The sequence below is a fragment of the Sturnira hondurensis genome, unplaced genomic scaffold (assembly GCF_014824575.4).
Source record: "Sturnira hondurensis isolate 20B ecotype Veracruz unplaced genomic scaffold, ASM1482457v3 Scaffold0022908, whole genome shotgun sequence".
Taxonomy (NCBI): Eukaryota; Metazoa; Chordata; class Mammalia; order Chiroptera; family Phyllostomidae; genus Sturnira; species Sturnira hondurensis.
This window is the reverse complement of record NW_028095539.1, coordinates 6479483-6597549: the sequence shown is the minus strand read 5'-3', so window position 1 is coordinate 6597549 and position 118067 is coordinate 6479483. Positions and strand designations below refer to the sequence as shown.

General features: G+C 55.1%; 3 protein-coding genes and 2 non-coding genes across 15 annotated transcripts; 1 reads left to right on the top strand and 4 right to left on the bottom strand.

Annotated features, from left to right (window-relative positions):
- The first annotated feature begins 360 nt into the window (after nucleotides 1–360).
- On the top strand, nucleotides 361–5639 carry UCK1 (uridine-cytidine kinase 1). Of its 2 annotated transcripts, none has more exons than XM_037036957.1 (7): nucleotides 361–567; nucleotides 998–1157; nucleotides 1983–2079; nucleotides 2263–2405; nucleotides 2494–2588; nucleotides 4126–4174; nucleotides 4405–5639. In XM_037036957.1, exons 1-7 carry the CDS (start codon nucleotides 487–489, stop codon nucleotides 4584–4586), a joined length of 807 nt encoding a protein of 268 aa, XP_036892852.1. In that variant the 5' UTR covers nucleotides 361–486; the 3' UTR covers nucleotides 4587–5639. The 2 variants fall into 2 exon arrangements, with proteins under 2 accessions (XP_036892852.1, XP_036892850.1); XM_037036955.1 differs by having other exon boundaries at nucleotides 361–594.
- On the bottom strand, nucleotides 5186–20316 carry POMT1 (protein O-mannosyltransferase 1). Of its 6 annotated transcripts, none has more exons than XM_037036949.1 (20): nucleotides 20057–20306; nucleotides 19381–19532; nucleotides 17584–17690; nucleotides 17146–17196; nucleotides 16490–16636; nucleotides 15551–15659; nucleotides 15132–15197; nucleotides 14953–15046; nucleotides 14609–14764; nucleotides 13825–13955; nucleotides 13319–13414; nucleotides 11850–11942; nucleotides 11186–11282; nucleotides 10066–10158; nucleotides 9646–9766; nucleotides 9228–9325; nucleotides 8610–8723; nucleotides 7998–8124; nucleotides 7151–7328; nucleotides 5186–6541 (listed from the first exon to the last, which is right to left on the bottom strand). In XM_037036949.1, exons 1-20 carry the CDS (start codon nucleotides 20186–20188, stop codon nucleotides 6367–6369), a joined length of 2337 nt encoding a protein of 778 aa, XP_036892844.1. In that variant the 5' UTR covers nucleotides 20189–20306; the 3' UTR covers nucleotides 5186–6366. The 6 variants fall into 6 exon arrangements, with proteins under 6 accessions (XP_036892844.1, XP_036892847.1, XP_036892845.1 ...); XM_037036952.1 differs by lacking the exon at nucleotides 20057–20306 and adding an exon at nucleotides 19925–20046; XM_037036950.1 differs by lacking the exon at nucleotides 19381–19532 and having other exon boundaries at nucleotides 20057–20316.
- Nucleotides 20317–21250: 934 nt separating this feature from the next.
- On the bottom strand, nucleotides 21251–102461 carry PRRC2B (proline rich coiled-coil 2B). Of its 5 annotated transcripts, none has more exons than XM_037036945.1 (32): nucleotides 102228–102460; nucleotides 74614–74782; nucleotides 73661–73838; nucleotides 71661–71763; nucleotides 69594–69666; nucleotides 66494–66637; nucleotides 64317–64558; nucleotides 63759–63880; nucleotides 63196–63338; nucleotides 57939–58029; nucleotides 55181–55373; nucleotides 51720–52035; nucleotides 49950–50140; nucleotides 47424–47619; nucleotides 43415–43631; nucleotides 40540–42624; nucleotides 39737–39933; nucleotides 39012–39157; nucleotides 38338–38479; nucleotides 36879–36961; nucleotides 36139–36327; nucleotides 35796–35993; nucleotides 35332–35418; nucleotides 34503–34607; nucleotides 34218–34410; nucleotides 33357–33454; nucleotides 32107–32234; nucleotides 31172–31412; nucleotides 29252–29428; nucleotides 28608–28699; nucleotides 26590–26671; nucleotides 21251–25477 (listed from the first exon to the last, which is right to left on the bottom strand). In XM_037036945.1, the coding sequence occupies exons 2-32, from the start codon at nucleotides 74726–74728 to the stop codon at nucleotides 25343–25345; spliced, it is 6702 nt and encodes a 2233-aa protein (XP_036892840.1). In that variant the 5' UTR covers nucleotides 74729–74782; nucleotides 102228–102460; the 3' UTR covers nucleotides 21251–25342. The 5 variants fall into 5 exon arrangements, with proteins under 5 accessions (XP_036892840.1, XP_036892841.1, XP_036892842.1 ...); XM_037036946.1 differs by having other exon boundaries at nucleotides 36139–36324; XM_037036944.1 differs by lacking the exons at nucleotides 21251–25477; nucleotides 26590–26671 and adding exons at nucleotides 26679–27205; nucleotides 27242–27623 and having other exon boundaries at nucleotides 36139–36324; nucleotides 102228–102461.
- Nucleotides 30179–30263, bottom strand: LOC118980405 (small nucleolar RNA SNORD62). Its single transcript, XR_005065095.1, has one exon. It is a non-coding gene; the product is annotated as a small nucleolar RNA SNORD62 (small nucleolar RNA).
- On the bottom strand, nucleotides 33665–33749 carry LOC118980404 (small nucleolar RNA SNORD62). Its single transcript, XR_005065094.1, has one exon. It is a non-coding gene; the product is annotated as a small nucleolar RNA SNORD62 (small nucleolar RNA).
- Nucleotides 102462–118067: the final 15606 nt, after the last annotated feature.

Sequence of the window (118067 nt, the reverse complement as noted above, 5' to 3'; positions counted from 1 at the left end):
TCAAGAGTGCCCGCACGGGGGGTAGCAAAGCCGCTTCCACCGCCCCACCCCGGCCACGGCCCTCGGGAGTCCCACGTGCCGACCAGTATCCGCACTGGAGCCCTGAAATCACGCGAGATCATTCCCGAAGGCCCGGGCACGGGAGATGTAGATAGAGGGAAGCTTCCCGGCACAGTCCTCTGCTGGGGAGGCCGCGAGACTCTCGCAGCCGCCTGCGGAGCTAAACAGCTTTTGTCCTTTGCAGCGAACATGCAGCACCCGGAGCCACGGACCCTCAGGCCCCGCCCGGAAGCCACGGTCAGCCCTGACTCACGCACGCGCAGCGCCGCCGGTCGCCTCAAACTACAGCTCCCGCCGTGCCCCGCGCGCACGCGCCGGGCGGCGGAGCGCCGGGGTCGGGCCTCCGACCGCAGGAAGGGGGTTGGGCCGGCTGGTTTCCGGAGGCGACAGCAGCGAGGAACTCGATGCGAACAGGCGGGGCCGGAGATGGCTTCGGCTGGAGGCGGCGACTGCGGGGGCGCCGCGCCGGAGGCGGACCGGCCTCACCAGCGGCCCTTCTTGATCGGGGTGAGCGGCGGGACCGCCAGCGGCAAGGTAAAGGGCTGCGCGTCCCGGCGGGGCCTGCCGCGTCCCCTCGGCCCCCGGGACAGCCCGCGGCGCCGTCACGTCTCTGTCCAGAGCGGAGACCCCAGCCCTCGGCAGCCGAGGTGCCCTCGTCCGGGCGTGAGCGGGGCGGGAAGGAGTGCTTGGGACCCTGGTGGACCCGGCCTCGGCCGGGGCTCCAGTAGCGGATGGCGCACTTGTCCTCGGGGGCCCCAGCTCCTTGCTGCGCCCGCGGGTACCTCTCGCCAGGCCCGGCCCTCCCGCCGCTGGCCCGGCGGGCTGGTGGGCCAGTGTCTTCAGGAGCCAGCTCCGCGTACCCAGGAAAGCACCCAGGAAAGACGCGAGCCTGGCAGGAGGCGCGGTTTCAGGCGGGGACCCCGTTTGTGTGTCCCAGTCAACTGTGTGTGAGAAGATCATGGAGCTGCTGGGGCAGAACGAAGTAGACCACCGGCAGCGCAAGCTGGTCATCCTGAGCCAAGACAGGTTCTACAAGGTGCTGACGGCTGAGCAGAAGGCCAAGGCCTTGAAGGGACAGTACAACTTCGACCATCCAGGTAGGTCTAGAGACTGTGGGGTAAGCGGGAAGGGGAGGAGGGCAGTCCGTGGGGCTGGGCCCGGGGTTGCACAGAGACTCCCAGTGGTTCTATGAGATCACCCAGATACCCCGAGGTGGGGAGGTGGGACCAGATGCAGTCTGCAAACCCCTTGGTGGGAGCCAGCCAGGCGCCGGGGAGGCGCCTTTGGGACCACCACTCTACCCTGTGAAGGTGGAGAAACCCATTCAGCTACCCACTGCCTTTCTGCACACTACTGCCCGCCATGGCCCTTCCTTTCTCTGCCTGCCCTGGGACAAAGCTCCTGAGGGCCAGCAGTGGGCAGCGGCCAGTGAATGAAAACAGAGGACAGGGCCAGGGGAATAAGTGGAGATGGGCCAGGGCCTGGATGCAGCCTGCCTGCCTCTCTCTGAAACTCCCCGCTGTGAGTGGCTGACTCCTGTCCTCATCCTCTTTCTGGGGACCCAAGTGAGGAAGGCCCAACAGCGACAGTCTGTGGTTACCTCCCAGAAACAGAGAAGCAGACGCCTGACCAACTCCCCTGCCTCTCAGCGTCAGCTGATCAGGGGACCCCTGCATTCAGACTTCTGGGTGGGACAGCAGCCTGGGCAGTGGCACTGCCTGAGGTCAGCAAGGACAGGGCCACCCTATGGTTTGCAGGACGGCAGGGGGCTCGGCCAAGGGCATCTTGCAGGCCGTGTGCTCCTTAGGGTCCTTGGTGCCACCAGCACTGAGCTATGGCCGGCTGACCCTGAGGCAGAGGGAGTCCTCCCCTGTCCCAGTACAGGACACTGGACTGTCTTGCCTCTTGTCCCGTCACTGCAGATGCTTTTGATAACGACCTGATGCACCGGACTCTGAAGAACATCGTGGAGGGCAAAACTGTCGAGGTCCCCACCTATGATTTTGTGACCCACTCGAGGTGAGCCGCTGGTTCCCGGGAGCCCCCTGGGGCCTTCTCTCCAGCCTCACACAGACCACCCCTCAGCAGGCACTGGCCCATGGTTTCTGTGGACACAGTTCTCCCACTGTGACGCTTCTCTGGGGAGTCAGTGTGCGGGAGACCCCGTCTCCATCGGGGCCCACGTGCTGTTCTCACTTGCAGGCTGCCCGAGACCACCGTGGTCTACCCCGCAGATGTGGTCCTGTTCGAGGGCATCCTGGTCTTCTACAGCCAGGAGGTCCGGGACACGTTCCACCTGCGCCTCTTTGTGGACACCGACTCCGACGTCAGGCTGTCGAGGAGAGGTACAGGCGGCCCGGCTCCCTGCACCCGGCTCAGGCGGGGAGTGTGCCCCAAGGTTTGAAGGTGGCCGCCGGGCTCCTGTCCCCGCAGTTCTCCGAGATGTGAACCGCGGGAGGGACCTGGAGCAGATTCTGACCCAGTACACCACCTTCGTCAAGCCCGCCTTTGAGGAGTTCTGCCTGCCGGTACCCGCCCTGCGCTTGCGTGGGAGCACCTCGTCTCCCTTTCTGGAGACACGCGGTGCCAGGTTCCGTGGGAGCCGAGTCGAGGGCGCACGTGGTCTGACTTAACAGATGGAGAATTGAGCTCAGACCCGAGCATGCAGGGAGCAGTCCTCGGCTCCCGGGCCCCTCTGCCCTCGCCACTCCTCTGCCCGAACAAGCCCTGCACCCCCCTGGCCACCCCGGCTCCCTCCTCCCTGCGCCAGGCCTCTCTCTGGGTCCCTGGGCAAGCCGAAGACCCCTGAAGACCCTCCGCTCCTGGCCCCTGCTGGCTTTCTGCATCCCGTGGTGCCTCTCCTCACTGACAGCATGGTCTTGCTTACCCCCTCCTCTCTTACAGAGGCAGACTTCTCAAGGGCGAGGGGGTCATCCCTTCCCTGCCCACAGGGCTGTCTGGCCCACAGGCTGGGGTCCCCAGCTGCTGCCGGCTGGCGGGGAGGGGTCCTCAGTTGTGCAGCTGTCTGCCCTTTCCTCTACCTGACGTTTGTGGCCAGACAGGGCTGTGGCTCTACTCATTTGCAGTGTCTTAAAGGGACATTTAACAGCATTTAAAGGTAAACACACAGCGTGTGGGAACTGGCCTCAGGAACCTACTCTGGGTGCACAGCACAGGCGAGTTCTCGCTGCTGTGGAAGGAAACCCTTTTTTCTCTATAGTCATGTCCCCTGAAGTCTCTGAAAGTAACTAGAAAACTGACTCATGTACTGTGGACACCAGATCCGACTGGTGACCCCGTGTGGGGGCAACACTTCTCAGTGGAGCCCCAAGAATCGGTTTTGAGCTTGCATGTCCCCCACCCTTCACAGTAGCCTCACACTGACTGGGACCAAGCTGTCTGTGTCCCTCCCTGCCGTGACCACCTCTCTGAGTTCTTTGCTGTCCTCCATCCTCCCTGCCTTCCAACAGTGAGCCCACTCGGGGAGCTGAGGGTCCCCCTGCTTGCAAACACTGTGGCCCTAGGACTTGGTCCCCATCTGCCTCAGTGGCTTATCTCGTGACATGCCTCCTGGGCCCAAGTTCACATTCCAGCAGCACCAAGCAGCTCCTAGGCCCATCCCACAGGCCACGCCACACCGTTTTCCCGCCCCCCACCCCGCAGCACAGGCTGGGGCAGCGAGCTGAGCTTGGCACGTAGGCAGCTCCGCGCAGCCGCCCCGCAAGCAGAACACCGTGCAGTCCTGCTCCCCGCTCTGGGGCCATCCTCACTGAAGGCCCTGAACTGCAGAGGAATGTGTTGTGTGCGAGAAGGCAGCTGCGCTCCGCTCGGCCCAATAAACTGAGCTGTTAGCTCAGACAGTGGTCCCTGCAGCTGCCCACCTGCCTCATTTGTGGGGAGCCGTCCCTCACACCTGAGTCCCTGTCCCCTCCTGCCTGTGACAGGGGCCCAGGGCTTGCTCCCTGGCCACAGCACTGAGCGAGCCCCAAGCAGCCTGATGTCTCCTCGGGGTGGGAGGGGGCCTTACTGGACCAGATCCTTACCGGTCCCCCGTTTGCGTTGCAGACGAAGAAATACGCCGACGTGATCATCCCTCGCGGGGTTGACAACATGGGTAAGAACAGGCCCCACAGGCTGCCTGGCCCCTGTCTGCTCCCACGGCCCCATCCCAGCCGACTCCCACTGACCACTGACGATGTTCCGTGGACTACACCTCAGTAAAGCTGGTGGAGTCAGTCTGCAGACCACTGGTGGGCGTAGCCAGCGAGGGCCAGCCGCCCTGAGCGCTCGCCACGTGCTTGGTGGAGGCAGGTGGTGTCACACGCTCTCTCCTGTCTGCCACAGTCGCCATCAACCTGATTGTGCAGCACATCCAGGACATCCTGAGCGGGGACATCTGCAAGTGGCAGCGTGGAGGGGCCAACGGACGGAGCTACAAGAGGACACTTCCTGAGCCAGGAGACCACCCCAGAGTGCCGACAGCCGGAAAACGGTCGCACCTGGAGTCCAGCAGCAGACCGCACTGAGCAGCTGTGCGTGGCCCCGGGCGGGCCCCCCAGAGCTGCCCGCCGGCCGCCACATGAACCTGCCATTTCCTCGTGCCCCTGGAATGGCCGGGGTGGTGGGGGGTAAGGGTCAGGGTGTCCCCAGTGACAGGGACACCTGGACACGTTCCAACTCAATTTGGTGGGAAACAACAGTGTTTGCACCGCTTCCTCCCTGTGCAGGGGGCGGGGGCAGGGGTGTCAGGCCACTGAGCAGTGTCACAGGGTGGCCCCACTCCGCTCGCTGCCAAGAGAACACTGGCCGTGTCTGGCAGGTGGCAGCTGGCACCCATGGGCTGTGCTTTCAGTGACCTCACAGCGAGCAGCTTTTTCTAGTACAATCTGGTTCTCACATGCATCAGCTAGAAATTTGAAGATGTAAAACTTCCCCTTTTTACGTTCTATATCCCTGTGTGTTTTATCCATAACACCATGTTAGTTAATGTGACCTATTAACCCAGTTTCATGACCTGCAAAATGTCGATGAGCTGTACGTGGTCTAGGAGCCCGAGACGTCTGTCTCCTTCCTCCTGGCCAGTGCTGGGGAGGGGGCTCTGGGGACAAGTGTTTTTTCAACCAGCACCAGACAGCAGGCAGGGTCTCCGCTCACCCAGGCCCCGAGCCTGCCTGGCGCCTACAGATGGGGTCCCTGAGCCCAGGTGCCATCTGGACAGACCCCCTCCTCCAGCGCGGCCTAGGACTGGGTCCAGGGCTCTCCCCTCCAGCCATGGTGTGTGCAGGCCAAGAGGCTGGCCTACCTGCCCCCCTCACCCAGGTGCGCACCTCACCGACCTGTCACCTGTGCCACCCTGCCATGTCTCCCCTCCTATGGGGTGGCTGTCTGGGAAAGTGACCCTTTCCTGTCACCACCAGCCAAGTGGCACAGGCACTTCAGGTCTCTCTGTCAGGCAGTTACGGTTACATAGCACACGACACTGGCCGAGCTCTGGGGCTGGTTTCTGATGCCCGTGTCGGCTTTGCCGAGCGTCCCGCGCCCTTGTGGAGAGGGAGTCAATAAACACCCACACAAATGCCGCTTTGTCTGTTTCATTGCACCGGATGAGGCCGATTAGGGACGCAGCGCTGCTCACTCAGCAGCCGTCTCGTGAGAGAGGTTTTTGTTTTGATTCTCACCGGGGTATGTTGATTTTAGGGAGAGGACGGGACACAGAGAAACACTGATGGGTTGCCTCCTGGACACACCTCAAGTGGGACTTGAACCTACAAACTAGGCATGTGCCCCAACGGGGTCAAAGGTGACGGGGTCACCTTTTGGTGGGTAGACGACACACCAAACCACTGAGCAGCCCAGCCAGGGCGCACAGTGGGTTCTGACAGTCTCTCGAGTGGCTCATTTGACACTGGAATGTCCCAGGGCAGTCGCAGGTCCCACTGGGGCAGAGGCCCCAACTCACGGGTGTAGTGGGTGCTCGGGAGGGACGACCAGTCTTGTCACCAGACCTGCGTCAGTCGGGAGTCAGGCCCCTCCCTGCCCGCTCCCCACTTTTCCTCCGTCGCCGAGCGCCACACTGGCCGCTCAGCACTCGGCATGTCCTGACTCACGGGTCCTGGGAACTAGTGGACACAGCGTGTGCTTGGTCACATGGGCAAAACCAGACTTGGCTGAAAACGCCCCACTCGTCGCAGGGCCGTGTCAGGAGCGAGACCGGAGTAGAGCTCGGCCGGGCCCCACCTGTGGGCAGCAGGCCATCCAGGGCAGCTCGGCCTGGCCCCGCCTTGGCTGCTCAGTGGCCGGGCCCCGCTAGTGTTTCCGGATGAGGATGTCCCAGCTCTCTCTCCAGCGAAGGGCCTGGAGTTCGCTGGGCGAGAGCGACGTGTCCCCATAGGTTAGTGGGCGCAGCATGGCGAACACGCGGCAGGCGGCAGAGAACCACGCCACCACCAGGGCACCGAAGAGGCTCTTCTGCAGCTCGGACCTGTGGCACCGGAGCAGAGCAGGGTGTGAGGGAGGCAGATCCTTCCTCATCGAGACCTCCTCCACCTGCACGCCATCTTGGCCTCCACAACCTGGTGGCCACTGACCCCCACCTCGTCATCAGCCTTGTCACCTCCTGCCCGATGTGCGGAGCCCGACCTTCTTCACTCGTCTCCTTCTCTGGCCTCCGCAGCTTCTGCTCCATGTCACCTCAGACGTCAGTGCCACCCCCACCCCTGCTCCGGGAGACCCAAGTCCCCCTCCTCCACGCTGGCTGCCAGGCGGTGGCTCACGTCCACACAGCTCTCTGGCTCATCTCCTCTGCACCCCTGTGCAGCCTGGCCACAGCCAACAGCTGGCCAGGAACATGTCCACATCTCCCCGGTCCTGGCCTCCGGTCCTGGCCTCCCCGGGTCCCCACCTCCTTCCCATTTCCCATCTGCACCAGCTGTTCCAACCCCCACACAGCCACGGCCTTGTCCTCCAAACCTATGGCACCTTGTCTGTGCCTTTTGTGACCTTAACCCCTTCCTCATTCACACCGAAATGGCCATTCAGCGGTCCCCTGGACCCCACCCCAGCCCAGGGGCGCAGCCGCCGAGGCCCACACCTGCACAGGTGTTCACCAATGTGCTGCAGGACCACGGGGAGCAGCAGGATCTGGAAGGCGAGCGCGGGCAGGTAGTGGTAGAGGAAGAGGGTCTTCTCCATCAGGAAGAAGGGAAGGTAGTTCGCCGCCCAGCCGCCAGCGCACAGGGCCCCGGCCAGCGCCCAGCGCAGCCAGGAGTCTGTGGGGATGTCAACTTAAGCCGGACCCCCCAAGGCTCTGCCAGTCAAGAACAACTCGCTGGCTCACTCGCACACCCGTGGGTCACAAGCACAGGCTCTCAGTGCTCGAGCCCCGCCCCCACCCTGGCACCCCACTTCCGCCGTATCTGGAGAAGAACAGACTGTCGTAAGAACCCTGCAGTTTCCTGCTGGGTCCTCACTGTCCCTCCCCCCGGGAAATACAGCCCCTTGGGGGCAAGGCCCAGCCTCCGCCTGCTGGCCCCCACATGTCAGGAATATCTAGTTGGCCTGACTCCTCAGGAGCTGAGGAGGACGGACCAGCTCCCGGAGCCCGGCAGAGTGACAGTGCCTTCGGGCCCTGCCTGGCCGGGGGTGGGGGGGGTGGGGGTGGTTACTCCTTTTCTGTTCCAAGACAGTTTTAAGCAGTTTTGTTACTAGCAAAGCCACGCGTGGCAGCTCTGTCCTCCCAGAGGCTGCTCCTGTCCTGGGCGCCCGGAGCAAGCCCCACCCAGAACCTGCGGCTCCCTGGAGACGCCCCTAAGGCCCTGCAGGAGCTGAACTGAAACATTTTGTTTCTGGAGACGAAACAGTCTAAGTCCCTGGATGCAGAGACAGAGCTGTCCCCTGAAGGCAGCGCTGCAGTCAGAACCCGGCGCAGCTGCACTCACCCTCGGGAAGGTCGTGGATGTTTCTCCGGCGCCTCAGCAGGTACCAGCAGGAGAGCAGGGCGTAGAGCGCGGTGGCGAGGCCGGCGGAAGCCCAGATCACTACATTTCCCAGCAGGTGGATCTGAGCCTAGAGCCGAGTGCAGGGAGAGGCTGTCAGGGCCACCTGCGTCAAGGGGGCACCCACAGCCCCACACCAAGACAGACCAGATTGGTCTGACCAGACAGACCAGAAAGGTTGATTGGTCTACCCCAGGGGCAGCCGGGACTCTGTTTGACGGCAGCGAGCGCTGTGGTGGCATCCGGGGTGGGGAGGACAGGGAGCGCCCTTAGCTCACCTGACCCCATAAGCGGGACCCAGCGTTCCGGCTGACCGCCTTTTCTATGGGGGGCAGTGACCACAGCTGCCTAACTGGAGCTCTGGGGGCCACGCAGAGAGCGGAGCGGGGGTGCTTTAAAAACCACGTTCGCAGAAAGCAGACAGGCCCTCCCTCCCCGGAGTCTGGCAGGACTGTTGGCCCGAGAGAGAACAGCGAGCCCGGGGCCTGTGGGAGGACACCCAGGAGAGAGCCAGGCCGGGGGAGGGGCAGGAAGCCGAGGGGCTCTGGGGCTCACACTGGTCCTGGGGTGCAGCCAGTAGGCGATGCTGGTGTCCAGGGTGACCCAGTCCAGCGGCGCAGAGCTGTACTTGTGCTCTGAGTCGTCGCTTCTCACCGTCAGCATCCTCCACTGCAACCCAGCCCAGCCCCCGTCACTGGGGACTCGCCAGGGCCCAGGGCCCGCCGCTCCCCCTCACGCGGGGGCCCCTCAGGTTCCCTGGGGGTGTGCGGCAGAGGCAGCGCGCTGGCCTGGCAGGCACACTCCCGGGAGACCTGACTTCTAACCTGCTGGTGGCCCTGCGAGGGGGCCCACCCCAGGGGCGTCACCAGAGGAAGTGACTGGTCTGAGTGCTAGGGCACAGATTAGGGCCCACAAGTTTCTGGTTCTGGTAGCTTTAGGGCTCCATCATATTGCCTGGGGCTCATCTGGGGGCCTCAGAAAGTGCCCTGGGAACAGGCCTGCAGAGCCACAGGCCTGGGACGCACAGCGCTGTGTGTGTCACTGAATGGAGGGAGGGGCCTGTTCCTCCGCTGCGAGTTAGGTCTCAATTTAAAGACTGACCTTGGGCAGGTAGGAACCCTTCCCGCTCCCCAGGGGCAGAGTCACGCCTGCCTCCCTCCACCCACACGCCACCTGCAGCTCCGAGAACCGGGCCAAGAAGCTCAGGTTTCTGCTGACGTCCGTCTGAGCAGGGGAGTGCAGCTCCAGCTCCCTCTCCTTCTGTTCCTGGCCTGACAGAACATGCCAGAACCCAGACAGCGTGAGCGGAGACGAGGGCTGGATGCTCAGCTGCTGGCTGGCCCGAAGCCGGCTCCCCTGCCTCTGGAGGCCCTGCACCACGGCACCTGTTTCCTCCCCCACGTGGCACTACTGCACATTAGGGTCTCTGGGCCCATGGGAAGCTCAGCTCGCCCCGCCTGCCGTGGACAGCACACATGACACCTGCGGTCAGTTAGAGCAGGGAGGGGTGCTCCACTCCCACCAAAACGAGCATTCGTGCCAGCGTCACCCACGGCCCCCCGCCACCAGCTGTTCTCGCGGGCAGGCTCACTGCGGCCGTAGCGATGCTCCTCCACGGTCCACACGGTGCTCTCATGGAAGCCCCGGGACAGCTTCTCCCCAACCACCTCCAGCTGCCGAAAGCCCCAGTCAGGGAGGTGCGCCCCACTCAGCTGGAAGACACGGGGCAACAGGACCTGAGGGGACAGCACAGGCCCTGGCTCGGCCCAGTGGCTCGGCCCCCCGCGGGAGCACGAGGTCAGCAGCCAGCGAGGGCACAGACTGCCCTCTGTGGGGGCCTCACATCAGGGCCCGGCTCCGGGAAGTCACAAAGGCCTCCCTGCCTTCAGTGGGAATGTGGCACCAATTCTAAGCAGACGTCCCACGGGGAAGGGCCGGCTCAGCCAGGTGTTGGCGCACAGGTCTTGTGAGCCAGAGTGGCCAGGCCGAGCTGAGAAGCAGCACCCCTGACCTTCAGGATGGCGGACGTGTTCACGTGCACGAAGCGAACCTCCGACAGGATGGTCTTCCAAGTCTCCGCGTCCGAGTCCCTGTTCACCACGTCCTGGAATAACGGGTGTGCTGATCACTGCGCTCGTTGGGCTTCTTCACAGGCAGAACCGAAGGCCCGTGGGCGAGGCCCGAGGGTGGCGTGGCGGGCACAAGGGGGGCCGGCAGGCCAATCCTCTGGGGGACACTGCACCCACCTGCAGAGGCAGCTCACAGTGGAGACTGCGAGGCCGCAGCCCTCCCTGCACTTCTGGGATGCTGGCTCACCTGCAGGGTTCGGAGCCCGGGCCCCAGGGAGAAGGTGGCGGAATGGGGTTCGAGGCTGTGCCCAAAAGACTCCCTGAAGGAACTCCTGACGTCAGGCAATAAAAAACTACCATCTAGAGAGCACCTGGCATTGTCACAGCCTTGCAACGACCCCGCAAGGTCATACAGCTGTTGGCAAAACCCGGAGAACCCAGGGGCTGTGCCGTGATCAGCCGTTCTCCCTGTTCCATGTGGGACTCAAGGGGCCACCAGCAGAAACAAAGGAGGAGGCGGGGGAGGGGAGAAAGGGATCAGCAAGGAGTCCCCAGCAGCCAGACGGCAGCACAGGGGGCGGTGCCGATGACAAAGGGCAGTGCGAACACCGCCCGTCGAGGTGGGAACATTGGAGGAGAGGATGGCAAAGCAGAACGCACGCACACACGTGGCACGGAACATCTGTGGCACCGGGCCATCTGTGGCACAGGGACAGTGGAGGCTCCCTGGTTGACTGAGGGTGGCCAGAGCCCCCACCCCCATGTTGGGTGGCCTGGTCTTGGGCTGACCATGTGACCACATGGGAGCGTCTCCTTTTGGCAGAGCCAGGTGGGCCACACCGACCGGCACCAAGCCTGCACTGATTGTGGGTAAACTGTTCATCCGTCACAGGAACCCCCCGGGAATCCACCGTCTGTTCTCTGAGAAGACCCCACGGCCGTTTACGACGGCACGTCAGTTTCCCCACTTCATGCCTGAACCAGAGTCACCCTAAGCACGGTTTCAAAGGCTCTTTCAAAAGCGTGGACCGCTGCCCCGCCCCGCCCCCATGCGGGACTCACCAGCCGCCAGAGGCTCTGGGCTGGCATGGAGACGTTGTAGTCCACGTAGCACGACACCTCCTGTGCGTGGGGGCTCAGGGGGGCCGCCACGTCGTGCCTGCAACACCAGACAACGCTCAGCCTGAGGCAGCTCAGCCTGAGGGACAACCGCCCCGTCCCGTAGCCGCTAGGACCCAAAGAGGCACCACCTGAGGCGTGGCGATAAATGAAACTGAAAAGGCAGAAACGCTGCAGAGACCAAGTTTCTAGGGAAAAGAGCGGCCAAGCTACCAGAGGTGCTGGGGGCGGTGCGGGCACCCCTTAAACACGGGGCTGCTCAGGGCTCAGGTCAGGTCAGGTCCGGGGTGGCTGACAGTTTACGGGTCCAGACCCTCCCGACCCCACAGAACCCCAGTCCTGACCCTGCGGGGCGCACTGACACTCCGGCGGCAGCCGGACAGAGGGGCCACGCCATCGGCTGCCCTCCCTCGCCTGCACCCTCGAAGCTCCCTCACTGAGGCCATCTCCTTCCTCCCCTCCCCTCAGCTGCTGTCCCCAGGGTCCCTCCCAACATGGAAGGCAGGTCCCCTTGCCGCCGCAGCCCCAGGGAGGGGGAGCCCCACGTCAGTGAGCAGGGACCCCGGGGACAGGGGAAGGAGCGGGCGGACGGCCAGGGCACGCTCACGTGTTCAGCAGGCGGGTGGTCATGCCATGCACCAGCTGCACCACGTCCCCGTGCCGCACCGGCCTTGGCGGGTTGCTCACCTCCAGCTGGTGCCTGGGAACACAGGCTGGCTGAGGGCGCTCGGGCGCTCACAGTGGGGACAACTGGAACTGCGGTCAGTTCGTCCCTGCCACCAGGACGTGTTTCATTGGACCTGCTTCTCGAACCCCTGGTCCCTTCCCACGCTTCCACATGGGGCTCCACCGGCCACGGTGGCACTTCGGCTGCTCTGTTACCTACGGACGGAGGCCACAGTGCCCGCCCCAAAAGCCTCCCGGACAGACTACTGTTCAGTGCAGACCCAGTGTGAGCACACCTGGCACCAAACTGGTCCCCACACGGGGCTGACTGCCGAGCATGGCCCCTGCCCCCAAGCTACCGCACTAAGTGCAAAACCCGGAGCAAGTGAGAAAACAGCCTGTGACCGAGGATGTGGGAAGCCAGCAGGACAGTGACCGAGAGGGGGGTGTGGGGCCCTGGAGGGAGGTCAGGGCAGCATTGGGGACCTGACCCCCAAGATTTAGATGAGGAGGAGCCAGTCGGGTGGGATGGGTCCAGGCTGCAGGACAGACAGTGACACAGAGCCTGCGGCTGGAGGTTGCCTTGCTCTAGAAAAGCAGGGGTGAGAGAGTGCATGAGGGGCGGGCGGGAAGGTGCGGGAGCCAGGGACCCTGGAGGGCGGGGCCTGGATTTCATTCTGGGGGCCATGGCAGCTCGGCAAGGAGTTTGAGCAGGGAAGCGACTCGATGCAACCTCTGTTTTCAAGGGCCCCTCAGGGGGCTGCTGAAGCTGGGGTCAGGGGTGGTGGGAGTGGACACTGACCCTTACGGGGAGCAGGGAGACAGGAGCTGGAGACCTGGACAGGTCAAGATCTCGTTTGGAGGCAGAACCCTTAGCACTGCTGATTGACGGGAGTGGGAGGGGAGGGGAGGGGGTCCTCTGTCTGTGGGCCTGAGCAGGAAAATGGCTTCCAAGGGGGGCGGGGGGCAAGTTCTTGTTGTGCACAGAGGGGTTGGAACAGGTCTGCAAAACACCAGGGGACACTGAGTGGGCACCTCACTGTGGGATGATCTCACCAGTGACCGAGGGGCCTCCCACAGGGTGAGACTGCAAGCTTCAGGGAGAGAGGGAGGGAGGACAGACAGGAGGGTCGAGGACTGGCCCCCGGAGGGCCTCCTCTGGCAAGGCCAGGAGGGGCGCTCTGCCTGCCACCCTTGAATTAAAAACGGCTGGTGTGGCTCAGTGGACTGAGTGCCAGCCAGCAAACCAAAGGGTCACCGGTTCGATTCCCAGCCAGGGCACATGTCTGGGTTGTGAGCCAGGTCCCCAGTGGGGAACAAGTGAGACAAAACACACCTCGATGTTTCTCCCTCTCTTTCTCCTTCCCTCCTCCCCCCTCTAAAATAAATAAATAACTAAAATCTCCGCACCTGCCTGGGTCCTTGACAATCCACCAGTTGTTGACGTCCTTGAAGGGGTAACAGGTCACCTGCTGCTGGTGGGAGCTTCCCCGGCCATTGCTGTACCTGCGGACAGGGCCCACACGGAACCGCGGCTCACGGGGGCTGGCCAAGGGCCCATTGGCCGCTCTCCCAAGGCCCCCGTGAAGACCGCCCGGCAAGGGGCCTTGGGAACATAAGGACCAAACGACAGGAAGCTTGACCCCAAGGGCGGCAGGAACACGCGCCCTAGGCAGCGAGAGTGCCGGGCAGAAAGTGGCCAGTGTGGGTGTGTCAGGCTCGCTGTGACACCTGGTCCGCAGGACTTGCACCTGTTCATACGCAGAAATACCAGGGCTCGTCGACAGTCGGATCTCAGAGCTCAATTTCTTTTTGTCTCATGAACCTTTTCATGTGTAAAGTGAAGGCTGGTAATGCCCAACATGTGAAAAACAAACATTTTACAGCCTCCCACTGAGAACAGCGGCTCTCCTCACATTATGGGGTAGGTGCTCTGGTGCGAATGGAGCCAGCAGGGCACAGGTCTGCTGGAGGCGCTCTTCAGAGTGACCTGGGAACCGTAGGCCACCTCCAGGGGCTGGCCCTGTGTGATCCGAGCCAGCCCTCCCTAGAACACAAGCAAAAGGGGGCAGGTGAGAGGCAGAAACCGGTACGCCGACCCTCATGGCCGCTCTGTCGGGGAGCGTGTCTGGGGTGTGGGCAATCACAGTCCTGCACGGCAGGACCCTGACCTGTGACGCCAAACAAAACAACTGCAGCTGCCGCGACTGACGGCGACTCTGGGAGCCGGGCGCCCGAGAGCCCCGCCGCGCCCCTCGCCGTGTTCGGACCATGTCCCCTGAGACAGGATGATCACGTCTGTTTAAGGCATGAGAAGCCAGACTTGAGTGGAAGGTGACCCAAAACGCAGAACTGGCTTCCACAGAGCCACCCTTTCAGAGCAGGGCCATGCGACTCCAGTCCCCGACCACTGTGCCTCCTTGTGCAGTGGTGCTCTGCCCCTGGGGCACTTCGCTACTTCTGTGAAGGCCGCCTGAGCGGACCCCGGCGCTGTGCCGGTCCCCGGAAGCACCTGCACCACCGGAGCCTGCGGGGGCCCTCCGTGGTCACAGGGGACCACCCTGGCGAGAACTAGGCCCTCATTTATTTCTGTGCCGCCGGCTCCCTTGGGATTGGAGGGCCCAACGGAAGCGCACTCTGCATTTCTCCATCTGGTTTCCCCGCTAATCTTCCCAAGCGGGGCGGGGCATCCCCTCTCACCTCCAGGCTGGCCTGGAACGCGCTGGACATGATCTGGTCATGGGGCCCAGAGCGGCAGAGCAGAGTCAAGTGCACGTAGAAGAAGAGCACGTAGGTGACGACCGGGACGACAAGCAGCGCCACGGCGCGGGCCAGCACGTGGCAGAGCACACGGACCTGCCGAGGCCGAGGTGTGGTCCCTGCCCGCACACGGGGAGGCATGCCCACCTCACACGGCACAGGCGCCGGGGCTCAGCGCGGCCCCGCCTCCTGTTCCCTCCGGAAGCTGCGCCCGCAAGGGTGCGACCCACCCGCTGTGCTCCCTATGCAGCCAGCCTGGTGCAGCGCCCGCCCTCAGCACTCACGTTCGACAGGTCCCGGTCTCCTATCAGGTGCCAGGTGTGCACGGCAGCGACCGCAAGCACCAGCAAGTAAGTGAAGACACCCATGTACTTGATGCTGAGAAGACCCGTGGAGAGGAAGTTAAAACGAGACAGAGATGAGGAGGGTGCGGGCGCCCTTCAGACTCGGGGGCCAGACTCACCCAACCGCACAGGCGCAGGCCACTCCTGTCAGCATCAGCCAAAGCCACCAGCTCGGAGAGAAGGGCCTGGGGGCAGAACGGGAAGGCAGGGCTGGGGACAGCTCCTCCGGCCGTGTCCCCTTGATCTCTTGGGTCACCTGGCTGTACAGAGCTTCAGAGACAAGGGAAATAAACCCTCTGCTTCAAATCATCAGCTCCGGTTAGGTTTTTCTTTTTGGCTAAAACGTTCCTCCAGTTTAAGTGTAAGTTACAGAAAAATGAGGATGTGTTTATGAAGTCACAAGCCAAAGGCTGGTCTAGGTGACAGAAAGCTCGTGAGCAGCTCCCCAAACGAAAAGGCGTCAGCCCGTCTTGGGTCGACAGACCACCCAGCTTCCGCTTCCTCATTAACGAGGAAGGGCAGGTCCCACATGCCACACCTGTGTTTTCGGGAGTTGAACTTCAGGTAGGACAGCACGGCCAACAGGTTAAAAAAGATTAACGCCGATTCCAAAAGCATGAGCCTCGACTGAGTGATCAGAGCATTCTCTGTGGGGAGGGGGACATGTGTCAGGGGTAAGGACACGAGGGCACAGGGACGAAGATGAAAACGTTCACAAAGACAGAGAACATTCTAAATGGCTCAGAACAGAAAGTTCAGAGTCCCGGTGTCGGGGGGGCGGGGGGGGACCTGCTCCTGAGGGCAAACGCGTAGGTGTGAGTCACACCTACCAAGACCCCGAGTCCAGTCTCGGGGTAGTGACTCCGAGTCACCTATGCAGACTTGGAGTCACCGCACTTTTCGAAGCCTTTCTCCCTATCTGCAGAAGAAACAGCAACCCTGCGGGGCTGCCCCCAACGATTTAATGTTGTGTGGGCACAGGGTCTCCCTGCGAGCTGTCACTCAATCAACACGAATCTTGTTGTCCTGGAGTCCGACTTTGCCTGTGAGTTCATTCCACTGGTCCGTAAACCTGGCTGAAAGCCCTCCCTGAACAACACCCACAGACCGCTCCCACCTCGCTGGGCTGGGCCTGGGAGGCGGTGGAAGGAGGCAGGTTATCGGGAGGGGCAGAGTGGGCGCAGGTGGGGGGCTCACAGCTACCTGGGCGCGCCGTCTGGGCCGCCCGGCTTACACAGCTGCTCCTCCACGGGGTGAAGGCTGCCCACGCACCCCCGCAGCCACAGCCACAGAGGGGTGGCTCCAGAGTCAGATGTGGACAAACCGCTGAGCTTCCTTCTCTCCTGGGAGTAGAAGCCACTGCGGGGGGGGCACATCTACTAAACCCTGAGCTCTCCTGCGCCACACCAGAACCTAACCAGGGCCCGCGCTCCTTCCACCCGGGGCCACACCGCAGCCGGCAGGGCCAGGGCCTCACCGATGAGCATCAGCAGGGCGGCTCCCACGGCGGCACAGTGGGAAAAGCCGAGCTCCCACACGATCTGGTAGGCCATGGGGACCGAGAGGGCCCCGGCGAGGGCCGGCAGCAGGCGCAGGGACTGCACGGGCACGTTGCTGCTGTACTCTGGGAAGCGACCAGAGACGCTGAGCACGCTGCGCACACACCACCATGTTTTTAAACAGTTTCACGTTCACAGACTCCAGGACGGAAGCCAACAAGACCCGGGACGCCATGGGACCTGACTGTAGAGGGTGCCTACAACATAAGCTCGCTGTGTGCACAGGGACGGCGACTAAGCCTGAAAGGAGTTGATGCCTTACATTTATAAATCACCCACCTAGTTCCTAAAACATCGCGGCAGCACACGCAATTTCCACACACAAACGACGCCTGAGATGGGAAGACTGTGCCGTGTGTGCTGAAAACTATAAATAAAATGCTCACTGTGACTAATGAGCACTGGGACATCCAGCAGGTTCACCGAAAGCCTTTCACTTGCGCTCCCGCCCACAGCTGAGCGCACCCTGGACCGGACCCCCACCCACAGCTGCCAGGTCCCGCGCAGGCACTGACTCTCCACTCTAACAGGTGACCAGGTGACCACTGACAGGGGAGGGGACACGGTCGTTTACCTGCTCCGATTCTGTTCCACACAAAGTTACCGTCGAATCCTCCCAAATAACCTGAAACAGGATTAGTCGTCAGTAAGGATTGCATTTGGCAACATTTCAGCAGTGCCAAACTGTTGCCAGGAGGGAAACCAGGGCAAACCAATAACGAGACAGGGCTTCTGCCCTCAAGAAATTCCACCTCCACGTTGGAAGGGCTCCTACCTCCCAAGGCCAGCAGCATGTGGCCCAAGGGCGGCCCGCTGCCATCGAAGAAGNACACAAAGTTACCGTCGAATCCTCCCAAATAACCTGAAACAGGATTAGTCGTCAGTAAGGATTGCATTTGGCAACATTTCAGCAGTGCCAAACTGTTGCCAGGAGGGAAACCAGGGCAAACCAATAACGAGACAGGGCTTCTGCCCTCAAGAAATTCCACCTCCACGTCGGAAGGGCTCCTACCTCCCAGGGCCAGCAGCATGTGGCCCAAGGGCGGCCCGCTGCCATCGAAGAAGAAGACTCGCTTCATGTAAAGAGAGATGTACTGCCCGTAATACACTTCGTCGAAACTGAAAAACAAACGCACGTTACATTAACCGTAGCTTCACAAGGAGCCAGGGTAAACGCGCTCCTGTTTCCGAATGACTTCAAGGAGTGGCCGGCAAAGGCCGGACCTTCCGCCCCAACCCCAGATACAGCACCATCTGTCTGTAAGGACAGGCCTTCCCCGCACAGACTGTACTGCTCTCTCTAGCTTTGATTTAGGGGTGTGCCATTAGCCAGCCCCCCGAAAGGCCTCATGGACTGGTGCTGACCCCTTTGTCTATCGGCCGTTTTTAAGTGTGATTATGCTCCTGTGGTTATGTGTTGCTCAAGAACCTAGATTTTTGAGAGATCGACAGGGGTGGGGAAAAGTAGGTTTACAGTCCTGAGTACGTGAAGCAGGGTTTATTCTTGTATTACTTAATTTTTTTATTATTTGCTCTACAAACTGTGAACCTATTTTGCCCACCCATGTATACTGAACTATTGATGAGTGAAATATGTCTATGACTTTCAAAAAAATCCGCTGCAGTGGGGGGCAGCTATGAGCTGGTAACTGTTGAAGCTGGTTCATGAATACATTGGTGAGGGGGTCATTACACTATTTTTCCTACTTTTGTACATTTAATGTTTTCTTTTCTTTTTAAAAACATTTTATTTATCTGTCTTTTAGAGGGGAAGGGAAGGAGAGAAGGAGAGAAATATCAATGCATGGTTGCCTCTCGTGAGTCCCCTGCTGGGAACCGGCCCGCAACCCAGGCATGTGCCCTGACTGGGAATCCAACCTCAATCCCCTGGTTTCACAGTCCACGCTCAATCCACTGAGCTACACCAGCCAGGGCTAATGTTTTCTTTTTTAATTATTTTATTGATTATGCTATTACAGTTGTCCTGTTTCCCTCCCTCCACCCAGCACCCCCAGCTCCCTCAGGCAATCCCCCCACCCATGTTCACGTCCATGGGTCATGCCTGTAAGTTCTTTGGCTGCTCCATTTCCTACACCGGACTATTCCCAGGGCTATTCTTTAACTACCCATTTAACCTTTTTAATCCCCTCACCACTCATTCATTCCCCACACAGTCCCCTCTGATGTTTTCCATAATAAAATGTTAAGGAAGCTCTGGCTGGTGCGGCTCAGTGGATTGAGCACTGGCCTGTGAACTGAAAGGTCGCCGGTTTGATTCCCAGTCAGGGCACATGCCTGGGTTGCAGGCCAGGTCCCCAGCTGGGTGAGTGCGGAGGCAACCAAATCTCTTGCTCAGTGATCTTTCTCTCCCTTTCTCCCTCCCTTCCCCTCTCTTTAAAAGTGAATAAATAAAATTTAAAATCTTAAAAAAAAAGTTAAGTGAAAAAGAACACATGCATTAATCAGGTAACAAACAACAGCCCTTCAATAGTGAAAGGAACGATTTCCCATTGTGACAAAGAGCACACTAACGTCAAAGAGCACTCACTTCCGTACCCTCAGTGTTCTGCCCTCCAGTCTCCAGTTTTTCAATGGTCACCAGAGGCTACTGTGCTTGGTACAGACCTCGAGGACAGACTGAGTAAGTAGACTCTGGAGGGGTTTTCCTGGGGACAAACCAGCCTCTCCTCTAACTGCCCCAAACATAGATCGATCACCAACAAGTCCAGAATTTCACTCTCCCATTTACGCTGTCACCAACAAACTACAGTTCTTTCTGATTCACCCTGGAAGGCATTGTTTGGCTTACACCACAGCCCTGGGATAGGTGAGTCGCCACAGTCGGCTCAGTAACCCCACCACAGTCAGAGCCACCACGTTCAGGTTGACATCAGCCGTCACCACTACAGGGCGCTGCAAAAATTCCAACATCTCGTAGAAAAGCAAGCTGCAGTGGAGTCCCTGGAAAAGACCATAACAGCTGTCACCAGCAAATGGGTGGCAACCAGAAAGGCTCAGAGGCTGCAAAAAGGACCTAAGAAGCACCAGGGAGGACCACGCTGCGGGGCTGGCGGGAGTCAGAAGGCAACGCAATCAACCATGGCGGGACTTCAGGAACCTCCAGACCGAATACTCACTCTATCTCGTTCCAGCACCTGCTGAGCACCTCCTGGGAGGCAGGCCGCTGGGATGGACTAGGTAGCTTCCCGACCCCCCTCCCGCCTGGGCCAGTGCTGCCGGTTCACATCTCTGTGACCTGCGCCTTCAGAGCCTCAGAGCCTCCTTGTCCGCCCTACATGCCTCCCTCCCTTCCATCCTTGGGCAGCACCAGGCCCTGGGGCCCGTCTTCTCACCCCGAGGTTTCACTCTTCCTGGAGTGCCACTTCTCTAAGGCTGAGTCTGCCCCGGATGCCCCCTGCCCTGAAGCTGCATCTGCCTGGCAAGCGGAGCACTGGCTCCTCTAGTCCCTGGAGCAGCAAACGTACTCGCGTTTCTTCCAGCCCCCGCAGAGCTGCTCCCCAAGCCCGGGTACGCCTGAGATCCGTCGGGGGAGGAGTACTGTACACCGCTCGGCGCTCAGCACCTCCCACCGACCTGCTCGACGCTCGATTTCCCATGCCTGTCGGGACAGGCAGCTGGCCCGCATGCGCACTGGGCGGACGCCGCCGCAGACTCCAAGGTTGTCACGTGAAGGCTTCTCCTCTCTAGCGCGCCAGTAAGGGCTGTGGCTTTGCGGTGTGCGTTTGCGTCTTTTAAAACAAAAGCGACTGTATCCGCCTTCCACTTAGCGTGGTGCAGATGCGCCTGTCCTCACTGGAGCGACGGGAAGGACGACGTTGCCTCGCGGGACCGCTTGCTTTCCGACCCCCTTGTCTACGTGCGTGTTAGCGTGGAAAGACTACTGCTGCCTTAACTGCGACTACGGGTCTTTGCTGTTTGCTAAGCCGTTTTTTCCACGTTGGTCACCCCAGATTAGGTGACGCCAGCTGTTACTTCAGATTTACCCGCGACGCCCCCGCTGTGGCCAGAGGGCTCCCTGGACCCCGGGAGGAGTGGGGCTGGGCTGTGGGGCTCTCTCCTTGGCTGGAAGTTCAGTGACCCGATGTCGCAAGGGGCAGGGAACTCAGGGGATAGGTGTACTCAGGACTCCCCCTAGGGGCAGGGTTTCCTCACAGAAACTGTTAAATACGGGGACCGTTCACAGGTTGCCTGTATTCCTAGCCAGTGCCAGGTGCTGTGCTCGGTGCTGCCCTTGACCCCTTGGAATCCAGTGTTCCGTAGGTAGGTGCTGCTAAAGCAATAGCGACCGAGTACCAACCCTTCTTAAAGTCACAGAGCTAGGAGATCACAGAACTGAAAATTACTGCCCAAACCCAAACCCAAGCCCCCGCCCCTTCTCTGCCCCATGCCTCTGTCCTTGCTCTTTCCTACCCCAGAGCGCAGCACAACCCTCTCCTACTTCCAGGAAAAGGGATCCTAGGCCCAGCAGCTGAACAGAACAAAGCAGACGCTCACGTTTAACCCCCTCGCCTTTCCCAGGAGAGGGAGGGAGGGCAGACGGAAGCCCGCTCATCTCCCACACCTTTGGGGCAGAGGGTGGGGACTGCTCCTGCCACCCATTTAGAAGGTGCACCTTACCCACAGGCTGAGAAAGCATGTTCAGATGTAGGGTTTTTTTTAATTTTTTTTTATTTAAATAAGGAGAATTCTTTCATATGGAAAGAGTTAGTACAATCACATATTTGAAAGGAGAAACAATAGGTATTGAACCGGAGGGAAAGGGCAAAGGGTGTGGCCACAGGGCCTGGTGAACCCGATATTCCATTTCCCATCCAAGGTACAAGCGCCCCAGAAATAATGTATAAACAAGCTGCACATTACACCTTTAGCCATCGTCTGCCCTTTCAAATATCTGGTCTACATGAAAAGACAAAGAGAGGAAAGGCCAAAATAAAAAACAGAAGGAAACAGAACCAACCTTCTCAAAAAACCCCCCCAAACTCTCTTTACTATGCAAGGCATGAGGTCAAAGCTTACAGTACATGTCCCCTTCAAACAGTGGGAGAGGGTCATCCACGCAGAGCCTTGTAGACATGTCCACTTGGAGGCTTTGTAACAAGCTGCAGATGGGCCCCAGGACCCTGCCGCCACATGGAGGCCGCCCAGCCCAGGTGGAGGACAGTGAACAGCAGGCCGGTCGCGCCTGGAACATGACTAGCCACATATGCACTGGTGGTCCAGGTGGAGAACACGGCCGAGGACAGAAGGGGTCTGACCCCAACACCGAGTCGTTTCTGTCCTGGGTGACCTATTTGTCTTAGTTCCTTCTCACATTTTCAAACAGGAAGGGCTGGCTTTCTGAAATCCGCGTTTCCCATTCATCACAGAACACCACGAAACACAAACACTGCAGCAGCGCCCTGGGTGTCGAAGGCCAGTTCCGACATACCTGCTGACCCAGGCTTGCTCTGCAGGTGGAGGGGGACTAGGGCAGGTGAGAGGCAACGTGCAACTACTTGGAGGGGGGGAACCAACCGGCAGGGAGGGGCTGTACGCAGTCTGCCCCGGGGTGGGCCAGCTCTGACCACGGCCACACACACCCTCGGCCTCCTTGGCTCTGGGAATCAGTCACAAACCCTACCAACCATCCGGAAGGCAGATCCAGAAGACAGGAGGCGAGGGCACTGCTGGAGAGAAAGGATGCCAATAGTGAACAAGATACCCCAATATTCCTAGAAGTGGCTTGGAATAACCACAGCTTTGGGATTGGACAAACAGGTTTTTCTGAGTGTGCAAGAGTCATCCTCTGTTTTCCTCCTTAAGGAACCAAGAGCCATTAGTGTATGAGTTCCAAGTCTGAAAACAACAATGTGGACGAAAAGGGAAAGCAACAGTACAGGAAACCAAACCAAATAGAGCCAGCAGAGCAATCTTCAGTGGGTGGAAGATGCCCCTCGGGAACCCCCCACTCTGGGATCTCACCCCACTGGGTAGGTGATGCCAGACACACCGCAGCTGCGGAGCAGTGGGCTGCCCGCCAGTGGCCAGGGCGAAGCTGCCAGCATCAGAAGGGGGCGACGTTAGCAGGTAGAGGTGCATGAGCAGGCTGACACCACCCCATCTCAACAGCAGCAAAGGTTAAGTTCTGTTTTTCACCCGGTCCCACCAAAGGCCCCAGGACATCCTGGCGGAGGCCTCTGTGTGGCTCTGCACTCTGAAGAGGGAGTGTGTGAAACATTTCAAAATAAGACCCAGAGTCCTACTACCTTGAGCTTGGCTCTAAAACCACGCGAAAGGAAGAGATTGCACCTTAAAACATCTCTGCACTAACAACTGCACTTAATCAGACCAAGGAAGGGACGGAGTGCCGGGCAGGCTCGAGGCCTCCCCTCCACCCCACGTCCCACTGGAGACCTGCATCTCCGAAGGAAGAGGCTGCACATGGGCGCACGGGGTGGGCGACAGCACTGAACGTCACATGCAAGTTCCTGGCCTCTCCTGCACAGAACAGTTTAGACATCATATATAAATAGAGCAGTGAAACATTTACTTTTTCTTCATCTAGACCTACAACATCAATACATATAAATAAAGTCTAGTGTTTTCTGTTTTTATTGGGATGGGGAGAAAATACAGGGGTGGAGGAAAGGGCTGGAGAGCAGGTGACACCTTTGTTTTCACTTCTTCTCAAACAGAAGTACTGCCACTCTGATGGCAGGACCACCTGAAGGGAACAGCTTGAATTATAACGGCATTCAGGACCGTTCTGTGGAATTTCAAAATGAGGAAACCTTTTTTCCTGTGGGCAAACAGTGGGCACCGGAGTTGGGTGTGAGGGGTCTGGCCGGGTGTCCTGAGCACAGCCAGTGGGGCTTGTGTGTCTCCTGCAGGCAGGACCGCGGGCGCCGGCCGCCCAGCTGCCCAGCCGCCAGCAAGGGGCAGAGCAGATGAGCTCCGGGGGCGGGCAAGTGCAGGCCACTCCGTGGGCAGCCCACTGAGAAGGGCCTTCAGAGTGCAGGTTCGAGGGATGAAGAAGAAGAGAGAAGCCAGTAAGGAGGTCTGCGGGTGGCAGCAAAAGGAGGTGCTGAAAGCTACAGGCTGAGCTTTAAAGCATCATCCGAGAAAACCGGCCCTCTCTCCGGATGCCGCATGGGGGTGCCCAGGGACCCTGCCAGGAGCCTGCAACAGTGAGCGTTCCCCCAGCGCCGTCCGCGGCGTCTCGTGCCCTGTGGTCTGCAATGGACGCAGAGCTGAGAAACACAGTCTGATCATCTGTCACGCGCCTGTGGTGACAGAAAGTGGACACCACCACCCACGTACCACCAGTCCTCGGGACCAGGTTCTACAGAACCAGTGGCAGCAGCCCCTCTCAGAAAACGGCCGATTAGTTCCTTGGAAGGGCATGCGCAAAACTTGAACTTTCCCCTTCCCTTTCCTTGGAATGATGGAACTTTGGGTGATTCTAGTTATTCTGCAAACAACAAAAACTCAGCATAAAATGGCTCATGCAAACATTCTGCTTGAGGTGGCACTGCAGACTCCGGAGGCTGCCCCAGCTGTTCTGGAACCCCGGTCACACTGACGTGGCCTCCCCTGGGACCCTGCCTGGCCTGCTGCTCCACTCAGCTGGGGGCGAAGGGGACAAATGGGACACCCCAAGCAGCCTCGAAGACCGCAGGGCCAACACACGGCCGTCCTGGTGGACCTCACGGTTTCCCGTCAAGAGCTGTGTGAGGCAGGACAGGAGCATTCAGCTGAGGAAGAGGTGGGGTGAGGAAGGAGAGAGGAGGGCACATCACGGAAGGCTCCCAGGGAAGGGACTGTGGGTGGGGGAGCAGCCCCTACAGGGGCCGGAGCCCCAGAAGCAGAGACGCCCGTGGGGGCCTGGTGCTGTCTGCTCAGACATCAGGCCCAACCAGAAAGCGCCATGACTTCATGCTTCTGTGATTCACCTCGGGGCCGGCGGTCAGCACACACGAGGGCATTAGCAGAGTCGGGGACAGAAATTCTGCCTAATTCTTACGCTGAAAATGCCATCAACCTCACTGGGCTGCCTGTGAGCTCCCTGTGGTCACCAGGCTGGGGCTAGAATCACTGCTTCCAAAGCACACAGTTGGACACGAGGTTGTTTGTGGTGGGGACTATGTGACCTTGCTTCTTTCGCAAACCCCCTCACAGGTTAACCAACCAAGAGAGCAGGAGGGGGCACACAGGCCGTCTCTTGAGGTTGAGGTACCAACCTCGACAGGAGGGAGGTTAACAAAGCTACTGGAGTATGAGACAGGGTCAGGGAGAGGCTGACGAAGAACTTACAAAAGTTCAGCTACCAAGAATAGCTTGTGTTTTGTTCTCCCTTCTCCTTTGTGAAAACCTCAACTGCTTTTCAAAACAAACCCCCCCAAACTAAGGGACCGCGCTGCCACACCGCCATGCCAGGGGCGGGAGGGAAGGTAGCACTGAGCACAAACACCCAGCAAGAAGCAGGCCCGAGGCAGGCGACCCTGCACCGGCCGAGGCGCAAGTGGGCACGGCTGGGGTGGGAAGGAGGCAGGAAGGGGGTCGTTGGCTGTCGGTGTGTACTGAAGCAAGCAGGTCCACGCCACGTAGCCACGGTGCAAGCTGGGTGGACGTCAGAGCTCTCAGGAGTGCAGAGGAGAAGGGACGTATCTCCACCAGGCCGGGGGCCAACGGCAGCTGCCGAGACTGGAGCGCATCCTACTCTGGGAGGCCGAGTGGCGGCCCTGTCCTCAGGGCCAGCGTGGGCCAGCCCCTCAGGCCTTGCTCTCCTCCACTTTCACTGCCCGAGGCTTGATCGCTCCGGTTCGCTTCATCTGGGAGGCGGCCAAGGGGGCCTCCTGCAGCTTCACGGCTCCCAGGCTGGGTTTTTCATCCACTCGTGGTTTTGCCTTTGGACAGAGGAGCAGGGACAGAGGAGTTACCCTCACACGGAAACGGCTGTCTGGGTACAGGGCTGCCCCAGCCCCTTCCTGCTCCTGAGTCACAGGGAAGAGGCTCCCCTACAGAGCCCACCCGCAAGTGGAAGGCAGACCCAGAAGGAAGTCTCCTAGGGAGGGCACGGGTGGCACTGCTCTGTCCCCTCCCGTGGGTGCTTACTGCAGTGACTTGGAGGGGCAGGACGACACCGGGCCTCTGAGGGGCATGTCCAAGGCCAACTGGAAGTAGCTTTTCAAACCAGTGCACCCCCTGCCCACAGAAAACAGAGGCCCCGCAGAGCCCACCTGTCTGCCGGGGGTGGGACCTCCAGACAGACCAGGTGACTCCCCCCCGACCCACACTTGGTGGGAACCATTCTCCAGGACAGGGCCTGACCTCAAGGCTCCCAGTCAGTGTCCCACTGATCAGCAGGTCTGTACTGGGCAGTGTCTCACAGAGGGACCCGCCTCGATTCTGTCCCCACTGTGCTGTGATCTCTGGAAGAGAGCTTCAGAAGCTCGACCCAAGCAACTGGAGGCCCGCCAGGAGGGAGAGAGCGGCCGAGCCCTCTTGCCAGCTGGGAGCGCCATTGCACTGCAGACCCACACCCGACGGGTCCGGACACTGGTGCCCGTCACATCTTAGAGTGGCAGCGAGGAGACCAGTGCCTGACGGCGGTGACACTGAGAAGCCCCATTCGTGACAAAACAGGAGCATGTCACTCCGCTGTCATCCTCCCTGTCATGACCAAGGCAAGACACAGCACTCACTAGAGCTAGCACGCGCAGGCACACACGCACACGCACACTCGTCCCGGCCCATGGACCTAGCCCGTCCCAGCGCCACCTCCTCTGAGGACTCCGCATCCTCCCTTCTCTGCAGGACAAGGAAGGATCCAGATGCCCACCAGGAGGGGCAGTGCCTTCACCAGGAAGGACCTGGGCCCCCGGCGCCATGCTCTGAGTGCTAAGGCACGTCTCCCTTTACGAGAGGAGCACACAGACGGGTGGACAGTCCCTCCTTTCTAGGTGCCTGGAGACAGCCCGGGGGCCGGGGCTCGAGGGTCTGGAGAGCCATCTTCTACCTGGTGAGCGCAGTGTCCCTGCACAGAGCCCAGGTTAACTGCCGGTCCAGAGGGCCTCCCACTGGGGCTGGCAGAGCTAGGCCTGAAAAAACCAAAGGCAGGGGTGAGAACACACACGTCGCCACAGAGATGGAGTCAAGCCCGGTGCGGCAGCCCCGGCATGGGCTCCCAGACCTCCTATTGGAGGGAAACAAAGACCTCTGACAGCCAGCGCACAGGTCACCGGCTGCCCTGGGGCCTCCGACGCAGCTCACGGAGATGCCCGTGAAGGGCAGGTGGACTGGAAGGTCGACGGACACGAACCATCTCTCGGGGCTCAGAGGGTCTGGGCCAAAGTGTCTGCAACCAGACCCAAGGTCTCCAAACCTGAGGTGAGAGGTGGACCAAATCCTTTTCCAGGCTGTCCCGAGTTTAGGCGGGGTTGGGGGGGGGACTTGGGGTGAGTGGGGAGAGGTACCAGATGGAAACACCTTCCTAAATGTGTCCACTGACCAGACAACTGTGCTCTGGGACCTTAATTAGATGCCGTATGAAAAAAAGATTTTGTGGTCAAAAAGTGCGAGTAGAGCCGTGTGTGGACTCAGGACAGCGAGGCCACCCGGCCCCTGTGCCGAGGAAGCGGTGTGTCGGGCTGGCTCACACACAACGTTGGCCCCGCACCGACCGGGGAGTCCCTGCAGCAGGGCGTGGCTCAGAAGCAGTTTCCAGAAAAAACCGGAAATGCTTCTCTGTAAAAACACACCACTGCTCCCAAACCCAATGAAAACACCAACAAAACGAAGCTACTAGTTAAGAGTTGTGTTTTCCAAACGGTTTCCCTCGTGTGAGGCAACGGCCACCTCTGTGCTCCCGGCACGGGGTGTCGGTCCTCTGGGTCTGCCCGAGGCGGGGTCTCAGCCCGACGCAGCCGGGCCCCATGGGGGCTGCCAGGAGACAGCAGCCTGTTCGCTCTCCACACTTCCTTCCCCTTCCAGATTAGGTGCACTGCTCTGTGCTGTGGCCCACACCAGGCGTGACATTTCTGCGGTTTTGGACTATACAAAAAATATAATCAGAAAACAAAGCACAGTAACAAACAAAGATAACTGAAGCCAAAAGAATGAAAAGAACAGAAAAGATGATGGAACGTGGTAGACCCACAGAAACCCCTCCGTCTGGACGCGCGGTTGGGAGGGCAGACGAGGTGGCAGGAGGCTCGGCCGCCACACACTCCACGCACAAGCTGGGTGGGCCAGGCAATCTGGCGTGCGGGAGTGCCCCTCGGTGAGTCGGGGCTTGCTGGGTGCTGGGCACCGGGGCCTTGCTGTGGACCTTGCCCAAAGCAAGGACAGTCACGCGTGACCGTGACTCATGCACAAACAGGAGGGGCTTCCGCGTGCCTCCCACACATAAGGAGAGTCAGCGGCACGGACCCCGAGGCCCGAAGGGGATGGTGCTGCCTCCCGACGGCCATGTGCATCCTGGGCTTGAGAAGCTGGCAGAACCAGAGCCGCTCTGACTCCTCAGCGCGGTGGGTGACCCAACGAGGCAACTCACCCAAAGCCACCTCTGCATCCAGCTGAGGGACCTGGGACCCTCACTGGAGGCAGAGACGGTGCACACAGAGGAAGTGAGAGGGGGCCATCGCTAGAGTGAGGCAGGCCCATGGAACCCTGAAGGAACCCTCCCCCTTCCAGGACTGCGCCTTCTCAGCTGCTGGACCCTTTTTGAGAAGCTGGGGAGAAAGGTGCGAGTCATCAGAAGCTGTCCAACACAAAGAACACGTTAGCTGTTCCTCTCCCTACCTTTCCAACAAGCTCCCCGACCAGAGCACTCAATGACGACGATTCAAGGCAAACTGGTCGGTCCCTGGCTTTCCCTAGGCTAACGACAGCACACGGTGTCCAGCATGGGAACTCCCAGGACACACCACTGGGGCGACCTGTGCTGCCCCTCAGGCCCTCCCTGCTCTTCTGAACCCCTAGCCTGGCTACAGTGAGCACCAGCCCTGCAGCGTCCACCCCGGGGTGTTTCTTTACCTGTAGGTCTGTGCTGAGGGCACGGAGCCTCCTGGAGGGACATTCTGTTTACTGTCGGCAAAGTGGAAGCCCTTCATCTCCATCTGAGAGGACTGAAGAAACCAGGAACACAAGTTGCTCTTTAGTGGCCCTGGGGACAGCCTGGCCCTCGCTGAACCAGCTCTAGGCAGAGCTGACGGGCATCCAGGAGGACCCAGGAGAATTTCTGGATAGCGAGGCATCTCCTAAAGGAATCTAGGCTCGGGGGCTCATCCCTGGAAGTATGCTGGTCTCCTTTATTTTTGAAGGGACTGGGGAGAGTGGCCCGTGCGCCACCACAGGGCACCGGCCAGGCATGCCGTGACTTCTCTGCCCCGGAGGGAGCCAGTGGGGATCGCAGATCCCTGTACTTGATCCCCACCCCACACTGTCTGACCGCCAGGACCTGCACCAGCCTCCACAGCTGCACATGCCTTCCTCTGCCCGGCATCTCGCACCCGAGCCTATCTACATTGCTAGCTCCCACACAACCCCGGGGTCCTGAGGGGACCTCGCAATGAGGGGAGATGGGCGGTTGCACCCGAGACCTCTAGCACTTTAGGCCACAACAGTGGAGTCTGACTGACTCAAAAGGGCTGATGAGACAAGGAAGAAGTCACGCTTACCTCTCTGCTGGTGTTAAGGACCGAAGGCTGGGAGCCGGGTGGAAGCAGCCTGCGGGGGCCCCCGACAGAGAGGCTCTGCCCCTGAGGCAGCTGGATGGATGGCGGCAGGATCAGGGGCTGCTGCCCAGAGCCATACCGAGGCAGGGGCAGCTGGGAGCCGGGCAGCGGCATCGTCAGCTGCTGACAACAGGGACAGTCAGGAGGCGGCATGGAGTTTGGAAGAGAGCCACAAACCACCGCTGACACACGCGCCCAAGAGCGACCACACGCTAGACTTGAGATTCTCATTTCAAAAGTTAAAGCGAGGCCTTCATACAGCAGTGAAGGTTCTGGATTCCCATTAGAGCTGGGCCAGTCACCTTGACTTTATGTGGGACGGCAGGGGCAAGTCTGCTGCTGGAAGGAAGTGTGTGATGAGGAAGCAACCACTGGAGCTGACCAGGGCCACACAGAGAGTGTGTTGCCCCTTCTCTGTGTCGGCAGAGAGCTGTGGGTGTCCCCAGCCCTTCTCACTCCCACCCAGCTGAGGCCCATGAAAGGCACATTATGTGCTGGCGAAGCACCAGGACCCTGGCGGGTCCACAAACATGATGACAGTGCCGAGATGTGCTGGACACAGCCACGGGGTACCAGCAGGCAAAGCGCAGGCAGTGAGCCCCGGGTGCACGTGGGGGCAGAGCTGGGGAAGGGCACCTGTGTGGCCTCTGTGCAGCCCAGAGGCCAGCCCTTTACTGCTGTGCATAGGGAGAAAACAGGGCGCCACCGGGTTCTGGGCATGAGAGTTCCTGGAGCCCAGCCAGAGCCCCCTGCATGCTCCTCAAGTACGTTCTGTGCCAGAAGAACAGCCCCTTCTAATGTCCAGAACTTGTGGGTGGGAGGAGGGGTGGGCCTGGAGACTCTGGGGCCAGAGGCTGGGTGAGAGACTGCTCTCTCAGTCACTGTCCCCTTCATCTCCCTGCTTCGAGTCCACAGTGGTGGGCCGGAAGGATCTATTGGAATCGCATCACTGAGATATGTGGCAGCCAGAACTCTGGGGCCCAGGCTCTGCCTTGCACACCACGGGGTGCGGCACGGACACAATGACAGCGCCGGCTCAGGGGGTGGGTGGCCAGACTGGGTTTCAAAGGCCCCCTGACTGCTGCACTGAGAGCAGAGTGCTGGGCCCAAGAGCAGGAGCAGAGACGGGCTGCTCGGGCCCAGACAGGGAGGTGGGCACCGCATGGGCAGTGGCTGGACTCTGGCCACTTTCAAACGCAGCACCAATAGGGCCTGCAGAAGAGGCGGAGGTGGCGTGAGCAACAGTGTGGAGCCCGGGGTAGTAACACGGACTGGACAGCCTGATGGACCACGGGGAAAACCCCACAGTTGGCGTGGTGTCTGCACAGCGAAGTCGAGAGGCTGTGCAGCGTCAGAGCGGAAGTGTGGGCAGCCTGCTGCGGGGGTCGGGTCCAGAAGATGAGAGTTGGCCCCAAGATGCCCTCTGGGAGAACTGGTAGCACCAACAAGTACTCGGAGGACGCTCCCCACCTCCGAGCCTCATAGGCCGAAGGTTGGGAGAGGGGCTCGGGGAAGGTCAGTGCCCCAGGGCCATGTTTTGGGCGATAAAGGTGATGGGACTCCTCAGGAGAGGCTGAGCATTTGGCCCTGGTTCTAGCGGCCCAAGGACCAGTCCCAGTGCCTATGAACAGCCTGTAAGTCAGCAAGAAACAGGAGAGCCCTGGCTGGTGGGGCTCAGTGGACTGAGTGCCAGCCTGTGAACCAGAGGGTCCCCAGGAGAGGGCACATGAGAGGCAACCACACATTGACATTTCTTGGCCTCTCTTCCTCCCTCCCTTCCCCTTTCTAAACATAAATAAATAAAATCTTTAAAAAAATGAAATGAGGCCTCGAGTTTAGCGTGAGACAGGCTGAATCCCTGACCTGAGGGAGCTGGGAGTCCAACATCTGGGAGGCGCCAAGACTGGCAGCCTGGCCGAGCTGGCTCTCGTACACCAGGGCTTGGCTTCCGCTCAGGGGCTGGTAGGGCGAGCCGGACTGGGGCTTCACCATCTCCAAGGGCTGCATGCCGGGGAACGCCGAGTACGGAGGCTTCAAGGCTGTGCCTCCAGAGAGGATCATGGTGCTTGGAGGTGACAGGCTGGGGTGCATGTACACCTGAGATCTGTAAGAGCCAGAGAGAGGTGGGGCTCCAGTGCGCGAGTACACCAGTGGGTCTGAACCCCCCCGAGGGCCTGTGCAAACATACTGCCGGCTCTGCCCCTGGAGTTTGTCACTCACATCTGAGTCAGAACCTGCATTTCTAACCACATCCCAGAACCAGGGGTGTCCAACCCACAGTGTGTGGGCTGCATGCGGCCCAGCATGGCCATGAATGCAGCCCAACACAAGGGCGTAAATGTACTTAGAGCCTTTTCTTCGTTCATCAGTTTTCATTAGTGTTCATGCATTTAGTGTGTGACCAACGGCAACTCTTCTTCCAGAGTGGCTTGGACAGCCCTGGACCTTGAGGGTGCCCATGGGCTGCTCTGGGGACCAGTGTGAGTGTCACCAGGTTAAACAAACCAACACATGCACAAGACACAGGAAAACCTGTGCGATGCCCACAGCACCAGATGTGAGACCCAGAACGCACGGCCAAGAGCGTGGAGGGAGTAGGCACGGCAGAGGCGCAGGATGGAGCAGGCCCCCCTGGCCTGCAGTGCAGGTGATGACAACCGTAAGGGACCACAACCACTCCCACACCTGCTCCCAGGGTCCCAAGGCAGAGGAGCAGCAGGCCAAGGGAACAAAGTGAAGGAGGCTGCCGAGGTCTGAGCCCCGCTGGAGCCACCAGCCCCTCTGCCCTCCCACCTCACCTGAAGGGCTGCAAGGAGCTGAAGATCTCCTGTGACTGGGAGACGGGGAGCCCGCCCCTCAGGCCCAGCTGCGCAGGAGCCTGCAGAGACGTGTGGAGGGAAATCGGGATCTGCTGGGCGGCGGCGGCCTGGGGGGTAGGGAGGAAGCCAGGAGGGTCACTGTGATGCCTCCAAGCTGTACTCTCTGTCCCCTCCTAGCTCCCAGGTTCTCTCAGCATGGCAGCTGGAACGATGCCCAAAACACCAACTCCAGCACGTCCTTCCTGTGTCCTTTTGCTCTACGGGACCCTGCACAGCGGAGCGAGTGAGTCCCAGCCATGCATGCATGCCTGCAGGGGAGGGTCTCAGGAACGCACGGTGAGTGGACGGTCACATGCAGAACATGTGCCGGGTGACCCAGTTATGAGAAGACCAAAACTTTACACTAAAGAACGTAGTAGTTAAGGACATGTTTTAACAAGGTCAGGACAGGCCGAGTCCTCTGTCCCAACCTGCACTTGGAGTGGTGCCTCGCCTAAGAGCTCCACGGGCCTGGTCTATGCAGACACATGGGCCTGGGGGCACTGGACCATTCAGGAGGCCTGCCCCAGTTTCAGGGGACTAAAGTCATCCCTGAGCAACACAGAAGACATGCCAACCCTGTGGCGAAACAAACACTGCTCGTCTCTAAAGCTGCCCCTTCCTAACGCCCCAGGCCTGGAAGGCCAGGCCTTTCTTCTCTTCATCAAAGGACACCGACCGCCAAAGAGAATCCCATGTCAGCTAATCCCCCACTAGGACACAGGAAAGAGAACTCCAAGAAAGAAAAACTAAGCTGAAATAAAACCTTAAAAAAAAAAAGCCCTGGCTGGTGTAGCTCAGTGGATTGAGCGTGGGCCTGCGAACCACACGATCGCAGTTCGATTCCCAGTCAGGGCACATGCCTGGGTTGCAGGTCAGTTCCCGGCAGGGGACACACCAGAGGCAACCATACATTGATATTTCTCTCTCTCTCTCTCCTTCCCTTCCCCTCTAAGATAAATACATAAAATCTTAAAAAAAAGAAAAACTAAGCTGAGTCTGGAGCACTGAGCTCCATTCTTCTGCCTGGTCTCTCGTTCAGTCCACCAACACTGACTGGCTGCTGTGATATGCCAGGTGCTGGGCAAGACATGTGAGGGACAGAGAGAAAGAGACGGAAGACGAATAAGTGAAGAAAATAATGACACTGCACTCCACCCCGACCAGGCCACCTGGCTTGCCACCATCACCTGTTGGTAACTCTGCTGCTGAGGTATCGTTTGAGGAACCAGCCGGGGCTGACTTGCAAACACATGGCCGTCCAGGTAGAGAGGTGGCAGGTGGTTACCTGGAAACGGAATCCCAAGGAGGCGGAACAGGATCAGGTCTCTGTGTTTCCGAGGTCCCTTTAGGGGACGTGTTGCACGTGCACACTCTCCCAGGGAGCACACCTGGTCCCCAGCTGTGGGCCCTGGGCTCCAGCCCTCGCTGCCCACCTAACTGCTTGCCTTCCACCCCCCCTCAGGAGCGTCTGCCCTGGAACTGAGGGCTGCCTGGGTCTCTCAGTCACTGTCCTCTTCATCTCCCTGCTTTGAGTCCACAGTGGAGGGTCAGAAGGATCTATTGGAATCACATCACTGAGACTTCGGCAGCCGAGGCCTCCTGATCCCTGCCCCCTCCCCTTGGGCAACAACATAAGGACCAGGATGGTGACAGTAAGAATGGTTGAGGACACCCTGCTAGAGGGCTCAGCCAACACAAGGGTGTGAGCTCCGCTCCTGGGTGCAGCCACCCCTAGAACTCACCCCCACTGACAAGTGGCAGTGACATGGCCCCCATGGGACCCAGGTCCAGCTCAGGGCCAATGCCTGGCAGTCAGGCACAGTGAGGACAGCACTGCCAGAGGGCTCAGCCAACACCAGGCTCTGCCTCCCAAGAGGAAAGGTGGGAAGCAGGGAAGCAGGAAGTGCGAGTCATCTGCAGCCCAAGGGGACCCCCCAGCCTGGAACCCAGCTCCCACTTGAACAGACCCCCAAAGCAAGGCGGGGTGGTGCACGGGCTGGCAAGCGCCCTTCTGCTGGGGTGAATGGAGAGGGCCCGGGCAGCAGTACCTGGAAGAGAAGCAGAAGGGGCGACAGAGGCCACAGGCATGGGTGGCATGGAAACCCCGCCGAAGGAGCTGTAGTTGACTCCGCTGGAGGCCCCCACAGAGGATGGGGGCTGGAGGCCTGAGCCAGCGCCTCCTGGAGAGCTCTGCTCTGGCAAACTGGGTGAGTTTTCCCATGCCTTTCGCGCTGACTCCATCTTCAGAAGCAAGGGGAGAAGAGGGGTGAGTTACCAGAGTGAGGCAGAGACCCGGGGGCAGGGGGCCGGGCCTAGCGCAGCGCTGGTACCACCTTCAGAGTGAGGTCGGCAGTGGGGAAGGACATCTGGGAGAGGCCGATCGCCCTCGGGATGTGATGGTCTCGCCGGAGGACGGGGATACTCTGTGTCAACCCGGCCTGGAGGGGGCAGAAAATCGTGAACAAGCAGGCGCAGAGGGGCAGGACAGGGTGTCAGGATGCACTTCACGTTTGGGAGTGGGCACTGAGACCACCAGGACGCAGCTGCCAGGGGCCTGGCCCACAGGGTGGCTGGATCCCCTCAACAAAAGTCCCAGGAGGGGCCCTCCAAACCTGCCCCTCCTGAGCCCTCCAGCAGGGACAGTCACGTGCCGGCAACACAGAAGCTACTGGCTGCCGCACGCAGGTTTGGAGACCTCCAGGTCCTGCCTCATCCCCCAGGAGACTGTGCAAAAGAGGCCCCTGGAACAAAGGCTCAGCGATGCAACTGCGAGACCTTCCCCCTGCAGACGCGCCGTGCCCGTTGGCACATTATGGGGCCCTGAGAGGCCACAGGGTCAGGAAGCTTGCTTAGCCCCAGGCTCTCCAACACGACCTCAGAACTTGGAAGAATACAGAATCAGAGACTGCCAAGTAAATCAGGTCTTAGGAAGGACGCCATCCCACTTTAAATTCACAAAATGGGCCATGAAACACTCAAGCAGCCACTTGAAAGACGTGTCACCAGCTAGAAGCTGCCTCAGGACCCAGACCCAGGTCTGCCAGACGCCCAGGCCGGGGCAGGTTCATGCCTGGTTTCAGAGTGACAACCAGGCCCTCTCCTCCCAGGGCCTGTCAGCGTGGAGACCAGAGCTGGAGGCTGGAGGTGGAAGCACACACTTACGTTACTGGCCAAGGCGTCTTGAAGCTTGACTACTGGATTCCCTGCGGGACCAGAGGCAGAACCTGGCGGCAAGCTGAAATCAGAGTCCTGGAAAAAAAGGGAAGAGTCCAATGAACTGACCCTGGCTCACCTTTTGGCAGAGACATGCCTTACACTGATCCACAGCCCAGCAACTGGAAAACCCACGAAGCAGCCTTCACCACATGAGCAACACAGCCAAACGTCTCCTGACGGCAGGTGTGGGCAGGATGCCGACCTCCTCCCCTCTCCCTGACTGTGCCCACTGGCCGACCCCACTGGTGCAGGGGAGCCCACCAGCCCGCTCAGCCTGGCAGCCCAGCTGGTGTCAGCGGGACATCTGGAGGCCGCTCATTGGCACTTCCATCGACGACTCCACGCTGATATCCACCTTCTTCCCCGAGTTAAAAAAGCAAAGAGAAGAAAGGAGTCGATCGAAACCTCACCTTTGGACTGACTCCGAACTCGATGGGTGGCACTGGGAGCACGGAGTCCACATGGATGTCCACCCCATTCACAGGCGGGACGACGGCCCCTGGCAGCCGCTCGGCCCCCTCCGAACCCTTCCTGTGCTTCAGAGAGCGCTCGTTGCCGATGGGGCCGGGTCTGTGCTCCTTACTCTGTCCCGAGCCTTGTTCCGCGTCCTTGAGGGAAAGCAGAGATACTGAGACGCACAGACCAGACGACCCCGATCTGTAGCTCCTAAGCCCCTGGGAATCGGGGTAGAAGACAGAAAACAACAGCCCTCTGCCCAGGCCCTGGTCCCCGTGAATGGGACTCCCAGGTCACCTTTTGCTCAGGCTGCTTCTGAGCCTGCTCCTTGTGGCTGTCAGCCTTGGGTTCCAGGCCGGACCCGCTCATGTCCTCTGGCTTTAGAGTGCCATACGGAGAACTGCGCTGCGAGGAGGTGGTGGATGACTCTCGAGACTCGGCGCTCAAGTCCACGCCACTGTCTCCCTGGCTGCTCTTAAAACCCTGCTGTGCAAGGCACAGAATGGGTTAGAGCCCTCACCCCACCGGACCACGACCCGCTGCCAGCCATCCAAGGTGCGGAGCTGAGTCTGGCCCCAAAACACAGCTCCCCCAGCACGCCCACCTGGATGGCCTTGTCCCGAGAGGGTGTGGGGAGGAGGGGGGTCCTGACCTGGCAACTGAAGGCACACAAGCAAAGGTAGCAAAGCCGCCCAAGTTCACAATCATGAGACCCCAGGGGCCTGGGACAGAGACTGCCAAACTGATTTCCCTGTGATCCGCACTGAACGGAGCGAGCACCATCACAGGCTTGAGGGAGAGCCTCTCCATCACTCGCCCTAACACTGGGGGTCTCCCTGGCAACTTCTCTCCCTCACTCTCACACAGATAAAAAACTGAGACAAGCCAGGACCTGTGGAAATGGCTTCTGGTCCCAGCTCAACTGTGTGGCTGAGAGAAAGCTTGGGCAGGCCGCCAGCAGGAGTAAGACCCGGGACAAGCTAGGTACGTGGGCGGGGAGCACGCACTCCGCCCCTAGCAACACAGCAGCCACCCACCTCGGCGCTGCCAGACTCGGTGCTGCTGAAGGCAGTGGCGGCTTTAGTCCAGGAGTCGCCGGTCGGGGCCTGCACAGGGAGGGCTGTCGGGGGGAGGAAGACAGAGTCAGGGTGTCAAGGAGGAGCAACTGGGCTGCAAAGACGAGCATAGGCGCAGCTCACGCAAACCCTAGTCCCTTCGCGGCCCCTGCCAAAACACAGCATGCTAGTGAACAGATCTGACACATGGATCTGGTCTGAGAGCTTCGTTCGCCTTCCCAACATCTTCAGACTTCAACAAACGTGGTTAGATGGTGTGGCAGACACAGCAGTGACCTTGGAGGGCTCCTGCTGGGAAAATGGCGCAGGGCTTTTCTTCGCCGAAGCCCTGTTTCTTTCTACGCGCTGGCAGCTGCTCAAGTCTCAGAGAGGTCTGAGGTGCAGCGACGGAGACGGGGGTAACTCACAGGTCGCTCGGAGGCCCTGTGTGTGTGTGTGCACGCAAGTCCACGGGGGTGCTGTATAAGCCCAGGCCTCTGAAGCCAGCTCCTGTGCCCAGTCTGCTCTGCCCAGCCTGCGACGACGCCCACCACGGACACACTACCAGAGCGCCTGACGCCAGTACTGCATTGAGAGGTCATCGCACTCTCCGTCAGAGCTGAGTGTCCTCAAATGTCATTCTGTGATGAGTTGGGACCAGGGCTTCACCGGGAACATGAAGCCAGGCCGTGAAGTCAAATGGAAAGAATCAAGGTCCAGGCCCCGGAGTCTCAGGTGACTGTCATGTGGCTCTGAGGTCAAGTCACTCCACTCTGAAAGCCCTGGCTGCTGTGCTGGAAACTCAGCGGCCGGGGATGATTTCTCCGCACCCCTGGGAGGCGCCAGGAGCCCCCGTCTTACACATCTTTGTGCCTTGCAGGGCCATGGCCACAGCGGACACTCAAGAAGAATCTGCTCAATTAAGATGGCTTTGTGTCTTAAAAGTTACCGGAAAAACAGCATTTTAAATGTAGAATTTACTTTAAAGTTCAGGGAAACAAATTTTCTAAAAAGCAAGATCCACCTTACTCTAGCCTCAAGTCCATCTTTCTGAGACAGTTTCTGTGAGGAGCTGACAGCACCTTCCCCCAGGGTTGGAAAGGGCCCTTCGGACCCCAGTTCCCCTGCAGGCACGCACTGGCGAGTCAGGCCAGCTCCAGGTGCCGTCCGCCAGGTGGCAAGTGGCTGTCCCTCTCCAGGGACCTCAGTGCTGGCAGGCACTCGCTCTTCCACTAGAGGCAAGGCGGGAACACGCTCACAGCTGCGCAGGGGCCACGGTGGCAAGTGGTGCCGCAATGGCGCCCAACACTGGCTCTGCAGAGAACGCCAAGGAGCCAGCCATGCTCCCTCTGCGTCTGGGGCTGCCAAAGCAGGGTGCTCCCTAAGAAGAGAACGGCCACGAACAGGCCAGGCACCTGAGTCCACACACCCCAACTCTTACCGGGGCTGCCGCTCTCCCAGATCTCAGTGCCTAGGCTGTTGCCCGGCACAGGTGTGTCGCCCTGCTCCAGGCACAGGCTGCTCTGCTTCTTCGCAAACCGAGGAGGAATGCGGGAGGAGAGACCCCGACCTTTGACGGGCACCTAGGGAGAAAAGAGGCGGGGTCGGCCATCCTGGACGCCAGGCATGAAGAACAGCTAATGTTCCCCATGGGGAGTGCGCTGCAGGGGCCGGGCCGCTCGCCTCTCAAAGCCTCCACCGCTGACCACACCATGCCTGGAAAGGGCTGACAGACAGCCAAGGGACTGTGATCCGAACTCCAACAGGACAAGTGGCAGTGTCCCACTGATGATGCCATGTGAGCACAGGGTCCCCAACTCATGACTCCAAAGGTAATGAGTCTCACCCTACTCAGGCCGGGGCTCAGTGGAAGGATAACGAACTCGGGGGCTGACAAAGGCCTGCACCTTGCTCGGTAAGGCTTCCACCAGCTGTCAAGGGGACAAATGCCCTTGAGGACAGAGGCGAGGCCGCCTGCTGGCACAGGGTGGAAGTAAGTGTGCTAAGGAACAGCCCCACCTTGTACTTAAAGCAGAACTCTCATCCTCCTGGCTCTGGTCTCCCTGCACCACCAGCCTGCCCTAGCCTGGCTCCCCCTCACCTCGGGCAACTTACCTGCACAGCTTGCTCCTTCTTTCTCCTCTCTTCCTCCAGCAGGCGGCGCTGCTTCTTGGTCAGGACTTCGATGAAGCCTTCGCCCACCATGGAGCCCACCTCAGGCTCCTCCCCCGGGCTGGATCCACAATTCTCAATGATGGAATCTGAACCACGAGATCACAGGAAGGGACCATGTTGCACTCACCAGAAGCCAAGAACCCAATCCTATGGGCCACTAATACCCAAGGACAGGCTCAGTTCTGAAGGCTGGGCAGTGCCTGGCCTGACACCTAAGGAGCTGCGCTGCGTTCCCCAGGGGCCCCGGAATCCAGCTGTGACTGCTCCAGCCTCCTCACCGCCCCCGAAACACCATTAAGGCAAACCAAAGAGGCCCGATCGAGCAACACTGGGGTTCAAAGAAGTCTCTGGAGACAAAGACACCCAAGTCCCAGCTCTGTTCCTCATCAGCCTCATGACCCTGGACACACCACTCAATCTCTCTGGGCCTCAGGTTTCCCTCTCTAAAACTGAGGCATGGTGGTACAGTTATGGGGATTCAGCAGGCTGTAAGCCACACAAGGGCAGGGGTTGTATCTGTCTTGCTGGCCACTGCAGCCCTGGAATGTGGCCCAGGGCCTGTCCAGAGATCCAGACTATAAGCAAGAGGGGAGAGGGGCAGCCCACGAAGCAAGGCCCCATCTTGCCTGGATCTTCTCCCCTTGAAGAAGTGGGGCAACACTTACTTCCATAGTTCAGGTCAAACTGCTTCATGGCCTCACCCTGCTCGTCCACCCTCTGCACGGCCAGCTGGGCCTCCTTCTCTGCCTTCTCACAAGCTGCTTCGGGGATATCAGAGGTGGCATGGGCAGCCCGCTCCAGGGTGTAGTGGGTGCTCCCACTGGTGCAGCCCAGACCTCCTGGCAAGGCCTCGTCGGGGGACCTGTAAGGAAGGAGGAACCCCGTTAGCCTGGAAGGGTGCAGAGCCCAGGGAAGGAGCGGAAAGGCAAAACCGCACACGGCACGTGCATGTGCCTGACCTGCACCGCTGTCCATCTGGACATGGCTCCTGGCAGCGGTGTGGCATGTGCAGGCCACATGGAAGGCCGCAGCCAGCCACCCCCAGCAGCACCGCTGGGACCCAGCTCTCTCCTCTCACGGGAAAGCTGCTCCTGCCCCCCCTTCCCAGGGCTAGGGAGCTCTGGGCCTTCCCGGTGTGGGCCACGCTCAGCAGGGCTCCACAAAGGAGTGGCGGCAAGGGCTCAGAACAGAGCTGCAGCACCTGACCAGCAGGGTGCTCGCCCTACCCCCAGGTTCCTCGGGTTTTAGTTTTCAAGACACAACACAACGCCACAGAGAAGCAGACAAGCAGTGCAGGAGCTGGTGATTGCAGGCACGCCCGAGGGTCGGGCAGGCAGTCACCCTCGGGTGCAGGGGCGAGTCGGGGGGCACCTGGCACACGGCGGGACACGCATGCTTGAAGTGCTGCTCAAAGAACTGGCTTAATACAATGGCCACAGAAAGGACCCGGATTCTGCTTTCGCTTTACCTTTTGGGTTTCAGAGGCATCCCGTTCTGCTGGCTCTCGTAACGGACAGAAGCATCACAGCCACCTGGCCTAGCAGACTTCTCCCCAAACCCTCCCGGCTCCAGCTTCCGGCTCTGCCTGTCCACCAGTGGTCTCTGACTGGAGAAGCTCCTCTTGGCCAGCTCCTTCTTCTCCCCCAGACCGGCCCCGGGCAGGCTGCCGTCTACCTGGGGGCTGGGCTCAGCCCCGGGGCCCTCGCGCCGCTCGCGCCGTTCGCTGAAGTCACTGCTCTCGGAGGCCGTCTCCCATTCTTCATTGGCATGGTCAGAGGAGTTCTGGCAGGAGAGCTCGGGGGACCTGCGGCCCACGGCCCCGGTCTTGTCCCCAGGACAGAGCTTTGACCGGGCTGGCCACTGTCCTGCCAGCAATGGGGGCTCATCCTCAGGGCCCCACAGGCCCAAGGACTCGCGCTCCTGCCGGAGGCGCCTGAATCGAGGGGGCTTGTCCTGGCGCGGAGGGCGCCTCCTCCTGAAGGGCCGGTTCTCTGCGTTCTCAGAATCTGCGACGTGGTCATCTTGGAAGAAGGCCCTCTTGTCCTCCATGCGGCTGTCCTCGAAGGCCCTGGCACCGAACGAGTCTGAGCGTCTGCAGGCCTCCGGGATGCACTCTCTGTCCGTGGGTCGCCGGGAGCCGCAGGCATCGGGGGAGCTGTGGTCCTGCCAGCAGGTGCCGGGACCCTTGCTCTGCCAGTGGGTCGACTCCTTGGACACGAAGGTTCTCCGCCCGTAGCTGCAGTGGCTCAGCCGGGGAGGGAGTGCTCGTCCGAAGGCCCTTGGGCCCCTGCTCTTTGCCTCCAGACCGCTGTGGTCATCGGAGTACGTCTTGTTGGACCGCCAGGAGTCTCTGAAGTCACCCTTCTTCAAGGCACCCTCCTCCCTGTCCAGGGGCGAGCCTTCGGGCGGGCCGCTCTCCGAGCCCCGCTGCCGCCGCCGCTTGGGCAGCTCTTCGTACTCGGAGCCCTCGCTGTGAGTCTCGCTGGCGATGCGGCGCCGGGGCTTGGCTCTGGGGAAGTCCTCGGGCTGCCCGAACTCTCGCAGTCCCCGGCCGCGGCAGCTCCTCTGGCTGTTGGTATAGACGCCCCGCGCCCCAAGGACCCCCCCGCCACAGATACCAGGGCCGCCGCCGCCAGCAGGCCGGCCACGGAAAGTGAATTCTCGGAACCCGCGGCCGCGGCTCCGGGCCTGGCCTCGGCCCCCAAAGGCTTGCTCCTCATCAATGAAGATCCAGTTATTCCTCTTTGTCGGAGGCGCATCACTGGGCTCCCGGGAGGGTCCTGGCTCCCAAGCCCCGTCAGGCTTCTCTTCCTCCTCAGACCTGCTGGCCGGGCAGCCTGGACGAGCACGGGCCAAGCCCTGGGCCTCCAGGGCGGATGTGGAGTTGGCCAGGGTGGGGTTGTTCTCCTCGTCCTCGTCCTTCCCACCCTGGGGACTGGGCGGTGCCTCCTCCCCGACGGCCAGGCGGGCACTCTCCTCCCCCAGCTCCTGCTTACTCTTGTCCACCTCTTTCTCTTTGTCTTCCACCTTGAGGGCTTTTAGCACGGGCTTCTTGATGGGCCCGGACCTCCGGGTCCTGCTGGTCTGCTCTTGGTGCTGGCTGCCCGAGCTTCGGGGCTCTGGGGTCCACTCCGGCTCCAGGGATGGCTGTTTGTGGGGGCTCCCTTCCTTCTCCCAGGAGGAGACGGTGAAGGACGGCTCCTCCCGGGGTGTCTCCTCCACACTGTCGGCTGCACCAGTGACCTTTGGCTGGTGGCTAACATCCCAATTGCTGTAATCTGGCTTTTTCTCAGATGGGGCAAAGTCAGGCTGCAGTGGGGTACACCTAAGGTTTGGGGTGTGGCCCCCAGGAGCACCTGCGTCGTGTACATTTTCTTGGGTTGGAAACAAAAGCTCCTGGCCTATTCTTTGAGAAGAGACACAGCTGTCAAAGTCTGCTGGGGCCTTCTTGTCAAAAGCACTCAAGTACTCCTCCACTCTCTCCTCAAGGAGGCCGCGCTGGGCACTTATGCCCCCTGACCTTCCGGGGGGGGCAGAGAAAGAGCTTTCATTCCTGGAAAGGAACCAGAAAAATCCGTCAATGTGATTGGAGCCTGGTTCTTGCTTTCCACGCTGAACACAGAGCTTAGTTTTAAAAAGAAAAAAATGTTTAAAAAAGGAAAAAATGATAACCACCAATACTACTTCTACCTTTAAAAAAAAAAGATTTTATTTATTTATTTTTAGAGCGTGAGGAACAAAGGAACAAAGAGAGAGAGAAACAACAACGTGTGGCCGCCTCCTGTGCACCCTTCACAGGGGACCTGGCCTACAACCCAGGCATGGGTCCTGACTGGGAATTGAGCCACGACCCTCTGGTTCGCAGGCCCGCGCTCAGTCCACTGAGCCACACCAGCCAGGGCTGGCTCCTCTACCTTTAAGTAGGTCTCAGAGCAGCTGGGCCATGGGTGGGCAGTGGCCCCCGGAGTCCAGAGAGTGGGGAGCACAGTGGCTGCTGGTGGATTCAGCATGCCACCCTGGAGACAGAGAACAGTCAAGGGTCCTCAGGTGCCACCAGCAAGCTGGAGCTTGGGCATCCGCGGAGAGCCTGGGCCTGGGCCAACAGGGCCAGCTTGCTTTACTTTCCCAGGGGAGACAGGGGATCGACATGCTTGTTCCACCTTCCAGCCCAGTGCCCCCGCCTCTCCCCACCCCCCCAGTCAGAGAGCTGCCTCTGACCCCAGAAGTGTCCTTAGCCTCAGCCCGGTCATCAGTTAAGTGGCCCCCGAGGCGCCCTCATCCCCTAGGCAGTGCGTCCCTGGACAGGGCCTCGTCCTGCAGGTGCAGGGCTGAGTCTGTCTCACCTGACATGCATGTCCATGGCCAACGTGTCGCTGGATTTTGGGTGGGGAAGCGAGTAGCTCTTGCTCTGCAATGCCATGTAGCCCTCGGGGCTCCACACAGGGGCCGGGTCGATGGCAGTCACCTTTCTTTCTTGCAGTGGGGGCACACGGCTCTGATCCTCAGAGCGACAGCTGGTCCCATTGAGGGACTCATGGGGCAGCACGGGCTTCATCAGTCCTGAGGAGGGAGAGAACTGGTCTGTGTCACCCCGTCCGAAAACCGTGCTCCGACCCCCAGGAAACAACAGTGACCCCGACTGTCACATGGACACAACACTTCCTGGCTGGTCGTCAGAGATCTTAACCTTTTCTGACCACGGGGCCTCTGAAGCCACAGCACTCAGTTCAAGGCATTGAAAGACCTGTTCAAAGTCCTGTGAAGTCCAGCCTAGGTTCAGATTAAGCAGCCCTGTGATGAAGGGCACTTTAAACTAGCAATGGAAACTGAAACCACCAAAGCAGAGCCTTCACCAATGTGGGCAGGGGGCCGAGGCAGCAGCGAGCATCTCTCTGCTTTGGGACCTGCTGCTCAGGGAGACCCGCAAGGGGGTTCCAGCTTCAGCTCCTTTTGTCTCCAGCCCTGAGACTGACCCCGCCTTTTCCTACAGGAGGCGGAGGGTGTGACACACATGGGACAACCAACCGTCACTGGTCTGAGGAGTTTAGGATGAACAGGTAGCTCCACCCTATAAGACACAAACTCACTGCACCCGCGCCCTCTGTCTGCCTCTATCAAATGAGGCCGCTGGGGCGGCACAGAAGATAAGGGCTTCCTTGGGCCTCAGACTGTCGGGGGGCTCTGTTCAAACACTATTGACCCGGGACCGTGACTCCGGCACAGAGGCTGGTGGAGCCGAGCGGTGGGCCCCCCGAATGTTGCAACGGCACACCGTTTCTCAGGTGCGGGTGTGAGGCCAGCCAAACTGCACAGCACTGGGCACGGACTTCGTTCAGGCACTACGGCGAAGTCTCAGTGCCTGGAAACCTTCCTGTCATGGAAACGAAACACTTTCTGCCATGGAAATGCGGGACAGAAGAGACCCAACATTTTGCTTGTACAGTGGTGTATCCCCTCAGAAACGGAAGCCCCCCATCAGTCTTCATGCCCCACAGACTTGTTCTTCCACCCAGCACAGGGATGGGCTTCCATGCACAGTGCAGAGAGCTGCAGCTGAGGCGTTGCTTCAAAGACCCTCCGAGGGCTATACCCTCGATCACAAGGTGGATGAGAAAAACACATGCTCTTTTGTGCAGGGACAGGGAAATGATGACGTTTGTGTCTCAGCCTGGGCAGGGTAGGGAAAGAAGAGTACCCCCTCTAGGAATCCAGAGCCACAGGCCACAGGTTTGGGGAAAGAGGGCATTCAGCTTTATACCCCCAGAGTGGTCTAGAAACACACCAAGTTAAAATAAAAGATGGTTCTAAGCTAGCAGAAGAAAACGGGAAACACCTCTAGAGGGGTACGCTCACCCCAAGCCATACTGAGTTCCCACGGTGAATAAAGCTCTATTAAGAATGAACTTGTGCCCTGGCTGGGTAGCCAGTCACTTAGGGCACTGTCCTGATACGCCAAGGTTGCAGGTTCCATCCCTGGTCAGGGAACATACAAGAATTAACCAATGAATGCATAAATAAGTGGAACAACAAATCTCTCTCTCACACCAATTAAAACAACAACAACATAAAACCCTGGCTAGTGTGGCCCAGTGAACTGGGCGACAGCCTGACAACCAAAGAGTTGCTGGTTTGATTCCCAGTCAAGGCACTTGTCTAGGTTGCAGGCCAGGTCAGGTCCCTAGGAGAGGGCACATGAGAGGCAATCACACATTGATGTTTCTCTCCCTTTCTTTCACCCTCCCTGCTCCTCTGGGTGAAAATAAAATCTAAAAAGAACCTGGATCCACCCGGACACAGCACATCAACAGAATTACATACCTCCTCAAGAACTTCAAATAACAGAATAATCTGTTAAACACTAGAAAATGATGTTTTAAATAATTAAAATACATAAAAGAAGGAATTAAAAATATTAACACAAGAAAAAATAACAGATTTAAGGAGAATCCTAATAATCAAAATATAGTCACTGAGATTAAAGCTCACTGGACAGTAAAGGAAAAGCAAGCAGATTAGACGCAGATGAAGAGAAAGCAGTCCTGAGGCATTTTCCCAGAAGGTCCCAGAGACGCCCTCTCTTTCATATTTAAGAGACTTGGAAAGCAGAATGAGAAGGTACGGAACACTCCAAGGGGAAGTTCTAGAAGAAAGGACACAGGATGAGGAAAGGGCAGTATGTCAACTGACAATTAGAAGAGAAGTTTCCAGAAGTGACAAAAGAAGCACAATCCACCCTTGGATCCATGCAGGAGCCCTTGGCAGAATGAGGCAGAGACAGACACACGCCTGGACACAGGGCACCACGACAGCACTGCAGAGCCCACAGACAGGAAGACCGTCTCAGAGAGAAGGCAGCGGGTCACCCAACAGGGCACACTCCCCGCAGCAGCGGGAACTGGAAGGAAAGCCAGTGCATTCCCCCCTCCCAGGCTGACAGTAACTGCTGACCTTGACCTCTGCACCCAGCCGTAATGCCCGGGAGAAAGGGTGGCACGGAGACTGGCGCAGGCAGAGCAAGACTGCTGACCACCTTTCCTGCCTTTCCTGAAGGACTCACGGCGCGCGCACTTCACGAAGAAGTAAACTGAACCCAGACAAAGGAAGAAGAGGAAAGAGGGGAACACAGCGAAGAAACTAGTACACATACAGGCCAATCTGACAAGCACAGACTAGACAAAACTACAAAAATAATCATGACTGATCAGGTGGGGATCAAACCCAGGAAGAGCTAAAACTCTAGGGAGAAATAACAAGACTGATGAGGAGGCGATCGGAGTTTAAGTTAAGAGGGAAAATACCGATGGGCACATGTCAGAATTGAATGTAGTCACCACGATAGTAGAAACAGAACACAAAGGAAAAGAAACAAAAAGACCAGGGAAACCTGATTAAAAATAAAAACATAAAAGAAAAGCATAGAGGGGGACAAACAAAAAACATAAAATAGGAAGGGAGGAAATCCAAATATGATCACCCCAGGAATTCCCAAGGACTGGCTTTGGCCACCAAGAAGTACTTCCGGGATGGACGGAACCACACACTACAGACACACAAACATACGCTCCGCAAAACAGGCTTGGTGAGGCCAGCGATGAAAACACGGAAGAGGATGCCAAACGATCAGCAATCCAGGGAAACCAGAAACGACGTTACTATTGGACAGAGCAGACTTTAGAGACGGGGAAACTCCGAGAGTGGCAGGTAACGAGGATGTGCCTCCCGACGGGGCAGACAGACCATGCCGATGGTCTCCCAGGACTCACAGACCCACGGCCATCACGGGACACCCAAACACGGCCTCTGAGAAACTGATCAGGGCAAAAACTGATCAGAAACTGATCAAGGGGACAAAAACTGCGATGACATCAACATTCACAAAGCACAATTAGCAAGCTCAATTCACGTCTAATTAGAGAAAAAACCTCTTCTAAAGCGAACACAGATTGTTGAAAAAAAAGTCATAGTCTACAAAGAAAATCTCAACAAACGTCCAGCGGTCTTGACTGGGGCCCTGTTGGCAAGTTCAGCCCTCGAGTGAAATTCGAGCTGCTGCCTGTTTTAAAAATAGTTTCCCTGGAAAGCAAGGCACGGATTCACTGGCCACTGTCTACAGCTGTGTCTGTTCTCACCCCAGCAGAGCTGAGCAGCTGCCCCAAGCCCCAGACCGATTCACTGTCCAGCATTTATAGAAAAAGTGATAACCCCTGGTCTCCTATCACACAGACGGCATTATCTGACCACAAAACAGCCACATTAGAAAATCACACCGTAAGAATAATCTTTAAACCCTGTATTTGGAAAAGCTACAATTTTCCGTTAAAAAACCAGAGAAACCACTGGATGGGTGCTTACCCGAAGGAGGCAGGGCCGAGGGGTAGAAGTCCACTGGGGCCCGAGTGGGCGCGATCCGGGGGTCCATGTAGGAAGGCATCATCATCCACCTGGGGTCGAAGCCCAGCATCTGGGGGTGGTGCGTGTAGAAGGTGCGCTGCGGGTGGGAGGGTGGGGGGTACACCTGCGGCCAGTGCTGCACCTTGTACATCTGCTCCTGAGCAGGGAGACAGGCCCAGTGAGACAGGGCTACGGCAGACACCACCCCTGCGTGCACACTGCGCCAGCACGGGGCACAGAAAGCCCACTGGGAACAGGAGGCCAAGAGAGGAAAGGGGAGAACGGCTGCTGCAGGGGACAGTTGTGCCAACTCACGGTGGGAGCCCACGGGTGCCTCCAATAAAAAGCAGACGGGTCTCAGATCACACACTCCAGGGACTGACACCTGGCCAGCACACCTCCCAGGGACTCTCCTTGCCTACAGCCACCTGGGCACGTCACCATCCTCCCCTTCCTCTCCACTGTCCTCTTGGAGTCACTCTCCAAGCTACAGGGGTGATACTGTCCACACACACTCACCCCCCTGACTACGACAACCCCATGCTCCCAAAGAGCTTCTGAGGGCTCTCCACAGGGTTCCAAGTCGGCCACGGTGTCTGTGGGGCCCTGGCCCTGACTTCTTGGCCCCCTTCACAAGACTGCCTGCCACCTGAGGCCTTGGTAGCACGCTGGGCCCTCTGTCTGGGAAGGGCCTGTTTCCTCCACCCCCAAACCTGGCTCACTCACACTTTTCTTAGGTTCTATCTTAAAAAGCACCTCCTCTGGAAAGCCTGTCCCGGCTCCCTGGAGAAGTCAGGCCCCTGTCCTCTGCTCCCCAGCACTCACGACAGGGCATTACTGCCCTGAGATGGCCCGCCTTCCCGCTTTGTGAGAGACGGCACCCCGACTTCACGGCAATGTCCTTGCCCCGACTGCCAGGGCTGGAGTAGAGAACATGCACCGCACAAGCGCACGAACATAAAGCATCAGCAGAACAGCCAGCACGGAGGACCTGGAGGCGCTCACTTCACAGCCTGCTCCATGGCATCAGGGCCTTGGAGGCTGCCTCCAGGCACATCCTGAGTGGGTGCCCGGCAGGATTCTGGTTCAGAGTCAGCCTAGGAGAGCCCAATGGGCTGCCCACTGCCAGCGGCCTGGGCTGGACGCCCCCAGACAGCTTCATTGGCCCTTAGGACATCTCTGCAGAGCACTCAGCACCCAGCAATAGAGATCTCACAGCCACAGAGGAGGCTGTAGGCCTCCGCCCACAGCAACCCCTCACGTCTGGACCCCAGGTTCCCAGGAAACCCGACCAGACAGTCCGCCAGACCCCTTCGGGCTGTCCTGGTGCTTTCAGACTGCCCCTGTTCTTGAGAAAGGACCTGCCCATCACTGCCCCCAGCCGGGCTACCTAGAGCCACACTTGCTGCTGTATCTGGCTCACACTGCTGCAGAGAGCTCCCTGGTCAGTAATTCTCTGCAAGCCCCGAGCCACCACGGTGTCACTCACTGCCATGTGGAAATGTACAAGTCTACCTTCCTGTCCAGAGCTCAGGATTCAGTGGCTCCTGGAACACCTTCTAGGAGCCCAAGGTAAGGAGGGCCCGGGGGGAGGGTTTTAAAGGCCACAGAAGGAGATTCTGGGAAGAGTCTGGATTTGTACCCGCAGGGCACACACAGTCTGAAATTTTTCTGGTTACCGTTAATAGTAATTGACTGCACATTCAGCTGCTGAACTAGGTAATACCCATGCATGATCCCCGGTTCCCACCCCAAGGCACTGCTCACTGGTGACACATCTGCTCCTTTACTTCTCTCCTGTAAGACACTGCACTGCCAACGAGTGTTCCAGATGGACCAGGTGACCAGGTTCCCAGAGACTCAATCAGATTGCAGCTATCACGAACACGGTCTTGTCCAGGGCAAGAGGTAAACTTCTTTTAAGGTTTATGAAACACCAATGAAGGTGACGTGGCTAGATCAGTTTGCAGGAGCCACAAAGCCCTCCCTGCCACACTGAGAGGCAGGTACTCCTGCCTCCTGGTTGGCAATGACCTGCCAAGGCCATGGAAGACTAGAGAAGCTACAATCTGGTCAACCCATACAAACTGCGTCCTTCACCCAAAGGCTAATGTGTCTCTCTCACAGCTCTCTGAGCAGGTCCAGGGCCACCCTCGTTCCCTGGGAAGGTCCCCGTGTGGGGCCACAGCGTGCTGCTCTGAACGAGAAAACCTCTGTCCAAGCTCACCCGCCCCACATCCAAGGCACACGCCGTGCACAAACTCTGCCTTGCTGAGAACAGAGAAGGAGGTCAGCCAACTACCACCCGGAGGAAACACTTGCAGAGACGACAGTCAGGGCTGATCTACCAAGGCCTGAGGTTTCGAGGTGCAGCTCCTGGTGTGAGTAGGAGATAGGGGGGTGGACTTCGGTTTGTTTTAATGGAGGGGACATCACTCAGCAGTCAGGTCTGTTTACATGGGCCTTCTCAATGTCCCCTCTCTTTACCTGTTGTTGCTGCTGCTGGCGCTGGAACCTGGGAGGAAGCGACTTCTGGAACTTGCTGAACTCCTGTGCAGGGGACCCAGCCTCCCGGGCCCCCTCCTCACTGCTGCCGTTCTGAGCCACGGCTGCAGTAGCTGCGGGGGCTTCTTCTGAAAACGAGCTGGGGGCTTCCTGGGCAGAGAACTCGGGGGAGCCTAAGGAACAACCAACCAGAGAAACAACCAAAGTAAGCTCATAGAAGCTGGACCAACCAAATGTTTAAAAGCACATGGTTCTCCTTGCTGGCACTGCCACCATGCTGGACCACTGACAACCCTGACCCTGGCACTGTGCTAACGCTTCGCAGGCACAAGCTCACCAGTTCCCACAGCACCACTTGGAAACAAAGCATTCAGATGTCAGATGCACTGTTTGAGGTCACAGCACCAGCGGCGGAGCTGGATTTGGGTCCAGGTGACAGAGATTTCATTAAAAAAGGACCCTGGTATATCAGCGAGCAGCCACAAGCTCGACAACAGCCCACATGCCCATCATCCCCACAGCTTGGCCCCACACGTCCAAAGGCCATGGGACCTGGGCACAGCGGCCTCCCCTGTACCATGGGGACAGCAGTGATGCCTACGCCACAGGGCTTGTGGAATCACAATCAGTGAGACAGCCCATGTAACGCACTTAAAGCAGCACCCGATGGGCCCTGAGTGCTCAGCACAACCGCTCCCCACTCTCTCTGAAGTTCCCTTCTCTCTCGTCACATCCCAGCTTTGCACCCTCCCTCCCTGCTCCAGCTTCACTGAGGCACAGCTGACACTGGCGTTCTTCATTCTGCCGCAGAGCTGAGGGGCCTGGTGCGGAGACCTCCAGGCCCAGCAATGCACTCAGAGGAACAGTGCAGGGGGGGCGGGGTGGGTGCCAAGACCTCCCAAATCGCCAGGCCCACAGGCCCACCCGGGGACTATACCCACTGACCACGCCCCCACCGAGCGGTCTCCACCCGGACCGGTCACCGCCCCGTGGTGAGGACTGGAAGCTGCACAGGCTTCACTGGGACTCAGGAAAAGGGAACTGACAGAGGGACGTGGAAGCTGTCAGACCAGCAGCACGACCCGCCCTGGGAGGCTCTGAGAGACCGAAACAAAGACCAGACACTTCTCTCCTGAAGAGTTGGTCTCCGTTGATTTTTTAAAACATCACAAAGAACATAGCTGATTTGTTCTTCAAAACTGCTCCAGAGACGCCCTCCATCACATAGTGCCACACAGCATCTCCGAGGCAGCCTTGGGACCCACTCCTTCCGGTGTGCCGAAAAACGTGTTCTCCAACGGCAGGGAGAGGGCCCTATGCTGCCACCAAAGTCCCGCAACACCTGCATCTTTGGTGCATCTTTGGTCGAGCAGTGCAAGTAACAGTAAGAGAGATAAGGGCGACAAAACCGGCAATATTACCAGTACACACGTGACTTCTACATGCAGAAGGTGTGCCAAGGGCTTCACATCCATCACCTCACGTGGCCCCGCAGCACGCAGGGAGGGACACGATGCTATTATCCCACTGCACAGACCCAAGAAAACAAGCTCCAGAGGTGAGGCACAGAGCCATCTAGTTTCAACAGCCGAGATGGGATGTGACTCCAGGCATAGCCCCAGGCCGAAACTTAGCGCCTGATGCTTCCCAAGGCCCCCTTACTGTAAGCCATGGCCTGTGCTAGGAAGCCAGGGAGATGTGAACAAAAGCCGCCCAGGGTTCCCGTTCGGGGGACGAGGGCCCCTGGCTCACCTTTGCGGATAGCAGGGCCGTTCTCCTGCGGGGACACCTTCTCAGTGCCTGGAGACCGGAGCACTTCCTTCTCCACCTGCTTCTGGGCCTCGCTGGCCTTCTGAGCCTGCTTACACTTCTGGTCCAGCTGTTTGAGTTTGGCGGCGCAGGCGGCCAACCTCTCCTCGCGGGCTCGGCGCTCCTCCTCCTCCCGGCGCTTCCGGGCGCGCTCCACAGCCTCAGACATCTCGGACTGGACGAACTTCTGCCGTGGGGGTGGCTTGTCCTCTTTGTCCTCGACGGACTGTTGCCGGAACACACCGCCCACAGAGGACTTCTGCCAAGAAAGCCTCTGATGAAGGGAGAGGGGGCGACCCCAGGGCGGGGCCAGCGCTCTTCCCAAGACCCTGGAGCCCCTCCGGGGGGCCGTGTCATCATGCACCAGGTGGGCCAGAGCTTGAACCCTGCCCTGCCCTTGACTGCATCTGCAATGAGGTTTGGCAAGTACCAATGCTCTGCACCTTCGTTTCTCATTTGCGAACTGGGGACAAAATAGGAAGCCTCTGGGATTGTGAAGAGGCCCTGAACTGTCTGCGAGGCATTCAGCCCTGGGCAGACACAGGGCGCTCCCAGCCCAAGGCCGCTCGCCACTCCAAAGGGGACCGAGGTTAGGCCTCCGCAGCTGACCAACAGGATCTGAAAAGCACACACTCTACTCCTCGCCTGGTGAACATCACAAACCTCTGGGTGTAAAGGGCCACAACAAGTTGAAATTCATAGACATACGGTTTCGAGATGATTCTTTGTGTAAAAACAAAAGGTATCTCTGAGAAGAGCTACAGCGGACAGCTCACCCAGCAAGTTGCTGCCTGGGTGCCTTACCGGCAACACCCAGGGCCGGAGACGCAGTGGCGGAACTCAGAGCAGCACGCCCTCTCACCGGCGGGCGGGAGGGGAGCCCCAAGGGCCACAGCCACTGAATCCCAATGACATGTGACTATCGCAACATACAGCTTCCTGTTATGACCGCAAGATGTACAGGACTGTGGAAAGCCACCGAACATGGAAAAAAAACAAGATCTATGCCTTTTCTTATGCATTATTTCTCTCTCTACCAAAGCAATATGCCACGCACTGGCTGCAGTCAGGAAGTTTTCTCCTACAAATTAACTTCTCATAATCCAGAGAAAACTGCCACAATCAAAAGATGAAGAACTTCTACTCTGGAAACATGAAGGCAGTTATTACATAACTTTCGTTTTGCTGTTGAACGTTACCTTCTGCCCACACCCTGGGGTGGGCGGGTGCCGTCTCCCCCCACAGCGCAGGTTGTGATTTACCCAAACCCCGGTGGTCACCACTCACTTGCAGACAACCCTCAATGTGTGTCCTGACCAAGTCCATCAGAAAGGCCTAGCTACCAAGTAGCAGAATTACAGACAATGTGGACATTGTTAAGACTAATGATGTGGCTTTCTAAAGTGTCCTAAGATTAGCTATCATTTTATAGACAAAAAGTTCTGAAAAAGATATGAATTATGACAATCTTTCCAAAACTTTGAGTTCATAGAATTCTATAGACTTCATCTTTGTTGACTCTATTCAGTTAATTCACAGAGTTGCTATGAGTAAATCAAAGGGAAACCATCTCTTGAATACTGCACCTAATTAATGTAAGAATGAAAAGGGGAGTAATTTCAGGATAATTCCCAAAAGAAGCAATGTGTCTATCCCCTGTAACTAGCACAGTGCCTGGCATATAATATGTACTCAATAAAAAAGACTGAGGGTACAGGGCACTTTCATTTTATAAGGAGATGTGGAATAGGAGTCCTTTAAATAGCAAAGTGCATTGAAAATTGTTAACTTTTGCCAAGGGTGTTTAAAGTATTGCATTTACCATCCCCAGTCCTGCCCCTCCTGAACAATTCAGTCCCAAAGTCACGAGACTTTGTGGCAAAACAAGGCCAGCACCTGCGACAGAGTCCCAGGGGCCGGGAACAAGTGGTCAGAGCCCAGACAGGGAGGGGAAGACATCCGTGTGGCAATGTGGCCCCAGTGGCTGGGTGAGGACGGAATTCCTAGGGAGACAGCCCAGCAGGGACATTCAGGGCGTCCACCTGGGGCACTGCCATCTGAGCGGGTGAGGAGGGCATCTGCGCCAGGCAGAGTGGCGGCAGGAATGGGAGACTGGTCGCCTATAGGAGGACTGACCAAACAGGTGTGAATGTCAGGGACAGATGGGGGACAACTCGAGTGAACTCTGTGGGACTTCCAGTCTTCTGTGCAGACACAGAGGTGATGCAGACATGGCCGTGTGTGCACATATGCACACACACAAGCTCCCTGACTGTCCCCTGAGAGGGTGTGGGGGCGGGGACACCCCAACAGCAGTGAACACCCCCAGTTCCCACATGTGCGTTTCTGCATCACGAGGACTGCTTCCGGGACCGAGGCAGGGCAGGAAGGGAGCAGCTTGAGGAAACCTGTTCTACCAGAAAGCAAGGAACTGCACGGAAGAGGATGGACACACGTTAAGAGGGCAGGGACGCCACGTGGAGAGGCTCTCTACGGCCAAAGCAAAGACAGTTTCAGCTGTGAAACCACAATAAAGATGGACTATAACTTACTGATATAAATAAACTCAAAGTGGCATGAGAAACAGGATATTCCGAGTCTCAAAGTTTCTGCCCACAAAATTCTTATCTGTTACAAATGTGGAAGAGAATTAAGGCCACATTGTGAAACTTGGCAGGAATCGCCTTAATCAAGTGACAACTGTCAGAGCAGGAGAGAGACAAATCATGGTCACCTATCAGGACGCAATGAGAAGAGTCGTGTCACCTGAGAGACCCAAGCCAAAAAAGGAAATCCTGATGCTAATGGCAAGAAAGGAGCGGACAAACGCACTTTGAGGTGTACTCTACAGGTAGCTGGGCGGGGACCTCCCAAGGTGTCGCAGTCACGAAAGCAGGAAAGTGGTTCCGAACCGAGTGGGACGACAGAGACAGGACACCTGAAGTGGGGTGTGACTTTGAAGTGGATCCCTGTGTAAAGGCTATTCATTAACAGGACAACTGTTACAAGTGACAGCAGTGACAGGTCCCTGCTAACGTCCTGCCTGAGACTGTGGTCACTAGGAGGACTGTCGTTTTGGGGTATCATGTTACCCAAGTGTTCCATGGGGGTAGTGCCTGGTCACTCGATGTCTCTTTAAATAGCTCAGGAAAAAGTATTCTTTGTAGTGTACTTCCAGCTTTCCGATATGTCTGCCTGTTGCAAAATTTCCAGAGAAATTTTTTAAATTTAAAAAAAAGCCTGTCCACCTAGGACTTTGAGAAATTCAGTCACTGAAACTCAGTGGCCAGCCAACTGGGTGCCCTGTTGAGGTCTTTCTCCTGGAGCACCGGTCACACAACCGTGGGAAGACTGTGTGTGCCCCTGCTGGTCACAGTGGCAGAACCCTTCCGGTGCCCTGGTACCTGGTAGTCAAGGCCTGGCGTCCAGCTGTGAGGCTTCCTGGAAGGCGGCTGAGCTTCCGGCGCCTTCCGGATGGCCCGGGCCATGCCCACTGTTTCACTCCAGTCCTTGCCTTCCTCTTGGGTACGCTTGGCATCGGCACTGTCCGAAGAACTCATGGACAACTGCCGCTGGCCCCTGGGGTCCCAGCTGTTCCTAGGACAAATGGCATGCAAGTTTCGTTACCGAAAAGTAACGAAACTTTTCGTTAGTTTCCTGGTCAAACCGACTGGTCGCATCACACTAGCCAGAGGCCGTTCTCAGTCAGCTGTCAGTATACCCATTTCCTTCATCAGAACACACCCAACTCCACACACCCCATGGGTGGCAGGACCTGCCCAGAACACAACTGAGCACCACCATTTACCAAATCACTCTTCCACACAAGGCTCCAGGTAGTCAGTTTCACACTCACTGCTTCACCTAATGGAAGAAAAAAAGGCTTTACTCTCCCCCTTTTAAAGAGCTGAAAACCGAGTCTCAGAGGCCGGGCAGCTGCTCTGCCCAGGGAGGAGCTAACAGATGAAGGTCCTTCTCCTTTATTACAAGAGCTCCTTCCCCGTGCTCTGCCCAAAGAGGGAGGGTTCAACAACGCTCCTCCGCACAGCCAAAGATGGCTGAGGCCCTCCTAAAGAGAGCGAGAGAGAAGAACAAAGCACACAGTAGGGACCGGGGGGCATTCCAGAGGGTGGCTCTGGGGCTGGAAGGTAGGGGGGTGCTGTGCGGGGCTCACCATCACAGGCTGCAGTGCAAATGCAGGCTCTGGGGCAGAATGTACGTGCACACACCAAGCACCTCTTGCGTGTGAAACGAGCCCAGTAACAAGACAGGAGCTCAGAAAAGCAGGGCCAGGTCTGGCAGGTCTGTGTGTCTGCATGTGTGTGTGCTCACATGTGCACGTGATGCAGGGGAGGGGAGGCAGGTGAGGTAGGCTGGGAGATCACAGCCTCTCTGAGGAACTTGGGCGCCACACTCAGGCTCCTGATCCACCAGAAAAGACCTGTCTTTAGAAGACAGCCAGGCCCAGTGTGAGGGCGAGAGGGTGAAAGCTGCTGGCTCTGCTCGGTCGGGAAGGGAAAGGATGATGCCTGCCCCGAGGCTCCAGTCGGGACGAGGGGGAGGGTACGGTCAAGGGCAGTTTCAGGAATTACTGTGGTCAGGGACATGAAGAGGGCAATGGGGACTTGGAGCTCATCATAGGAATCTCAAAGTGGGGGTTGGGCATCATCGACCAGCTCAGAAAATATCAAAAAAAGAACAGGTTTTAATCCTGGTTGGTGTCACTCAGCAGACTGAGCACAGGCCTGTGAACCAAAGTGTTCTATTCCCAGCCAGGACATGCTTGGGTTGTGGGCCAGGTACCCAGCAAGAAGCAACCATACATTCACGTTTCTCTCGCTCTCTTTCTCCTTCTCTTCCCCTCTCTAAAATGAATACTAAATGAATAAATAAAATCTTAAAAAAAACCCCAGCAGGTTTTAAAGTAGATTTAGAGAGAAGGTGCCTACAATTTGGGGTGTTCTTGGTCATAGCCACTGGTAAAGCTAGGTCCAAAACCCATGCCTAACTCTTTTAGTTGAATATGCCATTAACACCATCCGAAAGAGACAAGAAACAGAATGTCCTACTGATCCTACAAATCTGTAAGATTGTATGTCTTTGCCTTTGCCTTCAATTCCTGGTCACATTTCCTTCCAAGCCTAGTGTTCCAAGAACTGACCCACAGCTACTTCCCACGCGCATCCAAAGCTTCGGCTGAAAATCACAGTGTGACGATAAATGACAGAGGCCTCAGCCAGTTAGCGGCGTGCTACCAGAGAAAGACTGGCAGCAGACCGTCACCAGCTCCCTCCAGACGGGGGCGCTCACTTCTGGAGCTTTGAAGCGAAAGAGGAAACAACATCGAGAGACTTGCAGACTCAACTACACATTCAATCACTGACGATAAAATAAACAAAGGGAAACACTGAAGCATTAATATCTAAGCAATACAAAACAATCACATCTTGGAGAAAACCGTACGTCTAATAGGTGATGTACAAAGAAAACAGGAGGTCTCACATGAAAGAAAATGTTCGTATGGGCTAGAACTCAAAAAAATGCAAATCAAATCTACCAAGGTACTACCTTTAAAGTACCAGCCAACACCACTGATGTTTCGGTTAAAAACAAGAGAGGCTAGAGTAAGTACAATGCAGTATTTCCCAAAGGGCATTATAAGAAAATCAGTGCAATGAAATAATCCAGAAAAAGGGAGAAAACATTAAAGTGATTTAGAAAGTGTAGGAAGCCCAGCATGCCCTGCTCACAGCTTGCCCCACCAAAGATTCCCAGCACGCCTTTGCACACATGTCCCAGGCTGGGGCGACCCTGGAAGAAAGGAGTAAGTGAACCCAAGTGGTTTCCCAAACTGGCTGCCTGCAGAAGCCCATGGGGGCAGGCCACCACCCTCAGTCTGCAGAACACTCGGTGCAGCCCCGACACTTGGGAAGAACGCTGGAGCAGCCGCTGCAATCACCAGGACCCCTGCCTGGATGCCAGTCGGGGCTCCACTCCCAAATGGCCCCGTCCCCTCGCCTGCGAACTGAACCAGTGACCAGCCCAGCCCTCTGAGGACACTGGAAGTGAGCAGTGCACATTCGGCACAGGGACCAGCACACGGCAGCACAGGCAAGCACCCAGGTGCCTTGGAGCATGCTGCAAGCACAGGGGGAGCCTTACCACTGCGGCCTGCCATCCTTCACAATGTCTTCCTCCTCTTCATCATCACTGAACTTCAACTTCTCAGAATAGTCCACTTCCTCATGGAGGCCTACAACAGGAGGTGGGCCAGAAGAACAAGGAAAATGAGAATTTCGCCACTGAGAGGCCCAGTCGGGAAATACACCAACCCAACTGGTGACTAAGGCGCCCCACCCAGCTGCCACCACCAGAACAAACTGCAGGTGAAAGGGAAGGACAGTGCTGACATCTGCTAACAGCAAGGTGGCCTGAGCAGACTAATCTTCCCACAGACAAGAATTCTTGAAACTGGCCCTGGCTGGTGTAGCTCAGTGGATTGAGCACAAGCCTGCGAACCAGAGGATTGCGGTTCGATTCCTAGTCAGGGCACATGCCTGGGTTGTAGGCCGGTTCCCTGCAGGGCATTTCCCAGCAGGGGACGCACAAAAGGCAACCATACACTGATGTTTCCCTCTCTCCTTCCCCTCTAAAGATAAATAAATAAATAAAATATTTTAAAAAATAAAAGAATTCTTGAATCTGGGCAAAATATTGAACGCATGTATTAGAAGGTACAGGAGAATGACCAAACGCAGACAGAATCAGACAGGCGTTGACCCTAGTGATACAGAGGCTCTGCCCACGAAATCAGTGCATTACTGTACTGACCCGGGACACCACCCCCACACCTGAGTGGCACCAGTGACAGGTAGTGTCCGTCACCTGCTGAGTGGCTCACAAAAGGCAGTAGAGCCACACATGCTACAGCTGATGAACCTTGAAATCATCACGCTAAGTGCCAGAAGCCAGACACAAAAGGCCACACATTATATGATTCCATGTATGTGAAATGTCCAGGTATAAATCCAGAGACGAAAAGTAGATCAGGTGTCGCCAGAGGAGGAGTGTGTGTTTGAGTGTGTTTGTGGGGGATGGAAATGCTCCGGCACTGGCTAGTGGTGATGGCAGCACAAACTTGAGAATATACTAAAAATCACTGAATCATGTACTTTTTAAAGGCATCATTCCGATTTAAAAGCAGCATTAGATTCGAGAAAGGAGCAAGTACAGTTACGCGCCACCTTGCAGATCAGCACTTCACACACACAAGGTGGGGGGTGGTAAAGGACGGCCAGGAGACACCCGTGAGAACAGCACGCACGTCAGCGCACTGACACCGACTCGGGACAAGGCAGACTCAGGACAAGGCGCACTGCCAGAGACAAAGGACATACAGACACCTCAAAGCGCGGATGCCAGCCATAGAAATCACAAACGTGCACTGAGTCTAATAAAATCAGTGAAGCAAAAACAGGAGAAAAGATGCGTGCGCCATCACCATGCAAAGTTTAACACCTCGTTTTCAGTAACTGACAGAACTAGACAAAAATATCAGTAATGTACATGAGATCTGAATTGACAGCACCAGCCACCTGGGCTGACCGATGCTTACAGAACACAATCCCAAACAACCGTGGAATACACATTCAAGTGCACTTGGAATATTCACCGAGACGGACCCAACAGGTATCATAAATATGTCTAAATAAGTCTAGAAGATCGGAAATCACTCAGGGTACGACCTGACTCAAGAATTAAATTAGAAATCTAGAAAACCTCAATAATGAAAACGAACAGATCAGTGAAATAGAAAACAGATAAATTTAAGCCAAAAGCTTCCTCTTTATAAGTATTAATAAAACTAATAAGCCCTCGACAGAAGTGAACAAGACAAAGAGAAAAGACCGCAGTGGCCCAGCTACCAGGAGCGGAAGAGGGCGCGTCACTGTCGACGCCACAGACGCTGAGGGGAAGGGCCGTCCACAGTCCGCACCAAAGGACACAACCCCAAAGAGACGAGCAGATCCCCCGAAAAAGTTATCCAGAGCTGACACAGGAGTCTGAGCAGCCGCGTAACAATCAAAGAAATGAAACTTTATTATTGCAAACGTCTTCACAAAGAAAACTCCAGGGCAAAATTATTTCGTTGGCAAGTTTTACTGAACATTAATGAAAAAACAGTACCAATTTCACAGAAACCCTTCCCGAAGTCAGAGAAGAAAGAAACACTCTCCGAGTCATCTCACAAACCCAGCACAACCTGGCATCAAAACCCAACAGGTATCAAAAGGAAAAAAGACTGCAGACCAACACCGACCACAAACACAGACAGCAAGAACCTCCGCCCGACACCCGCGGACTGACTCAAGGCGCACAAAAGGGAGTTTGTTCTAGGAACGCAAGGACAGTTTAGCATTAAAAAATAGCCCTGGCTGGTGTAGCTCAGTGGATTGAGCTCGGGCCTGCAAACCACACGATCGCAGTTCGATTCCCAGTCAGGGCACATGCCTGGGTTGCAGGCCAGTTCCCAGCAGGGGACTCAAGAGAGGCAACCATACACTGGTATTTCTCTCCTTCTCTCCTTCCCTTCCCCCTCTAAAAGATAAATAAATGAAATCTTTAAAAAAAAAAACACTAAATATAAATAAATAAATAAAAAATAAATAAGTACAGCCCTGGCTGGCGTAGCTCAGTGGACTGAGCGTGGGCCTGCGAACCACACGATCGCGGTTCGATTCCCAGTCAGGGCACATGCCTGGGTTGCAGGCCAGTTCCCAGTTCCCAGTTCCCAGGTTGACTCACGAGAGACAACCATACATTGATACTTCTCTCCTTCCCTTCCTCTCTAAATATAAATATATAAAATCTTAAAAAAAAAAAAACAACACCACGTGCTTTAAAAAAAAATAAGTACAATCCACAAGATTTCCAAATAAAGGAGAAAAACTGTATGATCACAAAGACAGGAAAGTCATTAACAAAATTCATACAGATGCAATCATGATTTTAAAAGCCAAACATTCAGCCCACTAGAAAAAGAACATCTCCACAAAGCTACAGCTAAAACATGCTATTTAATGGTGAAACGCTCAACATCTATCCCTAAGATCAGAAACAAAGAACTTGAACACAATGTTGTATGGAAAGTAACACGCTGCAATAAAGCAAGAAAAAGAAAGAAAAGGCATGCACTCTGCAAAGACAGACATAAGCTGTCCCTATTTATGGGTGACATGACTGTTCAGTGAGAAAATCAGCAAAAATTAGTAAAATATTGAGTGTATTCATCAAAAATGATGAATGGTACAAGGTACCAGAAAATCCACAAAAATCAGCTGTGTTTCTGCATGATGACATCAGACACTTAAAAACAAAACCCAAAACAATGAGCAGTGCCATTTATAATGGCATCAAAGACTATAAAATACTGAGGAATAAACTTAAAAGATAGTCAAGACCTCCACCCTATGAACTATAAAAGTTGCTGGGAGCAACAGAGACCTAACAGACCCACCAGGCTCCTGGGTGGAAGATTCAAAGTTACAACATCATTTATGCAGAAATAAATTCAATACAATCCTCACCAAAATGCCTTCAGGCTTTTAGTAAATACTGCCAGGCTGATTCTAAATCTATATGGGAATGAAATGAACTTGGTATAGTCAGTCAAAAAAAAAGCTGGCAAACTGACACGACGCACATGGAAGGGTCACCGAAGGCTGCAGTGTGGTGTTGGCACGCGGATGAATAAACAAGCCACAGAGCAAACGGGTCCAGAAATAGCCCTGCACTTACCAGGTCAATTGATTTTTGGCAAAGATGCCAAAGCAATTCAATAGGGGAAGGAATGTAAAAAAATAAACCTCAACTCCTATCTTATACCACACACATCAATTAATTCAGCATGGATCACAGACCCCAAAATAAAGACCTAAAACTATAAAACATGCCCCAGCTGGAGTGCCTTAGTGAACTGAACACCAGCCTGTGAACCAAAGGGTTGCTGGTTCGATTCCTGGTCAGGGCACAGGCCTGGGTTGTGGGCCAGGTGCCCAGTTGGGGGCACTTGAGAAGCAACCACACACTTACATTTCTCTTCCTCTCTTTCTCCCTCCCTCACCCTTTCTCTAAAAATTAATAAACACAAACGAACTATAAAACACAGGGGAATATTCAACACAAAGGGCGGGTGGGGGGGCGGGTGGACGGGACAAATATTTTTTTAGACAAGACACAAAAGTAACAACCACAAAACACAAACTTATAAACCATCAAAATTAAAAACTTCTACTCATCAAAACAGCACTACAAAATGGACAAGGCAGGCAACAGGGAAACTGTGACGTGTGAGGTGCACAGGGCTGTAGCAGACCACTCCTAAAGAAACCCAGAGACGCGCCTGCAGCCGGGCAGCACACGGACAGTTGTCCATCACCACCAGTCCTTTTCAAAGTGCAGATGAAAAACACAGTGAGGTACTAACACACAACTGCTGGGACAGCTGAAGTCGCGAAGACTGGCAGGGAGCGCTGTGGTCGGCGATGGGAAGGCGGAGAGGCACGGCTATGAGGACACGGCCACGAGGACACGGCCTGGGAGTCCTCGTAAACCTCGCCAGCTGCCCACCCTCTGACCTCGCACTTCACTCCCAGATATTTACTCAAGAGAAATGAAAAAGTTACTCATAACAGAACTTTTGAATGGGAACGCAAATTACAGTATGTAGATACAATGAGATAGATCCCAGCAATTAAAAGCAACTACTGATGTGAGTGAGTACATACACATCCATCTACACTGATGAGTCCAGAGACACACCCACCAGAGGAAACGCAGCGAGGCACCACTGGCCTGCAGCTGTCCTGGGGGCAACGCCAATCTACGGTAAGGGCTGGGGGGGGCCGAGGGAAAGGTGCCCTGCCTTGACAGGGGTGTGTCACACAGGTGCATCCCTCTGTCAAAACTGTACGATTAACATGCGTGTCTTTTGCAGTGATTACAATGTCCCTGAAAACGAGCAAAGGCGAGTGAAAGAACACAACCAGGTGGGGGCGGATAGAGGACGGGACTGAAGGCACGAGGACAGCTGAGCAGCGGGACCTGCTGAAGCTGGGTGATGGCCAGGTGGGGGCTCATGACACTCTTTTGCTTGGTTTAACTTTTCCATTATAAAGAAGTCTTTAAAAATGTCAACAGCAAAATGTACCACAGCTATAAGATCAAGACCAAAGACTGAAAGCCTGGCCGCCCACCCACAAGGATCTACTCGGGGCACCGGAGCTGCTACCAGCCCCCACACCCCTATTCCCCACAGGCCCAGGAGAGACTCAACACGGGGTCTCAGCCTCACTCGGCGGAGACGGACTTCGGTCCTGCCTCTCCACACCCATGGGCAGAAGCCCACCCAGAAACCCACCGGCCCAGCCATCGTCGGCGTCGGTGTCCAGGTCATCGAGGCCCTTGAGGTTCTCTGCAGTGATGATGGTTGGCCTTGGGGCGCGCTCCACCAGCTGCCTCAGGGGGCGGGGCGGGCGAGTCATTCCCGGCCTGTTCTCTTTCCTGGTGAGAGAGAGAACAGTTAAAGACTCCACACGTATGGAAGTAAAACCAAACACCTTAAACAAGCCCTAGACTGCAGAGGCTCACATTCGCATTCGATATTTGAGCTGTCTCCCTTGGAAAGAAATAGGTGATGAACGTGTGGCAGAGAGAAGCCCGCCTCACTTGCAGAACTATCACTCAGTGCTAATGCCTAGGGTAGTGGCAACCAGCCCACGACAAAATTTCACCTCTGCCATGGACTGAAGTTGTCACCCAGGCTCTCGCGGGGCCCCACCCTGCCATCCCACACACCCAGGGGCTTGGCACTGGTCCCCAGGGGCACTGTGGTCCCCAGAGAACACAGCACCTGCCCGTTATCTTGTCCTGGACCACCGCCAGGGTCGCCTCTCCGTGCCTGACTGTAGGCAACAGCCTTACCCATCTTGGTCGTTCATCTGGAACTGTCTAAAAGGAACACGGGGCTCTAGGCGGAGCTGGGGGAGGGGGAAGGACCCTCGTTCCACTGGTCCTTGGTTCTCTGAAGACTGGGGCGAACACATCTGAAATACAACATCAATGAACAGGGCTGTCGGGCGATGTCCGGACAGCTAAGGTCCACTCCCATTAGAACTGGTTTTGGAAAACGAAGAATGGGAAAAAGAAACAGGACAGTCTTGGGGTTTCCCATTCGATCCTGCCACCATCTCCCCCATTTCTTTCCTGCTGTAAGTAAATCTGGGGACTTGCAGCTTAGGGAAAACCTGCCTTTCCTCTCTCTACAGAACCAAGGCTGAAATCCTGTCTATATCACCAGGGAAAGAGGCCAGAGGCCCTTAGGGTTTGGAAAGGGGCAGTGAAAGCGCAAAACTAATAGAAACCTCAAAGAGTGGAACGAGGAGGGAGAACCTAAGGTGGACACTCAACCACATGAAGCAGGTTCTGCTGGACGTGAACAGGCCGACTTCATGGGAAAAAATGCACATGCTGAAGACTTACAAAAGCAGGAAGCATGTCATGGTATGTAGGTGGGTGGTATGCATTTCCCATGAACTGTGAAGCCCCTTTGCGAACAGGCTGAGCCGGGCGGAGAGAGGGGTCCTTAGAATCGCTGGTGCATGCCGAGGAGGGGGCTCCGTCTCCCGCACTCGAGTTCCTGCTGCCCAGCTCAGTTGGGGAGGCGCTCAGAGACGTGGCAGAAATTATGTTTCGCCCACCGCCCTCCCTCCAGCTTGTCACATCTGGAAATTGAAAGGGGGCAACAGGGGAGAGGGAAGAGCGGGAGGAAGGGGTTTTATGAGGTTCTGAAGGTCAAGGGACCCCTCTCATTCACACACACACACACACACACACAAAACAAGAAACAAAACCACCAGAAAAAAAGAACAAAAACCAAAAAGTGAAGAGTCGAGTAGACTGGTCAAGTCCGTCAGAAAGGTGAGGCAGATACCGGGCCGGACACCGGGCCAATGAGCATGAACTTACGGAGGGAAGTCTGACTGTGAGAGAGACACAAGACGAGGCGCACTCAGAGAGGAGGCAAGTGTGAATGAGGTGAGGTCTTCACCGACTGGCTGAGCCCACGCGGCCCATAGCCCTTGGGGACCAGGCGCCCGGATGGAAACAGCCTTGGGGGATTTCTTCCCCAAACACCAACCCAGCCCAGGCAGGATCGCATGGCGCGCTACTCTGGACTTGACAGTAAGTCACAGCGACTTCTGACACATTTCCAAACTGTTTAGCTACGGCACCTCTAGTCGGAGATGTCCCCAGTTTATAAAACAAAGCAGGGCCTGTTCTCACTGTGCCGCGAGGCCTTGGCCCCTGCCTGCTCCCGCACCGGCCAGAGAGGCCCTCCTGCAGGGCACAGGTACAGACCTGCTGACCCTGTCTACCTTTTCGGACGGCGCTTCCCACTGCCGAGTGAACAAGATCTGGGGGGATTACGGACCAAAGAGAAGCCGGATGAGTCGATGACACCCTCTACAGTCCACTTGTGGTTAGGGGTTGAAACACACAAAGTGCCCAAGGATGTGACCCCTAAGGACAGGAGTCACGGGGCTGGGTTCCGCTGTGGCTCTTCAACCTGTCCTTGCATGCACTCTCTCAGTGGCCACCCCTGGCCGTCTACTTTTTCATCTCCTCAAATGAGGAGATGGCATTGCTCCCGGAAGCTTCTCCTACTCCTAAACTTTTATAGTCCTATAAAGCAACTCTTTCTTGTGTGTGTGGAAAATAAAATTTTTATTCACTCTCCAAGAAAGGAGAGGGGCATGATGTGGAGAGATACGCCAGCCCCAACTCATCTTAATTAAACCCAGAAAAAGTCACAATTCTTTCTTGGCCTAAGGAACTTGAAGACATATTTGGAATGGACAGACCACTGAGGAGGCGTGGTTTGAAGCAGAGCCACGGAGAGAGCACTCCCCTTACGGGACGCCAGCTGACGCCGGGCTGCCTCGGGGAGTAACCAAGACAGGCAAACACAAGTGCCTCCTGTTTCAAGACCTGACCAAGCACACCCCCAAACACCCCCCCAAAAACAAGAGCCATTTCAGTCTCCAGTGAGAACAGACAGAAAATCTCATTCCTAAACACCTTAAATTCTAACCACCCAAGGCCTCTAAAAAAAATATTACCAGCAAGTATCATCTCACAACCCTGCCCGCTCCCTGGCAAGACCCCAGAGTGGGGGTCTGGGGACGGTGCGGAGCGGGCCAGGTAAGGCAGCATGCTGAAGAATAGACGTGCTAAGTCGGCTGGGGGCGGGGAGGCCTGGAAACCAGACCTTTAACCAACTCCCCAGTGATCCTCATGGCCTGCAGCTGGTCTGGGAAGCAAGGGTCTAGGGCACAAACCCCTGAACCAGGGACCATGCCGGCCAGCCTCACTGTGAGCACCAAGCGCAGCAGACCTGACTGATGACAGCTGGGGAGGCGCACAGGCCCGGCCCAACCCAAAGGCCAAGAAAGGCATGGCCTGCAGACCAGCCTGGGGAATGTGTCCAGCAGATGCAGGGCCAGACCGGGCGTCACGAACCATGCACTCCAGGCACGGAGCCAGGCCCCAAGGCGCTGGCTCTCTGAGAACCCACGCACTTTGCCCCAGGAGGGCAGGATGGCAAGGCGTGATCCTGCGACCCCCGTTGAGCATGAAAGGGGCTGCGGCGCACTCACTCTGAGGGCGGAGGCTTGGTCCTGGCCCATACGACAGATCTAAGACGCCCTTTTCTCTGCCAGCCTTGTCCTGCCCTCCAGCTGCTTTCAGCGTCGGAAATTCCTCGGGAGAGAAGGATAAGAGTCGGCTTGAGGCCCTTAAACCTGTTAAGAAAACCGGAAAGACTTATGGAGCACTCGAGATCGGCACAGCAGTTCCTGGCTTCAGGGCCTCCACCTACTGAGAGCCACGCTGGCCCCAAGTGGGCTTTGGAAGTGTGCTGCGGCGGGATGGCCTCTGTGCGGTCAGAGAGGCTCTGGGCTCCCCAAGGGTCCCCAGACGCTACCCAACAGGGTCTACGTGCAAAGGGCATGGGGTAAGATATTGTCGCTGCTCCAGCCCAGGTCCCTCCCGGCTCCTGGCACAAGACAGTAAGGTCCTTCTGGAGGCCCGGGCAGTGGTCTTTGGCAAAATCAGCTCAAGGAAGTCAACTGCTTTCATGTGGAGGTAATGCAAAGAGCAGGTACCTCCCACCCCCAGAGACCTCGGCCTCAGGTTTACATTCATGAGCATCTCCTCATTTCTCTGACCCGCCCAGTTTACCATTTTCTACAAGGTTCCTCCAGCCCTGCAAGGCAAAACATTCTACTGCTGTAACCCTGGGAGCAACTTCCCTGTTCTTCCATTCAGCCACCAACACTAGAAACTCCTTTAGAGAAGTCTCTTTGTCAGTTTGTACCTCCCATTCACAGCATTCAGCAGAGGGACCTGCAGTCCTCTCCCAGGCGAGGAATTAACAAACGACCCAGTGAAGGGCCCAGATTGGGAGGTGGTCCCTCCATCTGGAACACATAGCACATGTCCTGCACCACGCGAAAAGCCGTGTGACACAGCATAGCACCCGACTGGGGCACGCCCTGCTCCCTGGACAGCACAGCTAAATATATTCTCAGCACCATTGGTGCGTGGACCTGTTACCTGTGCCAGCGAGGGTTGCCAGGAAGGTGCAGTGGGGTCAGAGTTGAAGCACAGGCAGCAACTCATTCCCCATCCCACTTAGTAAAAAGGTCTAGGGCCAGATAAACCTGCCAGGACCACTACTGGACATACTCTTCAGTGGTGATGGGCCTGAGAGGCTGTCTCCAAGGGTCACAAAGGAGCTCCACTGGCCTTGTGGACTGGTGACCCAGCACAGGAAGGGGACCCAGAAGCCAGAATCCCCCACAGCCCCACCTGGGCCCAGCACACGTTCTCCCCTCTTGGGCTACCCCAGTAGATGGCAGAACCCATCTGCCATCTCCCAGACGAACTAGCGCATGTTTACAGAGTATTTTACTGTGTCTTAGCACTGCTTTCTAAATTGTTTTATTTCTTGATAGGGAATGCAATTACAAGGTTCAAAGGGAAAAAGCCGGAACATAAAAAGGTCAAACCGGAAGCCTTTTTCCTAGCCATGCATCCTATCCGCATGCTTCTGATACCCTCAAGGGGCAGGTACTTCCCTCCCACACCCCCCTCCTGTGTCTCCTTCCAGAGCTTTTTTAAACGCTTATCATTTAGACGTGTGTTCTCCATCACCCCATTTTCTGGAAGAATGTAACATCCTCTCCATACTATTCTGCACTTTTTCCATTTAAGAATATGTCCTCTGTAGATCTTGCCTTATCAGTAGAAAATGGACTTTTCCACTTAGAGCTAAACAGCATTTCATTAAAGTGCCAGCAACTGATGTGCATCTCCATGACTGTTTCCGATCTTTGCTATTGTGATGCTGCAGTGAGTGACCTCGTGCATCTGCACACGTCCCAGCACATGCAGCTGGACAGGGCGGCCCCTCCAGGTGGAGCTGCTGGGTCCAGCACCTTGAGGGGTAGGGTCAAACTGCTGTCCATAGGGGCTGTACCTATTTACACTATTTTGTTTCTTAATAATAAAAATGAACACATTTGGCCCTGGCTGGTGTGGTTCAGTGGACTGAGTGCGGGCCTGCAAACCAGAGGGTCGCTGCTTTGATTCCCAGTCAGGGCACATGCCTGGATTGGGGGCCAGGCTTCCCCAGTAGGGGACATCCAAGAGGCAACCACACACTGATATTTCTCTCCCTCTCTTTCTCCTTCCCTTCCCCTCTCTCTAAATATAAGTAAATAAAATCTTTTAAATTAATAATTTTAAAAAAGAAAGAAAAATCTAGCCCTTGTTGGTGTGGCTCAGTGGACTGAGTACCGGCCTACAAACTAAAACGTCACCTTCAATCCCTGGTCAGGGCACATGCCCGGGCCAGGTCTCTGGCTGGGTGCGTGTAAGACGCAGCTGATTGGTGCACCTTTCGCACATCGATGTTTCTTTCCCTCTTCCTCCCTCCCTTCCCCTCTAAAATCTTAAAAAACAAGAAAATAAAAATCCCGATTTTTGGCTCCTCTCAAAAACGCCCACTAACTCTGGGCCTGCATTCTGATGAGCACCAGTCTCCGGAAGGGAGCCCGGTGACCTCTGCTCCAGCCCCACCACTCTGGCCTGGACTTGGAAGCTATTTGCCTATGCTGTTCAGCGTTTACGTGGGATGCTGAACAATGCTCCCTTCCGCTCCTGTCCCCCACCTCCCCTACTGAAGGACCAGAGCAGCTGGCCGCCCTGACCCCACATGCTCTGGGTCAGGCCTGGCACCCATGGTGACAAACCCCACACAGCCCTCGGAATGCTCTGCCACACTGCCCGGCAACAGGTGGCTCGGTCCGCAGGGCTGGCTGATTTACAAACCAGGCCCGAGGTGAACACACCTTACGAGACCTCGCTGTGGTCCCAGGAGAGAGGAGGTAACGCGTACTCCATCGGTGGCGTAGCGGAAGGACAGAGTGGCAAGGCAGCTGCCGACACCCCCTCTACACGCCCCCCAGAAGGGAATTTTAGCTGTAACACTCGGTGAAATCCAAGGGCTCATTCACCTTCAGAATCAGTACTTCCTCACCTGGCACAAAGGCAAGAGTCCCACAGACCAGTGACTCCCAGGTGAGAGACTCTATAGAGTTTTGGGCCAAAGATAAAGCAGACACACCCAGAATGGGCCAGAAAAGGTACACACCCCGTCTGCCTAGCCACCCCAATGCTCCCTCCCTCACTCACCACCTTCGAGTCCTGCTGGCTTTCCATTCAGCTGTGCCCATGACTTTGGTCCACCTGGCACTGAATTTGTGTTCTGAAAAAAGGAAGAGCGTTAGAAGAGAGCCAGCCCTACCGGTCTGTCGTCCAGTCCCCAAGCAGGCTGGGAGAAGGGACCACATGACTGATGGGGGCAGAATGAGGGGACGTGACCAGCTCAGAGTCACACAGTGGGTTACACAGCCAAGCCAGGACTCACACCCACATCTACCTTCATGCTGTCAGGTCGCCTGCCCACACAAAGCTGCTCTGCTTGCTACAGAGACAAAGAACAAGCCCTAATTCTAGCACGTGTCTCAGAACCTTGGGCCAAAATCATGGGTAACAGAACATAAACTCGGGAAAGCCACCGTGTCCAACCCTCAGCTGGAGGGCCTGCTGCACCTCTTCCGTAACTACTGACACCCTACAAGGCACGGTTCCCCATGGAGCAGAACTTGCCTGGTTCGGCTTCAGTCCGGCTGATAACCTTTGCTTATAGCTCACTGCGGGCCAGGCATTGTGCTGAAGCCAGGTTAGGCACCAGGCTAGACAATCACCCTTTCCCACGACTCTCCTTGCCAGTCCACACCCCGCCACCATGACCACCACGCTTGGGGCAGCCTCTGCCTGCTTCAGCACAGGGCTGACCAGCTAACAACCCATTTGCTCCTCAAGAGTTGTCCAGACTGCTGGACATGGTGGCCTGGAATGCCCACAGGTCCCCCCAGAAGACCAGACTCAAGGGGCATGCAGCTGGAGTGGGACAGTTCCTCAAGGAGGGACGCACGTCCCGACTGAGCAGGAAGTAGGGGTGCGCCAAGCCCGAAACCAAAACCTCAGAGCTGCCACCTGGTGCCTGTGACCAAAGGCCCGACACTGGAAGGGCAGGCCTGCAGGGCCCGGGGGGTGGGGGTGCTGCGAACACTGCTGGCAAACCCCGCCCCGAAAGCAGAGCTCCTACGTGACCACTGAGGTGAGGATTTAGGAACTGGGGGCCCCTTCTTACCACCTCTGCCTCTGAGTGAAAACCAGGCAACAGCCACAGAGAGGCGTCGGTTTCAAATGCTGAGGTACGCACCTGCTCAACTCCACACGCTTAACAGGTTCCATTGGATTTATGCCAATAAATATGGCACCTCACGTGAATGGGATTTTTTCCCCTTTAACTTCAAAAGTGCAGTTTGGCATTGGGTGGGTACAGGACTTCTTGGACCTCCTGCTGCCCAGGCAGCAAAACAAAACCCCAGCATGAGCTGTTTCCGAGAGCCAGTGAACGCCCGTGGGTCTCAATTTCTTTCCATCTAAAGACTCAGCTCCGCTCAGCCAGGTTTTTGGCTCCCAGCTAAGTACGAGCTCCTGCTGGTCTCTGTAGCCCAGACCCGGTCCCTAAGGGCCTGAGTGTGCTGGGAGCTCCTGCTCAGTTAAATATGTCTCTGTCAGAATAGCATTTAAATGTACAAACAAATAACCGACCGAGGGCAGCCGGGTGTTTCCCAGGTGTGCTCTGAGACACCGCTAGTCTCTAGAGCCCTTGTTAACAAAGGGTCCCCCAGACAAACCAATTTGGGAACCACCATCCCTAGGTCTTCTTCTCAATGAGCTGGGGCCTGTGTGAGCACATTACAAACACGGACAAGACACCCAGCAGTAGGGGAGCTTGCTTAATTTTGTTTCCCAGACTCACCTCTCTGGGGCCTCGCACTCCGCGTCTGCCTTGCAGCACCGGCGTACGCGGGGCATACCTGCGGGACCCCGGAGCAAGCCTGCCTCCAGCCTGAGAGGCCCCACCACCACGTAAGCCAACAGGAATCAAATGGGGTATCTATATCCTGTCTATCAGGGGTCTTCTCCAGAAAGTGCAGATTACATCACCTCTTCTGTGACCACAACAGTCTCCTGGACTCCTTTCCCAAAGGCCCCAACGGGTTCTCCCTCAGCATAAGCAAGTCATGCAAAACCACCCTTCTCGGCGGCAGCTCCCACCCCACCAGCAGGCTGTCAGGCAGCCCCACTGTCGGGACAGCATCAGGGTGGGCCCCCAGCACCTACCTCCTGACTGATTGGCTGTGTCGGCTTCTGTAAATTGGAGACAGATTTCTGCAAACCCGGCTGCGGCAGCAACTCCGGCGGCTGAGAGGCCGTCGCACTGGAACTGGACAGAGGGACAAACGACGAGGGTCAGACCTGGCACAGGTCCAATGGAATTGCTGGGTCAAAAGACGTTTAGAAATGTGAGATGCTGCCACACTGCCCCCCAAAAAGGGGTCGGTCAGTTTACCCCCCACGGGCAGTCCTCCGAGCAGGAACGAGAGGGGCCTGAGGGAGGTTTCTGGGGTTCAGCAGCCCCCCAGTCACCCTTCCTACAGAAGCCTCCTCCCCGCAAGATGTGAGGAGGGTGGCCGTCCCCTTGGCCAGAATCCACCCACTGCCGGGGGTTCATCTGTAAGCTGAAGACTCTCTTCCAAGGTTACTTAACCCAAGTCACTCACCACCACACGTGACCGTTACAAGATGAAAGCCACTCATCCCCTCTCGCGTGACCCTCTACCTAAAGCAAAAGCTTCCAGGAAGTGTCACCGAAGTGCTCTCCGACTGCGCAATGGTGCCCCCTGCCCACTTGGCCACCTCCTGATGCCCCAAGGTGGGCATGGCCCAGGACAGCAGGGGGGCGGTCCCGGGGCTGCTGCCTTCCTTCTCCGACACTGACTCCACCCCTCCCCAGCAGACATGCCCCACCAACCAGCCTCACGGACGATGCCACACTGTACCAATGCTTGGTGAGCATGGATGAAGGCAGGGAGCAGTACTTGGTCCTCTCTAGAACTTTCAACAGCACAGGCATTTTAAAGCCTATTTGAAATATGCAATGTTTGTTTCACTACGGAGCGGGTAGCTGCTGTCACACCCATTTCCTGGAGCTGCCCCCGGAGCCAAGGGCTCTTCTTAGTTCAAAGGACAAAGAAGCTCGAAGTCACATGCTTCTCCAGGTTCCACAAAGCTAATGAATCGCCTGGCCGGACACCACGCACACCCATCCCTTCCGAAGATACATTCTGCCATCAAGCAGCATGATCCCTGAGCACGCTGGCAGAAAAATTGGACTGCGCTTCTAAGACCCTCTTTCAGCTGCTACCACCGCATGACCCCGACTGAATTGTTCGCTCACTCTCTACATCCCGTCTGAAGTAACCGCAGGAGGTTACTTGGGGGGGATGGAGGGTTCCGGACAGCCACTTCCAGCAAGAGGAAAGGACTCTGCTCAGCAGCTGTCCCTGGGCCCCGAGCATCAGCAGCCAGACCAATAAGCTCAGAGAGGGGCTGCGGCACCCCTGTTCCCAAATGGCTAACCCCAGTCCCAAGTGGCTCCCTGCCTGCCAGCTGTATCGGGGTCCCGCCCTACCTCAGCCCTCCCACACCAAACCCCAAGTCCTCCTTCCTGGACACCCTTATCACAGCTGGGGCCCATCAGAGGAGACACACAGCAAAGGAGAGAGATGAGGGCTCAGGCCCCCGTGCTTCGGCCCCACCACGCAGCAGCAGCAGCAGCAGCAGCGCCGGCAACTAACAACGATTTCTGTGCCAGACCCAGGGCTGTCCTCCTTCGTACCCAGGTGTGTCAGGGGCACCCACAGCAGGCTCCTCTGGGAGGGAGGCTGCTGCCCCACAGGCATGAAAACTTCCTTCCCACCCTGGGACCCAGCATACACGGACCGCCGCAGAATGAGGTGTTTGCACACCAGCTCTGTCCACAGCGGCTCCTACAGGAACTGGCTCTGAGTCACTGCATAGGCTCCCCAGGGCTGATGAGGCCTTTCCTAATAAGGCACAGGGGACGCTGGTCACTGGGGACCAGGCGGCTCACAAAAATTCTGCTGCACTAGCTCCAAGAGCCAGGAAAAACGCAGGCGGGGAGTGAGAAACACTGAGGCAGCAGGGATCCAGGTGAAGGACCCCCTTGGAACCTCTGCGCTCCAGCTCGGCGGCCGTGAGGCCAGTCAGCCCCAGACAGACAGCAAGGCTGCGGGAGCCGCCAGCCACAGTGCTCTCACCTCTTTGGGTCTTGCTGATCCTGCTTGTTTGCCCATCCCGTCCCGTCCTTGGGTACTATAACGATGTTGGGGTCGTTTCCTTTGTTTTCGGACTTCAGGCTTGGCAGGTTTGCAGGCGGTGGCATGCGCCGGGCTGTGGCAACTTTCCCGAGACTCTGTAAGCCATGGCGAGGAATAACTGCGGGAAGACAGGGGTGGAAACAGGCGTTGCACAGAAAGAAAGAGGCCAGAATCACTCTGCTGCTCTTTTAACCCCCAAGTGATAGCACGAAACACAAGGGGTAGCCCAGCCGTGGTGGACACAAATGAGTGTTGGAGGTCACGCTCATCATGTGACAAGCCCTCGCCCCAACCTCCAGAGGGGCTGCGCAGCCTGTGCAGATGCTTCCATTTGACTCACGGGCAGCAGAGGACTTGGGAGTTCATGACCTGGGTGAGGAGCCAGGCCCGGAACCCTCCATCCCCCACGGTCAACACTTCTCGCAAGCTGAGACTGCTCTGGCTGCACGACAGCCGGGCCAAAAGGACAGTCTCAGCCTAGACCCAGGCCAAGCCTAAGCACTCACAAAATCCTCCCGGGGGGGGGGGGGGGCGGAAGCAGAGCGTACGGGCAGGGGCAGGGGCAGGGACAGGGACGTCCCCACGGGGTTGCAGTGTTGTCACCTAAACTGGGCAACTCTAATGCAAACGGAGCTCCGCTCCAACCATCAGGCTAAAAAGAGGCGTGGTTTCATACAATAGAGGGGATACCCCCTACAGCAGTCAGGGCATGCCAGCCTCTGAAACAAGACCTCAGATTGGACCTGGGGGAGTGTGCTTCCCAGAACTACTGTGTGCCCACCATCTGCCCAGAAGACTGATCTTCGTGGGCCTCTGCCTCTCCCTGGCCCTTGACCTAGAGTTTCTCACGACGAGAAAAGTGGGAAGGACTGGCCTCCAAGCCTGGTTCTTACCTGAGGATCTGATCGCGTCTACTGATTTTCCTTTATACTTATCAAACAGGCTGAGAGTCGAATACTTGCTTTTCCCATCCTTGCCCTTGGTTATTTGCCCCAAACGATCGGACATTGCGATGAAATGTCATCTAGTAAGGAAATTTTTCTAGGCACCGCCCCGATCTGCCTTTGAAATGGAAAAAAAGAGTGTGTCAGTCCACCAGAACCTCTGATCAAGTGAATAAATCCTTTAGGGATCATGATCTCCCTGAAGATTTAAAGGAAGCTTTGGACTCTGTCCCTAGGAATACACCATGACCACACCCAGGCAGTTTCGCGTGTATTTAAAGAGCATTTTGTAGACTTGCTGACCCCCCCTCCAATGCACACGCGCACACGCACACCCGCACCGCTCACTCTGAAGTGGCTGGAGTCTCCTGCTCATCAACGACACCAAAAGGTCACCTTTCAGAGTCCTCACTCCGTGACTCGACCTCTCTCCAAGGCGAAAAAGCAAAGGTGCGTCCCTTGCGGTACCTCCGTGTAACACCAAAAATCAGGCAGGCCCACGGGGGTCGGGGAGAGGTACACGACCCACTGTGGAAGGCTGTTCATTCCAAGGACAAGCAAAAGCAAAACCAAATCAAAGGGAAGCAACCAAAGTCGGTAAATCTTCCAGGAACAGTTGGGCACGTGCGATTTTCAAAATAAAGAACTGGCATCTGGAGAAAAAACACCTGCTTAGGCGACGGGAGCAGGCTCTCTGGGGAGGTGCAGGTGTGGAAAACAGAAACAAGTGTCCCCCAAGGGAGCCCCCAGGAGGCCGGACCATCCACAAGAGTGCCCTTCGTAAGAAAGAAGCTGCCCTCCACCACTGATTTCCTATGCAGTCTGCACGTCTATTAGCACTTTCCTCGTTAGCTCATTCATTTGCTCATTCATTCAAATACCTGGTGACTGCCTGCCATGAACTAGCGGCTGCCATGTGCCAGGCACCAAGGATCAGGCTTCAGTGCCTCTTATCCTGCACTCAACCTTGGCTACAGGCTCTGCTCGCATGAGAGCCCACATTTCCCACTAGAATTAATGCACAAAAGAGAGCTAAGGCACCCAGTCGGGCATATTGATACGTCTCCAATGACAAACAGGAGGTAACGGTAAAAACGCCCGCTAACCAACCAAAGTGGCAGCGGCTACGGCTGCGGCTGCCACGGCACCCTGCTCTGCGGCCTGCAGGCCGGGACGGAAACAGCAGAGTGCCGGGCAGGCTTCTCACACCCTCTAGATGTTAGGATAAAACTCTGCACATTACAATCCAAGACTGTAAAGCACACTTACAAACTGGGACCCTGAGAAAAGTGAGACAGGAGATGCTGACTTCACGCCCCTGGCGCGGATGAGCCCGGGAGCGATGCCAAATGCGAGTGAACTTCGTTCTCACACATAACTTGGTAGGCCCACCCTCCCCCCATTTCAAACCCTGACTGACAGGCATGAGTTTGTATCAGAAAACGCTCATGAAGAATGAACTCAGACGCCGAGGGTCAGTGCGGTGAGCTGGATGTGTGTGTGTGTGAGCTGCCTCCCACGTGGTCTCAGCCGCCCGCACCAGACATTAACTTCCTTCGCACCAGATCCCAGTCCGGTCAACCACTGGAGGCTCAAGCCAGTGGCCAGGCCCGGGAAGCGAACCGCATTGCAGCGTGCAGGGGACGGGCTCAGTGAGGAAAGGGCCCTGCAGAAACCCCGACAACTGCTCACTGCTCCCAGTTACGTGTCAGAGCCACTCAAGCCAGCAGCCCTCCCCAGTGCCTGCGCTGTGTGCCAGGAGCAAAGAACAGCAATCACGGGGGGGGGGGGGGACGACGGGAACTGGCTCTAAGTTTCCAAATTCTGATTTTGGTGCCCAAGGGTTTCCTGCCCCATCCCCCAAATCATAGCCAATCATAGTGCCCTTCCCCAGGCTGGACTACACACTCCTCAAGGACAGGGACTGGATCTTATTGGGGCCAGGACTCATATTAAACAGGCTACCAAATCTTGAAATCCTCCAATTAGGTTAGATCTAATTTTTAGATGTTTCCATCAACTCAAACACAGAAAAGATCACTGGGGTTGGAACCAGAAACAGCAACACACACACAAGGGCAGACACAAACACACACAATACACAACTAGATGAGCCACCACGGTGACAGAAGCATGGGGCCCTTGCATCACAGCACTTACAGGTTAGAACAGGGGTCAGCAAATGCTGGCCGGGGCCCCAGCCAATGTCCTGTTTCTGCAAGACCCTCAAGCCAAGAATGATATTTTAAAAATAATTTTTATAGCCCCAGCTGGTGTAGCTCAGTGGATTGAGCGCAGGCTGTGAGCCAGCGTCACTGCTTCAATTCCGAGTGGGGTGCATGCCTGGGTTGCCGGCCAGGTTTGTCCCCCCAGTTTTGGGGTGTGCGAGAGGCAACCACACACTGATGTTTCTCTCCCTCTCTTTCTCCATCTCTTCTCCTCTCTCTAAAAATAAATAAATAAAATATTTTAAAATATATTTTCATATTCATCTAAAAAATACACAACAGCAACTCCCTGTGGCCGCAAAACCACATGTAGAAAAGGTTTGCTGACCCTGGATCTAAAAGGTCGTGAACAAGCTCCAGGTCCCAGGTGGGAAACAGACTGGCAGCCCAAGAGGACCCCCCCACCCAGGAGGAGGCATGAAGCTCCAGCAGGGTCCCCACAGGATCCACCAGAACAGGGGAAGCCCTGGCAAAAGGACAGAACAGACATCTTTTTTTCCCCCCAGAGAGAAGGGGGAAGGGAGGGAGAAAGAGAGCGACAGAAACATTAATGTGTAGTTGCCTCTCACACACCCCAAAACTGGGGGGACCTGACCCAACTGGAAATCAAACCCGACACCTTTCGGTTCGCAGGTCGGTGCTCAGTCCACTGAGCCACACCAGCCAGGGCAGAACAGACGTCTTTTTCTCACCAGTAGGAGGTACCCCACGGACTATGCTAGGGATGCTTAGGAACCACTTCCTCCTCTCCAAACTCTGGGGCAGGATGAGTGACGAAGTGTTGACGTTCTGCTTCCCAGAACCTGTGAGTGTGTAACTGTATATGGTGAAAGGTATTTTGCAGTGTGATTAAATTAAGAGTCTCGAGCCAGGAAGATGATCCTGACTATCCTCGAGGGCCCAATGTCATCACAAGGGTCCTTAGAAGAGGGAGGCAGGAGGGCCACCTCCCAGGAGGGTCAGAAAGGTGTGACAGTGGAGAGGTGGGCAGAGCACTGGGGGCGCCTCTAGCAGCTGGACAAGGCCGGGAAACAGGCCCCCTCGAGCGTCCAAAAGGAATTCAGTCCTGCTGACATCTCGATCTACCCCAGCAAGACTCGTTTCAGACTCTGGCCCCCCCCCAGAACCGCAAGAATACACTTGTGTTGTTTTAAGTCATGAACTTTTGGTAATGTTCTACAGCGATGAGAGAAAACTAATACACTCACGTATTCACCGTGTTCTTCTGAGGCACTGCCGTGTGCCCGGCACTGGGGTGGGCCTGGGGTACAGCCGAGGATAAACTGGACCATATGCGTCCGTCCAGTCCAGAGACGACAGGAGCCACCCATGGCCACAGAGACCCTTCCCCTCTGGCCCAGTGCTGGAAACTGCCGAACTACAGCTCCGTGCCGGCCCTCACCTGACCATGGACCCCACAGACATGTCTAAACACGACCGTGGGGACGCCTTCACAACCACGCACCTTACACGGCTACACAGTTAGCACCATTAACTTAATTTTATCTTCTTTTTACTAAATAAGTAAAATAAGGTTTTGCTTATTTACTTCTAGAGAGGAAGCAAAACATCAGTGTGTGGTTGCCTCTCACACACATCCCCTCCCCTGCTGGGACCTGACCTGCACCCCAGGCACGTGCCCTGACTGGGGATTCAACCAGCGAGCAACCCTTTGGTTCGCAGGCCGGCGCTCAGTCCACTGAGCCACACCAGCCAGGGCAAGCACCATTAATTTAAATTCAGATCACCAATTCTTACTAAATTAAAAAACAAACTGGCAAAGGCAAGAGCAGGAAAAGTCAGTTACCAGCCACTCAGGACCACCTTTTCCCCACAGGAAGTGTTCATGCACTTGATTATTAAAAAGCAAGTCTTTTAAATTCTGTAACTAGACCAGAAAAGACTTCTTTCTATAGATATTGCGAAAAAGTCTTGTTAAAATCGGCGAGTCCAAACTTCTGTCAGTTCATACTCCTCTTGGATTCCACACTGGCCCGGGGGAGAGTGGACACAGGCAGCTCTCCACGGGTCCTCCGGGTAACACCAGCCTTCTCTGAGAACTAACCAGGCCCACCCCCACCCCCACCCCCCCGGGAGCCCCAGAAGACCAGAAGCCTGACCACACCTGCACTGGCACCCCCTGGGAAAAAAAGAAAGAAAAACTCTGAGCAAACTTGAGCCGCTCTCCTGGGAATTTAGAATTAGGTCTGCGAGATGTCAGAGGCTTGGACTCTGTCCTCCCAGGAAAGCCAACCACTTACCAAACACCATGGGCATGCCTGCTACGCTCAGGCGGAATGCTCTCCACCCCACTCAACCAGGAGGACCCTGTGAGGCCAGACAGGGAGCCCGCAGGAAACCTGCCCATGCAGTTTTCTGAGAATGTCACTGCCCACATTTTTAAACCGAGTTTTGCACCAGCTGGGCACACTCTTGGCTCCTCTCGACCTCGGCTTCCCCATCCAACACCAGATTTCGCCAGTACCACCCGGTCCTAAATGTTCATAACCCACAGCCACACAGTTACAAGTGGCTCGCTGTCAAGCAGACGTCACCTCCCATACATCTGGAGTTGGATTCTCTATTTCTACATAAACCTGGGGTGCTAACAGACAATGTGTTACCACCGCTGCAGAAACAGCACCTATGGGGGAGGGGCCTGCACAGAGGTTCTTCCAGCCCGATTTTCCCTCGGAGCACAGACGGGCAGATTACAGCCACAGCCAGAGGGGGAATGTGCACCAGAGGCTGTTGAGGCCCACGGAGCATGAGCAGAGCTGTGCAGCGCAGCCTACAGACGCCCGCAGAGGAGCACACACAGTCCTCCCAGTAAGCCAAATCTCATGGGGCCCAAGTTCAACCTATAGATATACTCATGTGGCTTCCAAGTGGCCGCATCTCCAGTCAAGTGGAGCCGAGCGTGGGACCTAGCACGGCCCCACACCCACCTGGCTACACTGTGTGCCCACTGGCTTTCACAAACATCGGGCCAGGAGCGCTAACTCTTAGCAGGGCTGCAGTCCGCTTCCAAACACCTGCCGAGTTTCTGTGGCATAAAGAAGTGTGACTCACGCAGCCGGCTGAGGTGACAGAACACACGTCTCGTGGGTCAGAGGCATGCTCATTCGAGCATGGCTCACGCTTGGCCCCATGGGACAAGAACTGGCTGAGAGTGCCAGGCCCTTGCAGGCAGGCACAGACCCAGCCTGGCTCGTGGCCCCAGTGTCAGGCTGCTTTCTCTCCCTTTTGTAGGTAGCAAAATTCCTTTTTGGTTTTTTCCCAAAACAAACTCTAATTTAGCTCTTCCGTGTTACACATAAAGTAGATGCAACCCCCGTGTGCCCTGCCTGGGGGAGCCCTGCCTGCACACCACCTCCTCCTCCGAACCTCTCGTTCCTGGGGCCCTGCTGCCGGGGGACACAGCATGTTGAAAAAGGCTGGTCTGAAAGAAAACACTGCCATTAAGCAGAGGAAAGGAGGGCCTAAAATCCAGTGCAAATAGCTTTGGGAGTGAAGAAAAGGACAGTTAAAAGCGAATTCAGGTCTGTGTGTTCTGGAAAGTCATCTAAGATGTGCCCTGAGAGGCCCAGGCTTCCTGGGACAAAACAACCCCAAACACTGGCAACAAAGGCACTTAAAACCAAGCCCCGCCCCCCCAGACAGCAGTCCCACCTGTCAGACAGGTTACAAGGGCCTGTGATCTGTCCAGTCCACCAGAGGGAAAGTCTCCCTGCACTCCACCTTATCGAAAGCCATTTCCGGGCAAGATTAATTTCACTCTGCACTTGGGTAGCAGCCAGTGTCAGCCACCCAGCCAGCAGGCAATCTGGGATGGCTTGTAACTCACTGGGGAGCCACTAGCGCTACACACTCAGCCCTAATCACAGTGGTGGCCAGCAGTCCTGAGAGCCAGGTACCCTGCTGAGCACTCACACCCCAGCCTGGACTCCTCAAAACAGCCCTTTCTTGGAAGATACTATTGCCATCAGCCTGCTTAACCGAGAAGGACGCTAAGATGCAGTCGGGGCAGAGAAGCGACTTGTCCAAGATCATGGGACTACCTAGTGCTGGGACAAGGCAGGACACAACCAGGCTGCAGCCTCTGTGCCCAGGGGACCCAACACCAGACTCCTGCAGCTCTGCCTGCAGGAGGGCAAGCACACAGGCAGGACAGATGCACTGGTTCTGACATAAGCTGACCCAGGCTGGATGTAGCCTCTGGCCAGCCACGCGGAGGCTACCTGGAACCAGACCGAGTCTCCAATTAACAGCCTTTTCTTTACGCCAATGCTGCCCACAGCTAGATTTACATGCACAGCAAGTCCAAGCTCTTCATGCTCCCCAATTCCAGGAACACTCGGTCAAGATCATCTCCTACTTCCTTAAGTACTCCACCCTCAGGACGCCTGCACATATCACCACGTGCCTCTTTCCTGCAGTCACCAATGTTGACAAAGGACCCGCCATGCACTGCAGCCGAAGCCTGCCTTCCAGAGCTCAGACAAGCACGTGGGGCAGACCCACTGCAGCCGAAACAGCGTGTTTGGCCTCTGTGCTACGGCTACAAGGTGTAAGCAGACACCCCAACCTGAGTGGAGGAGAAAGGAAGGCGGGGTGTGACTGTACAGAAGGAATGGAAGCTTGGAGAGTAGGCTGGACCAATGCTTCGGGAATCTAGCACGTGGGTCATCAGGCAGCGCACTTGTCAAGTCTCCATCGAAACGTGAAGAACCACTGGCTTGAAGTTGAGGTACAGGATTGACAGCTCAGTCTATCCTTCTCCAACAGGCCACCGTCTGGTGAAAAGCAACGGAATGAAAGGCAGGCACCACCCATACGGCAAATGGCAGACTCCGAGCTGCTGGGTGCGGGGGACAGAGACACCCATACCCTGCCTGCCTCTGTTGTGAACTCCACCAACGGTTCCAGACAGTATGTCTGTCTCTGCCACCACGCGATCTGTGGTGACAGGTCAGGCCTGCCCACCACGCCTGCTGTAGCAGACAACATGAACCAGGGCAGTGCGCCCAGCACACCTTCCCTTCCACGGCCAGGAGGCTGGCCAGGTCTGGGATGCAGCTTGCTGACAACTAGTCTGAAGGGAGAAGCAGGTGTGGAAAGGAATGCATCTGACAGTGAGGTGATCTCCAGAGAAAGGGTTCCACTTGGCACCACATGGGGTGCAAGTAGGGGCCAGAGGGGTACATGAGCTGGGTTTTGAGGGGGGGGCTGCTGTCCCACCCAGCACCAGCCCGCAGCCCACACCCCACACTTGTGGTCTCAGAGACGGGCTCCCTCAAGGCACTGGCCAGAAAGCAGGGCTGGCTCTGGAGGAGCGCAGAGAGCCCACACTTCTCCATCCCCTACTTGTCAGGAGCTGGTCCACCTGGACAGCCGGAGCTCGGGCTGGGTTTGCAGCACATTCCAGTCATTTTCCCCGCAAGGGGGGTGGGGGAGGGGTGGAGCCAGGTTCTGCAGGAAAACAGTGTGTGGTACACTGGCAGGATACAGCCAGCCCCAACCTGCCCAAGAATAAGCTGCTTGAGAACAAAGCACGAGGGAAAAATAAGGGGGTGGAAGTGGGGTTCCTGGCAACCCAGTGTTCCTTATGGTGGACGTCAGTCACCACCCAGAGAAGGCCACGCCCCCTGAGCAGACAGCACCTTTAGGAAGCAACAAAAAACTAAGAAAGGAGGCACGGGGCGCAGGGACCAAAGCACCCCACCCGCACTTCTCCTGCACACCCGGTGTGTCTGTCTCTGCTGCCCCATCCTCTGCCCTGCACCAGCCAGCTCTCCCCACCTTGTGCCCAATGCCCCTCTGCCAGAACCTAAACTCAGCACGAGCAACTGCGCTGGTACCTTGCCCATCACTCCAGGGCTCCAGGGTAAAGTCCCAGCCCAACACACGGCTGCCAAACTGCCACCCACCCTCATGCTCACTGCCACCAGCCTCATCCTTCCAAAGCTCGCAGTCTGTACCTCCCCTCCGCCCCACACAGACCTGAGGCCTGTCTCCTCCAGGACTGCATACAGATGACACACTGTTACCCACCTCACAGGTGCAGGCAGGAACACAGCAGAGAACAAATGCAGCACAAGCATCCCTGGGCTCACTGCCCTCAGGTAGTCTTGACCACAGACAGCCACTGTCCGCTCCCAGCTGCCCAGCCCACCTCATCCCTCCAGACTCCTATGCAGTCAGTGAAGCCCGGTGGCCCTGGGGGCCAGAACACCTCCCGCCTGGGCTCCCACCTTTTGTGCTCCAGGAACCTGTCCACACCTTGGTGTGTCACTGCTTCAGGGCTACGGTGCAGAAAGCAGGCCTTCAGATGAGGAGGGCCAATGCGCGGACACTCAGGATCTGCTATAGACCCTTTAATTAATTCTCCGGAGAGAGAGATGCACTTTAGTCCTCAGAAACCCTCCTGAGATAAACTCTCCGCTGTGACTACATCTTAAACAACACTAAAGCGCCCCAGTTTCCAGGCTCCCCACTTCTGCACAAGAAACGAGATGCGGAAAGCAAGCACACGCCGGTGTTACAAGAGACCGCCTGGTGGGTGTGGGGCACCCCAGCCCTGCTGGTTTGTGGATCCACAACATTTTGGTAGCAACAACAATGTATGTTTGATACAGAAAGACTGTAAAGCTTTAAAAAAACCCACAGGTCCCCGGGAACACAGCTCCCAGCTCCACGCAGGCCCTTTCTGCACCGGCACCAGCCACTTCCGGCCCAGGCCCTCCGGCTGCGGTGCTCATTAGCTGCCGCTGCTACTCATCGCTATCGTTTCTGTTTCCTACTTCAAAAGGGTTCGGCGATAAAGGCCAGAAAACACTGTACAGAAATGCTGAGCGGACTTGCTGTTTGTCTTTTAAACTCTGAAAGTGGTTTTGAGGCGAGCTCAGAGAAGACAGCAGACAGGCAGCTGGAACAAAAAGGCACGGAGGAAGTCGCCCCAGCTGTCTGGTGGCAGCCGCTTTGTTTACACCCAAGCCTTTCCCACAGGAGTGCCGCCACCTGTGGCAAGCTGGGGTCTGGGCTCCACAAGGACAGCCCGGCAGGAAGCGCCTTTCTTCAGTGCAGGAGGAAGGCACCTTCCACCTTCCCAAACTCGGGTCCTCACAGACACTCCGCTGGAGAGTGCGCCCGGGGGTGGCCGCCCCCCCCTGCTCCGCCTACACAGCTAATCCCCACCAGCCCACCCGCCCAGCAGGACTGGAGGAGCCGGTGAGTGCAAACGCCCGCAGGCCCCTAGGTCTGCTCTTCCGTGCAATGGGGACACAGTGTGTACCCCAGAGGGCTGCTGGGAGGACTGGAAATGATAGTCACAATGACTGACAAGAACCCCCAAGGCACAGAGGGGGATTCGACAGACAGCTGCAGTTACTCCCTTAGTGCCATCGTCCCTCCAGGCTCCTGCAGGTCCCCTTCCTTCTCAAGTTCCTGAGGGGCCCTGGCTGGTGTGGCTCAGTGGACTGATGGCCATCTTGCGAACCAAAGGGTCACCGGTTCGACTCTCAGTCAAGGCATCTGCCTGGGTTGCAGGCCAGGTCCCCAATGGGGGCCATGCATGAGGCCACCACACACTGATGTTTCTCTCCCTCTCTCCCCCCCTCCCCACAAAATAAAATAAAATCTTAAAAAAAAAAGAGTTCCTGAGGGGAAGGACTAGGACTGAGAGAGTTTGCACACCACATGTATATGAAACTGGTGACAAATGACCAGACATCCCTGCCCACCCCGTCAATCCTCTGCAGCCACCACAGCAAACAGGAGCTTTAGCTGACACAAAAACCCACTGTGACTGATCCCATAAGAGAGCCGTGTGCCTGACACATGCAACCCGTTTACTCAAACATGTATACATAATAATACGGCTGTGTGTCTGTCGGCACACACATCCCAGAAATGGCCCTTAAATCCGGCCCCCTTCGATTCACAGAAACGCTCTGCACAGTACAGGGGCTCTGGTTAGACGCGGCGAGAAGACCAGAGGCATTTACGGCTCACACTTCCAAAAGCCCCTCCAGTGAAAATAAACAATAAGGAGAACCGAGAAGAAGGAGATGAGAGCATGTGGGCACACAGAGAACAGACACGCGTCGCAGCAGACCAAGCGGACAGGAAGCCCTACGAGTGGCGCTGCAGAGGCCCCACGGCTCAGGAGGCCCTGGGAGATGGGCTTCGGGTCGGGCTGGGCGGCTGCTGGGGCAGCAGCTGGCCTCCCTCCCTCCCCCTCTGGGTAAATCAAACAGGAAAAGTCTAGACTCCACAAGAGGGGGAGGGCTAAAAAAAGAAGCTAAGTGAGAGAACTTGAGGAGCAAATCACGGAAACTCTGAGTCCCTCTGCTGCTGGCGTCACAGGGAGGTGGCAGACAGACAGATCTTGTCCCTCCGTCCCTCTGTTCCTCAACACACCTGTGCAAAGGCGGAAGGAGTCTATACAGAAAGCCCATACACAGACACTGGGGCTCCAGGAAAAAGGCTGGCCTCCCACCCACCAGCCCCGCACCAAAGGGCTCCCAGGGACCCCACACCCAGTTTCCAATCAGCTGTGTGCACCCCAGACCACAGGGACCTGAGAGACCCTAACTAACAGACAGACACCAACTCAACGAATGGACAAACCTAGAGGGAACAATGCCAGAAACAAGATTTTTTTAAAAAACAAGTAATATAAAATTAGTGTCCTCAGAAAATTAAGAAGATACCCCACCCATGCACCAAACCAGGATGTCTTTCCTTTAAGGCACCACCAGGGAAAGCCCCCGTGACCCCAGGTCAACCATGAGAAAAACATCGGACAAACCCAAGCCACAGGGCACTCTATAAAACACCTGAGCCCTGGCTGGTGTGGCTCAGTGGATCGAGTGCCGGCTGGGACCCAAAGGATTGCCAGTTCAATTCCCAGTCAGGGCACATGCCTGGTTGTGGGCCAGGTCCCCAGTGGGGGACGGGGGGTGGGCAAGTGAGAGGCAACCACACATTGACATTTCTCTCCCTCTCTTTCTCCTTCCCTTCCCCTTCTCTAAAAATGAATAAATACAATTTTTTTAAAAAGATACACAAAACAAAAAACCATCCGAGAACACTCCTGACAGTTCAAGGCTGTCAAAAACAAGGAAAACCCACTAGCTGTTGCCAGTCTAGAGGAGCCTAAGAGGACGTGACAACTAAACACAGTATCCAAGTGCTCTTCAGGTGAAAACTAAGGAAACCTGAATGAAGTACAGAGTGCAATTAATACTAATGTATCAGTATTGGTTAATTAGCTGGGACAAATGTACTAGGAACACGGCATAAAGAAAGAAAACTTTTCTGCAAATCAAACTTTTCTAATTTTTGAGAATGTTAATTCAAATAGAATATACACAGAAGATAAAGAGGAGGAAATCTCAGAAAAATTAACAAGGAGATGAACACTAGTCTTTGCTCCACTCAAAATTAAAGATTTCATCCAGGAATCCAAATTTAACTAGGAACTCCAGAAGCACAGAGCAAAGAAAAAAAAAGAGGGGAGGGGAGGGGAAGAAATGATCAAATGAAAATTTTAAGAAAAACTTCCAGAGTTAAAGTCCTCCAATTTGCAAGGTCCTACCAAGTGCTCAGAATAACAGATATAAAAAGAACACAAGCCTTAGCTGGTGTGGTTCAGTGGGCTGAGCGCCAGCCTGGGAACTGAAAGGTCGCCAATTCAATTCCCAGTCACTGGGCACGTGCCTGGGCTGTGGACCAGGTCCCCAGGTGTGGGCCTGAGAGGGGAAACTGACCGGTGTATCTCTCCCCCATCAGTGTTTCTCTCCCTCTCTTTCTCCCTCCCTGCCCGCCCCCCCAGAAGTAAACATCTTAAAAAAGAAACACAAGACACAACAGGAAATTTCATCACGTTATGGATGAAGACTGCACAGCCTCTGACAGGGCCCCATGGAAGAGCAATCAAACAGCACTGCACTCTCGCAGGCAGTGACAGGGTTCCTCACCAGCAACGTTCCCTCCCTGGGAAATCATTTTCCTTCTAGAATCCCATATTCAGCTGATCAAGTCCAGTGTGGGGACGAGAAAGACTTTTGCAGACTCATTTAAGGACTCAGAAAACAAGACAGCAGGGCAAGACAGAGGCCAGCGTCACAGGGGCCATTCCTGCCTGCTCATCCAGCATCTAAACCTCCCTTGCTCCCCTCCTGACAGAAGTGACCTTGTGCTTCCCCAGGCAACCCCCGGGGCCTAAAGCGGCTGGCCCACATCCAGCTGGGGTGGTCTGTGGCCCGCCCAGGTAAATCCGAACCTGGTTCCTTAGTGATAACCTGCACACCTGCGACTGCCCCTTAATTGAGCCAGTAAGTATCTCATAAGCTGTTGTTTAAGGCAGCTTTAAATAGTGGCTGTTGACTGATGCTCAAATTATCCAACCGATACACGCGGGATCCGGGAGACAAGAGATCCAACTCGGGGGAGGGGGGGTGGGCAAAGGCAAGTCCCAGAACGACAAGGAAAGAAAGCCCAAGGTGGTGGCTGCTCCACGGGCAAGGGCGGGGCCAGCCCTGATGAGCTGGGCAGAGGGTCCCAGCAGAAAGTGGGATGGACAGGTTATCCAACTCATCTGTGCGGTTAGGAAAGCGGATCTGTTGAATTCTATCGGCTCAGATGTAAAATTTAGACAATACACGATGAACGAAGTTCAGCCTATCCATCTTCTATTTTGGTAGTGCTTTCTGTGTCCTATTTAAGGAGTTTTTTCTCCAAGATCACAACCAGGTTCCCCTGTGCTTTCTTCTAGAAGCTTCACTGTTGTATCTTTCATGTTTAGTTGATTGTGACGATTTGAGGTAGGAGATTCGCTTTTTTCCCAAAAGGAGAAGCTAATTTTCCCTGTATTGTCTTTGAAAAGGCCATCTTTTCCCTTTGTCACAAACTAAGTGACTACTTAAGTGCAGTCTGTGTCAAGTTCTCCATTCTGTTCTCTCGGCCTATTTGTCTAGCCTTGCGCCAACACTGTGCTGCCTCAACCACTACACAGCTGCTACAAAGTCTTGACATCGAGCAGGGTAAGTTCTGCAGCTTGGTTCTTCTTCGGCAATGCTTTGATTATTCCTGACCCTTTCGTTTCATATAAGTTTCAGAGTCAGTTTTGTCAATTTCCAATCAAAACAACAAAAGAAAAGCCTACTGGGACTTTGATTGGAATGACATGAAACGTGGAGCTCATTTTGGGGGGAACTGCCTCCTTTACCATGCCAAGGGAGGTAGTGAGTGTGTGAAGAAAGGACAAGTCTCACACTCTATTGGCGGCTGTGTCAATCAGTACAATCACTGGGAAACTGGCAGCTGAGTGTATGCCTCTCCTGTGACCCAGTAATTCCGTTCCTATACGTATAACCAATATACCCGACAGAACATTGGCATCCATGCATTGAAGGACAGGTATAAGAATGAACAGCTCAAATGGAAACAAGCCAAAGTCTACCACCACTAGAATGAATAAACATTATATGCACCTAACGGAGTAGTACGCACGAGATCAAAAAAATCCATATACAGCCCTGGCTGGTGTGGCTCAGTGGATTGAGTGCGCGCCTGTGAGCCACGCGATGGCGGTTCAATTCCGGGTCGGGGCAAGTGCCTGGGTTGCAGGCCAGTTCCCGGCGGGGGACTCACAGGAGGCAGCCATACATTGATGTTTCTCTCCTCCTCTCCTTCCCTTCCCCTCTAAAGATAAATAAATAAAATCTTAAAAAAAAATCCATATACAACTACACGGGTGAAACTCACAAATGTAATGCTGAATAAAAACAGACACAAAAATCATTTCTCCAAAATGAAAATATAACTAGCATGACCTGAAGTATGCAGAGTAATTTTAAAATAAAAAAAAAAATCATTGTATGTAGAAAACATTAGGGGGAAAAAAGACATCTCTACACCTTAGTAGATTAAGCCCACTCAAAATAGATGTTAGGCCTGGCTGATGTGGCCCAGTGGATTGAGTGCCAGCCTGCGAACCAAAGGGTCGCTGGTTCGATTCCCAGTCAGGGCACATGCCTGGGTTTCCAGCCAAATATCTAGTAGGCGGGGTGCGAGAGGCAACCACATACTGATGTTTCTCTCCCTCTCCTTCTCCCTCCCTCCCTTCCCCTCTGTCTAAAAATAAATAAATAAAAGTCTTTTAAAAAAAATATGTCAGATACCTGATTTAAGTAGGTCATGTTCAAAAAATGACTATATGGGACTTTAAGGAAAATCCCAAATTCTGAAAAGCAAAATTCTCTGACCACAGTGTAACAAAACCAGACATAATGAAAGCAGAAAAATAACCCTGCTGGGCAGAAAACGTCAAACTGTTAAAAAACCTTCTGAATCAAAGGGGAATTCAAACCCACAGGTGCAGAATACGTAGACTGTAGCACAAACGAAGAGCACTAGACATCAGAAATTTTAAAACAACGACGAATTTGCACTCAGAAAAAATTGAATTATCTAAAACTTTAAATTCCTAAGAGAAAAGAATGATATTAAGCATCCAATTCAAAAAGTCAGTAAAAAGACACAAGTGAATGTGAAGAAAACCAGAAACAATTAATGAAGAAAAAGCTGAGGCCTGGCTGGTGTAGCTCAGTGGATTGAGCGCGGGCCTGTGAACCACACGATCGAGGTTCGATTCCCAGTCAGGCCACATGCCTGGGTTGCAGGCGGGTTCCCTGCAGGCCAGTTCCCAGCAGGGGACTCACGAGAGGCAACCATACATTGATGTTTCTCTCCTTCTCTCCTTCCCTTCCTCTCTAAAAGACAAATAAATAAAATAAATAAAATAAAATAAAAAAGTCATTTGTCTCCATGTATATTTTAAAAAAAAAGCTGAAAGCAGTTTAATAAATTTAATGAAAACACTTGAGTAAAACTGAACTTAGAAACAGAGTTCTCTGAAACAAGACATAAACGAACCACTGGGAGAAAGGCACCTGTACCCTCACAGATAAGACTCCAAGGCTTGGCGAGGTTAAGTGACCCGCCCAGGGTCACGACCGTCAGGTCAGGACAGTGTCAAAGCTGATCCTGAGGCCCAGGTCCGTCTGACACCCAGAAGTGTGGGCACAAAAGAAATATCGCCCACTACTGTCACAACAGGGCCTGTGCTGTGGGCCCCAGGGAATGACCATATGGCCACCACAGAGCCCCAAGTCTAGGGTGAAACAGGTGCCCACGGCACGCCCACGGGCTCTGCCAGTGCTCCCGGGGCCGTGACGAACCCGCCGGACAAGTCTGGCCTGGGGTGAGCGGGGTCTGAGGAGGCGATGTGCTGGGTGAGGAGTCCGCTCTGACACAGGCCTGCACCCGCTCTGCACCCTCGGCCCCGGGTGCAGCAGCTCCAGGCGCCTCATCCACAGGGCTCTGTCTTGAGATTTCCCCAAGCACTTGCTGGATGGTCCTAGTGACCCTTGTCCTCACTTCTGACCAATCTCAACTCCATTATGGCCCCTTTCTCCATGGGCCCTAAGGTCCATCCCCACCCACCTCGCTCACAGGCACACAGGCTGGGCTGAAGCCTGCAGAGGACTCTGGCTAAAACTCCATTCACAGTCTGCAAAGAATTACTGGCCTGCCTCACATTTTGAACAGGCAGTTAACTTAAAAAGAAGCTTAAAAAGAAGAAATGTCAAGGACAGCTGGGAAAGGGCAGCTGGACAGACATGCCACATGCAGGCCTCCCTTTCCAGGATCAAAATTTACCAAGGAACTGGCAAATAAAAGAAATGTGTAAGACACAAAACTCTATTTCAGTTTCCCCTTCCTTTCCCATTTCCAAATAATACTGGATTAGCAAGTGAGAAGCACCTTGCAAATGTCCCCAAAATCGACTACGTCTACGCTGTAAAATCTGATTTAGTGGAGAACGGAAATTGGAGACGGGGTTTGTAATGGATTGCTCCTCGCAACCAAATCAGCAGAGTGGCTTCTGAGGACCAGTGACACAGACCCAGAGCCAGCTGATTACATCGGCGGACCTGAGTGGACCGGTGGGGCCCCAGCACCAGGACCCAGGGCCCTGGGGACGGCTCTGAGCGAACTGAGGAGCCTGGGCTGAGTGCCTGCCAGGACAGAGCCAGTACCTCCCCAGTGGCCAGTCCTGGCCCAGACCAGCCCCAACAGCCATCTCTGTCTTTTACATTTATATGGGTTACCTTCTGATTAGTTGCCTTTGCAACTAATACATTTTACTAACAGACACTCAGTGTAACCAACTTGAGTGACACCGAAGTACACAAAACAAGTCAAGCCAACCCCAAACGAACCACAGGTATCTTGATGGATATCCTCCAGGCCCCTTCTCTCAGCTTGTACAAACCTACCTGCAGTTTGTAGTCTTCACTTTTATTCTACAAAGGCTGGAAGTTACCATTCCACTGCAACTACGCTATACTACACTGTTAAATGACTACACCAGATTGCAAATGCATTATGAAATACAATGCTTTCTTCTCTTAATATGCCAAGGTCACCTTTCCAAGAACACACATGGAGTCCACCTCATCCTTTCTAGAGCGCCACACGGTATGTCACTCTGCAGCTGTGCCACACTGATTTAACCGGGGCCCTACACATGGGCACGTGAGTTATCTCCAGCTGGGTACTATGACAATGCTAAAACTAACACCCCACTGCATTCGTGGTTACATGCTTGGGCCAGTATTTCTGCACCATCTATTATTTTTATGATGCACGTTTGTAACTTGTGTGCAAAGAACTGAGCAGGAGGAAGGGGAGGAAGGAGACCCCAGACCCCGTCAATTCTGGGAAGTCGGACGCCCTCCAGCAGTGCACGCCCCAAAGGACACACAACTCAACCCACCGAACCAAAGCAAAACCCATCTGCCCACCCCAGCCCTCCTCCAACCTCTGCAGGTCAGCCTTGAGGAGGCAAAAAAGAGGCAACAGTGGCTTCTTCAGAAGCCACAAAGGAGACTCCTTAGCAATAATCCATTGCCTGCCTGCCGGCCGGCAGGCCTTTACCAGGAGTGAGAGAACCCTGCACCAGCCTGGCTGAGTAACAACTGTGGCTGCCCAGAGGCCCCACTCCCTGCTGCATGGGTGGCTGTCCTTCCTCTGACCCCCACTTCCAGATGAGAAAATGGAGATTCACAGAGCAAGTCACAAGCCAAGGTGGCTCTGTACTCTTCCCCCGCCTCTCACACCGAGTCAGAGCCGAGCCCTGGGCAGTAGGGCTGCTTACGCAGTGATGGTTTGTCAACGACTAGGCCCCACAAACCCTCCTTCTCTCTGATGAAAAGCAATCAGTCCAAATACACAGAAGGTAGGAGCTGAAAAGGCCTGCGTTGGTCTAAATGGTCTCCAACAAAGCCCGCCTGCTATTTGTTCCCCAAGCCTCGGACGCCAGAAGAAACCCAAGGCAGTTTGAAATTGCTGGGCCCCCAGTCAGGCGAGACCAGGGCTTATGTAACAAAAGAACCCCAAAGTAAGGGCCAAGTGTTCCCCAGGGGCCTCCACAGGTACTCCAACTTGTCACTTCAGCAACCGGGAGGGAGGAGCATGTGCCCTCACTGCAAACACACTAGCTCCGTTCACTTCTTTTTGTAATACTAAACAGACACTACAAAGACCTCCCCCACGTCCCCCACGCTAACAGCTAACAGAACTACTCTCCTGACTCCAGCACCCCTCCCCGCCAGCCTCTCCCCAATCCCTAAAGGAGCATCAACTGGGCCGCCTCTCTGCACCCTCAGAAGTTCCCATCAGAGCACACAGCCGCCTGCCCCTGCACCTCAACACCAAATCCCAGCACTAGCTGGTTCAGTCTGCTCTCTGCCACTGCCAAGTACTACCTGTATGACGTCAGGGTCTGTCCGAGGCGAGCGAAGAATTACCATGGCTCCTTCCATCACCCCTCAGGAGGACGGGAAAGGACAGAAGTGAATAGGCCTGAGAATACGCAATACATAAAGTGTCTTTTACTTCTCCTTATCTAAATTGAGGTACTCCTACAAACATAGCTGATTTCTGGTGTCACTTCAGGTTTAAAACTCATATGCACAGTTAAAACATTCCCATTAGTAGAAAACAAAACTGTTTGAAGACAGTATTCCTATCTTGATCTGAACAGGGCGTAAGAGGCAGGCAGGGATGACTTTCCTTTCCTACTTCGTGCATTTCTGAGTATCTGGGGTTTGTTTGCATTGTCTGTCTGTCTGTCTGTTGTAATAAGCCTGTACTGCCACTGCTGCACTGTTGTCAAGGTCTCCTAAACTGAGCAGCACAGAATCAACACTTGCCTCTGTTCAGGGTTGCCTGGTGCCCCGTGCCCTGCTAAATGCATCACAGTGACAGTGTCAGCCTGCAAAGAGGCGCCGACAGCTCCCAGGCACACGGGCTGGTACAGAAACAGGCTCAAAGGAGTGAACGAGACCTGCTCCAGGTCCTTCCAGGGGCGGGTGTAAGAAGCAGATATGGACACCCCGCCCCGACTGCCTGCCACCTAATCAGGGCTGTAGCCCACAGAGATGCAGAGCCTCTACTGCACCCACCAACAGCCTCACCATTCACCTCCTGAGACCTTTACCTCCAACTCGCTCTCCAAGAACAGAACAGACTCAGTGTAAGGGCAGCCAATGCCCCAATGCCCTTGTTAGGTGGTAACTACCTCGGAGACAGGGGAGCCCTTGGTTAAAGTGTCTGAGCTCCTGGACTTGAGGAGCTATTCGATTTGTGTCTAAATCCTCTGCACTGAGCCCTGGGCTCAGCACACAGTCACAATCACCAACACCTAGTACACACGAGAGCCCCAAGCATAGAAGCCTGCCGGCTCCAAACCCCCAGGCCCTCAGCTAGCACTGAAGCCAAGAACCACCCATAGCTACTGTTTACCTGGAGTCCGCTGGCCTTGCCCCAGGTACCTCATAAACATAGGACCCGCTGACTCCTCCCCACAATTCAGGGAGGAAGGTGTTACAATCACATTGTGCAAAGAGAAGGCTCCAAGAGTAAATACGCTTCATCACACAGCCTGCAAGTGGTAGAGCCTGGATTTGAAGGCGGCTGATGTCAAAGCCATCAGGAAAGAGGCGATGGGGAGGCGGCCAGGCGTTCCCAACCTGAACTGCGCTCTCTCTGGGTTCAAGCTCCTGTAACCACCCACAAGGGCCAGAGCAGTGTCACTACAGACTGCGCCTGCTCTGGGCATCTATCTCCCCGAGCGGGCCTTCCCACCCTGGCCTGATGCAACACAGCCAAGGCCAGTTTCCACAATCACTGGACAGGCTCTCCTGAAGTAGCGGGCAGGGACCATGGGCCAGAGACCCCGTGGCATGCTCAGCCAGGAACTGAGCAGGTCTGCACAGTAGCCATTGTCAGGAGACACTCGAGAGGGCCGGCCTCCAAACAAATTCTGCACAGCTCAAAAACATTAGCTGCGACACAACCAAGGGTTGTGAAACGTGAGCCTCAGAAACCTCCAGAGGGGCTACATGTGGATCCAGTGGAGGCGGCCCCGGGGTTTCCCTGCGGGGCTCCTGTGTGCCTCGCACCGCCACTTTAGCTGACACTGAAAACCAGACGCACTCCAGCTTCCCGTGCCTCTCTCTACACCCCCCTCGTCCCCGTAACAGCCGCCACCTAGTGAGATGCCCAGGGCCACTTCTGCCCGGGAGGACCACAGTGAGTGTGATGATATGCTTGTCCAAACTGATGAAAACCTAAGGTCCTACACCAACCACAGCAAGCCTGAAACTGACTGCTTTGACCTGGGAAACACGGCCACCCACAGTTCAGAAATAGCCACTCTCATACACTATTCCATATAATCTGTCGACGTTTTTTTTTTTTTAAAGAATTTAGCACCTGGCTGGTGTAGCTCAGTGGATTAAGCGCGGGCCTGCGAACCAGATGATCATGGTTCGATTCCCAGTCAGGGCACATGCCTGGGTTGCAGGCCAGTTCCCAGCAAGGGATGCACGAGAGGCAACCATACATTGATGTTTATTTTCCTCTCTCCTTCCCTTCCCCTCTAAAGATAAATAAATACAATGTTTAAAAAAAGAATTTAGCAGAATTCTTCCCCCAAAAACACTGGCCCAGAAGAGCTACCACTGCAGAAACACTCACACACTACTATGTACGGATGACATTATTAAAGAGAGACACGGCAGATTCCACCAAAGCTGTACGATATCCAAAAATTAGAACTAGCCCGAAAGCCCGATAGGAAATGGGTTAAACCAAGGATATCCACAAATATCTTCTGGGGTTGCTAACACGGATGATGTAATGCCTCCGCCTGGGTACTGGCCGAGACGCCAAGACGTTTTACAGAGTGAAAGGGGCAGCGTGCCGTAAAAACAGAAACGCGCGTGGGTAACGTGCAGCGCTTCATCTCTGGGTGAGACCACGGAAAACCACTCACGGTGGCTTCGCTTCAGAGACTGGGGTAAGAGCTTTTACACCTTTTAACACAGCTCGGATTTCCTAACTACTCTGCTTTCTTCTTAAAGCCCACTGGGAATACATGGGCCACGGGTTACAGGCTATTTTTGTTTGCTTGACACACTTGCACATTTTTTGAAATGAACAAGTAGTAAACATTACTTTTAAAACACTGAAGTGTGACACATCTGCCCATACTGATGTGGAAAAATGCTCGACTCACGTTTGGAACTGAACGCTGCAGGACAGAAAAGACCAGTATCACTCCATCACCACTTTTTAGCCCCCCCACAAAGGGCCGCATTTGCGTGCTCAGTGAGAGCCCAGAAGGACCAACACCGGGCAGCGGTTATGTCTGGGAAGCTGGAGAGAAAACAGCTTTCATTTTGATTCATACACTTGCTTTTCATTTTCATTTTATGAGTATGTATACATTTGTAATTAATTATACATGGGGGGTGGAAAAGGCACTTTAAGCCTTGGGACAACGTTCCACGCCGCCCCCCAATCTATTTCTGAACACTTGGCCCATTCAGGGCCGCAGGCGGCAGAGCCAGCCCCTCCCAGACGGCCGGTGTTCCACACCACTCTGAACAGAGCGGTTCTTGAAGCTCTGAGCTGGATGTATGTAAACACCACCTGCCGAAACAGCTCTGAGGACATAAAGGAACCATGGAAAGTGCTAGAGATGACCCCCTTTTCCAGGTGGCCCTGCACAGACCCATCACTCTACAGAGAGACGGCCTGGATGCGTGCTGGGGGAGGCAACCGGAGCTTCCTGGAGCCAAAGCCCTACCTGCTCTCTCCTCTGAGCTGGCCACTGGCTACTCTGGGTCACTTCCACCCCATTCTCATGCCACCAGCTTGGGTGTTCTGGAAAGCAAGCTGGCCCCCAAGCTCTCTTCTGGTGCCCACAGATGTCTGATTTCAACTCAGAAACATGTTTTCAGGACTCCAGAGCTCGGCATACTCTTTTCAAGAGGTGTTTCTTTCCAGTCCGCTCCCTTTTCCAGAAGGCCGTCTTCGACTGCCCTGCACCCAGGCTGAGTGGGCCTGCCTTCGGAGACCCTCGCATGCAGGTCCTCTGATCACCCTACACGTGGTGAGGAGCACCCTCTCTGAGAGAGGCAGAAGCTCCCCGAGGAACAGGAAGCAACAGAATTCTACTTCCTGGTGCGCGCTCTCACTTCCTGCATTCCAGTGGAAAGGCCAGTTCAAAAACTAAAAACAAAACTGTATTCCCAAGTTGTTGCCCATCAACAGATGAATGAGTGAACAAAATGTGATATATGTGTGTGTGTAATACTCCATTACTTTATTTATGAACATGTGTGTATATAGAAAATAATAAACTATTATTCAGCCTTAAAAAGGAATGGAATTCTGCCATGACACAATATGGATGAGTCTTGAAAAACATGCTCAGCGAAATGAGCCAGTCACAAAAGGACAGACACTGGACGATTCCACGGACGTGAGGCAAGCAGAGCAAACTCACAGAGACAGAAAGCGGAAGGGCGGTTGCCCGGGGCTGGGGAAGGGGGAGTTGGGAGCTAGTGTTTAAGGGGGACAGTTTCCGTTTGGGAAGATGATCAAGTACTGGAGAATGGCAGTCGCTGTACAACAATGCAAGTGTACTCAATGCCATTGAATTGCACACTCACAATGGTTAAAATTGTAAATTTCGTTACGTGTATTTTACCACAATAAAAATAATTGTACTCCAGTTGTGAAAAGAGCTATAAAGAGAATCAGGGCCAGGAAAGCAGTGTGGGAGGGTGACGCCGGAGCTGGGCTGTGGGCTCCCAAAGGCCTCATTAAGGACATACTCCCCCCTCCCCCCGCCGCCCCCACCGGACCATGAGCTCCTGAGCGCCAGTGGGGCATCTGCATCTGTGTCCCAGGACAATAAATATTTGAGTCACTGACAGACTCAAACCAGCAAATGGAGTGAGACCCCAGGCCCCACTCAGCAGAGTGCTTAGCCAGGACCGAGACCCCGGACTCAGTGGCCGGGGCAGGAGGCCGCCCTGTGCACAGGCCGGAGACCATGTGTCAAGGGCTGCAGGAGAAAACTGACACCGTGCCAAAGACCTGGGAAGGCAGGCGCCCGCACGCTGTGACCCGGAAGCCCCACTTACAGGAGATAATCGGCCACGTGGCCCAAGATTTACAGACAAGGATACTTCTTCAAGTTTTGTTTATAAGAAGGAAAAATGGGTAACAACAACCTGTCTAATAGCAGAGGATTAAATAAATCATGTCACAGCCACATAACTGCAACTATGCAATTATTAATTTTAAGTAATTTAGGAAAATACACTATAACACGGGGTTATCAAACTCATTTTCACCAGAGGCCACATCAGCCTCGGACTGCCTTCAAAGGGCCGAAGGTAACTTTACGACTGTGTAAATGTAACTACTCCTTAACTGGGGTGAGGAGCTCAGTGCCGCCAGTAGAAATGAGGTGCCGGGCTGGATAAACCAGGTAGGGGGCCTTGTGTTTGCTTCCTGTGTTCTAACATTAAGAGGAACTATAAACTGAATACTGTATATAGTATTTTTTCTAATTTTGAAAAAACAAACACAAAGAAATACACTAGTCCTTTACCATATGGTGAGGTTGCAGGTAATTCGTATTTTTACTTTTCTCTTTATTCTTTTCAGAGTTTTCCAACTTTTTTTCAGTGAAAACATTACTTTTACAAATAGGGAGAAGTGTAATTAAAAGGCCTTGCAAAATGCCAGCAGATAACAGATGCGAAGGGAGTTCCGTTGCATACCAGTGAATTTAAAAACCAATAAAGACTACCTCCTGCATCAGCATGAGGAGGAAAAGCCTGCTGGCTTTCTTGGAGAGGAGGCAGAAAGGCTACGGGGCAGAGCTGCAGACCCCGCTGCCACCTCTGCAGCGGAAGGAAGCAGTGGCCAATGTGAAGGGGGGCCGGTAGCTCAGACTCCTTCCTGCCCAGACACCTCCCACTGCCTGCAGAGCAGCACACAGGGCCACACAACAGCCAACAAGTACAGCCAACTGCCACACTCAACCAAGACTGGTGGCTCGGGTCACTAAGGCGAGCCCCGTCCCAGGTCAGAGATTTCCCACGAGCCACCACAGATGGAACCAGCAGCATCACGGGCAGCAAAGCCCAGTCTTCAAGGTCCCAGGTGAGGAGGGCTGGTCCAAACGGCACCTTTTCAACCTAAAAGCTCGTTGGGGCCAGTTTTACTTCACCAAGAAGCTCATCATCTCTCTCTCTCTCTCTCATCTCCAGCCCTAATACAGGCGACGCCTTTATTTCTTTGTCCAAAATGACAGACCCAGGTCCCCAAGGCTACACAAGTCCCAGAAAAAAAAATCTTTATTTTTTTAAAGATTTTATTTATTTTTAAAGAGAGTGGAAGGGAGAAAGAGAGGTAGAGACACATCAGTGGGTCGCCTCTGGCTCCACAACCGAAGCATGTGCCCTAACAGGGAATCAAACCGATGACCTTTTGGTTTATAGGCTGGTGGACAATCCAGAGCCATACGAGCCGGGGCCCAGGGAAAAAAATCTTAGGAAAAAAATCAAGCTATGATTTCAAAAGAAGATAGTCTGGTGAGCCTGGACTGAAATACGAGATTCAGAACACAAAGCTGAACAGATCTCTGCGGGAAATTCAATTTTTCAGAATGAAATGTATTGCTTAAAAGTTGAGTGTAGACAGGCCCCATTTAATACCTGCCCACCCCTAACAAGATGGGTGCATTTGACAGCAGAGAAGTCTCATTATCAAATTTAGAAATATACGGACTGACCCACCTGGCCTAGTATGGTTTGAACCAGAAACCAACCCAGAAATGATCAATCTTAAGCAGCAGAATAATGAGACATATAACCAGCACACAGCCATCAGCAACATGAGTCAGTACCTTGTGCAAGGCAAAGAAAAAAAATTGAAAGTGCAATAAAATAATCCTGCAGGGGAAAATGGGGAACTGATATTTTTTAAAGGGGGTGGTGTGAACAGGCCAAAAAAAAAGCAAGCCCCGGCCAGGCCCCAGGCAACCAGACCAGGCCTGGAATTAGTCCTGACTCGCCATTCCTGAAATCCCACTCTCCAGGGCTCTCTGGCCCTTCCTTCCCCAGGCTTTTTTCTTTACCCGCGTGGGCCCACACAGGAGACTGTAGAGGACCCAGGGAGCTGTAGGAGGTGACAGGCCCCCACAACAGGCAGAGACAACTAAAAGAACTAAAATTCATAAACAGCTTGGTGGGAGGGACAGCCGATTCATCTCCTCCCCTAACCAACCAGCTAACCAGCGGCCCGGAACCAGAGCTAGACTGGGCAGGAATGAAATCAGATAGAAAAGATGGGCCAAGAGGCTTGAACGGGGTGGGGACTAAAAGAATGACATGACCCTGTCAAAATGTCTCAGTCCCACAGATAGCCAAGAGGTCTGAAGGAGGTTACAAGGAGATTTTTTTAAAAGAACAAAACCAAGATGGTCGTGGGAATGCCAAATGAGTCCAAACGAATTCCCCATCAGACTTCAGAACCACTGTAACCCAAGCAGAGAGTCTCACAGGTAGGTCTGGCCCACAGGTAGCCAGGTCTCAACCCTCCCCTGCGGCCAACACTGGGGTCAGTCTCCCTGCCGGGCTCAGGCCTCCCTTCCATCTGCCACGGAAAGCGAGACACCCCCATCCGGCTGGGCAGCGCAGCTCCTCTACGCTGCGCTGGTGCCTCTCGGCAGCTGAATGGTCCCCATGTTAAAACACTGGAGGGGACTGAATTTCGGGTGAGGAGGTCACACACACTTCTATCAATGACGAGAACTGGAGAAAAAGACCAGGAACTAGGAAAAAGGAACCAGAAAACTAGATAAGCACAAAAACAACATACATTTTCATCACTCCCCATGGATGGAAGCACTTGGCTACAAATAGTACGTTGAGGCTCCCAAGAGCCTCAACAGATTAATTAAGACAAGGCGTAATTGCTCCCATTTTACAGATGCAGGAGCTGAGGCTCAGAGAGTTGCGTAAGGAGACCCGAAGAGGACCAGAATCCAGGCTCCAAGAGACACGCTTGCCTGAACAAGCAGAGGCTCCCCAGAGGATCGCCTGCCGGTCCCCAAAGGAAAGCAGCTGCTCCCCAGGCAAGACCCCTGGGCCTCCGCTTGTTGTTCTCAACATCCCACTCCGCCCTACAGTGAGCAGTAGGCACAGTCTCCAGGGTCACAGGCACCTGGACTCATGCCCAGGGACTGTGACCACAGCACCCAGACCTATTCAGTCCTCAAGGGCTCCACAGGCTACTTTTCCAACCCTGTCTCCCCACAGAAGCCCAGGACTGAAAAAGCCAGTGGCCCACGCTGTCTTGTGCCTCGAGTTACTTCTTCCTCGGCAGGGCCATAGCCTAGCACCTGTGGCATCGGCAGGACTGCTGTGTTCTGAGGTGGCACCTCCAGGGGCTAACTTCCCCACCAGAACTTGAAGGCAGTTACACACACAGCCACGGGAGAAACACCGCGGGAGCACCAACTGTGTGCCAGGCCTCTGCTGGCTACGCCTTCCACCATCTTCCCAACCCCAGAAGGTGGAGAATGCAAGGTCCCTACTTATGCCAGTGAAGGCTCAGAGGACTTGCGAACTCCTGACAGAAGCAGGACTGTCACCCCGAAGCCTGGGCCTCCCCAGTCCCACCTCACACCCCAGGGCTGTGCCCAGACAAGCCTGAATGGATTTAGAGCGGGTTGCACAAACCAGACTGGATGATAATGTATAAAGCCACGTAAAAATGCACATAAAATCCTACAGGGAAAAAAATCTCAGGGACGGTTAACAACCCTGTAAACCAAAGGCTTTTAAAGGTTTCTGCCAGGCAGCCATTTAGCAAATAACACACTCCAGACAGCCTCCCAGCCCCCTTCTCCCACTTCCTTCAAGTGAACCATCCCCCTTTGAAAACACCCCTTTCTGCCCTCAACGTGGGCTCGGACCTCCCACGAGATTTAGAGAGAGAGAGAGAGAAGAAAACACCCAGCGCTATGTCGGCAAAATCCCCTCTTCCGAGGCCCAGGATTTCAGCAGCGCTGTTGCTTACTCAGAAGAGGGGGAAAGGCAGGGGAAAAAATTTAAAAACCCATCTGGCAGGCCCTGAGCAGCGACATCCTGTTTATTATTAAGCATTTTCAGCAAGAGAGCATTAAGCATTTGCAAAATCACCCTCTAGGTCCGCACTGCAACCGCGACCGTGTCGTCGGGCTGTGACCGCCCCGCCCCTGGCCCCCAGCACACAGGCCAGCAGCCCCCGGCCACCAACTTCATTGACACTCGGGGGGTGTGGGGGAGACCGCCAACTCCGCGCCCCGATTCCGCCCTGTGGCCCAGAAGGTCGCCCGACTCCCGAACCCCACCTCTGGGGGTGGTTTTAAAAGTCAGCTGGGGGAAGGGGGTGCAGAACCCTCCCTGACGTCCCCAGCCCACACTGGCGGTCTCGGCCGCCGGACCCAGGGATCGGCGAGGCGACTCCCGGGCCCGGGGGGGGATCGCTCCGCACCACCAGCCCCAGACCCCTGGTGCACTCCGGCCGCGCAGCGTCCCGGCCCGGCCTCCCGGGGCCGCCTCGACCCCGCCGCCCGCGCGGAGGCCGCGCGGCGCCGCCACAACAATGGCGAGCGGGCCGGGCCGCACGCCCCAGGCCCGGCCCCGCAGCCCTCGCCCCGCCGGCCGGCCAACGGCGGCAGCGCGGGGCGGGCCGCGCCCGGCGCGCTCGCGGACAAAGGTCGGCCGGGCCTGGGGCTCGCCGCTGTCAGTCAGCGCCGCCGAGACAAAGCCGGGCCGCGCCGCCTCGGCGCCTCCATCTTAGCGCCGCGCCCGCCTCTCCCCCCCCGGCCCCGCGCCCCGGGCCCACCTGGTCTGGTTCTGCGGGCGACACCGGGCCGAGCGATGGCGGTCGAGCGGCGGTCGGGCGCGGAGGCGGCGGGATGGCGGCGGATTGCGAAGCGGCGGCACGGCTGCTCGCTCGCTCGCTCCCTCCCTCCCGGCTCCCTCGTCGCTCGCTACTCGCTCGCTCGCTGGAGCCTCGGAGCCTGTGTCTCGCCGCTCACCTCCCTCTCGCGCGCCGCTCCCCGCCCCCCGCCTGCCGCCGCCCCCGCCTCCTCCGGCCTCCTCTCGCCGCCGCCGCCGCCCGCAGCCGCGCCACCGCCCGCGCAGCGCCCCCTGCCGCGCCTCCCGGGATCGCCGGCGCCCTCCCGCGGGCCTGAGGGGTTGGGGGCCGGGGAGGGGCGGGCCCGGAGCGGAGCGGGAGGGGGCGAGCGTTGAGGGGGCCGGGGGCGGGGGAGGAGCTCCGGGAAGCGGAGAGCGTTCCGGGAGACCGGGGAGTGAGCGAGGAGGAAGGGTCTGGGGCTCCGAGAAAGGGTCCGGGCAGCGGATGGGGAGGGGAGGAGGCTCGGGGGAGGGGTCTGGGCGACCCGCGGGGCGAGCGGGCCGGAAGCCGGGCTCTGGCATGGAGGGGCCGGGGCGGGGGAGGGGGCGCGAGCCCGGAACTCCGCCCCCTCCCCCCTCAGAACTGCAGCGCCCCGGACAGACCCGGAGTCCGGATTCCTCTGTTCGAATACGTGTGCGATAAACGCATGGAACGGAAGCAGAAATGGTACTTTGTTCATTCAAAAGCAAGGCCGTTGCACAGTGCAGATACTTTACTCCATTTTTGTCAAAGGAAAATGATAAACCCATCCTCTGGAGTGCGTGTTCGTGGGGAGGCGAAACAAAAGATGTGGGAGGATGCACTCGGCTGAGTCACCTTGGCGGTCTGAGGTCGGGCGGAGGTCAGGAGCGCTCGAGAGGATTCTCGCTTCTTATTCTAGATACGTTGGCAATTAGAAAAGTAAATAATTTGGAAAGCAAAGACGGAAAGGTTGGGGCCTGGAACCCAAGCCATTCGGCTCCCCTCTGACACTTGTCCACATGCCCCGTAGCTGGGCAAGCCCGCCGTGGAGTGGCCTCGAGTGGTTTGCCTCATTTCATCCCAGCAGCTGGAAAAATGGAGACTCAGAGGTTAAGTAATTTGCCCGAGGCCACAGAGCCAGACCTGGGAAGAAAGTTAACGCACTGCAGCCTAACTACCTGGGGTAGGGTTAGCACAGAGCACAGAGCCTGGCACCTGCTGGGCGCTCCGTGAAGAAATACAGGTGGGTTTGTGGAACGGAGGAAGGAGTGTTTGGCCCTTGACCTTTTGGCTGTGAAGTAAGGAACCCTAGGACTTACTAAGAATCAGATTACATTATTATTATTATTATTATTATTATTATTATTATTATGTGATGAGAGACTATCAGAAGAAAAGCTTGGAGATTCCGGAGTGCTGTAGAAGACAGGTGAGGAAATACGAAAGCGACAAGGGGGAGGAAGGCCCACAGATGCTCTGTTCCTCTGGCAGAGCTGGGAGGGCAGTGACGGCTGGCTTCTGGGGACAGCGAGGGTTGCCAGGTCCGGGGCAGGGAAAACGACAGCAGGTGCCCCGCTTGTGCAAAAAAAAAAAAACAACCCAAGGTTTTCGTCCTGGGTTCAGGAAATCCTTTTCTGTCTGCACTTCTCTGGGGTGATAGCAGGGACAGGTGCTGTTTACTGAGCCCCTTTTCTGGGCAGGATGCTAAGCACTTCACAGGAGAGAACTGTAAATACTTGGGAGGTGGCTTTTACTGTTCACACTTCGCAGATTAGGAAATTCAAGTCAGGAGTTCAGTGACCTTAACCAAGATCACAGAGGACCTGGGGACGAGGATTTGAGCCCAGTAATGCCAGCCTTGGAGGTCTTACCCTTTCCTAGAGGGAGGCAAGGCTAAGATGCTGTGGTCTGGGGCTGGCCAGGCCTGGCTCCCTGGGCTCCTCCAGGACCTGAAAGTGCCATTCCAAGGCCTCCCAGAACTCGGGCCCCAGAGAGCACAGAGAGAGGAAGGGGAGACCAGAGGATGAGGGCTGGACTGGACCAAGGCTGGACCTTGAGGTCATGCAGCCCCAAAGAAACCCCATGAGGCATGGGAGACATTCAAGGACACGTTTTATATTGTCAAAGTTACACCCAGAAGCCCTGGCTGGAGTGGCTCAGTGGACTGAGTGCCAACCTGGGAAGCAAAGGGTCACCTGTTGGATTCCTAGTCAGGGCACATGTCTGGGTTGCGGACCCAGGTCGGGTGTGCAAGAGGCAACTGACCGATGTATCTCTTACACATTGATGTTTCTCTCCCTCTCTTTCTCCGTCCCCCTTTCTCAGAAAATAAATAAAACCTATAAAAAAAGTTACACCAAGGAAACAACAACTCTCAGAGCTGGAATATTGAAAGAATGTAAGGAATGAGTGAACCAAGCTGTTCAAAGCTGGGAAGAGTTGGCATGAACCAATGAGCAAGAGTTCATTTTGCTTTTATCACTATTTTCCTCTAAAATGTGAGGAAATTTCAACTCTCCTTATGAATGGAGACATCTTTTTGGGCTCGAGGGGGAATGCCACCCCTCCCTCCAGGCCTAATGCCAATTTTATTTTTTTATTTTATTTATTTATTTTTTAATTATAATGAACTCGTGATAATTTTTTTTTAAGATTTTATTTATTTATTTATTTTTAGAGGGGAAGGAGAGAGGGAGAGAAACATCAATGTATGGTTGCCTTTTGTGCGTCCCCTGCTGGTAGTTAGCCTGCAAGGAACCGGCCTGCAACCCAGGCATGTGCCCTGACTGGGAATTGAACCGCGATCGTCTGGTTCGCAGGCCCGTGCTCAATCCACAGAGCTATGCCAGCCAGGGCTCCTAATGCCAATTTTATATAAACATAATTTTCCCCCAAATTCGATCAGTCACTGACTTTTAATACATTAAAATTTAATATTTTTGTATAATACTTATAACTATATTTCTTTATCCATGATTTTCTTTTTTAAACCACATTATGGCTAGAGGCGGATCTCCTTTGCATTAATTTCACATAGAATCTGGAATGCCCTGTCATTGGTCAGACTTGGGTTCTTTATTAAAAGAAAAGAAAAACCTCGCCTGGAAAGTAGCCTTTGTGTGCTCTCTCTTTGTTCTCCTCCCCTTACTCAGACTCCTTCTCTAACCCCTGGGACACTCCGGCGGTCACTCTCTCAATCCCAGTCTTGCTGTGGCCATCATTTCTCTGTCCCCTACAAGACAAGGAGCTTAGTGGAACAGTCACTGAATCATTCATTTTTTTTTTTAAATTTATTTATTTTTAGAGAGAGGGGAAAGGAGGGAGAAAGAAAGGGAGAAAAACATCAGTGTGTGGCTGCCTTTTGCATGCCCCCTCTTGGGGACTCGGCCCCCAACCCAGGTATGTACCCTGACTGGGAATTGAACCAGTGACCCTTTAGTTCACGGGCTAGCACTCGATCCACTAAGCCACACCAGCCGGTGCTGAATCATTCACTCTTTTAATCCCGCAGCCCTTAACACACAACCTGTGGCACACAGTAAGTGAGTCACGAGAGGTTAAGGGAGAGGGAACCTTGAGATTCAGGGAAGGACTGTGACCCCCCTGGGACCGTGGCCAGTCTCAGCCCCAAAGGGAAGCAGGAAGGCTTCCACTGTTCCATTGCCTGAAGGTGCAAAGACTTTGCTGGGCTTCTCTTGTCCCTCTGTCAGTAATAGCTACCATTTCTAGAGTACTTCCGGTGAGGACATTAAACCACAGTCAGGGTTGGTGACTTGTCAAGTCCCCATGGGGAGCAGGCGGCAGAGCTGAGAGAGCGAGCTGGAAGAGAAAGTGCACGCCTGGTGCTCACCTGAGCCAGCCTGGCTTCCCGTGCATCCCGCCTCCTCACTGTGTTTTGGGGGGAGGGTCTGCTATCACACCACTCCACAGATCAGTAAACCGAGGACCCAGGGCCTTCCCCGCCTCTGCTGGCCGCCAGACACTGAGTCATATCACTGTGTCTGGGAGGGCCCTTCTTTCCACACAGACCCCAGAAAGCTCTGGCACCTCTGTGTCCTGCCGCAGGGCAGGGAGGTAGAAAGTCGCTTAACACTGTGAACACAACAGAAGCCAGTCTTTAAAGCTCTGACCCAGGCACAGAGCTGAGGGAACAGCCCCAGAGATTTCTCACGTGAGCCCTGTCTGGCTTCAAGGGCACTCCCCAGCCACTGAGTGTAGTTCATGGCACGGCCACGCACACAGAAGCCTGGCCAGCTCACCTGGGTTTCTCAGTGGAGCCCATCCAAGCCCAAGCCAAAAGCAGGAGCTGGCTCCACGCCCTTCTGCCGGGCTGGGAGTTGGACAGCCTGAGTTAAACCTGTCCCTCTCCTGAGTTACTTTGTGTCTTTAGATAGGTGCCAGAATGTTCTGTGCCTCTGGAAACCAGGGAAGAGGTTTACTAGGAGCATTGAACGAGACAATGTGCTTGGCCAGCATCCCAAGCTGGCATCCAGCAGGCACTCCGCACGTGTTGCTTATTACTCCTGTGCCTTCCTATTCACAGACACACCAGAGCCTCCCTTGTCGGTCAGTGATTGCTGTGTAACAAACAGCCCCGAAACTTAGTGGCTGAAAACAACCACCAGCTGGTATTCCTCACGATTTGGTGGATTTGGGGATGGTTCTTCTCATCCACCTGATGCTGACTGGAGTCAGTCATGCTGCTGTGCCGTCTGTGCGTCCCCGAGGTGTCCCATCTTCCAGGAGTCTCCTTGGGGCCTCTCCCTCTGACAGAATAGCCCAGGCTTCCTATGGCACGGCTGCTGGGTTCCAGAGGAGGGAAAGCGGAAGCACACAGGCCTTGTAAGAATGTCACGTCTGCTGTGCTCCATTGGTCAGAGCGGGCCTCGGGGCCAGCTCAGACCCGGGGGCAGGGAAAGTGACCCCACCCCAAAGGAAGGAGCACCACACTTGTACAGGAGGGAAGGTGGGCAAATTCCCTGTGGGTAACCTTCCCCGCTGTCGGGCCCTCAGCCTTTCCCCACCCCATGCCTTGTCCAAGCCTCCACTCATTCTGTCTCATAGAGACATTCCACCAACTACAAAAAGCTTCACTGAGTTCTGTAATGGCAAGACCAGTCAGAGTACTGAGATGTGGCAAGAAGAGAAATAAATGATCTCTGTGCTCAAGAAGATCCCAAGTTCAGGGGCATGCAAAACAACAACAATAAAAACTGTGACTTAGCAAGCTCTCACCACCTGCCAGGCGTGGACTGGAGATGGTCTGAATCAGTGGGCTGGTGCTGGCCCGGCCTACTGCTCCCTCCAGCCCCTGAGGACAGTGGGTGACGTGCCCACAGCTCACCAGCAATACAGTCGAAGAGTGTGAGGCTTACAGTGTGGGTAGTGATCCCATGCCCCAGGATTCTTGGACAGCCTGCTCTCCTGCTCTCCGCACCTGTTCTCCAAAGTACAACTGTGCTAATGAGAGAGAGAGAGCCAGTCTCCATTTCAGTTCAGAAAACGTGGTCATATTAACTGGAGGGGAGAATGGATCCCAGTGGGGAGCCAGAAGGAGCCTTCCCGGGGCAGGTGCCTCTGACAGCAGGCTTTGAAGGCAGGGTGAAGAATTTCATCAGAAGAGACTGGGGAAGAGCATTCCGGATGGGGGGGGGGGGGGGCGGACTTGAACAAAGGCCTGGAGATGAGAGCGTCTGGGCGCCAGGAGGGGCCCACAGGCTGGCCAGTGGCCCCACCCCAGGGAATGTGCACTCCAGCAGGGGTGGGAGCCTTGAGCTAAAAATACACTCGTGTCTGAACAGGCAGCAGGGCCCCTGCCACAGACCTCTGTGCTCACAGCAGGGGCTGGGGGGCAGCGTCTGAGTTTCAGCAGCCCATGCACAGGACACACATGCAAGAGCTAAAAGCCGGATCTCCTCTGGGCAGGAAGCACTGGCAGTTTCTCTTCCCTTCCCACCTGATTCTTACCCATTGGAATTCGCCCTCCATTTTCCAAGGGAAGGAACCTGGGGGTGGGGGCAGGAGGGAAATAGGCCAACTGGAGGATAAAAGAAGAGTGAGGGTGAGATTTTAAACTTGGCAGCTCCAGCTAAGAAAAAGCAGCAAAAAGATGTGGGATGGGGTTAGGGGAAGGAAAGGGGAGAAAAGGAAAGGAAGCCAGCTCCCTGAGGAGCCTCCCAAAGGAAGGACGTGGGCAGCGAGGTCAGGAGGTCAGGAGGCCATCCTGCCCCCCCCTTTCCTGCCATTGGCACAGTCTCCAGTCCTGGTCTCCCCCACAAGGAGCACTTCAGAACCTCCCTCAGAGGGACCCCCGGAAGGCACACCCACTGACCGAACAGACCAGTGAGGAGGAAGAGGAGGAGGAGGAGGGATAGAGGAAGGCCCTTGGCGGGAGAATTTAGGAACAAGGTCTTGCCCCTGTGGCCAGTATCTCAGAAACGTAGGTACTAAAGAAACAGAAGGTCTCAGAATCCAACTTGGTATCAAGAACGTGAGACCTGACCAGTGTGGCTCAGGGGGTTGGGCAGCATCCCACAAAGCAAAAGGTCGCCGGTTTGATTCCCACTCAGGGCACATACGTGGGCTGTGGGTCCCGTCCCCAGTCAGGCCTGTATGAGAGGCTATCTCTCACATCAATGTTTCTCTCCCTCTTTTTCTCCCTCCCTCCCCCTCTCTCTAAAAATAAATAAATAAAATATTTAAAAAGAAAAACAGAGAGAGAGAGAAGAAAGAGAGAGAAAGAGGGAGAGAGAGAGAGAAAGAAAGAGAGAGAGAAGGAAGGAAGGAAAGAAAGAAAAGAGAAGAAAGAAAGAGAAAGAAAGAAAAGAAAGAAAGGAAAGAAGGAAGGAAGGAAGGAAGGAAGAGGAGAACCGGGCCGGGTAGTTTAGTTGGTGAGAGCGTCATCCCAATGTGCCAAAATGGCAGGTCTAATCCCTGGTCAGGGCACACACAAGAATCAACCAATGAATGCATAAATAAGTGTAACAACAAATTCATGTCTTTTTTCTCTCTGTGTCTCTCCCTCCCTCCCTCTCTCTCAAATCAATTTTTTAAAAGTTAAACATAGAATTATCACATGACCCAGCAATTCCACTCATAGGTTTGCACCCGAAAGACCTGAAAACAGATGTTCAGACAACCATGTACATGCAAATGCTCACAGCAGTGAATCTGCAATCGCTGGGAGGCGGAAACAACCCATGTGCTCATCAAGTGATGAGTGGGCGGACGCAATGCAGCAGATCCAAACCGAAGTATTATTCAGCCACTAAAAGTAATAAAGTTCTTTTTGTAAAACATTTTATTGTATTTATATTTAGAGACATGGGAAGTGAGGAGGCAAGAGAGGGAGAGAAACATCAATGTGTGAGAGATATATTGATCTGTTGCTTCTTGCACGCCCCCAACAGGGGGCCTGGCCTGCAACCCAGGTCTGTGCCCTGACGGACGGGAAATTGACCCTCTGGTTCGCAGGCCCCACTCAGTCCACTGAGCCACACCAGCCAGGGCTGAAGTTCCTTTTTTTTTTTAGATTTTATTTATTTATCTTTAGAGAAGAAGGGAAGGAGAGAAGGAGAGAAATATCAATGCATGGTTGACTCTCGTGAGTCCCCCGCCGGGAACCGGCCCGCAACCCAGGCACGTGCCCTGACTGGGAATCGAACTGCGATCGTGTGGTTCGCAGGCCCGCGCTCCATCCACTGAGCCACACCAGCCAGGGCCTGAAGTTCTTTTTTTAAACCAATTTTTCAATTGCAGTTGACATTCACTATTATTTTGTACTAGTTCAGGCCTACAGCATAGTGATTAGACAATCGTATACTTTGCAAAGTGTTTCCCCTGATATTTCCAGTGCCCACCTGGCACCACACATGTAATAGTTATTACACTATTGTTGGCTGTATTTTCTATGTTGTACTTTCAGGAATGAAGTTCTCTTACATGCTATAACACGGATGGACCTTGAAAACATTACATGAAGAAGGCAGAAACAAGAGGCCATATGTTGTATGATTCCATTTACATGAAATGTCCGAAACAGGCAAACTCACACAGACGGATGAAGGTTAGCATTTGCCAGGGACTGGGAGGAGTGGGGCAGGGAGTCTCTGTTTAACGGATACGGGACTTGCTTTCGAGATGATGAGCCATTCTGGGCCCAGACAGAGGTGATGGTTGCCCAACATCGTGCATATACTGTATGTCACTGAAATGAACACTTTAAAAGTAGATCAAATGGGCCCTGGCTGGGTGGTTGAGTTGTTTGTAGCACTGCCCCATAGACCAAAAGGTTGCAGGTTCAACCCCTGGTCAGGGAACATACCTCGGTTGCAGGTTCAACCCTCCAGGTGGGCTGTGTTTAAAAGGCAACCAATTGATGTGATATTTCTCTCTCTCTCTAAAAAATTAATAAGCATGTCCTTGGGTGAGGATTAAACATGAAAAAGAAGCCCTGACTGGTGTGGCTCAGTGGATTGGGCATGGGCCTGTGAAGCAAAGGGTCGCCGGTTCGATTCCCAGTCAGGGCACATGCCTGGGTTTTGGGCCAGGTCCCCAGTGGGGGACACATGGGAGGCAACCACACACTGATGTTTCTCTCCCACTCTTTCTCCTTCCCTTCCCCTTTAAAAAAATTAATTAAAAAAATAAAAATGAAAAAGAAGAGAAAAATATTAAAGAGGTTAAGGAAATCTTGTAAAGTTTTTAAAGAGGACATATTAGAATGATGGGCTGAGATCATGGTTAGCCCCCTCTCATGGGGGTTGGATGTACCCCATGGTGGAACAGGCACAAACAATGTGGGGGGGCGTGAGATGACACACCGTGGGGTCCCCGGTATAGAATCTAAAGTGCAGCAACAATAATGAGACACTTGGGCCTCCCCGGACTATTGTCCCCACAGGTCAGGGGTCACAACAACTCCTCAGAGCAGCAAGCAGCACTGTCCCCAGCTGCTTGTCCCCTGCTCCTCCCCTGTCCCAGACCAGAGGCTGGGCTCAGTCACTCCTGTGATTCTTCCCATCCTGCAGAGGGGGAATTAACCGGTGAAGTGCCAGCTGCCCGTCCTGCCAGGTCTTTTTTAATGCCTCAGGCCAAGCTCCCTGCTGTTTTGGAATATGATCTGGCCCCTCCTGACCTCTCCAGCCTCATCTCTGCTCACTTTTCAGAGCTGCCACTTTCTCTCACCTCCAGACTCGGAACTCACTGTTCCTTCTGGTGCAATTACTCCCCTCCCCCACCTCAGCCTCACATAACCTCCTCTGTTTGGACGGTGCCTCCTTCCTTCTATTTTTTAAAGATTTTATTTATTTATTTTCAGAGAGAGGGGAAGGGAGGGAGAAAGAGAGGAAAAGAAACATCAGTTGGTTGCCTCTTGAAGGCCCCTAACCAGGGGGACCTGGCCAGCAACCCAGGCATGTGCCCCGACAAGGAATCAAACCATTGAGCTTTCACTTCACAGGCTGGAGCTCAAGCCACTGAGCCACACCAGCCAGGGCTGGACAGTGCCTCCTTAAAGAACCCTTCTCTGTTGGTACCCACCTGCAAACTGCCACAGCACAAGCCTTCTTCACCTGATCACTCGTTCAACACCAGGACCGGATGGCATGGCTTCCAAGACAGATGTGTGGAGAGCTTCTGGGCACTGGTGAGCCGCCTTACCTCCCATTAGACTGTGAGGTCCTGTGGCTGGGAAGCAGTGTGCGTGTTCACCGCTATATCTGCGAGTCTTACACAATGCCTGGCGTGGAGTAGGCCTCAATAATAAATGAACAGAGGAATCCATGGAAAGGAAAAGGGAGGTGAAAAACAGGTGGGACAGGGATGCAATGAAGCAGGAAATGACCTTTGCACCTGCGGATGGGTACATAATGTCTCCTTCCACGGACACTGCAGGAGGAGCAGGGCACCCCAAAGACACAGCCAAAAGAGGGGCTGGAAATGACATCACAAACAACACACCCTCTGAAGGTATCATTCCTATTGTGCCAACTAAACCAAAAGTGTCGAGGGACAAAAATTAAATAAGCCAAATTGCATGGTAATAATAGAAAGGACTGTGTATTGGATTGGCTAAGGGCTGTAACAAACCACCCCAGCATTTCAGTGGTGTATTGCAATAAAAGTTTAATTTTTTAATCCCTCTCCCACGTGGGCTTTTCTGGTTGAGCAGTTCTCTTCCAAGTGGTGTCGCAGGGGTCCAGAAAACTCCCATCTCTGGTTCCACTATCCATCCCAGCTGTGCTGACACAGAAATGGACAGGAAGGCAGGCCTGGAAAGGTGAACTGCACTCCTGCCTACACTCCATTGGCCAGAACTCAGTCACGTGGCCCGACCTAGCTGCATGGGAACCTGGGAATTGTAGTCTAGTGGTGTGTCCCAGAGGAAAAGAAAGGAGGGATTACCGAACTTGTGGTAGTCTCAATCACAGTTCTTACCTAATGAGGTTGGACTAAGTGTCAGGCACCGTTTCAGTAGGTTACACGCATGTGGTCATTTTATTTTCACATCAGCTCTCATTTACAGAGAAGGAAACTGAGGCTCAGATAGTTTAAGTAAATTTTTTTAAGATTTTATTTATTTATCTCTAGAGGGGAAGGGAAAGAGAGAAGGAGAGAAACATCAATGTATGGTTGCTTCTTGTGAGTCCCCTGCTGGGAACTGGCCTCCAATCCAGGCATGTGCCCTGACTGGGAATCGAACCATGATCGTGTGGTTTGCAGGCCAGCACTCAAGCCACTGAGCTACACCAGCCAGAGGAGTTTAAGTAAATTTTATGAGGTGAAAGCCTCACACTTGGAGAATCAATGTGGAACCCGATCTTTTCTTTTTTTTTTTTTTAAATGTTTTATTTATTTATCTTTAGAGGGGAAGGGAAGGAGAGAGGAAGAGAAACAACAATGTATGGTTGCTTCCCATGCATCCCCTGCTGGGAACTGGCCTGCAACCCAGGCATGTGCCCTGACTGGGAATCGAACCGCGATCATGTGGTTCGTAGGCCCGTGCTCAATCCACTGAGCTATACCAGCCAGGAAACCCGATCTTTTCAACTCAAAGCCCTGTAACTGAAGCAAAGTCAGGGCAGATCATACTAGTGAGCCGCTACCAGCTGTGAATTACACCCGCCCACTCAACATCATTATCATTGACTAAGTGCTAATTTTGGGTTAGGGTTTTTCCAAGCGCTTTCATATTAACTCACTTGATCCTCACAAAACCCTATGAAATAGGTAGTGTTCATATCCTTACTTTAAAGATGAGGAAATGGCACAGAGAGGTTAAGTGACTTAGCTGAGATCACTCAACGAGGGCACGGCAGAGACAGAACTCAAACCCAGGCAGTGTGTCTCCAGAGTCCACACGTGAACTTGCCCTAGTCTAGTCTCTCCACAGACAACCAAAGGAATGATTGCAGGGTGGGGTCTCCAAGGTGAGGCTATGGACCTTGCAGAGGACCCGAGCTGGGCCTTTGGGGTACAAGAGGGAAATACAATCCTTCCATTTGTGCTTCTCCGTATTCTTCTGAAAAAAAGTATCGGTGATATTAAACTTTACTAATATGTACACTTTATACAGAGTGACCCTGGCACCCTCACTCAGTTGAGGAGCAATCTGGATAATACGCACAGATTAAGTAAAATTTAATATACTATCAGTTTTTAAACAATAAACATAAATAGAAGGTGTTACATGCAGTGCTTGGATAAGTGGGTTATTGTGGTATTTTAATTATACTACCTCTCACAGTGTGGACGAGTAGTTTTAAAGGATACTTGTAGCCCTGGCCTGGTGTAGCTCAGTGGATTGAGTGCCAGCTTATGAATCAAAGGGTAGCGGGTTCTGTTCCCAGGTTAAGGCTGCAGGCCAGGTACCCAGTGCGGGGCACGCGAGAAGCAACTGCACATTGATGTTTCTCTTTCTCCCTCCCTTCCCCTCTCTAAATAAATAAATAAAATCTTTTAAAAAGTAATTGTAAAGAACGGACACACCTTAGTCACCACTGCGCTAAAAGCCTCAGGCTGCCTCACGCATGCCCAGAACCTCTATTTTGCAGCGTAGAAGGCTGGACCCTATAGCCACACCCCCTCCCTACCCCCCCACCCCCGCCTTCATGTTCTTCAGAGGCATCATTGGCTACTTCCTGGTGTGATTGGGCGAGTCCCCAGATATTGGAGGGACACGATTGGACAAAGTCGGTGCCTCTCGTCCAGTGAACATCTTCGATTGGCTGAAGTGCTGCAAACTTGCACATCCATCAGGCAAACAGAAAGCGGCTTGAGTACCCAGAGCTGGAGCACAGAGAGCGGAAGTGCCTGGAGAACCCAGGGCTTCAGCCCGTGCGGATGGTAGCCGCTGTCGCGGGAAGGTGTGGGCAGATGCCGGTGGAAACCTTGGCCGGGCAGATTGCCATGAGGCAAGAGGCCGTGGCCTGACACAGGACCCCCAGCAAAATCTCCANGGACACACCTTAGTCACCACTGCGCTAAAAGCCTCAGGCTGCCTCACGCATGCCCAGAACCTCTATTTTGCAGCGTAGAAGGCTGGACCCTATAGCCACACCCCCTCCCTACCCCCCCACCCCCGCCCTCATGTTCTTCAGAGGCATCATTGGCTACTTCCTGGTGTGATTGGGCGAGTCCCCAGATATTGGAGGGACACGATTGGACAAAGTCGGGTGCCTCTCGTCCAATGAACATCTTCGATTGGCTGAAGTGCTGCAAACTTGCGCATCCATCAGGCAAACAGAAAGCGGCTTGAGTACCCCAGCTGGAGCACAGAGAGCGGGAGTGCCGGCAGAACCCAGGGCTTCAGCCCCTGCGGATGGTAGCCGCTGTCGCGGGAAGGTGTGGGCAGATGCCGGCGGAAACCTTAGCCGGGCAGATTGCCATGAGGCAAGAGGCGGTGGCCTGACACAGGACCCCCAGCAAAATCTCCAGCCTGCCCCTGAGTTGGGAAGCCATTACTAATTCAGAACCCTGTACAGGAGGCTTCTGCAGGCGGACACAACTGGTCTGAGCAGTTGCATGAAACTGAGGATGGACCGTCATCAGGTGGAGCTTCTGTGGTAGTGGAACGACCCACATGCAGAGGTTTATAAGCAAGGGAACTAGAAGGAACAAATCAGAAAGCTAATTGCTGGCCCTGGTTGGTGTAGCTCAGTGGATTGAGCGTGGACCTGCGAACCAGAGTTTTGCGGTTCGATTCCTGTCAGGGCACATGCCTGGGTTTCGGGCCAGTTTCCAGCAGGGGACTCATGAGAGGCAACCATACATTGATATTTCTCTCCCTCTCTCCTTCTCTTCCCCTCTAAAGATAAATAGAATCTTAAAAAAAAAAAAAGCTAATTGCTGACAGTGCGGCCTCTCAGCCTACAAACTCATCCCCAGAACCATGTGGGGGAATCAGAAGACGCCTGTCCAAGGGAGAAGAGTCCAGGAGAAACGAGACCTGCAGAAATCTGCCCATTTTCCTCTGTCTGAAGCTCTATGATCTGTGGACAAATAAACCCTGTCCTTGTAGAAGAGAAAGAAAAGCTGTAGGAAGAGCTTATCCACAAAGATCATCATGAGGTGAAGTGAATGGGGGACTTGCGGGAAATCCACGACCACAAAACACACAAAAAGCCAGACGTTTCTACTGGATCAAGATTTGTTAGGTGAGAGGTGACTGAGGCCCAGGAGGGATCCAGTTCCCTTGCTCAGAGGTTTTCCACGGACTTGCCCCAAGTTCTCAGTCACTCGCAGTGTACTTGTCACTGTGATAAAGGCAGACCTTGGCAAGAATGACCTAAAAATTGGGCCAAATGTCCGTGTGATCAGCGATAAGCCACAGGAAGAGGTAGTGGTAGATCCTCCCTGAGATGCCGCGTGGGTCCGTGCAGCACACTGAAGCTGGCTTTCCCATCTAGTGCAGACTGGTCCCTGGAAGGGCTCCACCCTGGGCTTGCTAAACAGGGTAAGTTACCACCAAAGGACATAATGGTGCAGCCCGTTCAGCCAGTCACCTTCAGGATGGTCCCTCCAAGGGACCCACGGACACAGTGAGGCTTGTGCAAATAAAGGGGTGGGACACGGGTAGACACAAAGTGACTCGAACGGCAATCTGTGTTCGAGGGGTGTGGAAAGACTCCCAAGTCAGGTCATGGGGAGCGTTCCAGAGCCCTAACACTTTGTCCGGGGACATAGGAACGAGTGAAAATCGTTCGGTCGGTACAGGGCCAACCCAGAACGTGAGCCTGAATTTTTACTTAGGTTAAATCGCTGCACAAAATGTCCATGGTGTTGCAGGGGCCACGCAGGCTGAAATAATAATAGTAGTAAATGCTGCACAAATAGTCGATGTTCGTAGTTTGCATCCGGGCGTTGTGCAAAAGTGTTACCTGCATTAATTAATTCATTGAATCCTTCCAACCCATGAAGCAGGTACTGTTATTCCAAGCCCAGTTTAGAAACGAAGAAACTGAAGGCTGGAGAAGGTAAGCAATATGTTCAGCTCGCCAGTGACAGAGCTAGACTTTGAACCAGGCAACTGACCACAGTGGCTGGATTTTCCATCATTTTGCTAGGCCACCTCCCCCAGATGACGTGTGGTCGTGCTGTGGCTGAAAATGACAGGACAGTGATACCATGGCATGTTTTGTATAATTTTGTTAGGAGACACCAATGTTAAAATATCAATATTGGCCCTCCTGAAATGGACCCAATAGGTAAGTTGGTACAGTGATGAATGAGAATCTAGAAAATATAAGGATGAGCTTCTATCTATAAACTGTGTTTACTCTGACCAGGTTAAGTGATAGGTTACGACGCAATTTGTGAACGTGATAGGCCTTTTCAAAACAATATCTTAATAATACTAATTATTTCAAGTTAACTTTCCAGATAACCACAGTGAACTCTTTAAATGCTAAAGTTTCTGTATTTTAGATAGCAAGCTTAGATTTTTTTTAAACTACTTTAGATAAAGGATCTTGGACTTGGTTAACCTTTTCTTGGTAGCTTAGCACTATTAATATGCAATACAGCCCTGTGTTGTGGTAGAACTCTGCCTTATTCTTTGGATTCCTGTGACCTTAAAATCGAGCTGCTGGGCAGGTCCTCAGTGGTGGCTGTGGTCCGCCTCAGTAATAACTTTCTCCAGCCTACTGTGTCCACTCCCACCCCCAACACATGGCTGACAAAGTGCATCGGGCTAAGAAAGCAAATATCTTGGTTATAAATTATATATATATATATAAATAAATATATATATAAATTATATATATATTTTAAAACGATAAGCATGCTTTTTTTAAACAAGTGAATTCTTTTTTATTTTTTTAATTTTTCTTTAGATTTTTTATTTATTTACCTTTAAAGGGGAAGGGAAGGAGAGAAGAAGAGAAATATCAATGTATGGTTGCCTCTCATGAGTCCCCTGCTGGGAACCGGCCTGCAACCCAGGCATGTGCCCTGACTGGGAATCGAACCGCGATTGTGTGGTTCGCAGGCCCGCGCTCAATCCACTGAGCTACGCCAGCCAGGGTTATTTCTAGTTTTGAATATGATTTGAAAGTCAGTGTTGCTGGGAGATTGGCCAGCAGATCAGCGTGTGTACTTACCTGCCGATCACCCAGCAAGTTTTCCTCGAAGCATACCGTAAGTTGGAGATTCCTGTGTACAAAAGGCTCAATTACTTGAGGCTTTAGGACTGATCAAAAGAAAAAAAAGAGTCGATTAATAATTATTTTAGACTTTGTGGGTCGTATGGTCTCTGTTGCAATTAATCAATTCAGATATTATAGTCTGAAAGCTACAGACAATAAA

Coding starts and splice junctions, on each gene's coding strand:
- PRRC2B (XM_037036944.1), bottom strand. CDS start 74,728: ATGTCCGATCGTTTGGGGCAAATAACCAAGGGCAAGGATGGGAAAAGC. Junction 71,764..73,660: donor GATCAGCAAGACCCAAAGAG/GTGAGAGCACTG, acceptor CCCTCTGTCCAG/TTCCAGTGCGACGGCCTCTC. Junction 52,036..55,180: donor CGCCAGGCCTTGACTACCAG/GTACCAGGGCAC, acceptor CTTTCTTGGCAG/AAGTCCTCTGTGGGCGGTGT.
- UCK1 (XM_037036955.1), top strand. CDS start 487: ATGGCTTCGGCTGGAGGCGGCGACTGCGGGGGCGCCGCGCCGGAGGCG. Junction 2,589..4,125: donor TTGAGGAGTTCTGCCTGCCG/GTACCCGCCCTG, acceptor TTTGCGTTGCAG/ACGAAGAAATACGCCGACGT. Junction 4,175..4,404: donor TCGCGGGGTTGACAACATGG/GTAAGAACAGGC, acceptor TGTCTGCCACAG/TCGCCATCAACCTGATTGTG.
- POMT1 (XM_037036949.1), bottom strand. CDS start 20,188: ATGGGAAATCGAGCGTCGAGCAGGTCGGTGGGAGGTGCTGAGCGCCGA. Junction 16,637..17,145: donor GTGGAACAGAATCGGAGCAG/GTAAACGACCGT, acceptor GTCGCTTCCCAG/AGTACAGCAGCAACGTGCCC. Junction 13,415..13,824: donor CAGAGCACCTACCCCATAAT/GTGAGGAGAGCC, acceptor CCCTGTCCGCAG/GTACAGCAATGGCCGGGGAA.